Source organism: Eublepharis macularius, chromosome 7 (genome assembly GCF_028583425.1).
Source record: "Eublepharis macularius isolate TG4126 chromosome 7, MPM_Emac_v1.0, whole genome shotgun sequence".
NCBI lineage: Eukaryota > Metazoa > Chordata > Lepidosauria > Squamata > Eublepharidae > Eublepharis > Eublepharis macularius.
Window position 1 is genome coordinate 74781643 of NC_072796.1, and position 137794 is coordinate 74919436.

General features: G+C 41.4%; 3 protein-coding genes across 8 annotated transcripts; 1 reads left to right on the plus strand and 2 right to left on the minus strand.

Annotated features, from left to right (window-relative positions):
- Positions 1 to 459: 459 nt before the first annotated feature.
- Positions 460 to 25927, plus strand: RMC1 (regulator of MON1-CCZ1). Of its 4 annotated transcripts, XM_054985352.1 has the most exons (18): positions 3453 to 3502; positions 4497 to 5120; positions 5939 to 6025; positions 7754 to 7894; positions 9049 to 9152; positions 10321 to 10410; positions 10524 to 10629; positions 12300 to 12411; positions 15657 to 15701; positions 16969 to 17022; positions 18126 to 18254; positions 18702 to 18808; positions 19260 to 19379; positions 21794 to 21871; positions 23130 to 23234; positions 23493 to 23561; positions 23782 to 24007; positions 25824 to 25927. In XM_054985352.1, the coding sequence occupies exons 4-18, from the start codon at positions 7817 to 7819 to the stop codon at positions 25901 to 25903; spliced, it is 1503 nt and encodes a 500-aa protein (XP_054841327.1). In that variant the 5' UTR covers positions 3453 to 3502; positions 4497 to 5120; positions 5939 to 6025; positions 7754 to 7816; the 3' UTR covers positions 25904 to 25927. The 4 variants fall into 4 exon arrangements, with proteins under 4 accessions (XP_054841329.1, XP_054841326.1, XP_054841327.1 ...); XM_054985354.1 differs by lacking the exons at positions 23130 to 23234; positions 23493 to 23561; positions 23782 to 24007; positions 25824 to 25927 and adding exons at positions 460 to 659; positions 2061 to 2137; positions 22329 to 22359 and having other exon boundaries at positions 3418 to 3502; positions 5064 to 5120; XM_054985351.1 differs by having other exon boundaries at positions 3437 to 5120.
- Positions 25925 to 66315, minus strand: NPC1 (NPC intracellular cholesterol transporter 1). Its single transcript, XM_054985350.1, has 25 exons — positions 65992 to 66315; positions 58268 to 58390; positions 57664 to 57770; positions 56925 to 57100; positions 54790 to 54957; positions 48698 to 48947; positions 47312 to 47388; positions 46144 to 46514; positions 44746 to 44972; positions 43831 to 43931; positions 42030 to 42132; positions 41346 to 41535; positions 40917 to 41099; positions 39383 to 39497; positions 38787 to 38914; positions 38560 to 38700; positions 38074 to 38163; positions 37780 to 37970; positions 37109 to 37224; positions 32943 to 33072; positions 30523 to 30723; positions 28334 to 28565; positions 27469 to 27582; positions 26970 to 27132; positions 25925 to 26532 (listed from the first exon to the last, which is right to left on the minus strand). The coding sequence occupies exons 1-25, from the start codon at positions 66085 to 66087 to the stop codon at positions 26450 to 26452; spliced, it is 3876 nt and encodes a 1291-aa protein (XP_054841325.1). The 5' UTR covers positions 66088 to 66315; the 3' UTR covers positions 25925 to 26449.
- Positions 66316 to 85453: 19138 nt separating this feature from the next.
- On the minus strand, positions 85454 to 128984 carry ANKRD29 (ankyrin repeat domain 29). Of its 3 annotated transcripts, none has more exons than XM_054985964.1 (10): positions 128682 to 128984; positions 123012 to 123122; positions 117924 to 118022; positions 114977 to 115075; positions 100258 to 100356; positions 96012 to 96110; positions 91737 to 91835; positions 90144 to 90239; positions 89663 to 89761; positions 85454 to 88135 (listed from the first exon to the last, which is right to left on the minus strand). In XM_054985964.1, exons 1-10 carry the CDS (start codon positions 128691 to 128693, stop codon positions 88052 to 88054), a joined length of 897 nt encoding a protein of 298 aa, XP_054841939.1. In that variant the 5' UTR covers positions 128694 to 128984; the 3' UTR covers positions 85454 to 88051. The 3 variants fall into 3 exon arrangements, with proteins under 3 accessions (XP_054841939.1, XP_054841941.1, XP_054841940.1); XM_054985966.1 differs by lacking the exon at positions 128682 to 128984 and adding an exon at positions 126021 to 126091; XM_054985965.1 differs by lacking the exon at positions 128682 to 128984 and adding an exon at positions 124537 to 124618.
- Positions 128985 to 137794: the final 8810 nt, after the last annotated feature.

Below are 137794 nucleotides of genomic sequence, written 5' to 3' on the forward strand. Positions count from 1 at the left end.
ACGAACAGTGCAAAATAGTACCATCCTTTTAATGGCCAGCGGCCTCCGCCTGTGACTGCCGTTTGGCCGTCCAAAAGGTCAGAGCTGAGAGGAAAGCTTTACCTGCTGAGTGTCGAGCGTGTGCTAAATACTCAAAGCCCTACGCGCCAAAACAACGGCAGCCGTGTTTACGGTAGTGGACCCTCGCCTTGCAGATCTGTTCTAAGACGCCAGGATCCTTTTAGCTACTGCAAGACTAGACCGGGAGCCTCGAATGCTCCGCATAAGAAAGCGAAGCTTTCAGTCCTGCCTCGGAAGCCTTTGCGGCCTTCAACCTCACAGGCTCGCTCGCGTCTCCTCAGGAGGCTGCTGTGCGTCGCCGCCTCCTCCGCTTACCAAGCCCCGCAGCTCCCTGGTCATGTGGAAGGGGAGGGTAACCAGGAAGCGGTTGTGCGACGCCGAGGGAGGAAGGAAGGAAGGAAGGCGTACATCCAGACAGACCGGGCAGCCGGCTTTCGGGCAGCCGAGAGAGAGCAGCCGGCTGGGAGCGCCCGAACCCGGCTTCTCCCGCGGCCATGGCGGCGAACCACGACTATTACCTGGAGCTGTGCGCGCGGCCGGTGCAATTCGAGAAGGCGAGTCCCGTGAACTGCGTCTTCTTCGACGAGGCCAATAAGCAGGTGAGGCAGGCCGCGGGAGGGCGGAGTCCTCTGGCCAGCCCCCGCTCCTCAGGCGCTCGCTCCCTTTGCGGCTGGCTGTGGGGCAAAAGTGTCACGGCTGAGAACAGGAAAGCATAAGCCTTCGAGATCCACAGTTCTCTTCGTCAGACACATCTGACGAAGAGAACTGTGGTTCTCGAAAGCTTATGCTGCAATAAAGTTGGTTGGTGCTACTGGACTCTTGACTATTTTGCGACTATAGACTAACACGGCTAACTCCTCTAGATCTATGGCCGGTGAAATCAGGGCCATGCTTGTCCCGCCTGTGTTCGTTACACATTGCTGAAGGCTCCGCTTTGCCTGCCGTGCAGTGTACTTAATTAACGTTGGCATCCCCTGCTCTGTATTGTTTTGAAGGCAAAAGCTAAGCCGTTGGAAATTTACAGCTCCCCTTCCTCCAGTGCCCAGAGAAATGCAAAAAACCTCCGGGATCCTTGGCCAGTTTTGCATAGAGCAGGGGTGGGCAATTGTTTTGGCTCAGGGGCCACTTTGTGGGAGCGGAGGTTAGCGGAGGGCCACACCTTTTAAAATGATTGCATTCATTAGTTAACTTTGCATTTCAGAAAAGGTATAAGTTGTATCATAAAAATCAATAAATATAAATTAAATAAAATAGTGGTAGTTTTATTCAATTTATTTATTGTGCTAATTTCATATCATCTATAGCTGCAAGCACATTTAATTTTAGAATCAGTTTACTGTTGCAAAAACAAAATTGAAATTAACCAGATCAGCTGGAAAAGCGCGTATCTACACTGCGCATGTGTAGCTGTCCTAGTGGAAAATACGAGATGAATCTTTGGTGGCGCACGGGAAGGAAATCTCGGTTCAAGGCAGATTTTTCTGACTCTCTTGGCGGGCCGCAAAAAACTCTGTAGTGGGCCGCATGTGGCCCACGGGCCGCAATTTGCCCACCCCTGGCATAGAGGAAAATTCCTTCCTGACCCCAAAGTGGCGATCAGCATTATTCTAGGCATGGCACCGCCTCATCTCTTCAGGCCCTCCCTCTCCTGATCTTCCTAAATTCATACTGGGGATTCTATGTGCATTAGGGAAAAAAGACATCCATTTGCCACTGGGGCATGACATAGCATATGCAAGCATCAAATTCAGGAGGGAGGACCATGCGCTGGAGGGAGGTCCATGAGCATGTATATGGCTGATGCATTTGCTTCTTTCTGTATAGAGCCACTACCCTTAATTTGGAATAAAACCAACTCCTCAGTATTTTAAGTTAGTAATGTGATTAAAATGAGGGCGTCTTAAGGAAAAGGCAAATGTATTGATTTGAAAACTGATTACTTTCAAAGGTACCAAAGTGCAACTGAATCTAGATTTTTAAAAATATTTTTAATCATTTAGGTTTTTGCTGTTCGATCTGGTGGAGCTACTGGGGTGGTGGTTAAAGGTCTGGAAGATCGCAATCCTATATCATTCAGGTAGGTATATTTTGATTGGTGCTGCTTCTGTGTTACTAGTTTGTTTTCTCTTGTAATTGGTGTGGATGCATGTATCTTGCGTGCCATGAAAAGGCTGCCTTACAAGGGAACATATATCTCATACAGAAAAATAAGAGAAGCCTTATTTCCCTTTTTAAACTTTATTTGAGTATATAAGAGAATAGAGCTAGTCTGCCATCATCAGATTGTGGAAGCTAAGCAGGGTTGGCCCTGATTAGATAACCAGTGTGGTGTAGTGGTTAAAGAGCTGAATCTGGGAGGCCCACGCTCAAATCTCCCTTCTGCCAGGAAGCTTGGTAGGTGACCTTGGGCCAGTCACACACACGCAGCCTAACCTACCTCTCAGAGTTGTTGTGAGGATAAAATGGAGGAGAGAAAAATGATGTAAATCATTTTGCGTCCCTATTGGGGAGAAAGGTAGGCTAAAAATAAAGTAAAATAAAATTTAAAAAATAGTACTTGGATGGGAGATCACCAAGAAAGTACAGAGTCATTATGCAGAGGCAAGTAATGGCAAACCATCTCTGAATGTCTCTTGCCTTGAAATCCCTATGGGTCACCATAAATTGTTTGAGAATTGATGGCACTTTCTGCTAATAAAAAGCCACACCTTCAATGGTAGAACATAAATCTGTCTGTTTGATTTACTCAATGCAGTTACAAATAATGGGATTATAAGACTTCTTAACATAAATACTACTTGCTCATATGAGCTCTGTTCAGACTGTATTGGGGACAGCCTACATGCAGTGTTGTGTCCATTTGTTGTCATTTGTATGTTGGCCATCAAGTAGGTGGGAGTCTGCCAAAAAAAATGACCTTTCTGTCTTCCCCCTTGTGCAGATGGGCAGTTGGGCCATATAGGCTGATGGACAAGGCCTAGATTGTTCTTCTGTTTTGCTAAGTTGCAGAAGGGCTGGTCATTGACTGCCGCTTGGGTCCTCATCCCACTGATGTCCAAGTGCATCTTTATATTTTCTCCCAAATACTTGCCTTTCACTCCTAGAGGTAAAACTGGGGACACTGTTGAAGTGGGGGCATAAGCTACCCTAACATTAGAAAGCTGAACATCTGTTAGCAGAGGTCTCATGGGAATGTGCGTGTTTGTGCATGTACAGACATACAAATTAGGCCATCCAGAGTGTATAGGCTCTCTCTCAGCAGTGCAAACACACATTCGAACACACACCCACATTCACATACCTTTCCAACCTGAAATAAGTGATCAAAGTATATCATCTATAATTCTCTGTTTACAGAATGGAAGACAAAGGGGAGGTGAAGTGCATCAAATTTTCTTTGGGGAACAAGATACTGGCTGTCCAAAGAACACAAAAAAATGTGGTAAGAATTGTCTTTCTCAAAAATACAAAGATGTAAAGTATAATATATGCATAAGGACAATGAACTTAAAACCCATTCTGATTTAGTATTTTAATATAGTTAGATAATATTAGTCTCTGCCTACATTCAGTCATCAGATTAAGCCAACATTGTGCATGTGTCCAGCTTTTTTCCTTGTTCTGATAGGTGCTTCAGTCCTGCCTCCTTCCCCTTTCTTCCAATGAAGGAATCCTGGTTTAAATCATAGTGAGGTGCACTATGTGAGGTGCAAATGCTGGTGCCCAGGTTAGCCGTTAGCTTCCCCCACCTCTGCCAACTTCTACGCCTGGATTAAACCCAATGCTTTAGAATCTCATCTTGTGGGGGTAAACCCAGGTGGCTGCATTTGTCCATCATGGCTAACTGCAGTTCGTTTTCAACAAAGATTTGTTCATTGTACTCTGCATAAGAAGGTAAGGGGAAGGAGCTATATATAAGCATGCGAGAGATAAGCACAGCTGCAATCAGGTTCAGGTACAGTGCCTGTTTAACATTTGTTAACATGATGTTTACGTGCAGCTTCTATGTTAGAAATAGATGGGAAATGTAGGTGAGAAAAACTTGTTCAAGTTGTATCATCTTCATTTGCTTTTATTAAAAAAAACCTTGAAGTGAGAATTCAGCATAAAATGGTTGAAGAGGTCATTCATTCTGATTCTATTCATTTAGCACTCAATTGAGACCAAGGTTTTCTCTCTTACTACACATGTTAAATTAGCATGGCAAAGTGTGTGTTGTCAGCTGCTGCCATTGTGAATGATTATTGTTCTCTTCCTGTTTGCATTTGAGTTCTGCATAGATGTGCTGAATTGCAGTGTATCTTGCATTTCATGGCCTTTTGCCATAATGTTTTTCCCTTTAATGTGCATATATAATTTATATAAGATGCTAATTTAGGATGCATCTGATGAAGTAAGCTGTACTTGATGAAAGTAATCTCTTGTCTATGTTCAAGCCTGCCAGCTTTGCCCACAGGTGGGATCTATCGATAGAGTCAAGTGCTGCAGTCAAATCGACAAATGCTACATGTAAAGCCTTCAAGTGACCATGAATACCTGAATATGGCAAATGATAGTCTTATGAAGCAAACATGGCTGTCTCTCTGAAATGTTAGCTATTTTTTAAAATCATCATGGAATTTACTGTATGTCATTCATAGGTGTAATTTGTAACAACTTGTCTCATGGTTGTTGGGGTTTTTCCGGGCTGTATTGCCGTGGTCTTGGCATTGTAGTTCCTGACTTGTCTCATGTTTTCTTATTAACAGATATTATCCCTTCCACTCCCACTTACTCAGTATTACATCTTAGTGTCAGTAAAGACGAGGGCACCCTCAGATGGAAAGCTGGGTGTTAAAGGAGAAAAGAGCCTAACAGGAGGCTTATTTGACATACTTTAATCTTTCTTTTTGTGACTCTCTCAGGTTAAAATAGCCAAGAGATAGGCATGCCATTGAAATCAGTTGGTTTAGGCATCTTGATCTCTGAACATTCGCTAATAGCTGTTCTTAACGTCATTCCAGGATTTTCTGAACTTCATTCCAGACAGTCCTCAACTAGAATATACTCAAGAATGCAAGGTACATTGAATAATTATTAAGTTAACTACTCTGATCTTCAATTATATTGTAACCTCCATTAATCTAGTATGATACCTGAAAATTCTTTCAAAGTGTATATGAACAGTTAGATAATGCCTTTGTGCTCCAGGTCGGTTGCAGCTATAGTCTCGAGAATATTTAAATTCCAGCTTCCTCCCACCCTCTGTAATTATTATGTTCCTGGCATTTAAAAACATATTTGACAATTAGAAAGATTTGAACAGTTTTTTTAATGTTGGAAATGTTATCCTGAAGATGTTTCACAAGAGGGGATCGCTCTCATGTTCCTTGTATATCCAGTATTACATGTATACTAGCAACCAAGCCCTTTTAAATTGAACTTAGTGAGACTTCTATCTGAGTAGACATACATAAAGTCATGTTGTACGTTTCATTTCCTATTTCTTGGCTATAAAGAATGCTGAAGAATTCTTGGCATAACTTTCATTTGTGTAGTGACAAAATTAACACAATGCAGATACTTTTTTCCTAGTGCACAACCCTTTTGGGAGCCTTAATCCTGTAGTTACATGTGGGGGCTCATAAATGGAGAGAACATTTTTGTGAATAATTTTTTTTTAACCTATATGGAATTTTCTCCCTACTTTGAAGTGACTGGAGGAATCCTATTTATTTGTATACTGCATGAGCAGATATACAACTCTTTGACTGGGGAAGGTTTCCGTTGTGACAGATTACTAGTACTTTCCGGCATAAACTATGGTAACATAACTTATGTGAAGTTTTATGCATATATGTCTGTTTTAAATTTCATTAAATGCTATTTGCTGTTAAAGACCAAGAATGCCAACATTCTAGGATTCTGCTGGACAAGTTCTGTAGAAATAGTCTTCATAACAGATCAAGGAATTGAATTTTATCAGGTACGTAAAATAATTGTATCTCTCTCTCTTTTTTAAAGCACCTGCTGAATTGTTTTGGGTGTTTTGGCTAAAACTCCCAACTGTACCTTGTTACTTACGTAACCATCCTCCTTATTCTGAGGACAATTTTGTTCTCTTTGTTTTTGCTTTTTACACATGTCCCTGACTGAAGATCCTGCACAAAATTCCAGCTAATATTGGAAGAGGGGGGATAAAGAAGCTTCTGCTGAGTTAGAATTCTTATATAGATTTAATGCTGTCCTCTGTGGGCTCAGCAAGGAAAAGAAGTGGATTGCTAACTACAGAAAATAGTTGTGCTTCCTCGTTTATGCACACTTTTTATCTTGGGAATGGTTCATATTTGAGATCATTTATTGGTTTGACTGCATCTTTTTTCCATTTGTGGTCTGCTGTATCATGTAGCACACCTACGATGTATTGGAATGCTTGACCTTCTGGCCTCTTTGTAATAACACCCACCTTCTTTCTTTTTTTTGTACCCTGCCAACTCAGTCTTATTTTATGCATTTGCTGAAGTAGACTCTGGCTTACATAAGTATATGCCACAATAAATTTGTTAGTCTTCAAGATGACACAAAATTCTTTGTTTCTATTTAAAATAGTTATTGTTGGTGTACTGTCAGGATGTCTCCTGTCCAGGGCCAGCGCACCCATTGAGGCCAGGTAGGCGGTGGCCTCAGGGCGCGGGGTGCCGGAGGGGGTGCCAGAGGAGTCGCGGGGGGCGGGAGCACACGCCACAGAGCTGCAGCCTCCTAGTCCTCCCGCCCCGCGCTGCTACCACTGCCAGCACACGCCCCCGGCTGGGTGCAGCAGCCATGGGCAGGCATTTGTGGCAGCACAGGGCAACCAAGCAGGAGAGCTTGGAGGCCACCCGCACGCCGTCCCAGCCGCCTGCAGCAGCAATCAGGCCTGATGACATCATACATGACATCATCACGCAGGCAGGTGCATGTGTGCGCGGAGGCACCCGGCCCACCGGCTGGCCGCAGGCGCTGAAAACCCTGACGCCGCTGCTGCTCCTGTCATACTCTGCAAGGCCTCTGTGTACTCTATGTACGGGTTACATTTTGCAAGACCTGTTTGATTCTGTGTGACTCTAATGTTAGAATCTGTTTGCTGCCTGGAATGTGACAGCCTGCTGTTCTCTTTTTCTCAGTCTGCGGTTTGCCTTTCTCCTGGGAAGGCCTTGAAGTTACTTTCACATCATCTTAGCTGGGCTCTGTTGTTCTTCTATTAAACTTAGCTAACTGTTCTCTGAAGGAGGCTGAGGCTGGGGCTGGGGCTGGGACTGGAGCTGGGTTTAGAATCCTATATACGTTTTGTGCTTGTAGAGAAAGGCCATTCCTGCCAAAGAATGTAATAGTGTATTAGCTTATCAATAAAATGTTTTAACTCATGTAGTTCCTGGACTCATGCAATGAAGTCTTTGAGAATTACTTGGCAGAACTTTACATATACCTCATTCTAGTTTATTCCGTAGGTTTTTGCTCTTGTTCATTGTGCCTTATTTTAAATAGGCTTGTGCAGGCATGTTGAATATAAGATGGTCTTGATGGCATAATTTGTCTCTAATTAACTAAATAATCTACCCACCAAGAGCGGTTCTTATGACTGGAGAGAGTTTTAATGTGAATTGTTAACAGTAAAGTTTGTGCGGTATTTCAATATACTTAACATACTGGAGTTTATGTAAAACTTTGTCTTTAGGTATTACCAGAGAAACGAACTTTAAAACTTGTGAAGAGTCAGAATATTAATGTGAACTGGTACATGTACTGCCCCGAGAGCTCCGTCATCCTGCTATCAACTACAGTTCTTGGAAATGTTTTGCAGCCATTCTATTTCAAGGTGAGAAAGTAGTATTAAAGCACACAAGATTATCCTCCTCAGCTGCCTGGGGGACTTCATAAAACTATCCCAGTAAGATATAAATCCTAAAGTAAAAATATAAAGTTTTTCCTGTGTCCTCGTTGCCTATTATTTTCTTTCAAATGCATATTCCTACTCCTTCTCTGTGTTAGAATTGGTTCATACTTTCATTGGTTATTGTGATTGCTTCGTGTATACCATGTTCAACAACTAGTTTAGCCAGAAGAGGGAGGGCGATAGTGATGATGATGATGATGATGATGATGGAAGTTGTAACAGTGGATAGCAGGCTATTTTGGAGGGTGAAGAACAAGGAAGTCTTTCCCTCATAATTGTTTGTAGTCAAGTCCCATTGCCATATAGGTTGTTGATGCTTGTCTGCAGGGGTCATTTCGTAGAAAAAGAGCTGCAGGAACTCATTAGCACAGCTCATTAGCATATGCCACACCCCTTGACATCACTGGAAGTGTGTCATTAGCATAACTGATTTTCATATGCCACACCCCCTGACATCATCTATCCTGGCTGTTTTGGACCCAATCCTGGCCATTCGGGGCCGAAATTGGGCCCAAAATGGTCAGAATTGGACCGCTGCTGAGCGGGAGAGTGATCCACCACCCATCAGAGGCCCAATCCTGGCTGTTATGAGACAAATCCTGGCTGTTTTAGGCCCGATCCTGGACCTTTTGGGCCAAATCCAGGCCGAAATAGGCCCAAAATGGCCAAAAATCAGGTGGGCGGGGCCACCTGACATGTGACCTCTTTGTAGAACTACTGGAACTGCGTTCCTGCGCGTTCCCCCTCAAAATGAGCCCTGCTTGTCTGTATTTAGCCTTTGGAAGGCAAATGACAATGTCAGGTTTGGGCTAGAGCTGCTAATTGCTAACTAATGCCACAAAGATTGATGGGAATATTTGTTTCTATAAACATAGAGTGGAACATGCTAGAATGTACTTCAAGTTGCATCATTAGGACTGAAAGCTAAAGGTTTGTTGGATTGTTATTTTGTCTTGATTAGGAGGAGAAAGAATAGACTCATCCTGACTACTAGAAAATGCTGTGATGCTTACTAAGAAAATTAAAAGAGAAGTCTGTGGGATTAGATGCAATATTTTAAATATGTTGTTTTGTAGGGTGGAGCTATGTCAAAGCTATCCAAGTTTGAAATTGAATTGCCGGCCGCCCCAAAGGCATCCAAACTCAGCCTTTCAGAGAGAGATATTGCCATGGCTACAATGTACGTACTGCTGTGAACAATTTTTCCCTCCCCACACCTCCTTCAGTTAACCCTTGTCTTAGAGTTTGCAAGGAAAGACTGCACTTAGTGGTTCTGCTTTTATTCTGTTTATGGAGCAAAGTCGATTTGCTATATATTGAACTGAAAAACACAAGAGAACATTTTCTTTACTAAGAAGGAACATGATCAGCTTTCAGTTAACTTCTCTGAAATCCCATGGTTTTTAATGAACAAGAAGCAAGAGAAATTTCAAGGGTTAATAGGAAACTAAGCAGCTCACTGAAGGCCCAATAAACTGTGTTTTGAATGAAAGAACACTCTTCCTCAAAGGCAGTTGAAACTATTTCCTAAAAGGAAAAGTCATTATTCTGGTAATCAGAGAGAACATAAAGCCTCTGGGTTGAAAAAAATTACTAGGTATTTCTGCTTAGAGTTACCAAAGAATGTAACAATGATAGTTTTAGGTAGGAGCACCTTTTTTGCCCTTGATTTGAGTTTCTTGACTCAAATCACATTGAACATCTGTAAATTGATTTTTTTAATGTGCTTTTAGTATATCTTCTCTTCTTTTATTCCTTGGATTTGTGGTTTTTGTTTTTCCATTTATTTCTAGTGCAAGAGAGAGAGGCAAGTGACTGGGAGCAGCTTCATCTTGGGCCTATAAAATTGGCTGTTTGGGATCATAGGAAATGGCCAAATTTGCTGGATTTTTCCAAATTAATTCAGTAAACAATCCAGAATACTGAATCTGATTGATATTCAAGATTTTGATTCAAAATAGCCAGATTCCACCGAATCAGCCCAAATTGAGTATTTTAAACCAAATTCCAAGCCAAACTGTACATCCCTACTTTAGATGGCAAGCATAGAGCTTTTCCTTGTACTTTTATTTGGAATATTTCAATATAACCAATATGGGATCTCTGAGCATGTAAGAACAATGGGGAAGGTCAGGGATTTTAGAGGATGTTAACAAAAATGTATTGAAAATGAATAGTCCTCAAGGGAAGTCGCGAGCAGTGTGATTCTGTGAATTGTCTGCAGAAGAAAGCTGTATGACAGCACATGTACAGAGCAATACAACATGCTGCCTTGAAGGCCCTAGAAATCCTTTCTAAAAACCTGCTCATGTATTCAAAATACATTTTTCATTACTCTGCATCTTTAGATACGGGCAGCTTTATGTACTCTACTTGAGACACCATTCAAGAACATCCAATAGTACAGGCGCTGAGGTGGTCCTGTATCACTTACCAAGGTAAATTTTTTCATCATCAACTTTAATTTTTAATTGTAAGAATATTGAAGAATAAGAGTGAGATTGTTGGTGAGAATCTTTCCCCTCTCCCCTAATGCATATTAATATTATAGGGAAGGCCCATGTAAGAAGTTGCATATACTGAAGCTGTACAGGACGGGCAAGTTTGCACTAAACGTTGTGGATAATTTGGTGGTAGTTCATCATCAAGATACTGAGGTATTGTATTTGTTCCTGTCTCATTTATATTTCTTCTGTTAAAGTCCTCTACATATTACCTTGTTTTCTTTTCTTAGATATATGTGACATAAATTATTTCAAATGTATATATAATGAATATCCCATGCTTAAGTGTAGGGCAGCAATATGAGGCCATCTACAAACAAGCTAGGGGGTTCTACATCACTGGAGAAGTCCCCAGGTGTGCAGAAAAACATTAGTTCACAATTTTTTTCTTTAAAAAAAAGGACCCTTCACCTCCTGAAAGACTGAGCATGCTCATTTCCCTTCAGGAGCCACAGAACATTAAAGGCAGTTGAGCATTAGTTAAAGATGGAAGGGCAAACTGGCATGAATGACCCACTTATGAGGTCCTGGATGAGACTAATTAGCATACTATAGTAATTATACTATAAGATACACATTCCTTGACCCTTCTGTATTTCCTCATCCCATGCTCAAGTCCCATATAATAGCTCTGACTGTGATGAAGCTGAAAGTTTTGGTAAGAGTATGGAAAAATGCTTCCTCCATCCTTTTTTAATCATATTCCTCTCCTCCAAACACTTTAAAAACTGAGAGGCTAAAAGTGTATAATATTCTGGATTGAGAGATGAAATTAGGATCATGCTCAACCCCAGTTCGTCTCCCATGTGAAATGCAAAGAGAGAAGTAAAACTACCTCAGTCTCTCACTACCATTCAGTTTGAATGGTAGTGGAATATTGAATATTGAATATTCAGTTTGAATGGTAGTGGAAGAAGGAGAAGGGATTTTATCTGATTGCCCCTCATTGCTTGAGTACCCTGTACTGTGGAGCATTTTCTTTGTGAGGTTCCTGACCCTCTGGAAAGATTTTCAGAGCAAATAGTAGGCTGTTTGGGGAAGGGAAAGATGGCAAGGGAGCTGCTATGCCCTCAATGTATTAAAAACCAGTGCTCCCATTTGAGAGTTGCATGAGCACTTTCTCTTCGTCAACAAGTGGAAGAGTTCGTGCACCAAAGGGGGAACGGATGCTAAGTTGGTTCTGACTACCTTGTTGAAAGGAATGGAATGTAAGAGAGCTATGTGTGCACATTAAGAGCTGCTGAATTGGGGGAAAGCAGCTTTTGTTGATAACAAGAAAATAATGTTCAGCCATTCATTGTGAAAAGAGAGAATGGAGTCTTGCATGCTTAGCTGTTGAAGATTCTTGACGCTTTGACGTCTATATTGTTGAATATTAAATGAAATGTGTGATTACTCCAGAAGTGATGTCGCTTCCCGGAACCCAGCACAATGCATTACAACGAGATAAATGTTGCCTTTTGGATGAATTTGCATATGCAGTACAATGTATAAAGTCTTCTTTATTGAAAAAACCTGGAACTAACATTTATATGACCACAGATGTATATTTAAGCATTTTATTTCAAAAAATGCCTGTTAAAGTCCAAAGTGTGTGATCTATGAAATATGTGTTCTGGAAGGAAACTATAGATGCCTCACACTAGAACTGACAGTCCATGTCAAGGCTTTTAAAAGGCAAATGTTAAAACTAGAGTATAAAAATGCAATGAAACTTTTAAAGATTTAAGACTTTTTGAGAGCACAAATGGAAATGAAAAGAATTGCATATGAATTAATTTTGAGGCATATCATAAAGAAAAGTTGTATATTTTCAATTTTAGACCTCTCTCATATTTGATATCAAGCTAAAAGGAGAATTTGATGGTACAGTTACTCTCCATCAGCTTGTACTTCCAGCTCGATCCATACAGCCATATCAGATTCCTATGGCAGGTAGGATTCTTACTTATCTCACTTGAAAATCCAGTAGGTACATATATATTCTCTTTCTAATCATAGGTATTTATATTTTTCCTGATCTAATCATACAAATAAATTACGAAGATATGGATGCTAGAAGACGTTTCTTGTTTGGCTGTGCTTCTATTTCACCTGACTATCCATTGAATTGTAGTACTAAACATGAGACAAAGTTGTTAAATTTCAAAACATATTAACTGCTTGAATTAATATCTTCAGTTTTGATCTTGGAAAAACTGTATGTTAGGCTGAACCACCCAAGCACTGTTCCTAAAAAATGGGGTGCGCACCCACCAGAAAGTGGGTAACTGTTCTTTCAATGAACAGATATAAATTAGCAGGTGCCCTGGCCTTGATAAACCTGGGTTAGATGTTTCCAGCCTCTTCCATACGTTCCCTTACCACTTAGGTGACTGTTTTCATATTTGACTTATGACTTCCACTGTAATTTCAGTGATGTTAATCAGCTGAGGGTGGGGAGAACCATTTGAGTTACAGCTATTAAGACATAAGAACACCTATATGCTGATGAATATATTGAGGAAAGCCTTCTGTGAAGTGGACACAGCTATCCATTCCTAGCATAAAACTGGAATAACCATAACTGATATTTTAATTAATACAAATAACCATAACTGATATATTTAACTAACACAGAACCAATCTGCATTCAAAAGATGTGGGAACCATAACAATATCAACTTCAGTCAACAAAAGAATGAAAGCAACACACACACACACACACACACACGAACAGCCCCACCCACCCCCTTGGAAAGAAAACAGAATGAACTCAAAGGAGCACACACACACAGCCCCCCACACCCCCATGAAAAGAAAGCAGAACGAACTCAAAGCAGCACACATACACACACAGCCCCACCCACCCACTCCCGAATGAAAATAAAACAATGAACTCAAAGCAGCGCACACAGACACATACAACCCCACCCCCCTGAAAAGAAAGCAGAATGAACTCAAAGCAGCCTGGCCTCCTCTGGAGAGCCAGCCCCAGCAGCTCTGCTTGCACTCTCTCTCTTTCTCTCTCACTCACAGAGGAATAAAAAAAAAGCAGAATGAACTCAAAGCAGCCTCCTCTGCAGAGCCCGCGCCGAGCCCCAGCTCTCTCTGTTCTTTCACTCACTCATAGAGGAATGAAAAGAAAGCAGAATGAACTCAAAGCAGCACACGCATTCACAGAAAACCCTGAATGAAAGCAGAATGAACTCAAAGCAGCTTAACCCTCCTCTACAGAGCCTGCGCCGGGCCCCAGCTTGCTCTCTCTCTCTCTCTCTCTCTCTCTCTCTCTCTCTCTCTCTCTCTCTCTCTCTTCTTTCTCTGTCACTCACAGAGGAATGAAAAAAAGCAGAATGAACTCAAAGCTGCTTAGCCTCTTCTGCAGAGCCCACGCCAGGCCCAAGCAGTGTCTGCTTGCTTTCTCTGTCTCTCTCTCATTCACTCAAGAAAGCAGAATGAACTCGAAACAGCTTAGCCTCCTCTGCAGAGCCCGCGCCAGGCCTGAGCAGGGTCTGCTCTCTCTCACACACTCATTCACACAGAGAGAGTGAGAGAGAGAAAGAGGAATGAAAACAATGAACTCAAAGCAGCTTACCCTCCTCTGCAGAGCCCACAGGGACGAAGCAGGAAAGGATCACGTGGGCAGATTCTAGAGCTGCCAGAATGCCGTTCCAGAGCGTTCCCCCTCAAAAAAAGCCCTGGGAGTTACCATGCTTTCCGTCTTGTCTTTCTAACCCATATCTGTGTAAATGTTTGTGCCAGATATAAGGAAATATGAAAAGAAATGAAATTATTTTCTTTAATAGATACTGAATATCTGAGTGACAGTATATTACACAACTGAAACAGCTTGCCTATTGCTACTGCAAAGAAGCTTTGTTTTCTGCATACCTGAGAAGCTTTCAAGTTTTGTTCTGAGTAAGAAATAGAGGTATTAATAGTTGGCAATAAAATGAAGTATTGATGGCCTCAGAGGACAGAATTTTTCCTCCGTCTGTTCCATGCTTGTTTAAATAGGGCATGGTCCTGTGGAATTTCAAACTTTGTGGTGTAATCCTGCAAATCTAAATTCACTGTCCTTGACTTTTTGCATGGTGTAGTAGATGGAGTGTTAGACTAGGATCTTGGTGATCCGGGTTCAAATCCTCTCACTAGGTGGTCTTAGGCTAGTCATTCTCACTTAACCTAATATACTTCACAGGGTTATTATGAAGATAAAATGGAGAGAATGTTGTAAGCTGTTTTGGTTCTCCATTGGAGAGAAAAGCAGTGTATAAGTATCTCAAATAAATGGTCATCAGGTGACACATAATGGAGTTAATCTGGCACTTACCATGCTCTACAAGCTTTTAAAATTTGGAATGATGTCACAGAGCATGAGAGAGAATGGCACTCAGTCTTTAAAGAATGGATTTGCACCAGTTCTGAGAAATCCCTTGACAGTTTCTCACATGCACACACAGAGGTGAAAATGGCTGGCAAAATCTTCCCTGTCCTCAGCCTTATCCCAGTTTATTTCAGTTTCTTTATAAGCCCTGTTCTTCTGGTTGAGTTCTAATATTTGGTCACAAAATATGTTGCAGGAAATTGGATGTGGATTGACATGATGTTGCTCATCACTAGTATTGTCATATGTGTTATCCAACAAGTCTCCACGATAACAGATTTGTGCAGACAGATTTCATTCAGCCTCTTAAATCTCTGTGGCCCCTTATCCTTGTAATAAATAATGCAGTTTCCTGGGGAAATGTCCATGTTTGCCAAACAGAGGTCCTTTCTTGGGGAAAGTTGTCAGAGACCTGTCCAACAAACGGCCAATCTTTGTGCTTTTGTTCACCACAAACTACTTAAAGATCTCCTGCTGCAAGTGATACCTCATTAGTGGTAATGATTAATGAATGATATATTTTGGAAGTTAAAATTTTGTAGCATCGCAAGCAACTATAGTTTCCTGTGTCATCCCATTAGTGCTTACTTTTGTTTAGATACTGCAGTTAACTCTTGAGCTAGCATTCTTACATTATAGCTTCAGTTACATGATTCTTACATTATAGCTTCAGTTACGTGATTCTTACATTATAGCTTCAGTTACGTGATAAATCTTAACTACTCTACTGTATGGAAAACATTGCTGGTAAATTTTATCTGAAAAATTATTTTCTGGCATGTGAACACTAATACAGTATATTTTCCCATTGTAGGCCCCACTGCTGTAACCAGCCAGTTTCCAGTTCCCTGTAAACTCTGTATCCTTTGAACTGTTTTAGCTTTGTCCTGATATGAAACTGTAGATCTTGGCTGTCTTCTGTCAACTCCATCTGTATAATAGTTATAAACCTGCAAATTAATTATTATAGATCACTACTAAAAGGTTACAGTAGTACATGTAGCACTTTGTGTTTGGGGGAGCAACATTTTATTAAATTATAGAAATCTTTGTAATGCAACTTGAAATAGAGTATAAAATTCCTTTGGTTTAACGATACCTGACAAAGCCACTGAACAATGGAACACACCTTTTGAATTAAAAACCAATGTGAAACCACTGTAAAATGCACCTAATTATTTCTTGATGTTTGGGACAGGGGAGACTTACAATGCATTATTGTTAAAGTGATTGGGAGAATTGCTGAATATTTGATGGGATGTTAAATGCTAGGGATGAATAATAGCTATTTTCAGCTACCTGTTGATAGGAGGCTGCATGTCAAAGAACTACTTTAGGTGCATATATGCTGAGTGGATTTTCTGACCTTTACTTTTGAGTGGCAGGCTTTCAAAGGCAAAATCCATGTAATGCTTTTTCATTAAGGCCAACCAAAATGACATGAAACATTGTGCAAGCTTTCGACCTCACCAGAACATCAGGCTAGATGTTACAAAATAAAACAGATTTTTTTTTAGAGGAGGAAAAAGCAGATTTTTCAGGTCATGATCTTAAGACCTGGTCATGCCAGCATTTGGGGCATATGCTGTGCCACTTGTGGTTTTGAACTGTGGCCTTTATCTTTCCAGTGAGGTGACCATTATATAGCGCTTCTTAGGATGCAAGTGTTGTAATCTAATACCAATAGCAATTCAGAACCAAAAACTGCAGTATCCACCCCAAATGCTGGCTTGACCAGGTTTTAAGATCATGACCTGAAAAATGTCCTTTTTCTCTGCCCCCCGTTTTTTTTAAATGAAGAGTTCTGGTGAGCTTTAAAGTACACAGTGTTTTGTGTTATTTTGCTTGGCGTGAAAAGATTATTACATTGGTTTTGTTTTGGGTTTAGCATGGGCCAATATGCAACTTTTTTCCACCTGTGGAGGCCTTCAAAGAACAACAAAATGGCTAAGGAAATTCTGCTAAGTTTAAAAAGTAAAGGGCTGTTATTTGAGAAACACAAGTCTAAATTTCTCTGGCATTTGAAATTAGTTGTTTTGTTCTTTGGATCCAGGCCATGAATCAGATTAATGACAGAAGAGGAAAAGGTTGATAGATATTAGTTGCAAATTTTGTTTAACCTTTAGATTCCTCATCTTGGATTGTCTTTCAACCTGACATTATAATCAGTGCAAGTGAAGGTAAGTGTGAAGCTGTCACAAGATTTATTTATTCATAATTTAGATTGGTTTTATAGCAATCTCACAGAAAGATTCTTTTGTTAGTCACTTTGGGAGTAATCATTAAAATAATAGAATTAGTAGGCAGTTGTTAAAATTAAGAAACAGCAACAATTAAAAACTGTAGTAGAAAGTGTAAAATAATTGCTTGGATTCTGTCAAATATTTCCATTGATGAGAAGATGTTCAGTCTGTGGATGTGGACTTTCCTCACTTCCTCTTTCCTGTGGCAGCCCAAAATGCCCCCTGCAGTACTACCTCCAGAAATGACAGGCGAGGGGACTTGGAGGTTTATTGTGGTAGTGGGAAATCAGCAGAATTTCCCCAGTCCTCCATTCATGAAAAGCCTCATCGGGATTCAATTCAATATCACTCAGCAAAGCAAACCAAAAAAATCAGTAAAACACCCATAACAGCATCAGCAGCACCTTTAAGAACTCTTGCACAGTTAATACCAATAAAATCAGCAGTGATTTAAATAAAAATCAACAGTAAAAATAATATCAGGGTGGGGATTAATTACGAAGAGACCTGGCTAACAAAGATATTTTCACCTAAGCCTAAAACTTAGAAGAGTTGCCTCAGGCAAATTGGAAAAGAATTCCAAGTCTTTTCTGTTCTCTAGTTGTTGTGATTTATAGCACTCTAAGTGGAGCACACAGAGCACAGCTTCTGAAGTTAATGTGCCACTAATTTTTTTCTTTACTAATGTTTCATTGGTTTATATAGGTTATTGCTTGTTTTGTAGTATAAAGTACTGAATATTTTTCACTTTGAAAAACCCTATCTTGACATGGTGGAATATCAGAGTAACTGAAGACCTTTTTCAATATTAATGGCCCTTGCTTCAAATAGTACCAGAATGTGACAACAGAGGATTCAGTTATTATAACCAGTTTTCGACTCTTTGGTTCTGATATTGCAGCTTGACATATTTATGCAGATATTTACAAGGACAATATTGGTATTAAGAGTTTATCACTCTTTAAGTGATGGTTGTTTTTCTTATAGCAAATCTCAATCCCCTCTGCAAAAAGATTTACTATATATTTTTTAAATTGCAGGCTATCTTTGGAATCTCCAGGTGAAACTTGAACCTATAGTAAATCTGTTACCAGACAAAGGGAAGCTAATGGATTTTCTTCTTCAGAGAAAAGACTGCAAAATGGTTATTCTTTCAGTGTGTTCTCAGAGTGAGTCGTTGCTTTCAGTTTACAGACTCTCTTCATGTAGGGAAAAAGTTCAGGAATAACAGTGTCTTACGGTACCTTAAAATACTGATAAATTAATTGTAGTGTAAGCTTTCATAAGCCTGCCCACTTCATCAGATAAAGGCACTGTTTGTCATAATAAACTTGTTAGACTTTAATGCTACAAGACTGTTATTTTAGCTACAGCAGACTAACATGACTACACTTCTTGGAACTTAAAAACTTCTAAAAGTAACCATTTTACACACTAACCTATTTTCTTATAGAGCAGGGCGTGTATATATTAACTAGCCTATCTTTTTACATTCTACCAGTTCTGAAGATGGCACCTTAAAGGCTAACTGGTTTGTTAAAACGAGTATGTGATGAGAAGCTACTCTAAAAAACATGTTTCCAGAATGTAATAAACTAGAGTGTTTTCTGTTGCAGTGCTGAGTGAACCAGACAGAGGATCACTGGGTGTGATTGCCACTGTGTTTGATAAACTCAATAATGAGTATAAGAAATACCTGGAAGCAGAGCAGAGTTATAATATGGCAAGTTATTTGCATTGATTCGTATACTGTTTTGGTTTGCCAAAAACTTCTTCATCACACAGTAAAACAGAGCTTTCTGTTTTGCGCATATATCCACAATTTGCCTCTGTAACACTAAACAGTGGTATAATGATGGTTTTAACTGCAGTCATAGACACTGAATACTTTATTGATACCCTTATTGTGAAAAATTATAGAATCCAAATTCCATTCCAATTTAACTGAAGATAAAAGGATTACTTTAGTTTTTGGTAAAGGTTAAAACCTATGCTCAGAGTTCTGTCTAAAATTCTAGTTTGGGACTAACAGTCAGATCTCAAAAGGCATTTATTTGTATTACTTAATACCAAGTAATGATTTAGGAGCAGCCTGTAAGATGAACATATCTAACTGTTCTTTTTCAAATGTGTTTTGGTATATCTTTAATAAACCTTTTTCTGATCTTTTGCAGGCATTAGAAATTGGACAAAGCAGAAACAATCCACCTCCCAAACGACCAATTCGTACTCAGGCCGTTATTGATCAGTCAGACATATATACACATGTCTTGTCTGTCTTTACTGAAAAAAAGGTTGGTTGGTTGAGAGGCATTGAAACGTTGGTTTAGCTTTATAGATGTTCACATGCAAGTCCCATGTGAGAGAATCAAAAGTCATTTTACAGTGCAATTCTATCACATGTTATTCCAGTTTCAAAGGTACATAATTTCTAGAAACTTATGAAGAACTTAAATATCAAATGGATTTCAAACCTAAACTTACTTAACTGCTTTATCAAATGCATGGGTTTGGATCCTATCAAACAGATCACATGAACAAGGAGGGGGGGTGTCAGTTTTGCTGAACGACCCTTCTCATGGCAGCCCTCCAATTTCCGCCTGCAAAGTGTTACTGGAAGCACTATTTCAGGGTGGCATTTTGGAAGGGGGGAGGCAAGAAAATCACTCTGCAGAAATTCTACTGCCCATAGTAATTTTTGATAGGATCTAAGTCATTATTTATAATGTAACTAACATGTACAATTGTATTATTTGGCATATTTATAAAATTTAAAAATATACATAGAAACTAAATTGTAAATAATATCCAGTATTTAAGAGAGAGAGCGGCAACCTTAACTTACACAACCTTAGCTTATGTATCCTTTTTTATCTTATTTTTTGCTGTCTGAAAGTTAGGAAAAAATGAAAGTTGAAATTAGAAAAACAAATTTTGCAGTAAAAGACATTGTCGGGACAAAACCAGTCTCACACTGTCACAACAGGGGCTACCAGCATATTTGGAGATCATGGTTAAAATTTTTAACATTGAAGACATTGAACTTTTAATAATTCATCATTATTAATTATCCATCATTATAAAAAAACCAATAAAGTCTATTAATTGTTGTCAGAATTATTCATATTCAAACAATAAATGTCTCCTTGAAAATATGCTGACCACAGCATTTATAGAAATTATCATCAACATATCTAATTCTTCTATTGACCCCATCTGTGGATACTTAAATCCAGAGACTGGGGCCTTGGGGCCAAACAAGACAAATCTTTCTATAAATGTAGGGAAAGCCCCAGGTTTGCTGAAAAAACTGAAATCTAAAAAAAATATATCCCTTCAAATGATAGAGCAGCACATGTAGCTTTAAGAAACAAACGCCCTCTGTGGTCATTGCGAGGCAACCACAACAGTATTGTGTGTGGTTGGGGGGGGGTGTTTTGGCATTTGAGGGAAGACTTATTGGGGCCAGACCTGACACTAACCACCATACAACTTGCATGACTCGCTTAGGCCCAGCTGGTTGCTACTGTTCAACAGCAGCCAGCTCACAATTGCTAGTGTGGTGTAGTGGTTAGAGTCATTCCCACTCTGCTGTGGAAGCTCACTTAGTGGCTTTGGGTGAATCATACACACTCAGCCCATCTACTAACAGCATAAAATGGAGGAGTAGAGAATAGTGTAAGCTGCTTTAGGTCTCCATTGTGGAGAAAGGTTGGGTATTAATGAAGTAAATAAATAATAAATGTAGCTGAAGATGAGGGAGCAGACAAAAGGTGGGTGGGTGGAAAGGAGAGAAACAAGGGAGAATGTGAGGGCCACTAAGATGGGAGGGAAAGAGGAAATAGTGTGAAGAGAGGGACAGAGGAAGTGAGATTCCCCTCCCTCACAGGTCCTTGCAAGGTCCCTATCATCCAACTGGGCCCACCTTACAACTGGGCCCAGACTGGTGCTACACAACTTATCTAGTTTTCCTGGGGAGAGGCTGCTGGGTGAGTTACTGAGGGAAGGCTGAAGTCAAGGGGCAGATAAAGCAGGAGAGAAGAAAGCGGGAAAAGGAGAGGCAATGGGGGCTTTCAAGAAAGGGAAATTAAAATAGTGGGAGAGGGGAAATGAGATAGCCCCACAAGTTCTTGTAGGTCGCCTGCTTATTATTCTCTAATGCTTTAGGCTGTCCTTCATTAATTATTTTGGGTGAATAAAATCTTATCTTAAAAGGAATTGCGCTCATTGCAAGACAAATATATTTCAAGAGGGCTTTTTTGTAGTGCTTCTGAAAATTTCCCAATTTTTAATTGGAAAATTGAAAAAATACCTTGATCCCCCCCCACCCGAAATGTTCCTGTCCTCCAGTTGAAGTCCATTTACAGAGCAATCCTAAATAGAGTTGTATCTTTAGTACTCAGAAGGATGTAACTCTATTAAGGACAGTACAGTGGGGGGAGGGGTTCGATTGTATTAACTTTATATAGGATTGTAGTAGAAGTACAGTAGAGACTGGTTAATAGCTGAAACACTTACAGTGGACAGAGACTTACTTTTCTCAGCTGTCTGTCTTTAGAACTAGTAAGAGACAAGCCTAACTTCAAAAAGACTAAACCAGGATAATATTTTTGTCAGTTATTCGTTACTTAAAAGCGTATCTGGTATATAACCTGAAAATTTAAGCAATTTCCGCTACACTCTTCAAGTTTCTTCTTTTCTTCTATAGGAAGGACCTCACAAGTTTACTATAGCTGTCTTAATGGAATATATTCGCTCGTTGAACCAATTCCAAATAGCTGTTCAGGTAAAAAAAAAGTCTTACAAATATATTCTATGCTGTGCCTTACCCTTAAATGCTACTTCCCTACTGGCTTTAATTCGTACTTTTATCCATAGACTTTTCAGGGAGGAGTTTTTCTCTCATCTGTAAAAACTGACAGAACTAGAGAGCCACCAGATTCAATTCTATAGTATTAGAGCAACTTAAAACTTTTGGTTTCAGAGTACTTTGATTAGTACTATGTCAAATAAAACTGTGTTGTATGGGCCGTTTGAGAAACTGTATTTGCTTCTGGACTCAATTCAGCATGCTGGTTTTTAACATTTAAAGCTGTTCACAATCTAGGGCCCTTCTACTTATCAAACTGCATCTCCCAGTATATTCCCGCTTGTTAACGATGCTTTTCAGACCATCTTTTCCTTGTGGTGCCATGTCTTAGAATTGTTCATCTAGCAACAATGTCGTAGGTTTTTTTCTGTAGTAGGACCAATCCAAAGGAATGATGTACCTGAGTAGAGAGTGTCTTCACTTTCTGCATTTAAGGAGGTGTGTAAAATGGGTTTATTCCAAGGGATTTGGTGGAGGATAAATTGTTTTGGCAGGCTGGTTGGGCTGGTTTTAGCTTGTGTGCTTTTCAGCTTGCTGATTTACTGTTCTATTGTTTTAATGTATTTGCAAGTTGATGTTGGTTTGTTAGCTACCTTTAGGCCAAGGAGTTAAGGCAGGATATAAATAGTTTAACTAAATAATCTAGGCGGCCTCTGCCACATGTATGCCTAATGCGTAGTGCTCTGTACATGCAGGCATTCTAACTCCTTTCCATCAACAGCCCTCCCCTTTCCCCTGCCAAATGATGGCAGCAGTGGGAGCTTGGAGCGGGTCTAAAGGTAATATGAGGCTTGAGGTTATTTTTATTATAGGAGTAACATATTAAGCATTGCAGCCAAAGGCTGCAAATCCAACAAATTGCATTTGGAGTAGATGTATTAAATTTCTTGCAAACTTACTTTTTAAAAATGTGTTTGGTAGATGCTAAGACCATTTCCATCTTGCTTCTAGAATAGTTTGTAAAATAGTTATGTGAAACAGTATTATTAGAAACTAGTAATCTTTGGAATTTTAGATGGAAAATAAGTTTATTGAATAGAGAAACGCTTCTACCACAAAAATATTGCTGTTAATACCCATATGGGGATACCCATATAGTATCTCAAGATTAGGTAGAATCTGCCTCGTAATCTAATCATGGAAACATTCTTGCTTTCCTCTTTTGTCTCCTTAGCATTATCTGTATGAGCTGGTTATCAAAACCCTTGTCCAGCACAACCTATTCTATATGCTTCACCAGTTCTTGCAGTACCATGTGCTCAGTGATTCAAAGCCTCTGGTATGTTACTTGAACAGTCTAATATTTTGAAGTTTTAAATGTTTTGTGCTTATTTAATACTTCTGCCCTACTCCAAATATCATATAGGGGACTATCCTCACACCGCCCATTAGGTAGGTTAGGAAATAACATCTTAGTAGGTGCCCCTTCCTCACTGATTTACGGCTCAATCCCAAGTCCAGCATTTATTAGTGTATTGCACTGCTTTCAGTTCAATTTGCAAAATATGGTATTGGCTATGAATTTCTCTCGTTGCAGGCCTGTTTGCTGTTGTCTCTGGAGAGCATTTACCCTCCAGCACATCAGCTCTCCCTGGATATGTTAAAGGTAGATACAAGTTTTTCTGGTTTCTTTTCAGATATAAGTTTTTGGTATGCTGTTTCAGGTTGTTGGTTATTGATATAGGTGGGAATCAGTTCTAAAATAGGATTGAGATGGTACCTTAAAAGTCTGTGAAGTAGGTAAGGGGAAGTTTTCCTTGTACAGTAAAGACTCCTGGCCTCTTTATTTCAGCAACCACTCATAATCGACTCATTTGTGCTTTCAGAGACTCTCTACAGCAAATGATGAAATAGTGGAAGTTTTGTTGTCCAAACATCAGGTGTTGGCTGCGTTGAGATTTATCAGGGGCATTGGAGGACATGATAGCATTTCTGCCCGCAAATTTCTTGATGCAGCAAAGCAGACTGAAGATGAGATGCTTTTCTATACCATATTTAGGTTCTTTGAGCAGAGAAATCAACGCTTACGTGGAAACCCTAGCTTCAATCCAGGTAAACAGTTTTGAGGAAAAGGAAATCCTATGGAATAAAGCTTTTAAAAAGTCGCATAATAAAAATAAGCTGACGAGTCTAGTGTATTTTTAAACAAAGATTTAGACCCACAGTTCAGTGTGAACAGGGAGAAGGCTTGGTATTTTGATCAATTCTAATTTGGGCTCCATAGTTCCTGTATTATTAATAGAGAACAGAGTTTTTCCAGTAAGTTTTTGTAACTTCAGGTAAAGGGAATTTAGGGACATTTGTTTCAGTGGGGTTAGACAGAAATAAGTCAGCATAGGTGTGTACTAAAAATGCTTAATATCAAACGTAGATCAGCTAGTTAGATATATGGAAAGTATTATCTTCATATAAATTTATTAAGACAACTGAACAGATGAGGTATTCTTACAGAACCTGCCATACATTTTTCCTATAAGCCAGATGCCTAAATAGGACTTAAGCTACATACATAAGTTAGTGCTTAACATTCTTGAAAGTTCAAGCAAATATAAACCTGAGAAAAACCAGAGTTATTCAGTGTTACCAATACACTTAATGTATTTTCTAACTGTCATAAAAGGCACCAACATTGCATATACACAGAGCAGGTCTGATCTGACAGAGACTAGTTAAAGCTAGTAAACATAGGCCTAACTAAATGCTAGATCAGCTTCCATTTGGTACTAATGTAAGACTCAAGAAGTTACAAATAATGAACTGGAAGGGGGAAGAGTCCTTCTAGTAGAAAACATTTTTAGATTTTCCTTGGTATTTTGCTGTGTGGTGTCTGTCTCTTTCACACACACAGTGTTGCAGTGAGTAGCTATTACTGGAAGAGCAGTTGTAGATTGCTATTATTATAAGTAGGGTTAGACTACCCTGCTTGCCCAGAATACTACTGCAACGCTTGCTGTCTTGTCAGCTGAACTTTAAGAATGTATTTTTCTGATGCTTTTATGGGGACTGTAAAAACAGCACTTCCTCAGTTAAATAATATATAGCCTGCATTTGCTAGGAATAAGAATAGTATTTCCTACAAATACGTCATGGATCTACATTTCTGTGTCACTGTCTGTTGTTAGTGTGCTCAGCTTCACTCTCCTTAGTAGACTAGGGTGTATGGGTACTCTAATCTATATACATACATGTCCAACTTCCCTGTCAGCAAATCCCAAATACTTTTTCATGCAAACAATTCCCTTTAGTACAGTATCCCAGAAACAACTCACAATTTAAGTATGATTGAAAAGCCTAATTATTGTAATTTTCAGTGCAAGGCATAGACATTACAAGGTAAACTGCTAGCTTGAATCATTCTAACATAGCTCTGCTAGGAGAGGTGGGATAGCCAACTGTACTGGTAGAGTTATAGAAGCAAGCCCTCCCTATACAAAGACATTTATCCTATTTCATATATAGAAACAGATGGCTTGGAAAACGAATGCATCCTCATTGTGCCTATAGCCTGGGCTGTGACTTTCATTTCTACCAAGTGATTAATCAGTCTAATAGTAGCTTATAAGACTTCTCGGTTACATTCCAGCTATATAATAGCTCTTTCCACTGTACCATATCTTACTGTAGATCAAGTTTAATTGTATCAAGTTTTTCTTAGGACAACTACTTGGGCTTCATATATGCCATGTTCTTGATTTGGAAGTTTTAAGTAGTGCAGGGATAAAAGCAAACACATGTGGTAGTTTAAGAAGCAGCTCTTGAGGTTTAATAGCTTAAACTGTAAGAAAGGCTTGTCGGCTTTGATTCCACAAATGTTCTGCACTAGTTGTATAGTAATGTTTACATTACGGTATTTGTTCTTACTTCATAGGAGAACACTGTGAAGAGCATGTCATGTATTTTAAGCAAGTTTTTGGAGACCAAGCTCTAATGAAGCCTACTATGTCCTGAAGTACTCAAGCATTTTCAATACAAAATGTATAAACTTAATTTATTTCATTTATGTACTTTTGACCTACAAAAAACCCCTGCTTTATAATAAAGTATATATACAGACGCTTTGGCAAATATTAAAAATTACAACATTTTGAGTGACGGCTTATTTTTCTTCTAAAAATAGAGCCCAAAATTGCATTGACTTGCATTTTAAAAAGTGTCAGTGGTTCAGTAATCTTTTCTCGTATGTATCACTTTTAATCCCACCAAGACAGCTATTCGTCTTCTGGACCAGTGGTCTTTCCCTTAACTGTAATATTTCAATAGTAGTAATTTAGCATCCTGTTAGTGTTTTTAATTTTAGTAATACTGAAATGCAAAACTGTTGTTCTTCCTGGTGCCAAACTGTTCAGAATTAGTGCTGTTTTGCTGGTATTAAACCATCCACGAGTGTGTTCTGGTTGTGAGACAATAGTCATAGAAATCTGCTGCCATTTATTATGATGAAAGGCTCTTCAGCCACAAATTCTAGGAGTCCACTGACCACTTTGTTTAAAATGGCTAGAAGAACAGGAGCTTTTCTCTTTCTGAACCCTTGTTCCTTTCTTGAATTGCACGTGTTTTAGCTTTATTTACTGAAGGCCCTGTGGAGGTATAAAACAGTCAAAATTATTTTCCAGTTTGGTAATGCTAGGTTTCAAACATACCAAGATTTGAAGCAGTCTGCTTATGTGAAATACATTCTTCCACCAAAATGGTTTTGATTGGAAAAGTAAAATCCATGTACAGAAGTGGTGATTTGTACAGTGAAAAGCAATCACACAATACAAAAAAGGAAGGTTTCTCATGACTAGATACAAATACCGTAGTTGGAAAACTAGTCTCCCCCATTCCCTTCAGAACACCATCAAGAAAAATAGGAGGTCATACAGGTTACTGTTTTGTATAGTGTATTTTTCATATATGAATTAACAAAATTCAGCACTGCGATCCAATTATTTCAATGAGCCAAGATTACAGTAACTTCATAGAACCGTACTCTAAGTTACTTTTTGCTATAGATAAAAAGTAAGTGTCTTACCCATGTAACTTAGTAGGACAGGAAGAAATATTAAGCCGTGAGTTGCTCCAAGAAGTACCATGGCTAGATACATCCTGAAGTAGAAAATCTGGAAGATCTGGGATTTTGAAAAGGCAAGTACTACTATTCCTCCAAATTTTGTGAGTGTAATACCGCTGAAAACCTGCCAGAATTTTTAAAGAAGTGTTTGATTTCATACAATACAAGTAATGTACTAAAGACTGACAGAAGAGATGCTTGTTACCATATTTTACACAGAAGATGATGTTAATACACTTATATACAATTAAGGAATTGATATTTTGCAAAATACTTTTTATTCTGGTAAATTACAGAACTATGCATGAAATTTAGTCATGAAATTTAGGCCATGATACATCCCACACCCTACAGAGGCTGTCGGGTGAACACAGAGGGAAAGGAGATCTGCTGAGGCATTAGAACATGTCCTGAATAGTTTCTACTACCACAACAGCAAAAATTACAATGCAATACTTACAGAACTGCCCATGTGGGATAACGCCTCTTCAGCTCGCTCTGCTCTGCTGGGTTTTGTACTAACTGTGAATGCTCTTGTCACATGGCTACAGAACTCCACAGAGATGCCACAGCTCTGGAAGGAAAACAGCATACGCAATAGAGAGCCAGTTTGGTGTAATGGTTAAGAGTGTGGGACTCTAATCTGGAGAGCTGGGTTTGATTCCCCACTCCTCCACTTGAAGCCAGCTGAGTGACCTTGGGCTAATCACGGCTCTCTGGAGCTCTCTCAGCCCCACCCACCTCGCAGGGTGTTTTGTTGTGGGGATAATGATGACATACTTTGTAAACCACTCTGAGTGGGCATTAAGTTGTCCTGAAAGGCAGTATATAAATGGAATGTTATTGTTATTAATTATTGCTGCAGAATTCTGTCTTGTATCAGCGACAGAAAATGAAAATCATGTAGAATTCTATGCATCCTTACTTAGGAGAATGATCTGTTTAAAGAGATGGACTTAAAATAAATACATGTAGGATGCTTTAATAGACTGTGCTTTACAATAGTATTTTTCCCTTTAGGGGGGATCATCCTGATTAGAAAATAGATAATTTTTAACCTGAGCTAAAACAGAAGTGTTAAGAATGAAGCAAGCTCAAATAATCTGCAGCCATTCCATTGGTTTACAGATTCTGAAATAACGAAGTATTACAGACAGCAGTACTAAAATTTTGGAAAGATTTTTCTAGGAGTTGGTACACTCAGTTCTGCAGTATGAAGTATTAGAATGTATTTCAATGTTAGCAAGATACGGATGTTTTCAAGCATTACATACCCTATTAGTACTGAAAGAACTAGAGGGCAAATATTACATGCAAGGACTTACCATGACAAGGTTGACCAAGGAAACTGCATTTAAGCTGATTCCCCAAAGCCACATGACTCCAAACATGTTGATTAGTATCATAGAAATGGTGAGGGAAACAACAATGGCAGCCCACACTTCAAAGCCCAGCAGCACCATTGTTACTAGGAATATTGATCCAAGGGAAATGCCAAGGTTGAAAATTGTATCGAACACAATACTCAGGTATTGTTCATAAAAAACGTAGAACACACTGAAGAAAATAAAAAACATTGTTAATAATGTTAGACTAATGGAAACAGTATTTCAGAACCTATCAAGTTTTTCTAAAAAGGGAACTGGTTTAAAGGATATTTATCTGACCTTTCCCTGAGCTCAAGGCTAATCATAATATAGTAAATGTCTGATAAAAATTAGAACATTAATTTTTTTTTTACAAAATTGGCGCCCATCCACAAACAGCATGCCATTCTCTTCACATTAAATGTACATTACATTTAAAGTACAAAAAGAGTTCATATAGTTTTTACAGTAAGTAACATGGCCCTTTACAGTCAGAGGGACCAAAAAAAGGGCAGGTGGAAGACCCAAGGTGCAAACACTGCCCCTCCCCCATGAGCATCAGCATATTTAGAGCTATTACTTGAATTAGCCAAACGTAATGTGTTTTCATCATACAGAATGTCTGATGCTGTTCTGATATCCAGTTGTGTGATATGCAGTTACCTGTATCATAACAAAGGATGCAGTAGCAATATGACCATCTGCCCCCCACATACGAGTAGCAGCAACTCGTGTCTCCACCTCCTTCCTTCTCCTCATATGGGTTGCAGGGAAGGGTGAAGGGAATCTCGTCCCGGACCACTGGGAATTTGTTGTGGAGCTATGTTTTATGCCACTGAACTTGGATCTTGTGATTTTTACTGTTTTATTTGTATGCCGTAATCCGCCCTGAGCCCACTTGCGTGGAAGGTGGACTACAATAAATAGTAATAATAAAGGGCAAGAGGTTTGGATGTGGACATTCAGCCTTCCTCCCATGGACCATCCTGGGTAAGTTTTTTGGACCCTGCCAAAAAGTAACTCTATACTAGCAACTGTGAGCAGACAGCACTTAGAGACTTTCCCCAGCAACCTCCTCCCTCTCTAGAACATCTAAAAAGCTAATTTCTGGGGGATGCTCCTCCTCTCCTAAACAAAGAGAAAGCTTGATTCCTGGATCAATGGAAGTGGGGGCTTATTCACCAGATTCCCACTATTCACTACACACACATCCCTGTGCCTCATAGCAATTTTTCCAAGTAAATAACCTAGAATCAGCTTCTTGGCAGTAATATTGGAGGGGCTGCTACGACAGTTCAAAAGATCTGCTTCTGCAAAGTGCACCCTAGAGGTGGGCACAAACTGAATTACGAACCAAAATTTGTCATGAACCAGCAGTTCATCAGAGCATTTCTAACAAACCACCACGAACTTTTAGGCCAGTTCGTTTTTTGGTTCGTCACTGTAGACAGCCTGGCACTGGTCAATCAGTTTCCTAGGCAACGGTGGGATGGGCTTTCTGCAGCCCCGGAAGTGACATTTTCACGAACCAGGACAAGTTTGTAAAAATTCTTGAAATGCGACAAACCACGAACTGCATGGTTTGGTTTTTTCCCAGTTTGTGCCCATCCCTAGTGCATCCATTTGCTGTTTGAAAGATCAGAACTCGCTACTTTGCATCAGGACTGCCAAGCCCGCACTGGAGATAAGAGATTCCCTGTCCCCAGTTCTTGTTTCCTACTATTGAGTGAGATTCATCACATTCAGCAATTACCAGAGAGATGTGACATCACTTCAGGGCTTACTCTGGAAATGGGGTCAAGCTGCTGCATGCTGGGTCCCTCCCATCTCCCACTGCTTGCCAGGCCATACCTGGCAACCCTGCTTTCCATTTTGAATATTTTAGCGAATGAAGCTAAAAAAATGGTTTCTGACTTGTAACAGCAAGACCCTGAACGTTAAATGTTGATTGCAAGTTTTTAACGAAGACTTCTAAACTGTTACAACGCTTAATATTTGTAGTAATTTCACATTTCAGCCTCACAGAATTTGCAGAATAGTAGCAGTACTACCCGAATCCTATGGCTACCATCCTCTAAATGCTCAGGGGGAGAAGAATGGCAGCGATGGTGGAAGGGAATATCCAGTCTGTAAAGGAATCCACAAACCTGTAAGGGAAAACACGGTAGCTCTTTTCCTGGATACCCATTGTTTCAGTAATATTAGCTGCTATCATTCGTGCTTTCTTCATTGCATCAATGAAATCAGCTGAGGTTTTTAGCACCGTATGGTAAGTCATGAAATAAGTTGCTCCAACTTCAGAGGAGTTGTGTATTAACTCAACTGCAGAGCTATATGCTGCATGCCCTCTGTAAAGAAAAGGACAATTAATATACTAATTTGATTTGACATCCAGCTTTTCAATCCAAATTGAGTAGCTAGAACATCTAAGAGGGTCAGTCTAACAGACAGACAGCATGGAGTGGTACGAGTGTTGGCCTAGGATCTGGGAGGCCTGGGTTTCAATCCTACTCTGCTATGAAAGTTTGCTGGGAGGCTTTGGGCCAGTTTTTCTCAGCCTAATCTAACCTCAAAAGGCTGTTTTGAGGATAAAATGGAGACGTGAGAAATGTTGCCATTTTGGGTCCCGAGTGGGAAGGAAATTTGGGTATAAAAAGTAAATAAATGAACAAAAAATCATCAATAAACACTTGGGATTTACATGGCATTTTACATAGAATCTTATATGTTTTACAACAGCCCTTTAAGGTAGGCCAATAGTGACTAATTGCAATTTTATATGAGGGGAGAGGGCACTACAGCCAAGTAGCTGCCTGGTGAGCTTATGGCAGTGATGGGATCTAAACTAGAACTGTCCAAAACACAGCTCATTTTCTTTGACACTAAGCACTAGCTCTACAACAATTTTGCTTTGGAACATTGTCAGAAGCTGCCACAAACAAAATCCTGGGCTGAGCACTCCAACTACAGACTTCCTTTTAGAGTACCCATTTGCTAATCCAAACATGTAAGGGAACATGGCATTTTGAGAAGGGAGGAAGCAAGTGTAACTTAATTGATATCATGCTGCTGTTAAGTGTTCTCACAGAGCTTTTAACAGCCAAACTAGATGAGACGCCTGACCCAAGGAGAACGTGTCACATGAAAGCCAGATATCAAAGGTTGTGAAGCTGTTCTAGAAAGCCATGTTAATCCTATTCCAATTAGAAAGATGTTATGGTCCATTCTTGCTTCTGTCAACTTCTTATCCATTGTCCTAATTTACATAAGTACATTTATAGTTATGGCTGGGGTTTAATGGGCAAGGGAAGCGCCAATGCGGGGAAGCATTGGCGCTTTGGCCGGCCCTGGAGGCATCAGCGCTTTGGCAGCTGCTGCTCCATGCTTGTGACTAAGGCGACTGTGAGGGTGGCAGCCCCTCCCTCCCTCTAGTGCCCCGCACGACGAGAACTCCAGGGCGGTGCAGGGTGGCTCAGGAAGTGAAAGGAGGCAGTTTGACCACAGCTCCGCAGCAGCTACCTGTATCTGCCGCCACCTCTTCGCCTACTCTGCAGGCCGCCAGTGGGCCCAGCAGCAAGCACCCTCACAGTCACCCTAGTCACAAGCACGGAGCAGCAGCTGGACACCCGCAGGCACCCCGCATTCCCCCAGCAGCGGCCCTTAGCTTGCTCCACTGTGCTCTGCCCAGTGGAGAGAGGAAGGGGGCCGGCCAAAGCACCGATGTCTCCAGATTCCTGCACGAGCAGGAAGAGTGCGGAGGGGGCTGGCGGGGAATCCCAGGGAAGCCCTCCTTTTTCACCAAGGAAGCACCCCTTGCCTTCACGTTTCCCCAAATGGAGCAAATTGAAGTTCTGTGGAGCTGTTTTAAGACTGGGGAAATTATGCATGGCTGAGCTGACAGCAGCAGTCAGATGAGACGCCTACACTTCCCGTCAAAACTTGCGGGAAACTGATACGTGTTCTCCTTGTGTCAGGCATCTCGTCTAGTTTGGCTGTAAGTCAAAGGACAAGGACAGTGTAAACATATCACAGTAGAAGGCAAGATTCTCTTCACACACCCTCAGGACACCTGGACTGTTACCGCTGCTAATCTTTTCCCTTGCTCATTAAACCCCATAACTATAAATGTGCTTATGTAAATTAGGACAATGGCTGAGGTTGACAGAAGCAAGAATGGGCCATGACATCTTTCTAATTGGAACGGGATTAGCATGGCTTTCCAGAACAGCTGCACTACCTTTGATATCTGGCTTTCATTCACACTAGTGAACAAACAGCATTTTTTTATCCGCATTTACATCATTAAATTTTTATAGCATCTGTTTTATTTGTCTCAGAACTTAGCAAAAGTTTATCATAAATCAGAAAATAAAGAATATTGTTCATATCATTTACCTAACTTGTTTATGATCCATATAAAGAACAAATCCATTTTAAATGCTTTAAAAATACAGTATGCTCTGATGACTAAAAATGGATAATTTTACACCTACAAAATTTTTCAGAATATGGTTTACTCTTAAGAAAATGTTACCAAATTTAACTATTCCAGCATAGCAATACATACCCTTTACCACATTTCGGATTAGGGTTATCAGACAGGAACATGGGGAGAAATTTCATGAAGTCATCACCCTGGGGTCTCTGCTTTCCTTCGTGAGTTAGTGGCCGGCAACGTACACAGAATGGATTAACAACTGCATAAATGTTGCAGAAAGGACCCATGAACGGCAGTCAGTTATACACACACAAAAAGCTGGCTGTTACAGCTACTGTATTTCATACATCACAGAAATATACAAGTAAGGTAATGCGGAATAACTACATTAAAAAAAAACCCTGTTGTCCCAGGATTTTGTGCCACAGGCATTAAAGAACCTACTCAATTACACAAACTTATTAAAATTGGCTTTTACAAGTATTTTTCAAAAGCAATAGTCACACAGTTTTAGGTACAATGCTTAACTGTCTATATTGATCTACAGCCTATTGAAGCTAGTGTCTGTGTTCCAGTTCTATACTATTCCTAGAAAATAGTGCACAAATACCTGTTTTTAAAATGAAAAAGCCTAAACTTTACTTTCCTAACCCACTTTTCTAAAATCACATTTCTTGAGAACAGCTAACATGCATTGTAGTATTTCATTTAGTTAGCTGTTATCCTATAAATGTCATCGCTATGGTCATAGACAGGGGTATGGAGAAATGGTCCTGCGTGAAGTTTCCTATGAAGATCAAGAATATGAAGCAGCTTCTCTCTTGAGCTAGGAAGAGTTTATTTACTATACCCCAATTTTTTGCCCTGATCTGAGGTGCTGAGGTAGCTAAAAATATCTTTAAAACCATTATATCTAAGCACATAATTAAAGCCAAGCTAAAATACACAAACAGTACAATGAAATCAACAATTAAAAACAGGGCAGGAAAGAGGGGACATTGAGAGAATATGGGATTAAACAAGAAGTCTTCATTCACTAGGGGATGATGGCCACAGCAGAAGACTAGACAAGCGTCTTTCGGGAGAGAGTTCCAGAGTTCTTATGTCACACAACCGAAAAAGCCCTCTCCTAGATTTTCACCAATCTAATCTCAGAAACCTGGAGGACCCAAAACAGGGCCTTGGAAGATGATTGAAATGGTTAGGTAGGTTCATAACTAAACTTTGTTCCTCTTACACACCTGACTACGTATAGTAAAAAAGGATACTACACATTTTAGTTATTGAATAATCTTGTTCAATATAACAAATAATAATAACTGTTCTTATATACCACTCTTATAGACAAATTAGTGTCCCACTCAGTTGTCATGGATATCGCTAGAACGATAGACTAGTTGCTGATTATGACCAAGAATGTCATTCAAGATGTCCTCGCACACAGAAACAGGGCTAGCCCAGCACTATAACCAGACAAGCCGCAAAGGGAGTCTAGGGGCTTAGAACAACCTTTAAGAGGAACATGAAACAATAGAGTAACACAGTTGTATGGCCTTGTATAGATTAGAAGAGCTGTCTGATTCATATTACTATATACCAGGTACAGAGAGCGTCTGAGAATGGCAGAAATGTTTAACTTCACAGAAATTGGCACTACTACTCAAGGATAGATGTATTGTTTGAGGGCCAAAAGATATTCATATGTATGAGAAACCTGAAATCACTTATTTTACATAGCTTTTGTTAAGATAAGAGGTAGCAAGAATGAACTATTTTTATATATTTTAAGAAGATGTTTCAAATATGGATAATGTCTGGTGTTTGAAGATAATAAGTTATCCAAGAATGTGTGCTCCTTTGAAGCAGGACAGACCGATATTGTTAGGAGAAGATTTTGAACCCTATAAATATGACAAGCTAAATTGATCACAGGAGCTCCTTCCTAGTACCTTTTGGCAAGATACTATTTTTGGATTATTTGGGGGGGGGGGGGGAGAGAGACTCTTGTAATCACTTTCCTTTAATTATCTATGTAGTTATAACGGATGTGATATTCTGAGTGAATATTAAGACTGCTAAGTAATCATGGTATAATAATAAAGGCTTAGACGGAAGCAGAGAGTCTGTGATAGTACTATTTGATACATGAACCTAAAACATTATCTGTGTTGTACCTCTTGCCAGGAGTTAAATGATTTGTGATAGGAAAGCCAACTGGATGCTCAGGGCTTCTTAAGTGCATGCCTATATCTGAACTAGGCCTGACAAGAGTCATCCAGAACATACGTGTTATTATCCCCACTCGGGGTGTGCACGGCTTCCCGCTTTGGGTTTACCCAAAGTGGGAAAACCATCTGGAATACCCCAAATCCCAAAGCAGCAAGCCACTTTAGGATTCGGGTATTTAAACCACTTCAGTATGCTCTGCAAAGATTCGAAGGGGAGGCTTTCTTCCCGCCTAGCCCCCTACCCCCAAATCCTTCCGATTCAGGTCTAATTTGGGTAAAATACCCGAATCAGAAACTTGAAGCACACAAACCCTAATCCCCATAATACAGTCAGGGAGCTAGGGCTGACAGAAGCGGCTTACCCAAGACCACTTGCTGAGTTCATAGCAGAGGATTCAAACCAGCAGAGTGCTGATTTACAACCTGACCACTTAACCACTATGCTTCAGCAGCCGCAGTTTTAAAACATTCATGTAAAATTATATACTATAGAAGACTAATACATCAAAGACTACCCAACTTACTTTTTACTAGTTTGCAATGGTTTGACAGCACATGTTGCCCTTAAATTCTTAAAAGCTCAACCTGCTCTGTGTCTGGCTGGAAAATAAGCGTGGAAGCCCCACAGAAGCCATTCTGAGCTTCCCCAAAAGTTTAGGAAATAAAAAGCAAAAGAGCATGCTTGTCATACATAACATAAGAATATGGAAACAACACTAAGCACATTGAACAGCTTTTAATGTGCAAATTAACTGTACAGTTTTAGGTGGGTGGCTGTATTGGTCTGGAGTAGAACAAGATTTGAGTCTAGTGGCACCTTAGAGACCAACAGGGTGTAAGCTTTCAAGAGTCAGAGCTCTCTTCTTCAGATAGAACTACTGAGCATATATGATCCCATTCATTAACTCTAGATCAGCAACTATCTCAACACCCAGAAAGACAGTTTCAAACTGTGCATTGTAACAGTTTAGCTGCATTTATGGTCTATGCGTACATAACATTATGTATTCGGTCATAATGAAGTTACATAAAGGAGGCTAAAATGGTTGATATTCTCAGAACACTGATCTCATTCACATGTGTTAACAGTAGTGTATTTCCTGCTTGAAACTAAACTAGACAGAACAGCTTCATGTAGCTCTCTGTATGAAACAGCTTTGTTTGCAATTCTTGCAAATGCCACTACATCCAGAAATTCTTTGCTATACTATCTAAGTAGGCATGGTGACTAGTGCAGGAAACTGCATCTAGGAATTGTTTGATACGTGGACCTTCTTCCCCACCTGTCATGATCTGGCTGTGCCAGGAAGGCCTAGCAAGGCCTCAGAAGCCTGTTAGCAGTGGGAGTGGGCCTGCCTACAATTCCCAGGAGCCCCTGGGCCATTTTGGCACCCTTTTTGGCCAATCAGAACACAGGGGGCTGGTGCTGTATAAATCTGGGAGGGGAAAAGCCTGTGTTCTTCCTCCCAGGGAGCAGGCCAGAGGAGGTTTCTGCTGGGGTGAGAGGCCCTCATCCAGGTAGGGTGAGAAGACAGGCCTGGCAGACAGAGGGACAGTGAGTTCAGTCACACTAGGGCCTTTTGTTTATTTTGTTTTCACCCATCTATTGTTGCTAATGCACCTTGTTTGTTTGCTTGTTTGTTTGTTGTTTGATTAACTGACCTCCTTATAAATAAATTCTTTTGTTTGTTGTTGCTCTGCTGGGTCATCACGCCTATTTATTGGCCAAGCTACAGAGGTCAGAAGGGTTGGGAGGGTACTCTGGGCCTTCTCAAGGGGCCCTAAATCCCAGAGTGGTGGCAGCGTAAGGTGGCTCACCCCACCTGAGGCATGACACCACCACTTTCAGTTCATATGAATCATGCCAATGTTTAATTCACAGTATTTGTGCTCAATCTAGAACCATCAACATACATGTGACCAGCAGAGCTCTCTTGGGAGAGATGAAACGTTGCTGTATCCATCCCATATCCCCAGCCCCAGCTCATATCCCTGGATTAGAATGTGTGTACCTTGTATAAGAAAGAAATATTTCTGTATAACATATAAAAGAAAAGCCAACAGTACCAGAAGCATTGCAGAATTTTTCTGTGGTGTTATAGACTCTGCAACAGGAAGACTGTGGTTTAACCCAGTCAAAGTAGTCATCGATCCAAGAAGAAGGAGCATAGCCAATTTTCGTGCTATAAAATGAACAAGACATCTTTAGCCAAACACTGGACAGTCTGATTTCAAAAGAGAGCATAACACAATCCAGCTGATTCGGAACACTGGCAACTGTTTCGCTAAATGAGGTGAAATGTAAAGCACAGCTTCTACTTCCAGAGTACAATAAACTAGGATTCCTTTTTGAATATTAGGTAAAATTCACACTGTGATATGTCACTATACAATGACCTATTCCTAACTTGACTGTACAGTTATGTTCAGAAAATGTATTGTGTCACAGATTTACCTTATGGTGATATTTATGTGTAAAAAGTCATTACATACATACCTTAAGTAGATACACTTACAGACAGAAATGAGCCAACACACTAAAATCAAACTCAGTTTTTTTCTAAAGAAGTAACAAACATGAAAATCTGATTCAAGCCCCAATACAAGTGAAAAGAAATTGTGCTGGCAGAATATTTCATTAGCTGGCCTGGAAGTCACGCTTCCAGCCAGAGTATGCTGCTATTCATATAGTAGTTAGTTATTGCTATTGACATTTTATGGGAAAATTGAACACTCACTAGCTACTAATCTCTGCTGCATCAAATACTTGCTGCACTAGGGAGTTGTTGTTGCATCCCAATCCACCACACACCATATTCTGTCCATCCAGAGTAGTATAGTTGTGGCCTTCTTCTAGCACAAAATATACTGGAGGACCTGCATGCAAGTATTTGCTGAGGGAGTTGAAGTAATCAATCATATAGGAGTCCTTATTCAAAAGAGAAGATAAATCTAGGTTAGTTCTACAATATTGTAATGATTCCTTTGGAAAATGAGCACAGGGGATTAGGAAGGCCAAAAAAGCCACTTACATCTGGCATGGATAACCTCTGGTCCAGGCCAATCTCTATTTTGTTGACAACTGATATACTGAATGAAAGAATACCCACAAATATAGATATCTGAAAGATAAATGTAAAAAGCAGCAACAGCTTTTATTTACATCCACAGAGGAAGACACATCAACGTAACATTGAAAATTAATATAGCTTCAGATTTTAATGCCAGGTTATGTAAACTGAATTGGCAGTGAGCTAGAAATGACAATTAGAACTTTCATAAGAAAATTCAAATCCAACCAAGGGTTTACTGAACACTATTCATTTATTCAAATCATTAAATAACATAACCATTCTGAAAAACCTGTCAGGGAATGGATTGTGTAAAATTGCAATCAACTTAAGATGCCTAATTGTATTTAAAGTGTTAATGTTTACACAGTTCAGTTTTTTCTGTTTGAGATTAGCTATAAATATTTTTATTAAATAAAAAAGAGCCAAATATGAAGATTTACATACCACGATGGGTCTCACCCAATCCTTAAGAAGAAATGGAGAATATATGTTTTTGAAGAACGGAAACAAGACACTTTCAGAGTGCTGCACAGTGCTGAGTTCTTCACCACCTTTGATACAACACAGAATATCCAACTGATTTTTCTGTAGAATGAAACCCCAAAGTGAAACAGTGAATATGATGAGAAGAGTAGTAATCACCTACACAGAGTGAATTTTAGTGGACTCACCTCTTGACGCTTAACGTCCAGTCCTAAGAGACTAACAAAGCAGGTAACCTGAAGGAGGAAATCAATGAATACAGCCACTGCAGCAAAGAGTGAGAAAGTTCGAACAGCAGGCATAGGTGACAAAACCCCTAACAAAGAGAAACAGAAATGTATTAGATCCTTGCACTGTAAAGAAACAGATACAGAAATTTATGCCTAGTTCTTGAATTTACAAAAAGAGCTAAAGAGTTCCGTTAATAAAGAAAGAGTAACAAAAAAAGTGTTAATAAGCAAGGTGCTCGCTTATAAGAACTTGTAACTTCAAGATATGCCCTCCTGAGGCAACATAATATTGCAGCTGGTTGATGCCATAGGAGGGAAGAACAGGACAAGGAGGTAGCTGGAGAGGAAGAGATAAAAGGAGGAAAGACTGCAAGAGTTGTCAGGGGGAGAGAACAGATAAAGATATATTAATCACTGGATGGGAGACAAAAAGAAACAGGGAAAGGAGAAAGGTGTGAAGGCTGGCAGGAAGAAAAGAGTGTAGGAAAAGGAGAAACAAGGGTGAGAAAAAAAAAACCCTAAACCCCAGAAGTAAAAAGACCTGAAATTCTTACCCAAGAAAAAAGCCACTGTCTCTGAAAACGATGAGAGGAACATACTAGGAGCCACATCTCCAAGAATTCGTCCTATCTGTTTATCCAGCGTTTCACCTTGAAGACGTTCATCTCTCTGAAATAGCAATTTATTCATTAGGAGTTTTTCTATATACCTTCTCAGAAATATTATGCAAACCTTAATTTAAGAGAACCTTAAAAGCATTTAATGCTACCAACAGATAGGAATCTGGCAGCCTTGCATAATTTCTTGAAGTGTAATCCATACATAATGGATGGCAGCATCATGGTGATTTGGACAATGATTAGAACAAGGATTAGATTTAGAATTTCTCCCCCTTTCATTAGAGAAAATTATCAAGAGACAGTCATAGTTTAATCACCAGTTTGTGACTACCAACAGGCCTGTTCAATGCTACAGAAACAATCCCTTTCCTAGATGATCTGCCTCCGCATTTATTAAAACGAGATGGAGATAAAACTAGGCCCTTTCAGTTTTACTGGATCCAGTGGTTACTCTCCTCTTCGAACACCATCAATGGGTGTTCTGGAAAGCAACTGTTTTACACAGCACTTAACAGCAATTATCACTGCTATGAATGTGAGTAAACAGGCTTGTAAATAGGCATCCATATTTTCAGTTAACCCGGCACAGAAGTTTTATTAAACGAGAGGGGGCAAGTGCTGGGGTTCCCACTTCCTCCTTTCAAGCTATGCTGCAAAATTATTTACTGTGTCCCACCATCTTTTTTCTTGTTAATTATTGTGGCCTAACCATCATGTAGGATTATTTTCAATGCTGTGAGAGAAGTAATCATGAAATGGTCACTTTCAGAAGATGAAAACAGACAAGGTACACCACCGTTTGCCAGATACCACTATTCCCAAGGGATGCCTCATTACCATTTTTCTCACTGAGTTGGCACCTAGCTATTGTTTCAAGATAATATTATATGCCAACTCCTAAAACCAGAGACTCATTATGCTGTAATGGTTAGACTGCTGGATTAAGATCTGGGAGACCCAGTTAAAATTCTCACTCCGCTGTGGAAGAAACAACCATCTGCTTCTCCCACTCTGGGGGTCCTTGCGCTACTCATATACTTTTAGCCTAATCTAATTTACACGTAGTTGCAGGGGTAAATTGAGGAGAGTAGAATAATGTAAGATGCTTTGGGTTTCCATTGGGGGAAAAACTAGGATAGATATGTGTATATATTATAAATAAAAGGATTTTTAGCAGTAACAGAGCTTTCTCTGAATTCACCAATGGAAGATACTCAGCCGTTTATAAAAATTGCTTCAATAAGATAGTTTTACTTTTAATATTTTTTTTAGCACCCAACTTGTCAAAGACAGGTACTCAATTACATTACAAGAGTGTAGCATATTAAAGTGTCTGATTCATCAGGATGTTGGCACAAATCAGAGAAAGAATATAGGACTAAAGAGAACACTGATGTCTTCTGCTGAGGCTATTGATAGACAAATTTATATTCACTTATTATATATTCTAAAAAAATAACAGAAATACCTGAAAAGTCTGAACAATAATGAATATGTTGTCTACTCCAACAGCCAGCACCAAAAATGGAATGACTTCAATCACAATCAGTGTTAATGAGACTCCGAAGTAGCTGAAGATTCCCAGAGAACATGCTACTGAACTCAATACAATGAGAACCCCTGCAATGCCCAAGGAAATTTTTGAATCCACCTAACAAAAGAAGAAACAAATCACAACATTAATTGTGCTTGAATTACAACTTCTATCCCCACCCCCAAATTACATTTTGCAAGCTTAAAAGGAGAAACCACAAGAGCGCTCTGATTCATGCCTTCATGACTAACCCAGGAAGTGATACATACAGAGCTGGAAAAAATATTGGTTATTTTATAACATCTTTTTCTGAAAAGTGCTAACTGCTAAGAGCAATTCCACAGCAAATATAAAGATGCATACCAAGAATCTTCTAGCACTCTTGATGCGTCCCAGAGCTATGGAGATGTACACAAACATGACAGCATAGCTAATTAGAACAGTGCTAACATCACCATTGCTTTCCCGGTTTATTTCATCTTCAATGCTACGTTCAGCAGAGAAGGAAATTGTCAGATTTGGGTTGTCATAGTTTTTCACAAAATCTAGGAACCTGAAATAATAAGACAAAGCTTTCTTTAAAAACCAACTACTCATGCAGGCCAAAAGAACATTCACTGATCTCGTTAATTGCACCATGTGCTGCATTCTTCACGGAGATACATGCTGGTTGAGAAACGGGACAACTGAAGACATGTTTTTTCAGATGCCTGACACTAGCTATTAGACCTGATTCACACTTTAAAAAAACATGAGTAGGTCATCTACTAGTAACCTAACCCAAACATATTTGCACAGGAGGGTGAGTGAGAAGAACAGCTGCCATATTGGAAACACTGAAACTTATATCAGATGACCCAGTAGCATTTTTCTAATACAGTAATCTCTGTATTACACAAAAGGCTTCCCATGTGTAAAAACGGTGCAGTCACCGCATAACTTATTTCTCAAATGCGCACACTGAAGTGGAATTTAGGTCATTTTGTGCAGGTAAACTACTGAGCAATTCAAAATATACTGAAACTTAGCCTTAATAGAAAGACTTACGCGCTTTCCCAAGCCAGAGTTTTCATCAGTTTGCTCGAGTCATTGTAATAATTCTTAACAGGAAATGTAATCACAAGGGCTGTGGCATTATTGTAGTTGTCACCTATGCACAGAAAGGAAAAAGACACACAACAGTTCTTCTGAAAGGATGCCACAGAAAGGTGCTGTTCTGTATGCACTAGAACTCAAGCAAAGTCAATCAAACAGCTACAGAGTCATTCATCTGATACTGTGCGGTTGCCTGCAGTGCCTGCGGAGCTACAGGGTGCCCACACCTACGGGTTTTGCGGACGGTCCTGGGAATACCAACATGGTAGTGTGTTATTGATTGAATTATTAGTTATCTTGAAAAAATGCCCATGAAGAAGTGTGTGCACGAAATGGGATTGGACAGCATATGCTGGCAAAACCCATAGGTGTGGCTCCCTGTAGCTCCGCAGGCAACCGCACAGCATCAGATGAATGACTCTGTAGCTGTTTGATTGACTTCGCTTGAGTGCTGTTATGCACCTTGGATGGATTAAATGTTTTTGTATTGACTTTCTACTTTATACATTGTATGTCTTCCCACCAGTTGGATATTGTTGATATTTATTTTTATTCTTATATGGATTATAGGACTGTTCGATATATTTATTGTTACTGATTTATGAAACTGAGCATTTTCTGCACTTTATAATATAAGATTAATTGACTTTGTAAATAGTTTTGATTGTATACGGGAAGAGGGGTTCTTTGCTAGTTATCTTTAGTTCCCGGAGGAGCCTCTATTGGTTTTTGGCTGTATGCACTAGAAGCAAATTCTAGAAAGTTAAAACTTTCTTGACAGCATTATTTTAAAGCTTCTCCCATTTTTGTTCTATGCTGTCTTACTGAATGTTAACTTATAATCAACTACTTCCAAAAGAAAAATGATGACTGCTAAACCAAGCCTATTTAAACAGATATAAATCCAAAAGATTTAGTATTCAGTGAGCAAATGCCCTGCCCCCGCTTGCTTACCCTTTGCCCTTCTCTCCTACATGCATTAGACTGCACCAATGTTTAACAACCCAAGCATATGAACTAGAGCAGGGGTTCCCAATCTTTTTGAGCCTGTGGGTACCTTCTGAATTCTGACACAGGTTGGTAAGCACGACAATTTTTTTGCCACGGCTAACAGAGCTAACCACCAAATGTCATGCATAACTTTAATCATAACTGTTCAACATTTCGGGCAGAAGCTGAATGGAAGTCTCTCACCTCCTCTGATATTTGTGTTTGATGGTTTAGTCTCATAGGGTGGCGCCCCCATTCATTAGTTCTATTTGTTAATTAGAACTGAAGACTGCAGGAGCTCCCTTGTCCTGAAACCAGTTGCTCCCATCCCTAGTCTTCCTAATAAATGGAACCCGAGTATCCTGTTCCTAAACAACAGGCAAAAAGAGCAGGAAAACAGGGGTGTACCTACCTGTAACTGGTGTTCATCGAGCGTTCTGTGCAGACACATGAGAACTGTGCATTAGCAGGCCAGCCACAGACGTTCTAAAGCTCCTAAAGGGGTTAGATACTCATTTACCCTTTTCACGTGCTTTCCCCTAGGTGCAGCTATAAAAGAGAGGGTGAGCGGCTCCCTCCCACAGTTCTCTTAAGCCGCCAGCGTAGAAGGAAATTAACAATAATAAAGAGCACACAGCGGGGAAAGATGTATGCCTGCACAGAAGAACACTAGATGAACAACAGTTACAGGTTAAGTGCAACCCTGTTTTCATTGTCAACTTCATCAAACAGAATTGCCAGTAGTTCCAAGGTCAATGTTTACCATCATATCCTCCCAACACCAGCCATGGGAAGACAGGCCCACCAAATGTCCCCAAGCATGGATCGTGAAGTGAGGTTGTATCATTTAGAGATGCCGGAGCCCTGTAAAATTCATTGAAAATGCTTAGAATTATCCAAGTGGCAGAGCAGTACAGAAAAAAGTAAGCATGATACAGAAGAAATAATTGTTACAAGAATTCAAATTTTATATCCAACACAAGAATGCATTGGCAGCATGCTGTACAATAACTTACTCTACGACCGCCAATCCAGAAACTGTTTCTAGTAGCTGGCACATAAAAGTTATTCAGTAATTCTATTTAGGTTTTCAGAACTCCTTTTTCATTAAATAGTTCAGAATATCTTCATTTGATTACTTCTTGACTCTGTGCCTTGCTTTGTTCCTTAACATATCAATCATAAGTTCATTCTACCTAAAAGTAACTTCCACTGAGACCAACAGAAGTCTTCCTCCCAAGCAAGTGAATTCAATAGTAAGGTATAAAAGTACACAAAAATTTCCCAAGCATAGAATTGTCCTCATGAGTTCAGCTTTAATACAATGAAACACTGGTAAACCAAATGTCAAATCAAGTCAGTCATCCAGGAGGCAGCTAGTGTTAAGTAGTTTGGCTGCAAATCAGCACTCTACTGGTTCAAATCCCACTACTGCCATGAGCTCAGTAGGTGGCCTTGGGTAAGCCACTCCTCTCAGCCCCAGCGTCCAGCTGCACTGTGGGGATAATAATAACACAAACTTGTTCACCACTCTGAGTGAGGCACTAATCTGTCTAGAAGAGCGATATATAAGCACAGTTATTATTATTGTTATTGTTATTAAAACAAGAAAAGGAAGGTAAGCCTGTCAAGCTAACATACAAAGGCAGTTTTAAGGGCTAGTATAAAGGACACTTACTGGACACAGTACAAGAAGTGAGAGTGGTAATCCGCATGGATAAAAAAACCATCACTATCTTCATGATCAAGGACAGAGTGACTGTTCTGGAAATAGTTGAGTATGCTCAGGATGGTACAGTTGTTGTTGTAGGGAGAAAGAGGTGCCAGGCAAATGTCCTTCAGCATTACAGTGTTGTTATTATAATAGGCAGTTATATTTTCAATAGCATCCTGCAAATCTAGTACCTAAATATATGAGAAAGCAAGAACCGAAATGGTAGTTAGTAGAGAAATACAAGAGAATTTTCTCTATGCCTACATATCAAATAGTCTTTTATGCATTCTTTAGACAAAAAGCACAAAACCAAATGGGTCATTTAATTAAAAATTCACCCCCTCTGAAAAGAGGCTTCATAGTATTAATTAGAAAAATGCCAGAAAAAGACATCAGGTGCCATCAGGTAAACATCATCCTTAATTAGCCAATGCTAGGTATTTGTGTGCCTATGTTTGTTATCATATCTAAATTGAACCTGGCCCGTGAACAAAACACCCACACACTGGGGCAAGGTATCCACTGATGGGATGTTTGTAGAAATCTGCAACAGTCTCCATGTTTGTACCAAAACAACGTGGGGGAACCCTTGCAAGACCTCAGCTGCCATTTTGATAGTTGCTTACCAACCCTATAAACAACATTGTCAAAGACCATACAAGCAGCTGTAAAGTGCCACTGCTTGGTGCCCAAGAGCAAGAAGCCACTGCAACAAAAAAGGTGATGGAAGAAGGGAAAAGGTGGCACGGAGGACGACAAGAGTAATCACTGGGTGAGTCAGGTGGGGAAGGAGCAACTGGGCAGACAGCCACAGCAGCAACTGGAGAAGCACTGAGGAAGGTGTCATTGCTGAGTGAGCCCAGGAGGAGGAAGCAGCAGCAAGGGGCAGATAAAGTAAGAGAAGGGGGGACAAAAAAGGGGAAGCGTTGTGTCCAACAGAAGGAAAGGGCCAGTGAGAGACAGAAGAAGTCACAGGAGAGCACAAGAGAAGCAAGTCTCATGGGTCTCTAACTGCTGAATTCTATATTACACATTAACACAGAGCCATTGCTAATGCTACATTATGTGCTTCATGATTTCCTGGAGCATGCTGGGTACAGTAACTCAGCACTCCAACAGAACAGCAAGCCTGACAGAGCCATAACAATGATGGCAATACCAAAGACCCCCCCCTTTTTTTAAAAAAAGCATCTAACCCAAAATAGTAAAGAGCTTGACAAAAGGACTTCAGCTTCTATGGAATTATTTTGGTTTCTTTGTTTATCAAGAACTGCTAATAACTTCTCAAAGATAAGGATAAACTGCATTCCACTAACCAGCCTTACGTGCACATCTACTGCACATGAATAAATTTTGTATTACCTGATGTAAGATCTCTTTGGTAAGTGGAGGACCAAAAGGAACATCTGCTCCTGATGGGTATGGCGAGTAGATCTCTGGTTTGGTATGTGGGGCTTGAATAATAAGTTGTTCAGTACGGAAGAAAGGTCCAAAATGAGTGTCAAAATACTCCTTCTCTTTACGAGCTTGACTGTTTGGTGATGACCAGAGATCTATAGGATTTGTAGTTACTTTCACAAATGTCAAGCCAGAGGAACACATGGCAATAATAACCAGGGAGAACACAATAACAGGCCTGGGATTTCGGACACAGAAAGCTCCCCACGATGTGAATGTGACTCTTAATGCATTCTCGAACCTCTCACCAAGTTTTTCACACCTAGAAGCATCACCTGCAAGAACATACAAAATAAATGAAATTCCTCATACTATAACATGCCTATTGAAGCGACATTTTAAAAGATTAAGTGCTTTTGTTGAATCTAAAATAGGTGCAAAAACATAAAAAGGTGTGGGCCAAAAGACTGCAATTCTCAATTCCACCCAAAACAAAACATGTTCCAGTTAATTTTGTGCATCTCGGTCTGTGCACATATTCCCCCATTAGCATAGCCCATTGGGATGAAGGAGACACACCAAGGCTGAAGTTGTCTCTAAAATACAAGATACATTTAAAAGCCAATCACGTTATACTAGTAACCCATTGTGTGAAAAAATACAACGGGCTCTAGAAAACTGATTCGGTTGGCCCCTCCTGACGGCAAGCAAGCACTTTGCAGCAGCTTGGATGCCAGAGCGGGAGGGTGCTGAGGGGAGGTGCAGGGAGGAGTGCTTAGTTGTTGATTCAGCAGGCCCCCTCCCGGTAGCAAGCGGGCGCTTCACAGCAGCCTCAAGGCCAGTCGTAGGCAACGTGCCTGCGTGAGGATAAAAAGTGAGTCATCACCAATATGGCTTTGTCTTTTATACAGTAGGATGATTAGGTTCATTTTTGGCTACTGAATGTGAAAAAATGTAAACTAGTGTACAACAAGCTGGTAATATGGAATAATACGTGATGAACTATTTAACTAGTACAGAACTTCACAATAATAAATAAGAATTTTAGCAGCGATATTATGACTACTCATTGTAAATTGAGAAAAATTAAACTACATTTAGTCAAACTCTACCACTACTTTCTAGTACCTACCAGTATTCTGGTGTGAATTCACAGAATAGGCAATGTTGCTGTCAATAGGAGCATACTCAGAAACGAAGTGTCTCTTCCTGCAAAAGAAAACATACACCATATCACTTTGATCATTCTTCTACTTTATTTTATTAGGTATTTTGATTCAAGACAAGCAAGACTACTGTTTATCAAGAAAAATGTAGTTGGAGATTATCAACATCTGATGTAGGTAAAAGGTAAAGGTAGTCCCCTGTGCAAGCACTGAGCCATTACTGACCCACGGGGGGACGTCGCACCACAACATTTTCTTGGCAGACTTTGTTATGGGGTGGTTTGCCATTGCCTTCCCCAGTCATCTACACTTTACCCCCAGGAAACTGGGTCCTCATTTTACTGACCTTGGAAGGATGGAAGGCTGAGTCAACCTTGAGCCGGCTACTTGAACTCGGCTTCTACCAGGATCGAACTCAGGTTGTGAGCTGAGCTTGGGCTGCAGTACTGCAGCTTACTGTGGTGCAGAGTGGTAAGCTGCAGTACTGCAGCCTGAGCTCTGCTCATGACCTGAGTTCAATTCTGGCGGAAGCCAGGTTCTTGCTATTGCAAGACCGAACTTTTAAAAGGCTTTCTCAGTCAAATACACTACCACAAGATGTATCAAAATCAGTTAAAATGACAATATTGGTGTATGCCATTTCAAACAACAGCTCTATTGTACTAAGCTAAGATGATGCAACTATCTGGCACACACATGATTTCTATAAGACATCATAAATCAAACTCAAATGAATACGAAAGCTAAACATCTTATGAACAATGTATCCCCCCTCAACCTGGATTATCTGCCTGTTTTCTGTTTGTTTTTAGAATTAGGAACAAAAAATAGCTAAAAATATTGTTTTAAAGAGTTCTTGTTTGCCATCATATTTTTTTCTGTTACCTTTGTATTTTCAGAATCTTACCAAGTACTACAGCTGAGGCTAAACAGGACATTGTCCACACTAACTATTCCCGAGCACTGCCTATCCCAATTCTCCTCACTTGCACAAAGTATTACTTCAAGGTAGCCAACTCATCGCATTCCATAGGCTCCCTACCACAGAGCTCAATATAATATTAACAGCACTGGATGTCCATGGGAAGCTATGCATATGATTATTAGGATATCTCCAATCTCTATATTCAAAAATTCATTAAGGAGCACACAGTGACAGTGGGTAGCTGAGTAAGTAAGCATTATAAATGGAATTATTGGAATTATCAGCAAGAGTGCACTCTGTGAACGTTCACAAGACAACTTGCGTGCATGTTATTTAACATTATATAAATAAAACCCAGATGTATTTTTCAGTTTCAAGACTTTGTATATATGTGTGTATGTATAAATAAATGAGGGAAGCTATTTACCTGTAACACCAGATACCAAAAATGGCTGCAAAAAATATAAGCAAAAAACCCATGTAGGAGAGCCACATGATGACATACATAGCATCAAAACCAAACAAAAGCCAAGGAGTAGGAGGTGGAGGGGGCTGTGGTTTGGGACCACAAACAAGAGAACAGTCCTGACAGCTGCAGGGTCCTGTAAAGTCATCCATAGACTCATTGCAGCCTTTAGTAGCATTATTCATAGGAGTCATTCCATGGATGGAAACATCTAAATAAAATATATTAAATACAAAAACAAAAAGGCAGGATATATAACTGAATTTGTATATATAGCTTATGACTAAAATTAATTTCATTTTACAAACATTCAAACAAACTTCATATTCTATCATCTTTTATAATCAAATAATACATTATAGAACTCACTTAATTTTTAGTATTTCACATCTATTTAAATACCTTTATTCTATCTTTCCCATCTATCTTTTCTATTGATATGCATTACTCAAGTCTTTTTCTCTGTCATTCTCTGTTTTAATTTAATTTTAATCTTGATTGTCAGCTATATAATAAAAAACCTTTCTATTTTTCTTGAAATTCTGAAATTGGTCTATTTTGTATAAGGGATGTAAATTTTGCCACGGTCACATATGCATTCAGTTTATTCTTCTATTCCTTCAAATAGAAGAGGCATTTTACTGCCTCCCATTTTTGCTGTGAACCTTACTCTTGCCACCATCACCATATACTTAAATAATTAACTGTGTATTTTTGTAATATTGTTCAGTAAGATACTTAACAGCATGTTTTTGGATCCATTGCAAACTTAACTTTTAATATCTTTTGCATTTCTTCATGTCTCTCTAGCCAATACTTTCTTGCTTTTTTGCATGTCCACCACATGTGATAAAATGTTGCCTTTGTGTCCTGACATTTTCAACACTTTTCATTATATTTTTTGTTTGCTTCTGCTATGTCTTAAGGGGTAATATACCATCTATAAAACATTTTATACCAATTCTCTCAATATTTGACACTGAGTAAACTTAATTTCTTTAGTTCAAAGATTTTCCCACTGACTCATGTGTACATTTTCTCCAAAATTTCATTCATTTTGTCATACAATTTTTACTTGCTGTTTCAGTGCTATATTGTAATAACATTTTATAATTTTTTCCCAACAAGTGTCTTAAAACTCCAGAAACAACTTGTTCAAAAGTTGTTCGTTTTCTTAGTCAGCCTCCTTCTTTAACTATTTCTTCTTTCAATTTTGATACCATTTGCTAATATAATAACCACAGAATGTTTTTTCCTTCATCTTGAACTGTTTGTCAAGATTTTATTTTTCCTTGTTTATCCATCATATTCTCATAGGTTATATGGTCAATTTTTTCTTTCTTATACTGTTACCACAATAAACATCCTATGACTTAAAATTGATGGAAATAGCTAAATAGTTTTCTTCAGTCTGGCATATCTGTATCTTAACATTAGTAAACCATCAGGAAAATGCCTTAATTCACTTGTATTAAGTTTACATTTTGGCCTGAGAAGCATTGACAATTTAAGATACCTATTAATCTCACTATAAGACCCATACAAAACTGCTCAGAACTCCATAAAACCATTTCCATAACAAGTCAACCCCCCTACACACACTGACCTCAATAACCATCAGGAGTCTATTTTTAAGCCTGTCCTTGTGTGCACAAACATACATCCAAAAAAAGAGCACAGCGGCAGCTTGGAGATGTTGTAGGACATGTCTACACTTGAAGATACAAGTCTCTTCTGCACCTCCTTTAACCAGCTTCAGCAATATTTCAACACAGAATCCATCGTTCTGAAGGACTCTGTGTGCTATTTGAAAGTCATAGCGTTCTTCTCACCTCCCTTTTGTGCTACTCCAGTGTGTCCAATGGAGTGTCACAGGGCTTGGTTTTGGGCCCAGAGGTTTTCAATATTTTTATAAATGATCTGGACAAGGGTGTGAAGGGATTACTCATTAAATTTGCAGATGACACCAAACTGGTAGAGGGAGCAAACACCCTTGAAGACAGGGATAGAATTCAACAAGATCTGAAGACACTGGAAAAGTGGGCAGATTTGAATGGCATGCAATTTAACAAGGATAAGTGCCAGGTTCTGTACCTGGAAAACAAAAATGCAAAATATTTATACTGGATGGGAGATACACTTCTGGGTAGCAGTGTGTGTAAATAGATCTTGGGGTATGGGTGGAAGGGAAGCTAAATATGAGCAGTCAGCATGATGCAGCAGCAAAGTAATGTAAATAGAATCTTGGGATGTATCAACAAAGGCAGAACATCTAAATCATAGGGTGTCACTGTCCCAGGTCAGGCCCCACCTGGAGTATTGTGTGTAGTGCTGGAGGCCTCGCTTTAAAAAGGATGTGGACAAATCGAAACAGGTACAGAGGAGGGCAACCAGGTTGATCATGGGCCTGGAGACCAAGCCCTATGAGGAAAGACTGAGGGACCTGGGAATGTTCAGTTGGGAAAAGAGGAAGTTGAGGGGAGACATAATTGCTCTAAGTATTTTTAAAAAGGTTGTCACTTACGGGAGGACGGGAGCGATACCTGTTGGCAACAGAGAATAGGACTTGCAATAAGACTTGTTTAAACTACAGAAGGGAAGGTACCAGCTGGATATTAGGAAAAACTCCATGTTAAGAGTAATTCAACAATGGAATCAGCTGCCTATGAGGTGGGTTCCCCCTCACTGGCAGACTTCAAGGAGCAGCTGGACAAATACTTGTCTGAGATGCTTTAGGCTGTTCCTGCATTGTGCAGGAAGTTGAACTATATGGTCGTTAAGGCCCCTTCCAACTCTATGATGCACTCCTCCTCACTGAAGCACACCAGACCAAGCTAGAGGGATGGTAAATGGATCTCCTGATTCCTATGAAAGGCTAGGTTTGGTAGAAAGGAGGGATCTGTCCTAAGGATTACCAAGCCCTTTTGGAGTATAACTCATAGTGGAACATTCCAAGACTTGTCTTTGCTGATGTGATGGCCACCTATCTCATCTATTTTCTTCTCTATTTGAAGATAAGGGCATAGTATTCTTATTCTCCTTTGTCTAAACTAAACCTCATCTAGGGCTGTGTACCTAAAGATCTGGTGGGAGGGGATAAGCGATCTACTTTCCAATGGTTTAGCCACAGACTGAGGCAAATCATGAAGTTGGCAGCAAGGGACATTCCAGAGATTGCATGGTATCCAAGGTGGTGTTGGCCATGAAGGCTGAGGTGCTCTCTCTCTCAGCAGAGCTTCACTAGATCTGATCGGGCTTGTTTTTGGGATTTGCAGGTGCTCATCTTTCCACAGGACCACAGATCTAGCAAAGACTGAGGCGAATGAACTAGCCCTGATGGCTGGTGCTGCGACTCTGGGAGCTTTCTTAAGGGAGAGTTCATTCTTTCTGTCCACAAGGTCCCTGAGTGCATTGTCCCCATGCTCAGGGAAGCACCGTATTCAAGATAAGGGCAAATAACAGAGTTATTTCTGGAGTATCTCCTGCCTGCTTGAGTTGAATTAGAGGGATTTAGCATGCCTGAAATGAAAGCACTGCTGATTTGCTTCAATGGGGTTTCCTCTGAGGTTATTACTGCAGCAGCAGCAACAGTTTGAAAGCCTCCTGCCCCACTCAGCAAGGGAGGGGGAGGTTGGCAGACACTTTGGCTGTCAAGACATTGGTCATTCCCTCAACCTGGGGAGTTGGCACAGGCACGGTATCTGCTCTAGAAGCAATCATTCTGTTAGCGAAGTGCTCCGCCAAGCTCTCCAGGCTCCCACAGAGCATCCTCATGGTCTGCACTGAAGAGGTGCCATGGTGGGCAGCTGCCGTGCTTAAGGACTTTTTGCAGTATTTCAGCATCTTGTCATCGTTTCCTCCCTCATTTGCCTCATCATTCTCTCTCTACCCCCTAGCTAAATGTGGAAGCACAGCAAAAATATTTGCATAGCCTTTCCAGTGGAGCAAGCAGGGGGTGTAACCCATTCCAGGATACCTTCCTCCACTGACAGAGAACTGTATTGATTTAATATAGTTTGTACAACTCAAGTTTTGTTAGTTTTCTTGAATATATACTAACAGAAAGGCAGGAAATAAACAAAATTTGTTTAATATAGTATTTTCTTTGAATCAGAATAATCTGAAGCAAACAATGAAAATACAACTATTCCCTACACCAAGATGTAACAGGGGCCATCCAGATTACAGATTTGAATAGAAAACCATGAGTTGAGGTTGATTATATGATCACAATATACACAAACTTTATATGGTGGTGGGTATTAGCTAGACAACTTCAAGCATTCTTAGATTAAGTGGATTGTTTAGAACCTTTCCAGGCCTGGTTATAGAACTGAAATAGCCTTGGTTGCCCTGGTGGAAGACAAAGAGAGTCCAACTCTCGTTGGTTCTCCTGGACCTCTCAATGGCTTTCAGTACCATCAATCATGGTATCCTTCCGAACCACCTTATTGGGCAGGGATTGGGAACCGTTTTGCAGTAATTCTAGTCCTACCTGGAGGATAGGTGCTGGAGGACTGCTGCTCAGCTCCTTGGTCTTTCGAGTCCCACAAGGCTCCATCTTGTCCCCTATGCTTTTCAACATCTACATAAAACTACTGGGTGAGGTCATCTGGAGATTTCGGCTGGTTATCATCAATATGCAGATAACACTCAGCTGTATCGTGTGCTTCCAGAAAGAGGGAAGTGCTACTGATGACTAGACAGTCTGACTGGGGACTTAATGTGTCATTCATTAGGGCTGCACTCCTCTTGAAGGAGAAAGATCTGTATGTTTTGGGGGTGTTCTTGGATCCAGGTCTACTGCTGAAAAAGCAGGTGGTAACTGTGGCCAGGATCACCCTTTACCAGCTTTGATTGGTCAGCCAGCTGCAAGCCTCTCCTGGGCAAGAAAGATCTGGACACTGTGGTACATGCCCTGGTTACATCTATATTAGATTACTGCAATGTGTTTTATGTGGGGCTGCTCTTCAAAATTGTTCACAAATTTCAATTGGTGCAGAAAGCTGCAGCCAGGATGTTCACTGGAATGGGTTCTAGAGGCCATATAAATGCAGTCCTGCCCTTTTATACTGGCTCCCAATTGGTTTCTGGGCACAAGAAAAGGTGCTGGTGTTGGCCTTTAAGAATCTATATAGCTTGGAATCAGCACGCCTTATAAACTTACCCAACCACTATGGTCACCTTCCAAGGCCCTGCTTTGGGTGTCCCTACTTTCTGAAATTAAGCAGGTGGCAACCTGGGAGAGGCTTCTCCATCACTGTACCAAAACTCTGGAACTCTCTCTCCCCAGGGAGACTCATCTGTCCCCTTCTGTAGTTGTTTTCTGCCACTTTTTTGTTTCATCTGGTGTTCCCGCAGTAATTCTTCCTTCCTGCTCTGTTTTGAAAAATTGTTTTTATGTATGTGTATTTTATTGTATTACATGTCTATTTTAACTTGGTTTTCATTGTTTAAATGATGTGATTTCGTTTAGTTTTAAAAGATATGTTTTATCAAGTATATTTCTAATCTGTTATCCGCCTTGGTGGCCCTGATCAGGGCAGCAAGGTAAGGTATACATTTTGTAAATAAATAAACTTAAATGGTGTCCTTGTTCAGCTTAATAAATCTATCAATGGAATCTATCAATTAATTATTTCAACCAGTGAGTGATCATACCTGTGCTATTATTTCAACTGAAATCCCTCAATGTGAGCTCTTAGAATGGAAGCAAGTTATACCCAGTACTTGTCTCAAATTTTGGATCTTTTGTGATTTTGGAACAACAACATTTCCATAAACTGATCTCATCTGTAGACAAAGACATTAGGGTAGTCTACAGAATACTGAACAAATGCTAGATTGAAATTAAACAGAAAGTGAATGTTTGTTCTGCTTTCAGTACTTCTAAACAGCCACATTAACTTTCACATGATTGCCAAAGATACAGCTGCATATTTTTGTACATTTTACAACAACAGCTTAATCACTTGTGTATGTAATATAAAGCTGTTATCTTACTAACTATACTTCAGTAAATAAATACATCTTAAACCATTTGTATTTCCTACCTGAAAAAACTGGAATCATGTTGAACGGAGTCTGACCATTATCCTTGCTGAGCATGTACTGAATCCAGTTGGTTGCATTACAGTCTTTAACATCTTTCCCACATAGTAGCCCTAATGCTTTAACATTGCTTGATGGAGCCTCCACATCTTTACAGGCATTATACATATCTAGAAGTGTGGTCAAGAAAGAAAAAAACATTGCCACTACTGGAAGATACAAATGGGATTCCGTAAGTGAGCCACAGGAATAAAGCACCTCTATGTTTGTAACAAGACACGTGGACATTTTTTTAACTGTTCAGAATTAGCCATAACTCTACAAATCCACTTTTCAGCTTGCAAACAGCAAACATCCCTCTCATCTTTGTTATGAATAGAAGATAAATGAAGGAGGCATGTCTCCCTTTGCACAGTTTTGCTTAAAAATACAAAAAAATAATGCTTGGCTTTTACAGAAGGCTGAACAAAGGGAGACATGAGAAGGCAGACACCTCACTCAAGAGATAGGAAACAAAGGTGTGATTGCCAATCTCAGGGTGTGGCCCAGAAATCAAATGAACTACAGTAGATTGCAGCAAAGGCTCTGGTTTTCCAGTCTGTGGTGACCAAGGATACTGCAATTGCATTGTTACTTAAAGCAGCTTTAGCCCAGTAGCTGTTTCAAGAAAGGAAGAATCAGATCAGCTGCCAGAGTGGGTAAGATATCATTGCAAGATTTGCAAATCTTGAAGCAACTGGAGAGTAGGAAGTACACCCCATTCACATTTGAGGGGAGGGTCTAATTTTTGCAACACTAGGTGTACTCAATTGAAGTGATATAAACACTCAATTGTTTTAGGCACTCCTCCCACCCAGCCTAGACCACTTCTATCATTTATATAGAAGATTCCACCTCTCCAAAGAGCCTACTCAAGGCAGCTTACAAAGTAAAACATACCATAAAACTCATTAACAATTAATATATTATTAAAAACCCAGTATTCTAGAACTGGAGTCAGACTGGGGACAAGAATGGTCAATAGCAATAGAAAGAAAGAAAATGGGAAAAGGTTCCTGTCCCCTTACCCATACATTCATTTTGGTGTGAAAGTCAAAAACCATTCAAAGTCCTTTATAGATGGGAACAGAACACACACATCAACAAAAGAGAACAGAATAGCAGCATCCACCTCTAACGATGGCGCTTTCCTCCAGAATAAGGAACCTCCCTCAGATGCAAGAGACTGTACCACTAGTGGAAGAGCCTTGAAACAAATGAAGCCATCTTATACAGAATCATACAAATAGTCTATCTCAAGACTTTGCAGCAGTGATAGGTTGCATACAGTAGAATAAAGCACTGCTGTAAGCTGAACTGGTCCATGAGATCCAACCTAAAATATATTTCCCTATGCAACATCTAGTTTTGTCCCAGATTTACATAAACATTTTTTAGTAGCAGATTGTAAAGAGTGGGCAAACCCTCTGGGCCTGGTTCTGGTGCTGATAACAGCCACACAGTACCCCAGAAGCTCTCCCAGAGTAGTATGCCCTGCCTGTTTATACCAGACTCACAGGTTTCAGGGTTCTTAGCTGGAAGCCCTTGTGCACAGCAGGCAGACACTCAAGACACAGGAAGGATAATTATTTATTAGCTCAAGAGAACAGTCAAATTAACAATACTCACTCTTGAGGCAAAGCAATGGCAGTAAAAAAAAGAGCTTGACCTAATCTTAGCTAAAACAAAGCCCACTAGACAAATAGGTACCCAACCTCCATGCTCCTGTAATTCAGCCTCTTCCTCCTTTCTTTTCGATCCACCCCGCCTTTTCTTAAGCCTGGGGGAGGAGCCGCCTAATCAAGGACAACCACCAGGTGCACTTAATTAGCCACTTATCCACTGTTCTAGACACAGATGTCTTCCAAAGAATATTCTATTACATATTATGTTACATTTGGTTTCTTATGTCAGTCTCATCAATAGGACTAGTGACTGATCCCCTTTAGCCAGCCAGATAGTCTCCTCTAACATTTCCCCTCCTCACTTAATCACTTCTGGCCTGCAGATGTGCCACCCGGTCATTTATACGTGTATATGCAGGGAAATAATTCCTTTTAGAAATCAAGGGCATAAAAAAAATGATTGGCTTGCTTACCATTAGCAAATGTTTCTCCAATGTAATACTGCAGCTCTGCGATGCTGGTTCTGTTCTCTTTCTTAACTAGATCATAATAGGGAATTCTTTGTGTGACATTTAGAAACTCAGACTGATGAGGACTGCAGCTTAGCTCACAGAACAGATTAATTAAATTATAGAAACATGATGGACACCTTAAAAGAGAAAGTCAACATCAGAATTTATCCAGTATGTGGAATTATACACAGCCTATATTTATATACATCATATTGAAAAAACTGTCATTGTACTGGCTCTGTTTTATATTATTTCAATTATCAGACAAAGACTGGACTAGTGTCTGAGACACTCCTTGAGAGAATAGTGAATATGATAAACAAGTTCTTCCCTCATTTTTCTTAGAATGCCTGTTAGATTTCCTCTAGTTTAAAAGAAAAATAATCAGGTTGCCAGGTCTCCTGCTATACCACTAGCAGCACCGCCCGCCCACCAACCCCTCCTGTTGCTAGACAGGCGGTGGGAGGGAAAAATCACCATTGCATAGATGTCATTTCAGGGGTGAACCCAGAAACTCTTGGATTTCATCATAGTATTTCCACTGCATCTTAGACCAGCATATCTTCAGTTCCAGGTTCAAACTGCAAATAATGTCATGCTGTTGGTGTAACAGCACACTCTGTATCCCCACCCCACGCCCAGTCTTTCACTGGGTGACAGCCTATGGCAACCATAGTCATTGTTGCAAGTAATAACATACCTGGAAAGAAACTGCAAAGGAAGCTCCAAGTTGGCTTTCAAAGTTTGAAGCTGCTGCACATCACAACAAAGGCTAACATTCTCAAAGAACAAACCTGGGCAGAGTTCCTTAAGAAAAAACAATATGTAAAAAACGTTATTTGAATTATCATTTTTAAATACATCTCCCAGATTCACTTCTACTTTAGAAGACCTACACCTGATTCTGAACACAGTAGTAACATAAATATTATATTGTTTTCAACAAGCACAGTTCAAAATGAGTGTGACAGTGAAAGCAGTATTTTACACTTCCTTAAAAGTTACAATTAACTGAAATAAAGGGGACGGGATTTGACATCACTTTAAATTTTACAGAACTTGAAACTGAGAACTGTGCATACCAACTACACAGGACCGAGTGCAGTAATCAGAGTGTGGTTTACAGCATAGTTAACATATTATTCAAATGAATGCTGGGGATAAGGGCTGATAATGCACACAACTGTAATACAAAATTATTTACACACAATTTAAGAGGGAAAGTATGCTTATATCTTCTCTCTCAATCCCCTCCATGTTATTTTTAGGATCATATGGTAGAATCTGATCCACAGGAGATTTACCTGCACTAGATCATAGCCATCCTTCGGTAGAGGCAATGGTGGGCCATCATATTCACAGTTGTACCTTTTACCATCCGATGTTATTCCACATTGGCCGTACCAGACACAGGAGTCTGAAAATGCCTAAGTAATTTTTTTAAAAGTTAGGAACCCAATAAGTTAATTAGTTTAAAGTAGTAACTTTGACGATATTTTGAAAAGAAAGCTAAACTGAAAGCCCATAATTTTCACAACGCTAACACCTTCCAATTTTGGAAACATTTTCAAAGAGAAGATATTCAAAAATACAGGTGACAGCAAAGGAGATAGTTTAAGTGCACCCAAGGGCTTGACCTCTTCACTGTGGTGCTTTGAGTTTTATTGTTTGAACAGCAGGACACTGTGATACAAACATATTTTGAAAGTAATCTCAGTTGCTGAAGCAATCTGTCACATGGCATAGAATTGGACTGTTATCAAAGAAATAAAAGTCCTGACTCTTCTCAGCACATAGAATTAGCTGTATGGCTACGATAACACACATGCACATATACAGACCCTGAGTCCTTCAAAGAGATCAAACCCAATACAAAACCCCACAAAATCATTCACCCAATGCCGAAAACATGTAATTTAACACCACTGTTATTTTAAATACTTATATGGAACTTATAATAACATAATAATAACATTCAATTTATATACCGCCCTTCAGGACAACTTAATGCCCACTCAGAGTGGTTTACAAAGTATGCTACTATTATCCCCACAACAAAACACCCTGTGAGGTAGATGGGGCTGAGAGAGCTCTGAGAGAGTTGTGACTAACCCAAGGTCACCCAGCTGGCTTCAAGTGGAGGAGTGACAGTTGTCCGGAGTCTACAGCCCAGCCCCCGGACTTACCTGGAGAAGAGGACAGGAGACCCCCCCCCCGGGAGACAGTGGCCCAGCTACCTCAGCAGACAGCCAGACCCAGACCCAGCTGGCCACAGGGGGGAGGGAAGAGACACTCAAGCCCCAGCCAATTCTATGGGCTCCTGAAGACGGTGCCCCCAGCCACCCTCTAATATTTCCTAAGGGGAAAACATTTCCAAGGAGGCTCTCAGGCAGAAACATACAGGGCCAAGGTTGCCAGTGGCCAACAGCACACTCTCAAATGCAAGAGGAAGCCCAAAAGAACCAAAGTGAATCAAGGAGACCAACATCAAACCAGAGAACCATGTCAGAAAAAAGAATTCCACCCAAACCAAACAGAAGCACAGGACATTGTTGCAATTTAACCCAACTGAAATAGTGTCACTCACAGAAGCCAGGCAGACAAGAGGGATTGGCCACTCCCTCCCTGCCTTACTCCTCCTTATGCCTCTGTTTCACTCCCTCCCCCCACTAATCCTCCTCCTTTCTTGGAAAAAAAGTGAGAAAAGCACAGGAAGGATCCAGCCAGCGAATGAAGTTACATTTCTTGAATTTATCCAGATTTATCGGGGGGGGGTGTCTTGATCTGGGTTCTCAGATCAGATCCTGGGTTCTCTTATCTGATTCAGGAAAGCCAGATTTAGCTGAATTGGCAAAAATCTGGTTTTTTTTTCCTTAATCCAGACTGCACACCCCTAACTGGGAGTAGGACTTGCATTTGGGACTGGCTTTTGACTAGGAATTGCCTTTGTTTAAGATTTTTCTTTGCCTGGAAAGCTTTGGAAATGTTTCTCCACGTGAAACAATGGAAACTGTATACATCCCTATATAAGTATTCCATGAAAATATTTAATACCCTGGCATTCCAATACCCCCGCATTCCAATTTAAAACTCTTCAAAAGGAGAAAACAAAGATTTAAAATCCCACAATACAAAATTAACAAATCACTGAAATCAACAATTAAAAATTACATCAATAGCCTAACAAACTCAAACATACAACTTGAGAATCAGAATATTCCAAAGGCCCTCAGGAACAAAATCTTCTCTTTGCATACAAGCAATGATCAGGGGTTAACAAGGAGAGCTTGCCAAAAGAAGAAAGCTGCCTCATTCTCTCCTCCTTACCATTTAGGTAGCAAGCACAATATCCAATCTGAAATTAGTCATCATATATTAGATATATGATGTGTATTTAACAAATTTGCACCAAAATTATTTTTACCATCTTTCTCTACAAGTGCTTATGTCTGATCTACATATTCTCTGAATATCTGAACATGGAGATTAAACATACATTTTTTCAGGTAAAGAGAATAAGAACAGTTTGGGTGCAAATTTGCTTTACTTCTGATTTAAAATTATATTGAAGAAAAGCAGTAATTGATACCAAGTTAAAGGTGTAAAAAGGTCCTGGTAACAATATTTCATAATTGCCAGATGTTAAGAAGTCTGCTAATACAGTGTTTATATAGTACCCTGGGATGTGAGTATAGTGTTTATGTGAGCGCAGACGGTACTATCCACTACCACTGGTTATACAGGAGTATTTATTACAAAATATCTGAGTTTTGAACTGAGATAAGGTTGCTCAAGTGTTGTTTTTCAAAACTCAAGCTCAGCAAACTTTGCCACCTGCAACTTCAATTATCTATGTACCTTTCACTCAACCCACAATGTTAAAATAATTTGTGTAAGTGCTGACAATGTTAGTCTGACATTACCAATCTTAAAATAAGGGAAAATATTACAAGTAGATAAAAGAAAGCAAAAATGCCAGTGTCTTCAGTAATTCATTCATTACAAGCCCAAAGAGAAGGAACAGCAGCATAAATATTCAAAGGGGTGGAGGATCCAGACTATTACCAAGCAGAGCCTTGACAAGACAAGACTTTACAGGGGTCATGTGACAAATCATCTGGTCACAGCATATTTCTAAGGGGCTGGAAAGAAACATGCTGACAACAGCACTTTCCTGCCCGAACCCTACACAGAGATTTTCCCTTCGAGCCAGCACTTTACATTAACTAGAAACCACAACTAGGATGGCAAAGCAATAGCATATAACATTTAATAAGATATCTTTGCAGAGGCCCTTCCCAATCCAAATCTAATCTCAGTCACAAATTCACTAGATGGCCACTGACAAACCACTGTCTCCTAAGTACCTGCTGCTCACACACATGCCTACAATATGAGAGTATTAGTATTAGCCTGCTTTGCTGTTATAAGGCACTGAAAACGGGTATATAATGTGGTGGCCACAGGAAGAGCTGGAGAGCGGGGAGCCTCCTGACAAAGAGGGAGACCTGCCAAGCTGCAACAGACTCATAGAGACCCTTTCCATGGGGCATTCCAGGCATGAGAGGAGCAGAGGTAGTTTGACATTGCCTTCTTCTGTGCAGCAATCCCAATACTCTTTGGTGGTCTCCCATCCAAGTGCTGACTGTAGCTCACCCTGCTTAGTTCCGAAGCCCTGACAAGCTTGGCCAAACTGGGAAGGAAAGAGAAAAGACTGAGGAATTATTTTGGAAGGGAGAAGAGAGTCAAACCTTAAGAAGGACGGAAAGTTAACAAGGACCATCCTTGGAAGCAAAGTGAACAAGGGCTATTCTATATAATTCATAATATTTGCAGCATACAAGTAACGTTTTCCTGCACAGTTCTCAATTACAAGGTTTATTGGGTTTAATTTCTGAACAATACCTACAGCTTCTTAGCTCAGTACAAAACTAACAAGTGTTTCCACTTTTAACAGTTCTACATAAAACAATCATAGAGAAAATACTAGTGGCACCAATACAACAAAGTTCTGGAAGCATACTCATAGTAGGACATTGTTTTAAAACTAAAATTTCAGACAGTTTATCTTTGGAATGACCTTCAGTAATCTATTATGTGACAAATGCATGTGGTCTACGCTTGACCATGATTTTGTTCTCTTGCAACCCACCCAGGCAGCCAAAAGGGAGGGGATCTCCTTGGTGACTTCTAAATGCTTCTTTATTCATTTTATCCCATACAGAGGCTAAGGGGCAAGGATGCTCTGCAAAGAAAGAGACCCCTACTGGCCTCATACTCAGTAATCTAGGTAAGCTCTCACTATACATTGGCAGGAAACTATGGAGAGTAGCAACATCACTGCCGGTGAAGACTAGGTACACTCCAGTCATCAGCCAGCTTCACCCAACACTCATAACTTGTTTTACCATGTAGGTTCTGAATCTGAGAAGAATCTTTAAACTCAGCCATTACCTTTTCTCCCTCAAACATGACCATAGATACCAGGACACACAAACAGGAAGGCTATGCCTTAAAGAGGCCACATTTGTATCATCCAGGAATGGAATACAATTTTGCTTCTCATTTCTCACTGTATTGCAGTTTGCCCCTGAGCTACTAGCCATTCACAGTACTATTTACTTTGAACTTATTGCTGAAATGTACATTCTTGTCTAAGTACCCCCACCCCTTTTCCTTGTAAAAGGCATATGGTTATATCCTTCCACTCTGTTTGTTTAAGAGTGCTACGTTCAGTCAGTGCAAAGTGCATTCCACTGGCAGAAGACTCAATATGTTACACTCTGCTCTTAGCTGAGCAGTAGGATGCAGTCCATTCATCACAGCGCTCCTCCTCAATACAAAACCAATATAAATGCACTGTGTGCAATTAAACACATCACATTTGGAATCGAGTCTCAGGGAAGTTATCATCTATAGGTTTTTTGCATAGGCTTCCAATCCTGTACATATTGAGAGATGGGGTAAGCTAGCTGTTGCAATTTCAGTGGTACTCTTTCCTTCCCTGACTGTAGTTATTTTCCTCACAAAAGCTTGTTTTTGCAGGCAGATTCTGGTGATTCCAGGGGATTCCCAGGGAAGCCTAGGAGCTTATGGATTAACACAAATGATGCTCTCCTAACTACTGGGCTATGAAGGCTTCTTATAGGAAAAGGACCATGGCTGCTTCTTGGCACTGTGATCATGTATCTTGTGTGAGAAAAATGAATCAACTTCATGACATTATCGTAACTTCTTTCACTGCCACATTTGCCTACTGAAACTGTCCATGAATGGGTTCAATATGGATGCTACACACCAATGACATGACTGGTGGGTGGCAGTAGAGTTGCCAAGGACACAACAGGAGAGGCTGTCCATTCTGCTGTGATAGCCTTTGTTTCCACTGGCAATGCTTCACTTTCAGTCACAATTCATTACTGAGCTGAAGTATATATCACCAGTTTAGCAAGATCATATGTTCAATCATTTAATTAGCAGTTAATACTGCTAATTATGATGTTCCCTCATCCTTAAACAACAGAAACTCCAGAGGCATTTTTAAAATTCCAACATTCCAATAACAAATTATTTACTTTAGAGGGGGAAAGTGAGGAGAAATCAGGGGTTGAAAATTTCTAAAGTAATTCAGCGCACGTGCACACATGCATGCATATTTTCCCCCCAAGTACTCTAGTATACTTTCTTTTAGTACTCTCTCCTGGAGTTAATAATGCTGGCACCCACTTTCTAGTACCCCAAGCACCTTCTCTTAACACACCAGAGCTTTCCTTCAGTTGTTAGCTGAATCTAAAGGTCTCCACAGGCAGTTTCCAACCACACCCAACCAGGGATCTCTTCATTTTCCAGAGATATCTCCCTGTTTGCCTGGGTAGGGAAAATCTCCTCTCCTTAGAAGATCTATCCCCTTTCTTCGGCCTGTTTGGGAGTCTGCACCTTCTACCCAAACCTCCATAAACACTTCACCAGTTTTCTTGCCTGCTCTCTGTTGGGACTCCATCTCCCAAATCTTCACAGACCCACCTCTTTCCAGCTCACACTACCCAATCAGATGCCTTGGAGTGGCCTGCCACTCCAAGGTCTCTGATTCTGTAAGGGATTAACTCTTAACAGTCTCCTGCAGCTCTGTGTGTACAGCGCTTCCAGGCTTTGTAAAACGTGCAGTCCATCATAGCATTTTATGTACCATGTGGTATGTTTGCAAAATTCAAACAAGAATGAAAAGTATACTTTTAAATAATGGTTACAAATAGAATCAAATTAGATATGGAACTCCAGTTGCTACAATAAGACAGAACCACAAGAATGTATCTTTGACATCTGGCAACAAGATGGGGGGGGGGGGTGTTTTAACCACTGTGGTAAAGGAAAGAATGTACTGAAGTTTAGAAATTATCATTCCAGACCTGGATCACTCAGGCTAGCATAATCTCATCAGATCTCAGACGCTAAGGATCAGCTCTGGTTGGTACTTGTATGAGAGACAAGCAAGAAATTTCAGGGTTACTATGCAGAGGTAGGTAATGACAAATTCCCTCTGAATGTCTCTTCCCTTGAAAACCCTATGGGATCACCATAAGTCAGCTGTGACTTGATAGCAAAAAAAAAATCAGTATTGTCAACTGAAAAATTCATCTTTCTAAATATTTTATATTCAATAAAGATGGTCCAGATAAAGCACATGCATAAAACCTAAGCCTCTGGTACCCACAGTAATAGGAATCAGATGTATAAAACATCATTCTCTACCCTGGACAAGCAGCGGAATTTGAATTAGTATTTTCAAAAATATTTTCAAAATCTTTTTGAAACAGTTTCAATAGATATCACTGTACTTGTTGCACTAACAGCTTCAACTATTCTAACCCAGGTTTTGTAGTAGTAATTCAAGCCACGGATTGCAACTCATAATGAATTACTTATCACTACTACAGGCAGATTAGCTACAAGCCTCCAGACAACATATCTTAATTATGATAGTAAGTGTTGGGTGGGGAGTCAATAGCTATGAGCAACTAAACTGAAGCTGCTAAGATTCTGACAAACTACTGTGGAATTTACTCAGTAAAGTAAGCAGGGATGTTTAACAACTTCTGTACTCTTCAGCATTCATTTTAGAGTCAGAGTGTTCAGTGCTGTATAAGTGACCTGTGTTTGAGTTTATTTCAGACAATTCTGTCTACATGTCAGAAACAAAAACAAGCTTTGCAAACAGAGCGATTTTTACCAGGCCATCATAGTGGCCCTGAGCAGAAAGCCTGCCTGTAAGCTACCTGCTACATGACTTCCCTGTCTTATGACTACAGATATTCAGGGCAACCTGACATTTCAGCTGAACTCACCAAGCTGCTTTTTCTACTATAACATGACTTTTCTTTCTTCTTCTTTGTAAATCACTTTAATAACAAGTGCGATCTGTTAGCACTGTGAATGGTTCACCCCAGTTTAAGTTTACCTTGTAGCAGAAGCCAACAGATGAATTTAAAACTATTTTTAACTAATCAAGTGTGAGCAATCTTACTGCAAAAGAGTCATGAGCAAGGAAATCACAGTGGAAGGCTTACCACTACTCTTAAGAAGTGGCAAACCACAAAAGCACTTCATTGGAAAAAATACAAGAACTGTTTATGTCCAGAGTTGCATGCTGCAAAATAGTAAGTGTTGCTCAGGCGACAACTAGGACCAGCCACAGAATTATTCTCTTTGCCCAGACTTCCCTCATTCTACAAAATCCGCAAAAGCAAAACTTCAGCGCCCATTTAAAAAGAAAAGAAGGCAAGAAGCAATGGAAGTCGTGCTTGTGGTCAGAAGAGCCAATCCCCACCCCTTAAAGAACACCCCCTACTATCTTACTCCAATCCACCACCATACGGAACAGGCGACACCGATAAGGTTTCCCCCCTCCCTGCCGCACAGACGCCCCCCTCATTCAGGCAGGCCCACGGGCCGGAATTCTCCCCCTTAAAGGCTTGACTTTCTCCAAGGCAGGCCAGCCGTGCCCCCGCTGCCCCAGAACCACGCCACTCACCCGGCCAGGAAGAAGCACTAGCAGGCAGACGACTGCCAGGCTCAGGCCGCAAAGCCTCCCGCAGTCCGAGCGGCCCAGACCAGCTAGCCGCCCCATCCTCGCGGCCTCGATGGCACCACTTGCTGCTCCTACAGTCTGAGCGGCCCCGCGGCAGCCAAGAAATTGCTCAGCGCCGCAAGGGCAGTCCCTTCGCTGGAGCCGGACGGTGTCGAGAAGCTGCCGGGGACGTCAGAGGAGCCGGCTTCCCCCGTTCCTCGCTAGGCTCGAACCCAACCAACCAGCCCGCCTTGCTTCGCCTCAGCGCTACTCCTCCTCTGCAGAGCAGAGGCAGCCGACAGCCCTTTCCTGGGAGGCGGTGCTAAAGCCGCCCCCTCACGCCACCAGCAGGCGCAGCCCGAGTTTCCTGCTCAAGGGCAACACCTGGCCGCGTCGGAAGCCGCCAAGCGCCTTCTTAACTCGGTCTGCCCAGAAGTCAGAAGGTTTTAGTTCCCGTTCCTATGGCTGAAGCCCAATCAACGGAAACGTATTTGGGGGATTGCTGCGCTCAAAACTAAATACGGAGCCTTGGTGGAAGGAATCCCGCGGGTTTCAGCGGGGCTTATTTCTTAATATACTGCGCGTAGGTTTGCCACCGCAGTTTCCTTATTTCCTTCGCCAGGAGCTCTTCTTTGACGATCACGGCTGGGACAACAGCGCCGCGCTTGGGGAGGGAGGACAAATGCAGCCGTTTTTGTGCACACTCACTAATCATGTGATTTGCTTGAACAAGCGGCACGGCAATGTGTCTGCGTCCTCTTAGTTTTTTTTTTTTAATCATCACAAGACTTCAGTGTGTTTTGTTTCAAACCCTGCCTACATTGTTCATTTTTAAATGTTGTATCAGCGTTTCTTTCAGCCTGATTCAGATGCCTTTATTTTCAATACGCCCTTCGTACAGAAGAATTCCTGTGTTGGGAATTCATGCTGCCCTACTACCAGTACATTATAAATATAAGTCTTGTTGATGTTTGTCGATCTCACGCACAGTTTTGGCTGTTTTTCATAGGAAAGTGACCAAATAGCCCCAAGTGGACATTTAAGTTAAATCAGATATATTCATCACACCTGTCCTAAGCTTTTCAGCCTTTTGGTAGTCCAGATGCAGATATGAGCCCCTTAAATGGACATGTGGGAAAAGTCTCAGGCTCCACCCTAATCCCTGCAATATGGGCTGTGTGTGTAAAGTGCTGACAAGTCACAGTCAACTTATAGTGATCCCTGTTCTGCTTTTCAAGGCAAGAGACTAACAGATGTGGTTTGCCATTGGCCGTCTCTACATAGCAATGCTAGTCTTCCTTGGTGGTCTCCCATCCAAGTAGTAACTGGACCAACCCTGCTTAGTTTCAGAGATCTGACAAGATCAGACTAGCCTGGTCCATGTTGGAACACAATAGCAGCCTCACAGAAAAGAGACTTCCTTCCAGGCGCATCTGTGTTGAAAAGACCTTTATTACAACCATTTCATGAGGGCTTTTCTTCACCAGTTTAAATCTGCATAAGAAAAAAGGAGAACACATTATTAAATTCCGTGAGTGGCAGTTATGTTTAGGTCAGAAGGGCTTGAGTAGGGCAGTTTGGGCAATTTTCCCCAGGCTCCTGCAAAGTAAGGGGACCCTTGCATGCTGTTACTCCCTGCCCTGGCTCTGCCATGTTCCCCACCTGAATTGTTGGTATTTTTCATTTTTTCTTTAAAAGAGGGAACGTGTTAGATGACTGAATCTCAACATATAATTGTAAAATAGTGGGACCATCCCAAACCATGGTAACTATTATACATAGTTGTGGGGGAAACAGAAAAGAAGCTAAGTTGGTTGCCAACTTCAATTTGAGAAGTTCCCAAAGATTTGGGCTCAGTGCCTGAGGATGGTCAAGTCTGGGGAGGAAGCACAGCAGGACTATGATACCATACAAGGATGTTATGCCCTCCCATGCTGCCATTTCCCCCTGGGAATCTCTATAGTCTGGAGACCAGTTGTAATTCTAGAAGAAATCTGGGCCCAACCCTGAAGTTGGTAATCCTGGATTTAAGTGATTATTTAAAACACTGGTGTGCAGGCAGTCTGTAAAAGGTTAAATGTTTTTGGGTTTGTCGGGGGGGGGGGTTGGCTCTTTGGTTAAAAGAGCTATAAAATGCATCCTTGGCAAGATAGAAGGGAGGGGCGTTTACTTGCTAGAATTCTTCCAAGAGTGTGAACATTGAGGTTGGATCCAATCAGTTTTGCCACTAATGAGAAAGGGAGCAGGGGGACTCTTTGGACCACAAAAAAGGCTATGCTAGAAGTCATGGGACATGCATATACAAAAGCCAGGTGGGATGGAAATTGTAATCAAGAGGCGAATTGGCAAGACTGAGTGAAAAAAGCTGGTTTGATCCAACCCAATAACCAGAGAACACTTTGAAAAAGTAAAAAGATACACAGCCAATTCTGATCAAATTTACTTTGCTCCTTTTCAGTCCTCTTAAATAAAGACAACCCAAATTCCATACAATGAAAATACTTGCCCAATTTTCCTTAGGTGCACATAAACACAGAAGTGTCAATGATCTTGGTCTCCTCGTTTTGTTCTTTTATTCCTAACTTCGTAACATAACTGCAGAGACAAAAGGAGGAAAGGCTGCATGTTCCAGGGCAAAGAACAGCTGCCAGCAAGAATTCATGCATGTGGTCTGTGTGCACAATAATTCTCATATATGGACCCTACCCAGAGGTCTTTGTAGGATCAATTACTCCTGCCCCCAGGTCTCATACACTTTCTAGATAGCCCTGGTTTAGGGGTCCCAGCTAAGCAGACCTTGGTAATGGTTTCCAGAGTTAAAGAGATGTACACACTTACAGCTTGCTTTTACACATGCTTTCCTGAGAGTGAGACTTAACTGATTTCAGCCAGTTTTATTCCTAGGTAACTATGTATATCTTTGCGGCCTTAATTGTACATTATCCAAAAAATTATTTCAGTTGATTAGCCCCATTATGCAAGATGAACAAAGGCCATATTTATCTGTTATTTTTCCTGAAGTTGCAGATAAAATGAATGCAGCCTAATATTTGGTTAAACATGGGTGTAAAATTTCTGTGTGCATACTGTTGACGTAAAGTGGCCTGACCTAGTGTTGCAATTGTTAGTACTGGATGAGAGCAGCTTCAAGTCCCCTAGCGCGTATGTAAGTTGACAGTGACTAAACAGCAGAGAGGGAGACCAGAGTCTGTCAATAAATTGTTGCTACAGCAACCAAATTAGTTTTCAGCCTAACTCCAGCCATCTGCTGGAGAACATAGGAATCACTAAAAAGAAAATTATAATTCAGCTTTTAAAAACTATATTTCTTTTACTCTTTGTTTTAAGGTATTAACGTATAATCAGCTCCAAATAAAATGCAATTACAAAAGTAACAAACTACTTATATCAGAGCTCTTGCAGGTATTTGCAAAAAAAATTGCAATTTTTGGAATATACAGGAGTACAAAGCAAGAGTTGCCGTTAAATTCAGCATTGTTAGAGGTTCTTATGATGACTAATAACTTGGCGTATGTGAAAATGTGTTTGTTTGTATACATTTAATTATTGAAAAGACTGCAAGAAAGATTGTAGCCATTTCTCGAGAACATCTTCTTGGTTGAATATCTATTTCAACTGTTATTTCTCTATTACTAAGTAATCCCATATCTTTTCTCTCCATTTTTGTATTGATAGGTATTTTTTATGCTACAACCTGTATTTTTGCAGTGGTCTGAAGAGAACATAGCAATTCCAGTCTGATGGGAAGAATCTACTTCTGTCCCTTGTTGTGAATTGTTCTTGGATCTTTGGTATTTTGTTATCAGTTATAATTTCTCCCCAGATTTCTTTTCTTATCTGTTCCTTTGTCTTGTTGCCAAGTTTTCATATATTCCAACTTCTCTTTTCACCAAACAGGTAGTAGTACGAGTTAGAGAAAAGAAAGAGCTCCTTTGAAATATTGACCAGTTAACAACTGTAATTGGTCTTGGCTAAGATATTAAATACTGATAACAAGTTCTAAATCCTAGGTCATTGCTCAAGCCAAGGAGCAAGGAAGTATGAACTTCTTAATAAATTCTAAATTCAACATTAGTCTTTGAAGTTCCTCTGTTGGAGAATTGTGTCCCTTAGATCAGAGTGGCCATAGATTAAAATATTCTATATTCCACAAAAGGGTTCCATATATTACAATTGTTAAAAATTGTGTCCATTTATTGTTTTACATATGGATTTATGCTTGCTCAATGTTGAAAGCAAAAAGGCACTGTCACATGATGCTGTATATCACACTGGGAGATGAACATAACGAGCAAATCAAAAATTGTGTATATCTGGCCATTCTGGGTTGTGGCTCGCACCTTATGGAATGGCCTGCCTGATGAGGGTAGGAGGGCTCTAGGGTTGCCAGGCCCCCCGGGGCCCAAACCAGGGAACAGGGGCATGTGGGGGAGGGAATGCACAGGAGAAACCTATCATTCTCACATGCTTTGCACACGCACTCTCTGGAGCCTTTGTTGTCGCACCAGGAATGACATCATTCCTGGTGCAACAACGAAGGCTCCGCAGTGTGCTCTGGAGCTCCCATTCCCTGCACCTTCCCCCCTCCCCCACCCACTGGCAAAGTAAAAAGCGGCAGGGCATAGTATGAGCAGTCGACCCCAGCCTCCGTCATTTTAAGAGCTCCTTGTGATATGAAAATCACAAGCCCCTTAAATCTGATGTGCCTTAATTCACATTAGAGTCCCAGCCAGCTGAGCAAAGTGTTTCAGAGTCCCACCTGGGAGAGTGAGTCATGCATGGAATGTAAATTCAAACGCGGAGGACTGGGCATGATTGACTCCTGCCCTTCCAAGCTGCGGAATGTGCAGTCTGGACAATAAGGGTATTCATGAGTCACTGCCCAAACATTGCAATCTCCCCTCTTTTCCGTGATTTTAATCCTATCCTATGATCGAGTGCCATCAATCAGCTCTAATAAGTTTGTAACTCCTGCCTGGGAACATCTAATCAAGAATCTAGCTAAGCTCCAGGAACATTATTTAGCTTTTTTTTTTGTGAAACACCAGGAGCACCCAATCTGATTTCTTTGTCCCATCCCAGTAGCACCAATCAAAGGTACTCAAATCTTTGTCATTCCCAGGAGATGACCTTTAAGATCTTTGTCCTAACACTTGAGGGAGCTGTCCAGCCTCAGGACATAATTTGCCATATAAGAACTTGGGCTTTGCCCCATTCAAATCGTACATGCTTATTGGGACTCAAGTATAATATCCTCAGAGTCTCTCTCTCTCTCAGCCCTCCTCCCTGGCCAAAGATGCAGGACATTTGAAGCCCTCTTCCTCCGTGGACTACCTCCCTTCATGGATAGGTAATAATCTCCTGAAAATCCCTCAAATCTATTCCACTTTCATCACTGCTTTTTCTAGGAATCTTGTATGCTTGTGAGTTACTTGTGTGTGTGTGTTTCCTTTTAAATAAAAATTACTCTTTGACTTTGAAGAACACTCGTCTTGTTAGTTTCCTTGGAGAGGGGACCCATAAAAATTGGCGGAGGATCCCGCTTTGTTACCCCTCACACACAGCCTGCTCCTTGCTGCTAATTCCCCTCCCTTACTCACAGGGAGTCCCATTCAGGTAACAGCAGGGCCTGGGAGCAGGAAATCCCCTGCCTTAACTAGGGGACCTAGCTTTCCACAAACTATGCAAAACAACTATTCAACAGGGCTTTTTACCCAGGTGGGAGGGCTATACTGTAAGGAAATGGTTCAAAGAGATGTGGTAAAGGGATAGGGACTAGGAGTGTGCACCAACAAAATTTCCTTTTCAGTGCCTGTTTCAGGGATGTCCAGAATAATTCCATTCCATTCCTGGCTTGTTCCAGGTCAGCTGGTGCCAGCTCCCAACTGATTCATTTTGTTTTTTTCGTTTTCATGAGTTTTGGCCCACTGCATGTGTGTTGGCTGCACATGTGCAAACACACAGTTTTTTTCAAGGAGGGGGTGGGGAAATGAGGCTCTGGGGCTTCTGTTTTTGCACACAACTGCACCAAAATCGCAGAGCACAATCCTCCTTCTAAACCATCGAACCACTGAGTTTAAGAGTAGGGTTTTGTGTTTATGAACTCCAAGGAATGCTTAGGGAAGGCACACATCAAAGCGAGTGTTGAGCTCCACATGCATGCACACACTGTTCTTTTCTGGGGGGTGGATTGGGAAAATGAGACTCTATTCATGCTTAACCAAAAACCATATCATTCATCATCATCAAAACCCTTCAATCCATTGAGTTTCTCCTCAAGCACATGAAAATGCACACAACAATGGACCCCAAAGAAGGCAAGAGCTGGCAAGTGCACACAATAGCTGGAAACTTACTGTTAAAGCAGTGCCAACATGACACATCAGCACAACACACAAGCAGAAATGCTCAGGGCACCACAATGCCCTTGCACCACAGAAATTGCCAACCAGCACAGTGCAGCAAAATAAAAAAAATGCTTCTTTATGATAGTGAGAAGCACAATAAATTACTACCTTTGAGTTCTGTTATACCACGTTTCTCTGTGCCTTGTAGTTTTGTTTCCACAATGAGGGGCAAATCTTCCTCACCTTAATCTGCTTTGCAGTAGCCTAGGTCTCCCTGTTTAAAACAGCTGGATGTTGGCCTGTCCTTGCACTGTGTATAAAAGACCACAGAAAAGGAGAGCAAGATGTTGGTTTTGCCTTCATGGGAAAGAAAGTAAAGGAAGGAGGTGTTAGCAGTCAGACTTGCCCTCACAATATTACAAAGGCTTATGACTATAGCTATGCCATAAGCCCTTTCTCTGACTATGTTTCAGACACAAAATGCTGCCCAAGCAGGCAGAAATATGGAATCCAGATCTCAGCTGGGAGACGGACTGTTAGCATGTGAGATGACTGGTGTGACCAGCTCAGCTCTCCATGCCCCACAGATGTGCTGCCCCTGGCACCACAAGCACGTGCGCAAAGCATGTGTGTGTGCTCCCGGGACCGTGCAATGATGTCACTTCTGGGAAGTTACATCATTGTGCAGGGCGTGGTCTCTCCCCAGGAGCGCTTCTGTGATTTGGGCCCATTCACCTCCCCACTTCTTACCTGACAGCAATGTTCCCTCTAAGTGGTGAAGTGTTGTGAGCCAGAAATCTACTTTGTAAGCAGCAACTTACAAAGTAAGTTACTATTTATAGTCAGCCTTCTCACTGAGACTCAAGGCACATTTCACAGTGTATGTTAGTACAATCAACAAAATGGGGCATTCAATAAACAATACAATAGGGAATGGGATGCAGAAATTTGAAAACAACCAGAAGTTGGATACAGTGCTGAAAGTGTTAAGAAACAAGAACCAAACTTCCTTAACGTTTATACCAGCATAATAATGTGGGGCAGACTTGATGGGAGGGAATACAGCTTGAATTTCAGGAGATGGAAGCAGACACCCTCAACCTCTACCTTCTCCAGGTGCCAGCTTCCAAATCTTCAGGAATTTCCCTATCTGGTGCTGGTAACTACAGACAAAGGTGAAGCATGTAAGCCAGCCGAGGCCAGGGTGCACCATGTAGCCACCTGCCTGCCCATGCTTGGCCACCTGCCCACCACCGCCACCTACTCTGGCTCCCGTAGCCACAGCAGAGAGAACGTGTGGGTTCCCAGGCACCCACTGCTACCACCTCCAGCTCCTGGCACTGGGACAGAGAGGCTGCTCAGTGGACCCAGTGGAGAGGCTGCGTGAGCACCCGCCCGCCTGCCACCACCTCAAGCTCCCAGTGCTGGGACAAAGAGGCTGCTCGGTGGGCCTGGCAGAGAGGTGGCACAGGTGCCCACCCGCCGCCACCTCCTCCTCCAGCTCCCAGCACCAGGACAGAGTGGCTGCTTGGCAGGCCCAGTGGAGAGGCCATGTGGTCATCCACCCACCGCCACTGCCTCCTCCAGCTCCTAGCACTGAGAAGTCTCAGAACTGCGTTCCCCCACGTTCCAGCAGGAAAAAAGCCCTGCTTAGGCAACTTAAAGCCCCATGGTGCAGAATGGTAAGCTGCAGTACTGCAGCCCAAGTTCTGCTCATGACCTGAGTTCGATCCCGGCGGAAGCTGGTTTCAGGTAGCCGGCTCAAGGTTGACTCAGCCTTCCATCCTTCTGAGGTCGGTAAAATGAGTACCCAGTTTCCTGGGGGTAAAGTGTAGATGACTGGGGAAGGCAATGGCAAACCACCCCGTAAAAATTCTGCCAAGAAAACGTCATGGTCGACGTCCCCCCATGGGTCAGTAATGACTCTGTGCTTGCACAGGGGACTACCTTTACCTAGGTGACTTAGGGAGCTAATAGCCTCATCCACCCAGACTTCACAGATCGTCAATTGATAACTTTAGTTCTGCTTGGGAAGACCTTATCAAACCTCTCTAGTTTTTTTAAAAAACATTTTTATTGATAATACTTATTCTCCATACAATGATTAAATAGAATTTGTACAATGTAAAATACAACTAACAAATTACAAAATTCCAAACTTTTAAAATTCCCAGTTTCAAAATTACAACATTCCAAAAATTTCAAACTGTCAGACTTTCATAATTACAAAATTTCTGAGTTGATAACTAGTACATAACTATGAAAAAGTTTGCAAAGTGATGAAATACAGAAATTTACAAATATTTTAAACATATTCTAAAACCTGAAAGAACTTTAGACCTGGATGAGAACTGTTACTTTCTAGATACTCAAAAAATGGAAACCACTTCTCCACAAAATTTGTACTATATGGAAAATGCTCTGCCTGATAAATCTTATCAGCCAATTTTTCAGAGATAAAATGATCCCAAATTTTTGTGAGCCAATTTTCAATTGTCGGGACTTGCTTAGACTTCCATAAGGTTGCAATGGCACTCTTTGCAGCAACCAATAGGGTTGCTATAAGGTCCCTGCGTATCAAAGGAATGTGGACCGGGTTTGTTTCCCATTGATCAAGGAAAATGATTTCTGGTGTCAATGGAATGGAATAGCCTGTCATTATTTAGATTTCTTTAAGAACTTTCTTCCAAAATTCCTCTAAGAATCGGCATTTCCACCAACAGTGAGAGAAATTACCTTCCTCACCACATGCCTTCCAGCATTGGGGCGAGACCGATGATGAGATTTGGGACAGCATTTTAGGGGTCAAATACCACCTGTTGACTATCTTATATGTCTGTGATGGGCAGCCCAATCCTAAGAGGGGCGGGGAAAGTGAATAGGAACCGAACTAAGGCTTGCGACGGCGTATCTGGGCTTTACGCCCACGTAAGTCGCCCTCCGCCCGCGCTGGGACGCGGCGCTGGCCCGCCGGCGGGCTGGCACCAACGCAAGCCTCAGGCGCCCGGGCGGCGGCGGAGGAGTGGCGTAGAGCCCTGCGCCGGCGTGGGGGGGCGTGGGGGGAGGGTGGGGCCAGAGTTAGTCCGCTCCCTAAGCCCCTCCAGAAGCGGGAACGCCCACAGCGGCGCAAAAAAGCTACGCCACGGAAAAAGAAGGCGTAGCCCATAGGCACCCATGGAACGGCAAAAAATCGACCCTCTCTCTGAGCGCCCCGCCCCGCCCCCATGGCCCGAAGGAGCATAGGATGAGAACCATCCCGGGGACCAATCAGCATGTGCGCCCGGCATGGACGAGCCCCCCTCTCTGCACCCAATCATCTGCGAACGTGCCCTACAAAACATCCGGCCAGCGCCGCCCAAACCCCAGGTAAGTGTGCACTTGGCCGGAGGCTCTGCCCCTCTGTCCATGTGCTGCGTGGCATTGCCCCTTTCAACACCGAAGGGGGGTGAGGGCATTCACGGTGGCAGGCACAGAATGCACTCGGGGGACTTTGCGAAAAAGTGGAGGAACTTCCCGTAAAAGGGAAGAAGTGCAAATGTCTGCCTAACTCCCTTTCTACCCTGACAGAAAGAATGACTCAACATCTAACTGGACTCATGCAAGCTCGTTGCTTCTAACTAAGCACAAACAAATTAACCCTTCCGAGACAGAAGGGAATGACACTTGGCAAATTAACTGCAGCCTCTCCTGTTTCCTTGCAGTTGCCCTGACTCTGGCACTCCCGCCTGGTGATGACCGACAGAGCGCTGACAGGTGAGGAGGAGGTAGGGGAGGGGGGGCTGTTCCGCAGATTAGTGCAAACCGCCCATTCACCTGAACCCACCCGCTCACTTGCTGCTTTGGGTGAGGCCTAGCAGGGGTGGGGGGCAACCATGGCCGCCCCGGCCGCCTCAGAGGCAGGCGCCCCGAAAACCATATGCGACCAGGTGTTTGTTATGACCAGCTCATTCCCTCCCTTAAAGGTAAAGGCTTGCCAAGGCCGAGCGGATCCTCGCCAGACCGTCATGCATCAGCTGGTCACTGCTGGCCTCGACTATGTGCATCCTCCTGGATGGCAGAGTGTGGGGCTTGCCTCGCCAGTGGAACGAGGCAAAGCCCACATGTGTCTTTTTCTCCCGCAGGCACGTCCAGGGTAGGGCTGTTCCCCCGCGTCCCGCCCTCCCCAAACGTCTCTGACGGAGGGTTGGCTGCAGCCCAGGAAGCACTTTCGCGCCGCGGCCTGCATCCCAGCCCCGCCCCGCCGAGCGGGAAGGAGGGCTGTGAAGAATTCCCCAGCTCCCTTGCTAGCCTAAAAACAAGCCCACTTGTTCCAGTGCAATAAAACGAGTTGTCAAACAACTGCCTTCTGTTTCTGCGAGTCTGACTTCGTCCTCTGCTCCTCCCCCAACACTCCTGTCACATATCTCCACCTCCACATCGCCACAAAAGTGTCTGACAGACCCCGTTCTGCCTCCCCACCCCCCCTCCCCTCACAGTAACGTCAGGTAGAGGGTTGGGGCAGGGCAAGTCAGCGAGGAGGGGGGAGCCATCGAGGGCGATCAATCCCTGGTAGGGCGAGCAGCTGGCACCTGATAATAATCCAGGGAGAGGGTTGCCAGGGGTGCTGCTGCAGGGGGGCAGGAGATGGCATGGGAAACGGTCCGCTCTCCCAAACCCTAGCCCCATCAGCAAAGAAACTAGGGTAGAGGCAGGCGGATGCCATATTCCGGGCAGGAGGTTCCACGCGCCGGAGGAGGGAGCGGCTAGAGGTGCATGCCGCATGGGAGGAGGTGAACAACCGCGGGCGGGAGTTCATGGCCGCGGTACTGGAGGTGGGAGAGGGGCTCCACGCCTCTCAAGCCCATGCCGAAGCCCTGCTCGGGCGGCTCGTCACCATCCTGGACCCCGCCCGCTGCAGCAGCTCCACCTGCCCCAGAGGCGCCCCTCCCTCGGGCCCAGTTGCATGCAAGAGGCCGGGCCCGTGGACGGCCAAGGGGGTCTGGCCGCTGGCCTCGCCGGTGAGCCCCGCTGCCACGTTCCGGGGGGTGGGGTGTTCTGCTGGACAAGCGGGGCCGCAGACAAGGGTGTTATACAGCTGCTGGAGACAAGGGGGAAGGGTCCTGGGGGGGCGGGGGCAGCGAAGTGGGGCTTGGCCGCGTGACCTGGTTGCCGCAGCCGGGAAGGCTGGGTGGAGAGGCAGCTGCTTCTGACCATGCACTCGCACAGGCGTTGGACGGCACAGGGGGCTAGCGGGGAGGGGGCTGGCGAGGCAGCGCCCGGGCCGTCGACGGGCCCCTGGCTGCCTGTCCTTCCAAATGGGCTCTGCCCAGCCCTTGACACCCTGCCTCTCCTACACGCCTCCCCTTCCTCAAGTCTGCTGGGGGAGGTGGGATGGTATAATAATAAAGAATGATTTCTGTGCAACGGGTGTCTGTGGTCTTTGCCTTGGGATGGGGACGGGGGCGGGCCCGCTGTGTCTGCCTCTTGGTGGCAGCCTCAGGCCAACCCTCCCCTTTGGCGCGACTTGGTGGCTGTTCCCTACTCCCGGGACTGGCTGCTGCCCTGGATTCCTCATGGCAGGGCGCCTGGCAGTCCCATGCCAACCTCTCTGGACGCGGCTGCCACGGACTTGGCGCTGCATTGGGCAAACGAGGGAGAGGCTCCTCAGACCACGCCCACCCCTCTCCTTCCCGACTGCGAGCCCTGCCCAACGCACGAGCCAGGGCGATCTGCCGGCATGGGCGCAATTTGCCTGCTGCTCTAAGGCCTGGCCGGGATCGCGTGCTGCCCATTGGCTGCGCCTATCCTGGCCCCTCCTCCTGCCGCTTATCAGGAACAGCGCCCTTTGGCTGCGCCCGGCGGCGGCCGTGCATCAGACCCACCCACAACACTTTCTGGTTCTACCAATTTGCATCTCTGCGCTGCTGCTGGCGCCGCTGTGGCCACACTTTGCTGGCACAGGATCCGGCCCGGTGCTGCCGCCACACCGCGTGTGCAGCTGCACCGGCGTTGGGGCCGGCCATAGGATTGCACAGTTAGTTACCACTGTTTTAAAATTAAATATTTTTGAGGAGCATATCTGCTTCCACTTTTCTGTTGTTTGAGGTATTTGACAATCTTGAAACCATTTAGCTTGATATTTTAGTGCTGTGACCTTTTGGTTAGAGAGTAGGATATTATATAGTTTGGAAATAAGACCTTTGCCAGAAAACGTTGGAGAGTCTAGCAGACATTCTGTTTTAGACAGTCTGTTTTAGGGGTATTCACTATTTTTTGAAGTTAATTTGATCAGCTAGACTTTTCAATTGAAGATTGAAGAAACCAATGAAACCAATGGCTTCTTTGTTTTGCTATATTTTCCATATCTACTTTCTGTAACAGTCCCTTTGGAGAGGTTACATCCACTATTCTTGTGAGGGTGATGTTCCTCCAAAATGCACTAAAGGTTTTGTCGTATCCTGATGGGAGCCACTGTTGCAAAGTAAAAGAGGAGTATCTAGATATTTCTGGCAATATTTTCCTCCTGATATTATCCCAATCTTTCAATATCGAGTGTAGGAAGATGTTGTTACAAATGAATTTAGGACGGTCGTTTGCTTTGTTCCAAAATACATCATGTATTGTATTTTGCTCAAGGAGAGGTTGGAGGTAGCTGCCCAGTTTGAGGTGCCTGTATGTTTTAACAGTTGGAGGACATTGACTAATCATGCTGCAGTTTGGTACAAAGTAATATCCGGGTAGTTAAAGCCGCCATTTGTAATTCTGATTGATAGGATGTTAAAGGCAATTCTGGTGCTTCTATTTTGCCACAAAAATTTATTTAATATCCCTTGCCATTTGATCATTTGCTGGTGTGGGATTATAATTGGAATGGCTCTGAAAAGGTACACTAGTTTTGGGAGAATAAATGATTTAATCAGGTGGAACCTATCATACCATGAGAATCCCATCTTATTCCAATCAGCAATTTTTATCTCTATATTCTTCTTTATCTTAGTGTGATTTTGTTTGATAAGATTATCAAGATCAGTTGGGATAATGATTCCCAGATATTTGTTTAGCTGCAATCTGATATTTAAATTTCATAGTAATTTGTTTCCCTATATTATCATTTATATTGATTGGAAGGATGTGAGAACCTCTCTAGTTCATTGTCCCACCCTGGAGATGGTTTGCCAGCTTCTCGATGCTTTGTCCTACCCTGGGAACAACCATTAAGTCTTTGTTGTGGGTCAGAAGATGCAAGCTTGCCCCTGCGTATGTTCCACAATATAATTGGACTGCCCTTCTGCCATAGCTGTGTGCATACTGTCGGATCGAGCATCCACACTCAAACTCCCATTCAAGCTCTTCTGCCTTGACGTGCTGGTCGCTCATTGCTCTCCCAGTTACCCTCTTCTGGATGTTAAATATCACCCAATCCTTCAAACTCTATCCAATTTTCATCTCCGCTCTCTAGTTAGCTCTGAGTATGCATTGTGTGTTTGCATGCTGTTTATCTTTGTTATTTTCAATTTAAAAACCCCTTTTTGATTGTAACCTCTGTTTGATCATTAAAAGAGTTCTCTAATTGGAACAATCCTCATATACACAGGTGGAGATGCCGAAGTTATCCCCCCTCAATGCATTTCCTTGCACACTAATTCCCCCAGCTCACAAGGAGACCTTCCTATTGGGTATTAGACGTCCCTCTTCCCCCCTTGTTTTTTACTAGTTAAAGAGAGAAACAGGCAGGTTGCTGTCTGCAAATCTCCCTTTCCAATTAAAATTATTAGCCCAGAGTTGAATGAAAACAAAGAATAAACATTGGTGAACATTGATTAAGAGAATCCCATTGCTGTGCCAGAAAATAAAAAATTTGACCAGATCAGTCCTTCCATGTGGAACACTGATCTGGAAAGATTTGGGTGTGCTTGTGTGTGCAAGTGTGCAATGCACATCCCTGCTAATTCTCATCATTTAATCCTGAGAGAGAAGCCCAAAAGCCTCCCAGGAGACTTTCTGAGCAAGATGAAATTCCTCCTGGTGCTTCTCAATCTGCTATCTTTGGAAGTCACAGTGAGTGGCCTTGGCAGCATGGCACCAAAGTGAAGGAAAGCAGCAGCAGCAGGACACAGAATGGGCATGAAGCAGCTCCACATGCCTGCGAGGGCCCTCATCAGTATGGCTCTTCCTTAATAATTTCTCTTTCGGTGCATTTTTTACCCTAATCTGCATAACATGAGCCTTTGCAGCAGCTAGGGGCTCGGAGGCTGCAGGAGACCCCTTCCTCCTCTATTCCATGTGTGCACACCCATGTGGATGTTGCTGGGCTGGACTTCCCTTGCGTTGTGTGTAAAAATGCACAGAAAGAGATGGCGATGTTGATGGCAAAATGCTGTGGGCTGCTCCCCTCCCTGTTGCAAAGCAAACCTTTAATCCCTGAGCGACTCCATGCCAATGCCATTGCCCAAGAAGCACTGAAGAAAAACTGCACTCATGCACACCGTGTACATCCCCTTCCCACCAACGGAGTTAATGCTAAGGGCTCGGTCTCTCCCTTTGGAGCCAATTGGTTGCAAGAGGAGTACAGATAGACTTGCCATTCAGGAAAACAAGATGCTGCCAGACAGCGGGGCCCTCCCCACTGCGTGGCCTGTCTGTGCAGCCTCTGTGTTCCAAGAACAAAAATGAAACACACAAACTTTTCAGCCGAGAGGAGGGAAGAGTCTGGTTTTGTTGATCCGCCACTTTGCTTCATTGTGTAGGTACTGTACTCCCAATAACATCATTGAGAAGCCTTCCAGTTCCTGTCCAAGGAATGGGAACCAATACAGTTGTAACACAGTGCTTCACTGTAGACAATCAAGTATGCCATATGCTCAGAGTGGTTGCTGGAGAATGTGGATATGTGTAATAATCAATGGGTTTTCAATATGAGGTGGTGTTTATGTGTCCACGATTACTAACTTGTAGTGTTTAAGTTGTTATACATTCTTGTGAAGGGACTCTGGTTAATGAGGCTTTTCTGCCATATTTTCAGTCTTTGAATTTGTTTGATATAAGTCAGATTTTAGTTTTCTTCCTGAAAACACTGGAAAAGTTTGTTTTTGTTACTGTTTTTGGCTAAAACAATAGGTCTTAAGTTTGACTCTCTTATAGTAATTTTTATTAATGTACATCTGAAACCAGCAAAATTGAACACTTCTTCTAATACCCAGTGATTTCAAATGGGTAAGTTAAGCTCATACATGCATCCTTTCCACTGAAAACAATAGAAGTAACAAATGCTAAACTTTGGCTGGATCGTAATTATATAGTTTTACACATCAGCCAACTAGTTTAGGCTGGCTAGCCACAGTGGATGCATCATAATGAAGAGAAGGGGAAAAATACATTTTAAAAGGAACAAGTCTTCACAATGACATTGTTCTTTACGACTGATCATTGTAGAGCTGCTCCACAAGGCCTTTTGTTCCCTTTCAACTGCATAATTTTGCATCACAGAAGAAACAATTGTTCATATTCCTATGCGTGGACTGAGTCAGTATTTTGCGTCCCTTGCATAATCTTGTGACTTTCGACCAGTTGTCATCTCCCTATCAAAATAAGATCAACAACGTCAGAACAAAATTGTTCCGAAGTGAGGGAAGAACTATAAAAAGGGTGGTGAGGTTGTTCAACAAATAGGCCAAGGACATTAGAAGTGATTCAGCAAACACATGGCCTGAAGAAAATCCTTTAAAATTTCGCCAGAGTTAAACACATGGATAGTGATGTGTATGAACTGTTCCATTGTTTAAGAGGGGGCGCTAATTATCAGGTCTTCCAAGGTCTCCCAAAGACAGCCAGCAGTGCTCCACTTCATTCCAAAAAAATGACTGAATCATTGTCAAGATTAGGTAGTGATAGCCTTAGTAAGTCAAAAAAGCTGACCTGATAAGTACTCAATAGTCTTCGTCATTTCATTTAAACTGGTAGCATATTGGTATCTAGGAATGCAGAATTTGCATTTGTAGCCAAGGATGGGGGAGACTGGTGTGTAAAAAACAAACAAAAAATTGGAGATCAGGAACATTTATAGGAATTATGCCTGGACTGTTCATGATGTACAACTTTCAGCATAGAAAACTACAAAGGTCCTTCCTCATTTTTTCACAACCGTTTTCAGTCACCATTTGCTGTCTCTGTTATTCTAAAAAAACTTAATTGGAGATTACCTGTGCTAATTTTTCAGGCTGTTGCTATGAGTGGAGCTACTCACTGATGCACATTTTAAAAACTCTCCAGTTACCTCATTTTGTTATTCATGAAAATTTAGTACCTCTGATTTCTCAGTCCAGAAGCCAAAACCTTACCCCCTCAGGTGATTAAAGTTTTAGAACCCAGTAGTGTTGAGATAATATACTGAAAAGCAAATTACTGTATTATTCATGTTCAAATTGCACATTATCAGTAAATGATTCAACAAAAATTTAATATAAAGAAGCAAAACAAACTCAGTAATATATAAATTTTAATGATTGCACAAGAAAGCAACATGAGATGTAGTGTTTCAGGAATCAACATAGTACATATGGAGCTTTCTTGCAAATACACAGTACTATGCAGAACTAAGAGACACAATTTAAACTGGAAAATACTCTCCAGCAAATGCAGAACTGTTGCAAAGGAGGCCACCTGAAGCTGTTTCCTTCCATGCACAGAGTCACGTGTCACCAACATATATTTATAGTCTTTGCCTACCTTGTTCTGAACAAAGTGTAACTGATGCTCTAACATGACAGGATCAAAAGCATTCCACCCAATTATTTTGGAGGTATTCTTTCTTTCACTGACCTTTTTTTTAAAGTTCTGTTTCTATATCAGTTTTTACTGTGAAGAAGCCTCTCAAAGAAAATAAGGCTATGGAATGTGACTTTGTAAGCAGAGCTGATCTATGTATTTAAAGAACATCAGCTACAATATGAATCAATTCTGTGTAATTCAAAAGCCAAGTAAAAAAAAAACCACACTTGGGAATTTCTTCATTTAATTCAAGTATTATAGGCCTGCTGCTCTAACTGAATTATTTGCATATAGCATGCTGTAATTCTAAATGCTTTCATAAAAAGAATATATTCTCAGATTTTAAAGTATCAGTCACTACCTTGCATAACAGCCTTAAGACTTACTGCAATGTTTAATTACTTAACACTGGAAAAAACACACATTATACCTTTAAAAAAACCTAAAATAACACCTTTCCAGCAACAGGCACAGATGTTAAGCACAATTGTTTTAGATCACACCCACTTACATTAGTTTAGTCAGGAAAAAGTGTAACATGTAAGATTTATATGCAAGTTGTGAGTGCCTTTCTTGCCACTTGTATACACCAGAGTAAACTTCTCCGTGTCACCTTTCCCAGCTTTGCATCCATAGGAGAAGAAAAATTAATTTCCATGCTAAAATACTTACTGGATGGAATAGTCCTATTAATGTAGCCATCATTGCCCTATATAGGCTTACATTTAAATATATTAAAATTAAAGACTTATTAAATGAAAAATGACAATTTTGAGGCAAATTGCTGTATGTAGATGACATTGTCATGTAGTTTTGAAAGGTATATATTGGGATGACTGTGTACAGGTTGGATACTGTGGGTTCTGCTCTACTTGCTGAATACATCTTTTTCATCACTTCACCTTCTGCAGGCTTTGCACCACTCAAAAACCCACTCCTAATGCTCAGACAATCCTCAGCAGCAGTGTGATAGACAGCACAGGGGTGCTACAACTCAAGTTGAAAATCTGTAGCAATCATACGCAATGGCAGTTGTTCCTCTTTGGATCCTATGTATTTTTTTAGCTGCTGAATTTTTAGATGTAAGAGGAAAGGTAAAATGACAGAAAGGCAGTGGAGTTTAATTTGGTTGATAGTAAAATGCATTTAGCATGGTCTGTTGACATGGCATCTTGTATTTGACCCCCCCCCCCCCAGGAATTGCACAAACCAAACAGGATAGGTTGTGGCTGTGTCTGGATAGATGATGGCCGTCTCCAAGGAAGCTTGATATGCAGGAACAAATCATAGTACTATTATTTGGTAACTGTAGCTCTTTCTTTTGTACCAATACTAACTGGAGAAAATATCACAATTGGATTTGTCCAGCAACCCAACCCCCAAAATTCCACAGCAGGTGAATTAGAAGGCAAGAGATTCAACACCAGACTTTGCTCCTTAACGTAGCTACTTCTGAAGGAACAGGAATCAGATTTTGAGATGATACCCAGAAAGCAGCCGCAGGGAATCGTCAGACCGCCCTGAGCCTGTCTGACAGAGAGGGCGGTCTAGAAGTGTAATAAAAAAAATCCTAAATCTAGTTTCCATTTCAACTATTCAATGCTCCCTTTCGCAGGGTTCTAGCTGCAGTTCATATTGTAAGACATATTATAATATTCATATTATGGCATGCTATCCAATCTATTTCCTTACAGCCATTAATAAAGAATTTTATACTAAATTGCCTTCTAATACATCACAGAGTAGATTACTGTACTTTGTTGGAAAGTGCAGAATATAAACATTTTTAATTTCACTGACCTCAACAACCTTGATGTAACTGTTTAGAATGATGCCGCAGGTCAATTAAATAAATGACTTTTAAAAATAATTTAAGTCCTTGTATCCTAATCAAGGCTGAGAAGTTGTCTTTCCTCAGCAAAAGTACGCACCAGCTGCCATGCATACAAAGTTTCACGACTCCCCCTTGTTGTATAAAACATGAGCCTATCAAAAAGCCATCACAAACAAAACATTAAATATATGAAACTGCAGCATTATAATCCACTCAAGCAGGGTTTTTTTAATCTCATGCTAACTGGGAAAAAACCTGATGACATACATTTCAAAAACAAGTCAACAAATTTCTGTTGTCAAAAGTACATATTTTTGTCATTTTTAGAGCCCTATTTCTTCTCTTATATAGTAGGACATTCATTTTGTAATTTCTGTATTATGACCCTTGAAGACAACAGTGTGCATCAAAACGAATCACACTTTTCAACACTAAATAAAGTGACTACTAAGGTAACAAAGCAACACAGCTGGCAAAAAAAAGGGAAAGGGGATTTTATTTCCCTGGGTACTGAAAATTTTTCTTTTATATGCAACACAACACATCAGAATTAGGCAGCATACATTTTATGTTTACATACGGAGTTATAAAATCACAAGTGACTTGCATAACTAGTCTGAGATGGCTGTGACAAAGTTATACACACACATAAACACACAGAGCAGTCCAAACTGATAAGAGTTATCTCATCAGTCATGGCTATTCAGCTGGGGAAGTGTCTGCTATATTCTTTGTGGTGCAAATCAACATCAAATCAGCCCTAACTGTGTATGAAAAAGAGGCTGCAGCAAAATGATCAGCCATAGGTAAAGATGTTTTTAGCACCATTTATTCATGTGGCACCATTTATTCATGTGAGCATTCCAACTTAATTGGTGTTGTGATTGTTTGGAAAGGCATCTAACCAGTTATTCCGAACTCTTAGGTTCTGCATCAGGGCCACTATACAGTAGGGAAGTGTTAATAACTATTCATTATGCAGTGGGTGTTCATGACACCTGTAAGTTGGGCACTGCAGGCTAATACATTACATTATTTAAGAGCATTATTTAAGAGCAATACTAGGTTTATTTGGTAACCACCTGCAGCACTTCTGACTTGCTCAGCAATTTGTTTACTATTAGATTACTATTAGAATATGTAAAGACTATGTCTTCCCAGTGGTAAACCCCAATAGAATGGAAAACTGTCCTTATACCCACAGCTGACTGAGGCAAACTGTGGGATATGGACACATAATAAACTATAACGAATAACCAGTTTTTTCTGTTGATGGTTATATATGGAGGATTGCAAAGTTTTATATGATAAGTGAACAATTACTGAAGACATATAATTAACATTTCTTCAGAGAAGATCTCCAAAACCAATTACAGGGCCTAGGGGAAAAATCATCCAGTCCTTCATATGTCCATTACAAATTTCAATACTAACAGTACCATCTTAAGCAGAGTTACAGTCCAAGGCCCACTGATGCTACTGTTAGTGAGCAATACTGAGCAGGTTTATTTAGAATAACATTATTATTCAATCGTGCTTACTCCTAGAAAAATGTTCTTGCAGTCGCACTGTCCCATCATAGTTTATGCTGTACCAGAAAAAGTAAGTGACAGGCCTGCATTATCTTGGCTGTATCTGTATCCATTACTACTCTTTCCCACCCTCTGTAAATGTAGGTGGTGGCATCCTGGAAGAAAAGGTACACAGTCATGTAGAATGCTGAAATCCAGGTCTTTCTATTCCATGTGCAAAACTAGCTAGAAGGGCAGAAATGCAGGATATCAACAGGGTATACATCCAATTTCAGAAAGTGTAAGAGGAATAAAATGTTCTACAGAAGTACTGTGTATGAAAATAGCAATAGAAGTAATTTAATACTGAAATACAGTATCACCCCTTCTGGCCAAAACAATAAAGACATCAGAGAGGCACCGAAAAGAGGAAGTGTTGTAATAAGGAGCAACATTAACAACCCACATATACAACTCCAAACTCCTCTGGGATCCATGATAATTGTGCATGACATGCTAGTACTGACTACTAAGTAAGGCCCAATCATACATGCTCTTAGTGTTGTAAAATATAATTACAGTTCTGTGTGAAATAATCCTAGCAGACAGAGCATTTCAGCGTGACACCTGGAGTCCGATGTTTCAGCAGCTGTGTAGTTTAGCTTGAAAAGGCTGCCAGTGACTGACCCACAATTTTTTCTCACAAACCTTTGCACTATTGTTTAGCAGAAAAGCAGTCAAATTAATTGCTAGGAGAAGGGCTGAAGCGCTGTGGGAAACCAAACTGTCAGTGCTATGGCCTGCTTTCTACCTGCACAGCATGGGAACAATTAACAATAAACAGGGCCATAACTACCATATTTCAAGACTAAAGAAACCTTATTCCAGCATAAGCTTTTGGTGAATTAGAACCTATTTCAGATGCTAGGAATGAATCCTCTGTGCATTCATTTTATATAGGAACCCAACCCCCTGCCCAATTTTGTATAATTACATTTTAGTCTGTACTTAATGCACTTTGAGGCCCCACTGGTTTCTTTTTCTTTTCCAGCCTCCCCCATGAATGAATATAAAGTTAGCCTGAAGAAATGGGCTTATGCAAATAAAATTCTGTTCTGTCTTTACGGTGCCACGAGACTCCCGTTTATTTGTGCTGCACCAGGTGAACATGACCATCCCCCTCTTTATAGTTTAAAGAATTGCTTAGTGCTTGTGGAGTTACAGCAGGACTGGAAAGGCCAAGGCAACGCTTCTGGAGGAATGGGTGAGGTATAGCAAAGAAAGGGATTTCTCCTTGGCAGAAAAGGCTATAATTTGGGAAATCTAAACTAGGGACAAGGATTTCCTTGCGCTGAAGCTGGCAACAAAAACGTGGCGAGTTTAGTGGCCTAAAACTAATGTCTCAGCAGTGCCACTCCTTGAAGCATCCTGAGCTCGTTCTCAGAGTAACAGCCAGGACATGCTCAAGCCTCAGCAAGACATTTTTCCAGTTCTGCAGGAATACCAGCTTTGCTTGAGGTCTAGTATTAGGCAGGGTGCCTCTGCTTTTTCAGATTCATCTTGCATTAGCTCTTTCTCTGCTTTCCTCTGGATTTCAGGAGTTGTAGGATGCGCTCATTCTTCGTTAGATCTGAAGGCAGTTCGTTTTTCTGAAACAAGAAACAAAAAGACAATTTTTGGAGGTCTGGCTTGAATGCAGAATTCAAGGAACACTGCAGAAAGACACATCTGCATCCATCTGTGTTCTATTAGACAACACATAATTTCTGAGTCTTTCATCAGGATTGCTCAACAGCAAGTACATTTCAAAGTAGGCTGGTAATGCATGTGTGGAGTAAAACCAGAAAAACAACCAACAGAAAAAAGCTGTAGGATAAGATTTGCATGGACTGGGTAGGGGCATAAACCTATCAGAACCAGTTTATACTGTGCCTTACATAAAAGCTACTATAAAGGTTAAAAGTGGCCATTTTTATAGAGAAATGGTATCAGAAATATTCAAAATTTATATAATGTTCATAGTTAGGGCAAAGCTGCATAATTTCCATGGAAACTTTCCCTGAATGAACATTTACTCACTGTAATTTGAGTTGCACAAACCCTAGATTTTGTTTCTATGCCTTCAATTCAAAGCGCATTTATTTGCAAGCAAGTTCTATTGAACTCAATAAAAAGTTCACTGCAAAGTAACAGGCATAGGACTGGGCTGCATGTAGCAAGCTGAAACACCATTAACAAATACAGTTTTACTCATATGGCTAGAGAAGGTGAAGAGATGCTAAAATCTAGGGCAATTCTCTGCCTCAAAAGGAATGGTCTCTGGCTCTGAGACTGTTTACCTTTACCTCATTTAGAAAACGGGAGATTGTTGGGGATGAAGCAGGGAAGCTGTTCCAGCTAAACAGATAGTTAAGCTAGAGAGACCCAAATGCTAATTTGCATATACAGTTTGTTAGAAACAGCAGCCAAATGCACCTTTTCAGAACTTGTAACACAGCAAAATACAAAGGAGTCCGATTGTCTATGAGTGAATTTTCATTATTTTTTCTCATAAAGCATCTTATGCCTTGTATAAACACTTATGTGCTATAACTACAGAGATGATCTTTGGCACCTATGGCAGGAGTATCAGCTGCTTAGAAATGCTTAAGGTATCATTTAAGCCAAAGAAATAAAAAAAGTTGTTGGGTTCAGTAGCTTCTGAACAAATTCTATACTGAACCGGGTTTCAGATTTGTTGGTGAAGCTCTAGTAAGGTTATACAGAGGAATGGAAGTTCAAAGAGATTGAGAAACGCAGTTATAAGCTAGGCAGTAAATGTAGAGGGTCCTTCTGTAGAAATGAGTTCTGCTGCCACCTAGTGAATATTTATAATGCAGCAGGAGTGAAGTCTATTTTATTCCAAAGAAGCAATCTGGAGATTTTCTACAGACGCTTTAGGCTGTTCTTCAAGTCTTCCTGATCATGTGGCTACATGGATTCCACCTACCGTACAGAACCTATGTACACAGTTTGTGCACAGTTTGTGCTGGCAGCCTGAACACCTGTGGCAGTATCACACCTGAATGCATGCTGCCTGTATTTAGATACATTGCCTGTATAGGGCTTATCTCAACCTACTGAATGTTTCGTAAGTATAGAAGATCCATCAAGATTCAAGCAAGCACACACGCTACCTTGTTCCTAAGGAAGGGATCTGCTCCTGCTTCCAAAAGCAGTGCTACTGCTCCCACATTCCCACCAAGAACTGCTGCATGGAGGGCTGAGGTTCCATTCTGTGAGACAGAAAATGCATAAGGAGATCCATCAGGCATATGCAGAAAAAGTAATTAAATACCCCAAGCTTCTATTGACATTTGAGATGCTCAAGAGGTGCTGGGAGTAGCCTTGTTCACAAGTTTCCAAAAGAGGAAACACTTCAAGCCTTCAGCCTCCTCCTGGCTCTATCACCCAAGGTGCATGTTACAAGAACCACCAAGTCATTCCACGGTAAGAACTGGGACTCAGTTCTGTCTTCTCTAGCACTAGACTGTATACAAGAGAACGAGACAGGCAACTTAGGATTTTTGAGTGTCCTCAGCTGACCTTCCAAGAAAACCCCACAGCTTCCCAGTTAATTGTGTTGCTGAGCGGCCTGAAGAGTTTCTCAGTACTTACCTTCAATAAGCCAAGTGCAGGGGAAAATTTAAGCAACTCCTCTATAACTTTGCTATAACCTTTGTTTGCTGCTTTAAGCAAAGCAGTTGTACCATCCTTCAAGAGAAAAGAGGGAAAGGAAAGAAAAATGGGTTAAGGTGATAATTTGTTGTTTACTAGAATTCACATGGAAAGGTCCCTCCCAATGACAGTTTAAATGTTATGTACCCCACATGTAGGGTTAAGAGGAGCACATGCACAGCCTCTTCCACAGGTAGCTTCTGCACATCAGCACTGCATTCGTGGCCTCCATGCTATTTCACCTGCCTTCCCCCCTCCACAGCTGTTTTCACAGACCTATTTTCTTTACAATAGGTAGAAACAGTGGTCATTGATACATTGGCCGTTTCCACATGCTGTTAAAGAGACAGTCTACTTACTGAAGGCTGGCGGGGTTTTTTCACAGATTCCAGATGCCTCCGATTTCAAAGCGGAAGCAGGCAGTTTGTCTTGCGTCTAATCAGCGTCTTTTCTGAGACCGGGATTTCCCACTCTTTTCTGTGCCGGGTCAAGGACGCTGATCAGATGCAAGACAAACGGCCTGCTTCTGCTTTGAAATCGGAGGCATCTGGAATCTGTGAAAAAAACCGCCAGCCTTCAGTAAGTAGACGGTCTCTTTAACCGCATGTGGAAATGGCCATTGTCTCCAAATGCCTCAAAACGAAAGCATTAACAGAAATTTCAGGGGAAAAACCGAAAATTGTTCAGGAAGGCTTGTAGATTATTCCAATGTTTATTGCAGGGGTCCCCAAACTGTCTGAGCCTGCAAGCACCTTTGGAGTTCTGACACAGAGTGGTGGGTGCAACCACAAAATGGTTGCTGGAGGAAGCAGAGCCAACCTGTATAGAGTGCAGAGCCTGCACAGGGCAGGGGGTTGGACTAGATGGTCTGTATGGCCCCTTCCAACTCTATGATTCTAACCACAAAGTATCAGGGAATGAGATCATGTATAACTCTAATATTAACTCTTCAGTCATGCAGTGAAGATCCTCGCGCTGTGGTGGCAGCTACAGGCAAAACAACTTTTTAAAAATCTCTACAGCCACTCAAATCTCCAATGGCCAATCAGAAGCCCTGCTTGGAAAAAGCCCTACCTGGAGCTGCCCAGTTTCTAAAACTGCTTGGTGGAAATTTAAGAAATGCTGGATTCTCAGAAATACCCCTCGCAATGAGTGTCAGCTGAGTAATATCAATCTACGATACCTTACAGTGCAGACAATGACAATATTATCACTGGTCAGTGTATCACAGGGGTACCATGAACTGGATTCAAAACCTCATACCTGAAGCTTGAGTGAGTGACCTTATGCCAGAGGGTGTGTGTGTGTGTGTATGTGTGTGTGTGTCTCTCTCTCTCTCATCTAAAGCCACCTCACAAGATTGTTGTGAGAATAAAATGTGGGTAGGGATGGACCATGTACACCATCCACAACTCATTGCAGGAAGGGTTTATCAAACAAATAAAATGTTTTAAGAAATGGAAATCCACCATATGTTAGAAACATGCTGACATCTTTCTTCCAATATTAAGTCCACAAATGGCAATTACTTACTTCTCTTACAGCATCTCGATCTGCTCCGCGGAGCAGCATCACTCTCACTACCTCGCTGTGACCCATCTGAGAGGCTATCCACAAGGGAGCTGTACCATCCTTTAAGGGGAAAAAAAAATCCCAAGATTGACTGAATGAATACAAACATCATTTTGCAACACTAAACATCCCTGGCAGCTCCTCACAAGATTCTGGCAAGAGCTCAAGGATGTTATGAACTTGGATCCCTGAAGGACATTTTCTGCCCCGTGAAGGGACACAGTGTTCAGCTTGACTGGGAACGTGACAGGAATATACAGTATGTCCTTGTGGATGAACGAACATTTTCTTGACTCAGATGAAATAAAAACATTACTGTATATGACAATAATGATATTTTTGCTCTTTAAATCCTTTATGTTTGCATGTGATTATGATGACATAACCCACCCTGAGCCTGATTATGGGGAGTGCAGGCTAGAAATCAAACAAATCAAATCTTTTAATTTTTCATTTTAAATCTCTACATTTTTATGTCAGCGCTAGCCATTGCTGCCACTGGCAGGGCACCAGCTGGGCTGGCCCTGACATCAGAGGGGTACCAGGGATGCTGCAGGACCCTGCTCTGTGGAAGGAGGGGGGGTATACCTCACCCAGACTCCCTCTCAGTCCACTCACTGGCCTGCTCAACCTGGTCTGCTCACCCTCTGCAACCTCCGCCATCTCCTCCTCCAAGAACTCTCCTCCAAGCCTCCATTCTCGCACTGCTCAGCTCCACATCATCACTCCTTACTCACACCCACCACCCCAGAACTCTTCCCAGCCAACCTTTATAGGGGTTCCTTTCACTGCCCCGCCCTCCTTGCAGGCCCTGCCTGCCAGGCCACACCCCTCCTTGGCCTCCCAGCATTGGCCTGGGCTGTCTCAAGCTACAGCAGCTGGGGTAGCTGGCTGGGCTCCCTGGGTCAGCAACAGCTGTGTCTTGTAGGCTGGCTGCCAGGCATCTCTGGCTGAGCTGATTGCTGAAGGCAGGCCCAGCTGTGGCCCCTTGGCTGGCTGCCCAGCTCTTCCCACAGAGTGCCTCCAGCAGCTCCATCTGGAGGGGCTTGGCTCTTCGCATCTCCTGAGCCAGGTTACTGTCCTCTAGCTGGGGCGTGGTTCTGGGCTGTTGTGACTGCTTCTCCTCCTTGACTGGTAAGGGCACTGTTTGGGCCGCTGCTGGGTCCCTATTCCCCCTGCCTTTGCCCTTTCCCCCTGGTCTGTTTAGCCCCCTATCCTCCCCCTGGAGGGTGGGACTAGCTGGTCTCTCCCTGTGCCTTCCAGCCCTCTGAGGCTTTGGCCTTCTGCCCCTTCCCCCTGGTGTAGGCAGGTTCTGGCCCTGGTTGCTGGCTGGGGAGGCAGGGCAGCTGTCTTCCGGCTGCCTCCCCTGGCTTCCTCCCAGCAAGGCTGGGGGCTGAGGCTCAGACCCCGGACATTTATGCAGCAAAAAGGCAAAGGAAGACTGCTGTAAGACTGCTATTTAGACACTATGCATAGGTCTACTATGCCTTGTTTAAAGTGGTTCCTTATAGGAATAAGCAGTTAGAAATGTGTTAATCAGGATGTGACCCTAACAACATCTACTTATGAATACCAGAAATGTTCCAAATCCAGAAACAATTATTTGTGACATCTGGGAGTGACTGGAGGCTTTCCAATCTGATCGTTTATGATGAAATCATGTTGTCTGGTTTCCTATTCCTAGGCTGTAGGAAGGGCAGTGAAGAGAGGGGAAAGTGTATGACAAGGATGTTTCACAACCAGAACTGTCAGTCCATCTTTCCAACAATGTTATTCCACCTGCTATTTTTGTATTCCAACATTTCATATTCATACAAATACAAACTGAAAAAGACTTCACTGAGCGTAATAGGGACTGAACAGGGTCTTTAAATACTTTTGTCTCTGCTCTGGTAAACATTCATAGCCTGAAAACTACCACCTAGGGTACCTGCTCAGTCAGGTAAAGAGAAAAATATGTTCAAGGTCACAAGTTGTAAGTTGAACAAAGCAAACAACAACACACACTCCTCCATTGTCAACTATGGCCCTCTATAGTAAACTCATGAGATTTCTCATTCTGGAATAGGACTAGTAATTGTGGTGGCTCTCCGCTTTGAGACCAGCTGATCAAGATGATGGCTTTCTGTGACAAGAGCTCATAAAATAATTAATTTTTTTTAGTAGGCATCTGGAAGTCCTGATACAAAGCCAGAATGATAGAGTGGAAGAGTGTTAGAGATGAGCCAGGTATAAAAATGGAGAGTAAACCAACAAACTAAAGACTATGAAGAAAAATATAATCAGGGACCTGAAACAAAACAAGGAAGGTACAGAACAAAGAAATGCAGTATGTTAAGCTTTCCTGCTGTGGTCTTGTGTTCCTGAACAGACCAAATGACAAGGTATGAAGCCTAGGAGATGAGGTTAGGTAATCTGAGTTTATTACTGGATCTTTAATTCTGGGATATGGGTTGGTAACAGATAAAGAAATCTGCTTGCCTGAAACCTGCAATATCCTGTATGTATATCCTACTCTGTTCTTGAGCTATGTAAGAGGAGTTGAAACTCAGATGGAGGAAAAATTTAGGTAGAGAGGTGAGACCCCATGAAGCTTTACTCTCTGGCTGTGATGGAATCATTACCCCACCATGGCACTTAATCAGTACTGTCCAGTAGAGTTTTTCCAGTGGCTACTGAGCTTCACAGAGAACCCCAGAATGACTGACTATATGTCAGAGGTCCCTAAACCTGAGGCAGTTTTAGAATGTTGAGAATGGGGGAGTGGGCACCACCACAGAATGGCAGATGAAGGAAACCACCACAAAATGGCTGCACAGGGGGTACTGGAATCCATCACAAAGCATTGGGAGGTTGCAAGCCAAGCATCCCTCCTACGATGGAGGCAGCCATTTTGAATTGGATTTTCCTTGCAGACACAAAGGTGGTGTTGCTCCAGGCTCCAATGAGGTGGTGGAAAGTAAAGATTGAGTATTTTCTTTGGGGAAGGGATGCTTTGTCAAAGAAGCACAAAAATACTAGGAAACTCATTGGTGGACTTTATGTTGGGGAACACTGATGTACTTAGTTGGCCATGGTTTGCCTAGATCCTACTGCCTAGATTAGCAGTGGGAGAGTATTGAGCTTTGATGGTTCCACTTCTATCAGTCAGAGAGCTTCAAGAAGGTAGAGCTGGAATTTAAGTTATGGGGCAATTATGCTATGGTGTTCCTCAAAGATCTATTCCCTACATATGCTATTTAATCTATATGAAATAATGGACTGAGGTCACCCAGAGATTTGAAGTAATTAATTTATGGTGATGCCCAACTGTCCTTGTTCTTTAGATCAGGTGATGCAGTAGGTGGTCGGAACAGGTGGAGTCAATAGCAAGTTAATCAACTCGGTCTAGATGTGCTGTTGGTAAATAATGAATAAACCAAGGAAAATAGCATTCTCCTGCTGTGGATGAGCTTACACTCTCCCCTGAGGACCAGGTACACAGTTTGAAGATACTTATACATTTCATTTATGCAGCATCTGTTTCAGCTGATAACCCTCCTGGATAGAAATGTTTTTGCCAATGTTATCCATGCTATGGTTACATCCAAGCTTGATTACTATAATGTAATGTACGCGGGCTACCTTTGAAGGTGGTTTGGAAACTGCGCCTGGTTCTAAATCCATGTTTTTCTACACTTCTAATCACTTATGGATATTGGGTAACAAATGCTCTTAATATTTATGTTTTCTTTTACTGCTGTATTTATTGTTTTAATTGGATTTATTGTTGTTTTTTTAAAGTATTATTTCCTATTACTGCTGTTAACTACTTTGAGGGCCTTTATGGCAGAAAAGAAGCATAAACATTTCCTAAATATGTGGTATTAAACAAGATCACATTCTAGTAGAAGCCTTATAGTTAGGATTTATTGATATTGTTTTATCAGGTTGTGATGCTAGGCAACAAAATGCTGAACATTTCAGATGAGAAGATGTGGCTGTAGAGATGCCCAAAGTAAAAGTTAAACTACAACTTTGGCAGTCTGCATAGACAGCCAAATATTAACATACAAATCCAACTGTTATCAAATATTAACTTAAGTACCAGAACACATTTGTTGGAATGTACTAAGTACCAAGTCATGGCTGAGTCATTATTTTAGCATGTAACAGTGGAGGCGGGGGGACTTTCAAATTAACAAAAAGAGAGAGAGAGAACAAAATGCTATCTGGCTTAATAATGCAGAACATTACCTGCCTTGGCTGGTTGACCTTTGCTCCTGAAGACAGCAATATCCGAATTAATTCCAGGTAGCCTCCTTGGGCAGCCAGGAACAGGGAAGTAGCTCCATCCTATGTATGAAAGATTTTATTATATTTAATCTAGCAAAATGTTCTTTATAGGACTGTCTCTCATAACTGAAACAAACAGCAAGACTCTTTATACTTTTCCCATATTCACACATAAACTTCTGCTTCTTAACACAATGTTTTCTTCACCACTGATAAAAGCAAAAGGCAAGATTGCTGTTCAATTAGCCTGCTCCCATCCTTATATGCAAATCAATTTAAATATTAAGCTATAAATCATCAAGCTTTCTGAGTAATTGTTACAGCAAGTGTGTATTTGAAGACTGCCTTTCATGGAAGTCTTCCAGTCAGAAAGCCCCTCGATAGCATAATTGAACAACAGAAGATAAGCAGAGGCTTGGATAAGAGATGCTTCTTTTTATTTAAAAAGCTTCTGTCTGTGAATTAACATTAAACACAATCATATTTTAATGGCAACAAAACATAATTTGATTAAGTAAGGGCCTGGATCTCTCATATCTTGATAAACTATTTATTAAATTACTCAAAACAATCTAGTAGTTTTAGAGGCTTTCTTAAAAAGTAGGCATACAACTGATTTCTCAGACTTTTCAATACTTTTAGCTTTGGTGGCATCATGCCCGAGATGAGATTTTCTTCTTTAAGAAATGCAAAAGCAATTTTGTTCTTAAAAATGTAATCCTAAAAAAGTGAAAATATATACAAAAATATAAGAAGTTTCATGACCCAAAACTCATGTGTATGGAATATACTGAATATCCAGCCATATTGAAGTATAGACACGGGCACAAACGGAAAAAACAAAAACAAAATGAGAGGTTCACGTTTCATTGTGTTTCATGAATCGCGAACCACTAATTTTCACGAAACTGGCCCATTTCACGAAACCATTAGTTAGTTTTGTGATTTGTCAGAACCAGGGGCATTTCAACAGTCCCCTTCACCCAGAGAGATGCCAAACTCGCAGGGAGACTTCAGCAGGTTTTCCTCCTGGAAGCAGCAAGAGTGTGAGCCCTCAAAAGAGCAGGAAAAGAATTGAGAAGACACAAAGACAAGCAAATAGAAAAGGGGGAGGCCTAGGCCCCAGAGCCAGGCTAAGGTCTGAGACTAGGGTGGGGTGGGGTGGAGGAAAAAAGGCACCCTCACCCAAAAACCTTCCCACAGCAAGGCCAAGAGCTAGAGATAAGAGGCTGCTTTCAGTCTCTTTTAAAACAGCAGCAGCCAAAAGCACAATTCCAAATCCACACACTCTCTTTCACTCTAATCCCAACAACAGGTCCTCCCTCTCCCTCTGTTTACTGGGACTGAAACACGAGGCAGAGAGAGGTGCCTTTTATAAAAACCGCTGATATAGAGGAGAACAGGAGGTCTGTGATTGGCTGACAGACCTGCCTAACAGGGTTTGGAGGGGTGAAATTGGTGTGCCCATGGCTACAGAAGGCCCACCTCCTTGGTTGCCTAGCGGATTAACCTCCTGCTCCTGGCTGTATAGGGCAGAATGAAAGCTCTCCAGATGGCTAGGAGAGCTGCCAATCAAGGGTAAGTGGGCTATGACTGGGGTTTACAATGGCAACAAAAGGTCTGGGCCCATTGTTGCCTAGGGAATCAGGGGCCAGCCTGTCTAAAATTATGAATCATTTACTTTTTTCTTTTTTTTTAATAATCCAAATTTAATACAAGAAATTATTAATCATTTATGAAGCGAATGAAACAAGCCCAAAAGTCGTGAATATTGTGATAACCGTGGCTCCACAAAATGCTGTTTCGCGACACATGAAATGGGCCCGTTTTGTGATGAAATTGCTTCGTATTTTGATTCATGCCCATGTCTACTGAAGCATATCAATCAAATATTGACCCTAAGTCTAAACATACAACAATATCTCAGCCTACGTAAAATCTCTCAATTACAATGCAGTGGATTATGAATAAACACAAAGCCTAGATATATCACAATACCTCAGCTTTTACATCTTCCTCTGGTTTTAGCTTGTTCCAATAATTACTTAAAGGGCTCCATATATTTGAATGAAAATGATCTGAGTATAGAGCTTCCCCACCTCTTTTCCTATTTTACATATTAGGTGTCATTTTAAAAAGTAAGTTCATCATAAATAGCAGTTTTGCATTATCTTCAAAAATCAGAAGCTGCATTCAGATACCCTCAGAAATCTACTTGTATCTGAGAGGCATAAATGAAGTTTGCTGTCCTGTTCATGGGCTTCTCTTTACCTGTGTAGAAAGCAGTGAAAGCTTCCTGCTTCTGCCCACATAGTTAATGCAGTTCTGTGTCTGCATGATAATGATCATTCAGGCCCTATGACATCATTTGCTGACCAAGGCCATGACTGGATGGTTGAAGCAGAGCCGGTTTGGGGATCCAGCTCCTGGTGCTTGATGAGGCGCCAGTTGCATCAGTGCCAATGGAGGCCCAGGTCACAGCAGTTGCCAGGTCTGTGTTTTTCTATCCCCGTCAGGTCAGGCAACTTTCTTCCTATCTGGAGGCCTAGCTACAGTGATCAATGCAATGGTCACCTCCAGGTTGGATTACTGTAACTCATTCTATGCTGGGCTACCCTTGGGCCTGCTCTGGAAGCTACAACTGGTCCAAAATGCAGCGGTGCGTATTTTAACCAGGACGCCATCCTGGATGTACATTACACCTGTTCTGCACCAGCTGCATTGGCCCCCAGTGGAATTCTGGATGAGGTTCAAGGTTTTTGTCTTAACCTTTAAGAGTCTTAGTGGACTGGGACCAACATACCTGTGGGACTGTTTCTCACCCTATGTTTCCTGGAGAATGCTCCAGTCAGCTGCTGGTGATCCCTGGGCCCAAGGAGATTTGTCTTGCCTCAACCAAGGCCAGGGCTTTTTCAGCCCTGGTGCCCACCTGGTGGAATTCTCTGTCTTTGGAGACCAGAACCCAGCGGGACTTATTGTCATTCTGCTGGGCTTGTAAGACAGAGATGTTCCACCAGGTTGAGGCGGGTGGTTTCTCCAACCGTCCTCCTGCCAGTGGGGAGAAGGGGACATGTTGCCCTCCCGATTTTAGGTTGTCATCAGGTGGATAGACACCCTGATATTGGGGTGCACTATGTATTATGGTATTTTAATATAATTGTAACTGCTATCATTGTTTTTATCTTTATGTTTACTATCATGTTGTGCTCCACTCTGAGCCCACTTGCGGGGAGAGCGGACCAAAAGTCCAATAATAATCAATCCAGGGTTTGTTTAGAGCTAGTTTCACAACCACTGTTTTTCTAATTTGTCAGAATTCTTACTCTGTCTTTTATCATGTATGAGTTTGTAAACTGAAGCAACTCAGAGAGATTTATGTTATGCACAACAAAGAGGAAGGCGATGGAAATCATCAGGGAAATTTGAAGAAGGGATGGGAAAGATAAAGGATATTTTGGGCAAATGCTGAAAGAACAGAGAGTGAAAAGGTGAGAAGGAGGAAGAGAAGCACAAACACATGAAGTAGATCTACAAGGAATGTATCTTTTTTTCTGTATGGGTGTCAGTTACAAAACAATTCTTTCCATGGTGATTGAACAAAAGCAAAATTTTTCCAAGTACGAGGCAGATTTTCCTACAGAGACATCAGTAATTTCTAGAAAAGCCCTAAGTTCCTCCCAGGATTCACTTCACCTCTTGTTTTTACACTCAGGGACTTTCACTGTGCCCTAGAAAGCCACTTTATACGTTATAAAGACTGAGGAGACAGAATTGAGGGCTGTACTTTTTTAGATGAATATTCCTCCAATGTAAAGAAATCTTTGCATGTAGCAGACTAGAACCCTCAAACAAGCCTGATATGCTTGTAAGTAATGAGAATTGTTTCACACGATTTTTTTAAAAAGAGGAAGACTTTTAAAAAATGTGACTTCCATGTGCAGTCTTAAAAGATACAGTCTGGAATTCTAGCACCTTAGCCTACATTTTAATTCTATGTAATAAGCAGAGTGTATGGGGAGAGTTGGACGATCCAATGACATTGTTTCTAGATTCCATTCCCATATGTAAGCTTATAGTGAAAATGTTCAATTTTAGCTCTTTGAGTTCTATTTAGAAAAATAAATGAATCCTGGAAAGGCTCCCTAAGCTTTCCATTTTCCAGGGGAAAGGGAGGTAGAACCATGAATTTAACTCCAAGGCAACTCACGTAAAGCTGATCATGAATATTGGCACCATGCTTCAGCAACGTCTCCACCACTCTCATATGCCCATACTGACAAGCAGCTAGCAGAGCAGTGCCTCCATCCTGGGGGGGAAAAAAACCAAACTGGGCACAAGGGAAGAGAAATAAACAAAGGCTGTAGAGAACAGAAAGTGCAGAACATTTCTCAGTATTTGGCTCACAGAGGCTGGAAACAAATCCCCCCATGCTGTTTCTCTCAATTCTCCTTTACCTAAAATAAAATGCCAAACCTTTTAAAAGAACCTGAACCTTATTCAGAGATCAGAGCAGAGCCCAGAGTTCCTTTCCACATTGTACTGCTTGTGAGCCTGTCACTTTCAGTTTCTTGTAGTCTTTCCAGTACTTGAAAAGTCTCTTGGAAGACAGAAACTGTTCAGGGATCTTTTCTTCTGTTTCATTTCCACTAGCAGAAACCTGCTTTTCAGGGTTGCCAGGCATTAGACCCGTATCCTTATATCGCCCTAAGATATAAAGCAGATAGTGGGAATGCAGACAGAAGGTACTAAACCGTTCCCTTGCCTTTTCTTTGCCTCCTCACAGCATCTCCCATCAAGGTCTTTTTTTTAAATGTTATTTAAGAAGTAGGAAAGAACAATTAATAGTGCATAGAACCTTATTCAAAAAACTATTAAACAGATCTAACAGATTATGTATGCTGTGAAATACATTGAATAATAATAATAAGTACCTAAAAATTTAAGTAAAATATATGAACTATTTTTTTCATACCCCTTCCTCAATTCCAAGCAGATAGTCCAGAGCAATACAACTTATACTTCATCTATTGTTGAGTATCCTGCATGAATGAAACTATAAACATCTATATGCTATTTATCCACATTAAATTCTATTACAGACATAATATTAATTCCATTGCTTGAGTTAGTATGTTAAAATTTGGTCTAGTCTTAAATTAGTAGATTAACCTATTATATGTTGATCCATTAGAAATCATAATTAAAAAGATATAATAAGGACTATATATACAGAACTATTACTTCAAAACAAAGCAAAAAGAAATAAAGGAATAGAAAAACTTAACAATTACTCTAGGCAGGTATATAAATATACAGACTACTAAAAAAAAGTTTTAGTAGGTCTTTTCTTCAAGTCAGGCTTACTTCTGAGACGGGAGCCAGATGGGGGAACAGTGGTGATGAGCAGTAGACTGGGGTGAAGTAAACTATGGATACGTATATCTAAAACAATTCACGCACAAAGGTTCGTGGATCCTTCTAGATTCCAAGATGCCTTGGGGGATTTTAGAATTCCAGACACGTTTTATGGAAGCTGCTGTACCAGCATGGAACACAAAGCTCCTTGCTATTGACACCATTGTTCCTTGTCAACCCTCTGACCCTTGGATCGGAAGCCATCCCCACGGTTTAAAATGGACCTGGGTGACCTAAAGAGGGTTGGAAGAAGCCTAAAAAGACACTAGTGGAAAACTCACGTGGAAAGTGATAGCGCATGCTACAGAACCCGCTAGAAGACCTATGAAGTGGAAATGAAAGCAGCAAATTTCTCAGCAACCATTGCACCAGCTAGTTCATGACCATCCCAATTGTTTAAGGTATCTCTACACCTTCTAACCCTTAAATCTGAACCTTTACTGTTTCAAGATCAGACAATTAGCTGTGAGGCCTTTGCTAAGTTTTTCACTGATAAAATGGCATGAATACACTCTGATCTGGATACTAGCTATAATACAGATGAAATGGAAGAATATACCGTTTGGTTCACTTATGGACTGCCTTGAACCAGTTACAATGACACATCTTAACAGGATCTTGACATCTATGAAAGCCACTACTTGTGCAATGGATCCTTGCCTATCTTATTTGTTAAAATCAAGTAAGGGCCACATAAGTGAACCACATAGGTCTATTGTAAATCAATTGCTAACTCAGAGCACCTTCCCGTGGCTGCTCAAACAGGCGGTTATCTACCCACTAAATAAAAAATCATCCCTAGACAAAAATGATGTATTCAATTATCACCCAGTCTCTTACTTGCCCTTTCTAGGCAAAGTGATTGAGAGAGCAGTAGCTGACCATTTCCAGCCTTGGATAACTCTAGCGCTCTGGAACCTTTTCAGTCTGGATTCAGACCAGGTCATGGGACAGAGACGGCACAAGTAGCTTTAGTAGATGATCTCCATCTGAATACAGACAAAGACCACGCCTTCTTATTGCTCCTCCTGGATCTATCTGCAGCCTTTGACACAGTAGGCCATGCCATTCTGTTGAGGCGTTTAGAGACAGAAGTGGGCATGAAAGGACTGGTTTAAATAGTTTTTCATGGAAAAGATTCAAAGTGTTTCTGTCATATATCAGCTATCTCCAGAATGGGAATTATCTTGCGGGGTCTGCAGGGCGTAATCCTATCTCCCATGTTATTCAACCTCTATGTAAAGCTTTTAGGAGAACTCATTCACAGCTATGGAGTGGGATGACATCAATATGCAGATAACACCCAACTCTATCTCACTATCCAACTCCCAACTCCCTCCAGGATATAGTAAAAATCTTGGCTCACTCCCATCCTGCAGTCACTCCACTGGCTGCCTATTAGTTACCGTACTCAGTTCAAGGTATTAGCTATCAGATAGAAGGCTCTTCATGGCCTTGGTCTGGCATACCTACAGGACTTCCTCTATCTATATGTCCCTTCACAGCAGCTTTGGTCATCTGAACAGGGTCTTCTGCAGGTGCCATCCTGCACATGGGTGAAATCGACAACTGCCCGTACATGTGCATGCTCTGTGGTGGCTCCTGTCCTATGGAACTGTCTGCCTGAGGAAGTCAGGAGAGCCCCCACTCTCCTAGCCTTCCACAAACAAAGAGCTGCATTTCTGTACTCTGTATACGCTCAACAGACAGTGCTATAGAAATGATGTACGGTAACTATAATGTAGACATTACCTTACTTGTCCATGGTAACAGGTCAAGCAGTCCTTAATACAGAAGGTGCTCCACACTGCTCATATTTTTCTCTATTCGTTCTTTGTGAAGCTAGGACTCCTTTAGTTTTGGAACTATTTTGACTACATCTGTAGGGAATTAGCTGAGACAGAACTGCTGCTGGCACACATTGGTGGAAATTCTGAGAAATATATCCAGTACTCACACAGTTACATAGCAGCAAATCAGTTACCAAGAAATAGCCAGGCTGGCAATTGTGTACATCAGATCTTTTCAGCCAGAAAGCAGAGACAGAAATTGTTCGATGAGCTTTTAGAACAGATGATACTGTGCTACGGATAGTAACCTTTTCATGCCAAAAAAAATGGCTCTCAGTCAATGCACAATGCTTTTATAAACTGACCTACAATTACAGTACAACATATTAAAGTCTGAATAGCAAGGTAACACCGGGATCCTGTGGCATGCCAGCATTCTCTCTTTTAATAACAATGGTAGATTTCAAGCACCTTTATACATGATAGAAAGCATTAAAAAAGCAGATACTTTTGAATTCTCACTTCAGTATTTTGGGGGCTTTCCAAGCAATGCATAAGAGTGGAACTCTGCGTGGAGCTGAGCCAATTCCCTATTTGCACATTACCCTTGTGCAACTGATCTGTAAGCACTGCCCCTTCTTGCCCTCTGGGGTTCACCAGTGGTAGTCCAAGTCTCCACCTGGCACGTGCCACCCATGTGGTGCACCCAACCCTCAGAGTGTTTTTTCTTCCCTCTCTTTTGTGCCTGTTGCCACAATCTGGCCTTTGTGGGAATCGCTTATGGGGCGGGCCAAAAGACCCCCCACTTCTCTGGGATTGGCACGTTTGCGACTCTGAGCCCTGCCTTGTACCCAGTCTCCTGCAACCCAGCACCTGGTTATTGCTGGAACTGATTACTGCACTTGTACACTACTAGGGGATCAGCCTATTGCCAACGGACTATACCGTCATGTAGCACCTGTTTTAGATAGCATGGTTGAGCAGTGGAAGTCTGTGGTACAGAGAACAGCTACCAGCGTTTAAGAATTTTAAAAGCACTTATTAAAGAAAAGAGAAAAAATGTTCACACTCACAGTTTAAGCACATCACCAACGCAAGCAAGAGAATTCAAAAAGAAATGGATAAAAAAGCAATTCTCCCCCACCCCGGAAAAAATCTTTTTTGCATTTTAGTCCTCCAAGTCTCTGTCTGCCTGTCACCCACTCACACCTGGAAGAGTTAAGCTTCTAGCAGAAAGCCTTCTGGCCACATCTACATGTCTAAAGCCCAAGGCTGGGTGCAGCTCAGGAAGCATCTGGCTTTCCTTCCCTCCTCCTCCTTGTTCTCAGCTAAGGGCCAAGCTACAAGTGACGAATGACACTTGAATGGCAAGTGAACAGACTCATGTGTATTCCTCCCTGTTCACTTGCGCTCCACTTGCGCTCCACTTGATTCCATAGACCAAGTGAAGTGTAAGCGGAGCGCAAGTGAACAGGGAGGAATACACATGAGCCTGTTCACTTGCCGTTCAAGTGTCATTCGTCACTTGTAGCTTGGCTCTTAAAAACACTTTAAACTGGGGTTGAAGGTTCTGACACAGTCCAAACCTAGAAATAAAAAGTATTTCTCCACAACTACACAACTCTTTGGTACTTCCTGTGACATGCAAAGCCACTCTACAGTTTTTTGCAGTGGGACCAGAAAACCATGTGATGGCTGGCGTTGTTCAACTTCCATTAAGTTAAGAATGGAGCACTTGAACACAGCAACATTTCTTTGCAACTGGCTCCCAGAAATTTAATATATTTGCTGCACTCTTGGCTAGTCACAAAGTTGGAAGGGTTCAGGACTGTGAGTGATCTGTGTGTGAAAAGCGCATCTGCCCGTAACAGTCTGTTGCTCAAGGAAGTCAATGCCCCTCAGCCTAAATTCCTTAGCAAGGTAATAGGGACCTGCCTCACACAGACTGCACAGCATTCTGCAGTTCAGGAAAAAGAGAATACAAATGTAGTAATAGTAGTAGCCAAAGGAATTCAACAGTGGGCTTTTCCACACACTAGATTTATTCCTGATTTCCTGAGCAGCTAATCCCCAATCACTGGAACTGATTTGGGTATACGGTTCTTCTGCATGTCTGCCCTTCCTTTGCATTTTTACAGTTGCTGAGCCAGTTTATTTTGTCCTGCACATGCCTTAAATAATCAGGATTTTCAAATGAGGGTACTGTTGTCATTGGTGATGTCAAAGCAACCCTTTTATTTTTGCACATTTCTATTGGTAGATTGCTATAAGGGCTGAATTTATAAAAGACTGAAAAGGAACACATGGGAACTCTTTGCACGGGAAAGGCCTAATAGGAAAGCCGTTCCACCACGCCCACCTAAGCCCCCCTCAAAGCCCAAACTAGAGAGCTCTGCCTGGAGTGACCCAGAGCCAGGAGGCAGAGGCCAGCACCAGTGTGGCAAATTGACCTCTGTTGGGACAGAGCCCAGACCAGCAGTGGCTATGTGCTTTTAAAACCACACTGCTTTTTCTGGGGCCAACCCCCCCCCCATCCCCCAAGCCACCCAGGACATTTGGAATTTTTTAAAAATTCTCAATATTACATCAATAGATTGACATAACATTGTAATAAAAGGTGCAGTAGGTTCTCTGAATTCCCAATTTTAAAAAAAGGCAAGTCTCTAAGCCCTTCCTTTGCGGAGATATTAGGAAAAAAGAATATCTCCACAAGGGAAAGGACAAAAAAACCTTAACTTTTTTTAAAAAGCAAAAGCTGGAAATTCAGAGAACCTGCTGCACCTATTATTCTAACAGCAGGTCGCTCTAACAATGTGAAACTGACTGTTAAAAAAACATCAAAACAAAACCAGGAAGAAGGAGGAAGGCATATTTAGGAGTGGTTTGACGACAAGGAATGTCCAATCACCAAAAAGGGGATTGGAGGAGGGTGGAAATGGGTGGGACAAACAAAACTGAAAGAGATATTACGCATGATGAAAAAAATCAACTCAAAATTAGCTTCCAGAAAAAGATCAGGGTAAAAGTGATCTCAAAAGAACTGGAAAAAAACCCTGAAGGCAAAAAAAATGCATGTGGAACTCGGGATAAATAAAGACATCACCCAGTTAGTGTCGACATAGAGACAGCTATGATTTAAGGACAGCAGACGTTTCCATACTGCTGCAGAAATTCATTTTCATAACCTTGACACAAAACAGCTACACCAAATGCACTGTATACAGAAATAATCCTTCACAAAAATCTTTACCAAACCTGATACCAACTGATTTAAGAGAAAAGCCTTACACGAGATAGTATCAATGCTAGTTTGACATTCAAAGGCAGTACACCTCTGAATCCCAGAGCCAGGAGGCAACTTTATGCCTCTGCCTTTATGCCCTATTGTTGGCCCTCCATAGCAACTGATGGGCCACTGCAGGAGACAGGATGCTGGATTAGATGGACCACTGGTCTGCTCCAGCAGGGGTCTTATGTCCTTGTCAATGGTATTCAACACCACATAAATCCAGTTGCATCCTATCCTATTTTGGGTATTTGCTGGCAGTGTCAGAATTCAAATGCATATTTTATTCATGTATTTTGGCACTGTTCCAAGATAAAGGCTTTTGGCAAAAAACCTATATATAGCCTTTATATATTTATATAGGCTATAATTGGATATGGTCTCCCAGTTGATCATAAAGCTGTCCATCTCAAATAACTAAAGGGCAGATGAAAAGAAAAGATAGTTTTGAATGTAATCACTACTTCTCAAGTTTGTATTGTCTCTCACTGGAAGAGGGTTAATGCACTAATACTAGCAGAATGGTTTAAAAGAATCTAGATGATTGGTGTAATGTCATACTAGCCATAGGATGTTAAGAAACTCCCAAAATAATTTATTGAGATACGGGCACTTTTCATTGTATTTTGGAACCCACAATATCAAGAAAACATACAATCTTATGCATTTTTAATGTTAAACTGACAAACTAGAATCAAGTTAATTACTAGTAATCCCAAACATGGTACCCATGGGTACCACGATGCCCATGAATGCGTTTCCTTGCCTGGGATCCAAAACACTATTTCCTCAAAGCAAACAGCCAGCCCTGGCTTTCCTGCACCTCACTTAAGGTGTTTTAGAAGACTCCAGGAGGCATCACCTTTGAGTCTGCAGGCACTGCTGATTTGGAAACGGCTGCCCAAGAGAATGCTTGGCTTTTACTTCCCACTCTTTTCTGTATTTGCCACCTATGGCAGGGATGCTCGTTACCATTTTCTCAAAATTCCAAAATGGCCCACTAGCTCAACAAGGTTGGAGATCCCTGTTACATGTTCTCAAATCGCTTCCAACTTATAACAACCCTGTGAATTAACAATCTTCAAAACCTCCTATCGTTAACAGCCTTGCTCAGCACTTGCAAACTGGAAGCCCTGACTTCCTTTATTGAATCAAACCATCGCATTTTGAGTCTCTCTCTTTTCCTACTACCTTCCACCTTTCCTAGCATTGTTGTTTTTTCCAGTGAATCTTGTCTTCTCATTATGTGACTGGACTACAATAGTCTCAGTTTTGTTATTTTAGCTTCTAGGGAGAACTCAGGCTTGACTTGATCTAGAACCCACTTATTTGTCTTTTTGGCCATCTATGGTATCTGTAAAACTTTACTCCAGCGCCACATTTCAAATGAATCAGTATTCTTGTTGTCAGTTTTCTTCATTGACCAACTTTCACACCCATACTTAGCAATGGGGAATACCATGGTGATTATCTTGATCTTGGTCCCCAGCAACACCCCCATATACTTAAGGATCTCTTCTAGTTTCTTCTTGGCTGCCCTTCCAAGTCTCCATCTCCTTCTGATTTCTTGGTTGCAGTCTCCCTTTTTGTTGAAGACTGAGCCAAGGAATAGAAAATCTTGAACAATTTCAATCTCTTCATTGTCACTCTTAAAATTGTGCAATTCCTCAGCAGTTGTTACTTTTGTCTTCTTCTTTTTTTTTTTTTGAAAAATTTTTTATTGGGTTAGAACATTTTTATTTTTACATTACAATCAATTTTCCCCTAATTTTTCGTTTCTAACCCCCTCCCTTTCCCCCCCTTTTGTTGACTTCCAACAGCTTTCCCACCCTCTGTCCCTTTTCCCTTACTTCTATTAAATTCCTCTGTCTAAAACAGATATACATTTTCCATTATATTAAGCAGTGCATCATTAACTCCTTTAATTATTATACACCCAAACTATACGTCTTTAGATAAACAATTTATCCCATTTTCCAGTTTTGAATAATTCTATATAAACCTATAAAAATATATAAACCATAAAAATTTCCCACATTTAAATCAAACAATTTGATTTATTCTCTATATATTACTCATTTCAACTTTTTATGGTAATTCTATATAACTCCTCAGATACTCAACCAATTTAACTCTTCTATACATTCAGTTTGGTGCATATAAATCTTGTCAAAGAAAGAAAATATTATTAGTTAGTCAATGTTTAAACCTTATCATTAATTATTCTCTATCAGTTGACCTATACATATCTATATATATCTCAATCAATTAATCTAACTGCTTATAAATTCACATTTCTCTTCCTCCCCCGGTAAAGTCACCCCTCTCTTTTATACTTTTATTATATTTCAGTAGTTCTCAAACTGCCACAGTTTTCCTCCCACCTCCCATTTCTTCTCCAGGTATTGTTTCAGCTTCTCCCAGTCTGTGTTGAACTGCCCTGAGTCCAGATCTCTCAGTTTTCTTGTCATCTTGTCCATTTCAGCCATATACAGCAATTTGTAGATCCAATCTTCAATGGTTGGTACTTCTTGTACTTTCCATTTCTGCGCATACAAAAGTCTAGCTGCTGCAGTCATATAAAAAATCAACGTCCTATGATGGGCTGGAATTCCCTCCATTCCCAAGTTTAGCAGCAGGAGTTCTGGGTTCTTATTTATTTGAAACTGTAAAATTTCACTCATTTCTCTTATTATTTCCCCCCAGAACTGCCTAGCTACCTCACACGACCACCACATATGATAGAGGGAGCCCTCATATTTCTTACATTTCCAGCATTTATTAGAAGTATTCAAATTCCCTAGCGCAATCTTCTTTGGTGTCATGTACCAACGATAGATCATTTTGAAAATGTTCTCTTTAATATTGATACACGTCGTTGTCTTCATTGTAGTTTTCCACAAGTATTCCCATGCCTCCATTGTTATTTCTTTATTGAAATTTATAGCCCATTTCACCATCTGTGTTTTAACTATCTCATCCTCAGTATACCATTTCAGCAATACTTGGTATACCTTGGATATTCTTTTCTTGTCTTCTTTAAGAAGGGTCTGCTCTAGTTCCGAGTTCTCTGTTCGTATGCCCCCTTTTGCAAAGTCTGAGTTGTATAAGTCTCTAATCTGTCTATACTGAAACCAATCATAGTTAGGTGATAGTTCCTCTTGCGTCTTTATTCTAAGTTTAGATACTTCAATCTTAGTTATTTCTTTGTACGTTAAACATTGTTGTTCATTATCCACAGCTCTCGGATCTATCACCTCATATGGAACCACCCACAAGGGGGTTCCTTCTTGTAGGTAAGTTCTATACTTCTTCCAGATTGTAAATAGACTTCTCCTTACAAAATGATGCAGGAACATCGAGTTGACCTTTACTTTGTCATGCCATAGGTATGCGTGCCATCCAAAAAATTTTTTATATCCCTCTAGGGCTAATAGTTTCTTATTCTTTAATGTCATCCACTCTTTTAGCCAAACTAGGCAGATTGCATCATGGTAAAGTCTCAGATTGGGCAGTTGCATTCCGCCTCTCTCCTTTGCATCTTGTAAAACTTTTACTTTCACTCGAGGCTTCTTGCCTGCCCAAACAAAATCTGATATTTTCCTCTGCCATTTTTCAAATTGTTTAGAGTCTCTGATGATTGGTATTGTCTGTAACAAAAACATTACTCTTGGTAACACATTCATCTTAACTGCTGCAATCCTGCCCAACCATGACAGGTTCAATCTATTCCATTTGATCAAGTCTCTCTCTATCTGAGTCCATAATTTTTCATAATTATTCTTGAACAAATCTATATTTTTTGCAGTCAGCTCAACTCCCAAGTATTTCACCTTACTAGTTACTTCACAATCCGTTGTTTCCATTAACAATTGTTGTTTCTGCTTAGTCATGTTTTTGCATAATATCTTTGACTTCTTTTTGTTAATGAAGAAACCTGCCAAATCTCCAAACTCCTTGATCTTATCTATCACTTTTGGCATGTTCTCCAGTGGGTCTTCTACAATTAACATTATGTCGTCTGCAAATGCTCTGACCTTATATGAATAGTCCTTTATTTTTATTCCTCGTATTTCCTCATCTTGTCGAATTTGTATCATCAGAATCTCCGATACTAAAATGAACAACAATGGAGATAACGGGCAACCTTGTCTTGTTCCTTTACTAATCGTCAATTTTTTGGTCAATTCATCATTCACTACAATTGCTGCAGTCTGGTCTCTATAGATTTCCTTGATTGCTCTGACGAATCTTTCTCCCAATTGTAGCTTTTCCATAGTGGCAAACATAAAGTCCCAGTTTAAATTGTCAAACGCTTTTTCAGCGTCTACAAAGAAGAAACCAACCTCTTTGTCACAACGCTTGTCGTAGTATTCAATAGCATTGATCACTGTCCTTAAGTTGTCTCTTATTTGTCTGTCTGGCAAAAAGCCTGCTTGTTCCTCCTCTATGACTTCCGAGAGCCACCCCTTCAATCTCTCCGCCAATATCTTCGCAAAAATTTTATAGTCATTATTGAGTAGTGATATAGGCCTATAATTTTTCACGCTAGTCAGATCTTGGCCCTCTTTTGGGATCAATGATATATTCGCTTCGCTCCAAGTGTCTGGAATTCTTTGATCCCTAAAAACTCCGTTCATCACCTCTTTTAGGAATGGTGCCAGTTCATTGGCCATTGTCTTATAAAATTTAGCCGTAAGTCCATCTGGCCCTGGCGCCTTTCCTAGATTTGCGGATTGTATTGCCATATTTATTTCCTCATCAGTTACTTCACTGTTCAGCTTATTTCTCCAAGCTTCCGAGATCTCTGGAAGTTTGGTTTTCTCCAAATATGATGCTATTGATTCTTTGTTTACTTCTTTTTTATTATACAGCTTAGCGTAAAATTTATAAAAGGCTCTGCTAATGGTAGTCTGCTCCAAATACGTTTTGTTTTCTTCACAAATTTTATTTATTATTTTCTTTTCCCTTTTCTTCTTTAATTGCCATGCCAAATATTTCCCAGGTTTATTAGCACCCTCAAAAGCTTTTTGATTCAGTCTTTTAAGGTTCCACTCCAATTCTTTGTTACTCATTGCTGTTAACTGTTCTTGAAGAATTTTGATTTCCTGATGTATTTTCTTTTTCCCTGGTCTCTTTTTTAACTGTACTTCTTTGGCCTTTATTTTCTCCTCAATCTCTTGTCTTTTCTCCTCTTTCTTTTTCCTTGCTCTACCATTTAAGTCCATTAGTATGCCCCTTACAACCGCCTTGTACGCGTCCCAAACTTTACTGGTTGGTACTTCTTTATTCACGTTGTATTGTATAAAAAACTTAGTCTCTCTTCTCAGTGTTTCCATATTCTCACTTTCCTGTAACAGGTCCTCATTTATTCTCCAGGCTTTCCTTTTTCTCCTTTTTCCAAATTTCCACATAATTGGGTTGTGATCTGAGCCTACCATCGGCATTATTTCTACCTCCTTAGTCCAAAGCGCTAAGTCCTTTGAGGCCCAGATCATATCAATTCTTGATAATGTAAGATGCCTTGCAGAATAAAAAGTAAACTGTTTGGTTTTAGGATATTCTCTCCTCCATACGTCTTCGAGAGTCTCTTGTTGAATCAACTCAAAAAAAAGCTTTGGCAATAGTCCTCTTTTCTTTTGTGCTTTTGTAGTCTTTTTGTCTAATTCCAAATCTGTCACTCCATTGAAATCTCCAGCAAGAATTATCTGGTCATATACAAGATCGTCTAGGTGCTTCCTTAAGTCCTCAAAGAAGCTTTCCTTTGCACCGTTAGGTGCATAAAGTCCGACTACCAACACTCTCTTTAAGTTCCAATTACATTCCACTGCTACAAATCTAGCTTCCACATCTCTCATAACAAATTTTGGCTGCATCTCCTCTTTTATATACAACACCACTCCTCTTTTTTTCTTGTTGGAAGCCGCTACAAATTCTTTGCCCAATTTTCCAGATTTTAAATATTTTACATCCTGTTTTCTAATGTGGGTCTCCTGCAAACAAACAATATCACATTTTTGTTTTAGTAGCCAATGAAAAATATTTTTTCTCTTATTCGGTGAGTTTAGTCCATTTACATTCCAAGATAATACTTTACACTCCATATTCATGGTTTTGTTGGTAAGTCTTTTTCATTGTCCTTGATAAATCTCTCCATCTCCCGCTCAGATCTGATGCGTTTTTTTGCCCCTCCAAACTCAAAGGACACTCCTTCCGGTAACTCCCATCTGTATCTGATATTCATGTCCTTCAAAGTCTGAATTAGCACTCTATATTTTTTCCTGTCCAATAACACTGATCTGGGCAGTTCCTTCATTATAATAATCGTCTTGCCATCAATCTCCAATGGATCTTGAAATTGTTTGGTCACAATCCTCTCTTTCATATTTCTAGTTGTAAACTGCACTATCACATCCCTTGGTAGTTTCCTCTGGGTTGCAATTCTCGAGTTCACACGATACGCCACATCTAGGATAGCCACAATTTCCTCCTCCTCCTTCCCCAGGTAATCAGCCAACACCTCAGTCATCTGTTCTTGCGCTGACTTCCCTTCCACTTCTGGCAGACCGCGAAAACGAAGCTGCTTCTCCATGTGTTTAGTTTCTGCAACTGACATCCTCCCCTTCACCAGCCTCATCTCTGTTTGTTGCGTGTCTATTAAATTCTCCATCGCGTCTTCTACTGTTTTAACTCTCTGCTGCGTTCCTTGTAATTCACTGCTAATCGTTTCCACACCTTTTTTCACTTCTGACAGCTCCGACTTTACTGTCTGTGTAACTTCCTTGACCTCTTTAATAAGCTCCAATTTCGTGTCCTTAAGTTCTTTCATCATGTCTATAAGTTTTTTGTCCAAGTTTTCTATTGCCGATTGCCACTCTTTTTTCGACATCGTGGGGCTTGCTTTAGCTCGCTCCCACGAATCTGCTCTCTTCCTCAGCTCCGTGGCGTATAATTAAACGTTTTCCTTTTTTTAAATGTCCCAATCTTTACCAAAATTAATTTTTTATATCCAAAATGTCGGGCGTCTTTTCTCTATGGTTTCTCTATGTTATTATAATCCAAGATGGCCTACTTCCTCTTCCGCTGAAGCCACGACCCTTCCACTTTCAAAGATGGCGATTCCCCACTTCCTGTCCTTTGGCAAGGGCCGCTTCCCTCCAGCCACTCTATTGTTGTTACGCACTTCCTGTCTCCCGTCTTCCCACAGCAGGTCTCGCGATGGTGTCTTTTTCCCACAGCTCCAAAACCACAGGTATTCAAAACAATAGTCCGATTTTTGTAATAACTTCTTTAAACTTAGTCTCTTTTAAAATACAACTCCTGCCGAGTCTTCACCTCCTTTTCGCTAGTCTGTTGCAGTTTAAAAGTCTACTTTCTTTCCTCTCTGTTTTTGTCAATCTGTCCCGTTTCAAGAGATAGCGATCTTTACCTTCTCTCCAGCTTTCTCGGGTTGTAATCGCTGTTTCGATCTTAAATTCTCCTCTCGACTTCCCTCCCCGATCGAAGCTTGGGTATGTAGGTCTTATGCCAGCCGAATTGGCCCCAAAATTGCCGCAGAGATTATAGCCGACCCGTCGCAAGGTGGGACCTCAAGGATCGGGGGGGAGACTCCTTGTGTAGAGCCCCCCCTCGTCCGAGATCTAACTCACCCTAGGGTCTTGAGCGTTCTTTGCCTGCTCCCCGCCTGAGAGCAGTCGGCCGCGGGTTATTTTCACCCCTCCGGCCGGTTAAAACGGCAATCCGGTCAGCTCCACAAATGGAGCTGCGTTAGACCTCCATGAATCCCAAACCGGAAGTCCGTTACTTTTGTCTTCTTGATGTTTAGCTATAATCCTGCTTTGGCACTTTCTCCCTTAACCTTCATCAGGAGTTGTTTCAAGTCTTCAATACTTTCCGGCATAACTTTGTTACATAAAGTAGTTGTTAACTGCCTGTACATTAGATATATATTTTTAAAGGCTAAAGATTCCTGCCCACTTTGAACCATATCAGCCTACAGTCTTATGAGTTATCATATCCTAGGTGTACATTTGTGCATGAAATGATAAATCTTTTTAAAAATCTAGCTACTGGAATCCCTGCAGTAGTAAATTCCATACCCTCACACTCTAACATCTAAGCAGAGAATCCTGTTCATGCTTCTGGCTTTCACATCACTGAACAGCATAAATAGGACAATCAATGTGATTAGCTTTCATTCTGCCCTTTCAAAATGTAAGAGTACAAAATGTAAGGAAATTAAGGAACATTCACGCAATGAAAAATAAGCAATAAAAGCCAGGCCTGAATTAATGTTCTGCCAGAGAACTGCAGGACAAGAGGAGAAATTATTTCATGGGCCTCTTGCTTGCTTTCCATGCCAAGTCTCTGATCAGTAGAAAACAGCAGCCTTTCTTTCCCGCCTAAATTCACCAAAGCCAAACATAATCTCTTACTTGAGTTTTAAACTCTGTGGAGGCGCCATACTCAAACAGAAGCTTCACAACATCGTTGTGACCTTGTTGGGCTGCAAAGAACAGGGCAGTAGCACCAGACTGAAAGAGAGAGACATGGAGCTCGTATTATTGGACATGTAGTATAGGATTTCATTAGCATTAAGTATAAGCTACATTTATACTTTTTAAAAAGGCCAGTGTTGCCTAAAGTCTGAGGTAAACTCAAATTATCAGATCTAGCAGGAGATATTCTTGAAGAACACACACTCAAGAGAATTTCATTTCACAGTGTTACCAACTTTTGTTCTGGATGGGCCCAGAACCTTTGTTCAACCTTGAAAGCCCTGCACTACATCATGACATGGACACCATGCTCTCTGCATTCAGGCTTTACTTCATATCAGTGTTTGGTGAATGCAAGATATTATCCAAACTCCTGTTAACTAGGATAGCAACATCTATGGGCGAGCACAGATAATCAGTTATATACTGGTAACCAGATGTGTACAAGTTACCATGTGGCAAGCCAGTCATCTGTACTCAAACAGAATGTGTTTGTGGAAATGTACAGCTATGTCTTTCTAATTCTGTAGATATGTTCATGGTTGTACTAGCTTTATTCTCTCAGGTCTCTTTATCAGGTGCTTAAATACATGGAGATAATGAAACTATTCGCATACATTAAGTGCTTTGTTGGATGAAAGCCTCATAGCAGACATTCTAGCCTACTTGAATTCATGTAAGAATATACATGTGTCCACTGTTAAGATTTCGTGATATTGTAGCTTATAGATGTCAGCATAGTGACTGCTATCCTAATACCAGGTAAACAAGATTGGCTGAATTGTGCCCTTTCCTGGAAATAAATTACTTACCCACAGTCATTTGTGCCTTAGTTAAGTCCCTGTGCTCTGTGCTAGCTTGGACAAATACTATACTAATTTTTTGCCAAATTCACTAGTTGACTGTTTGTTTCAGGGCTTTAAAAGGCTCTTTTTGAATTGACCCTGGAAAAGGGTAGGGACCAGGAAATTAAAGGATCATCTACTCCCCTGTGATCCTTGCTGAATACTAAGAACTGTCTTGGAGATTCTTCTTTGTGAGCCATTTCCAGCAGTAGTCTGTTGGACACATGAGACAGGGACTCTTCAGTTATGGGAACAAGATTATGGAAATCCATCTTTGGAGGGCTCCTTTGTGTCTTCCCTGACGGCATTTTGCCACCAGGTAAAAACTGTTCTCATCAAGAGAACCTCTGGAGTCCCCATTTAAATGGCACCTGCTGTAATTTTTGATTTTTTACCTCCCCTGCAGTTATTGGATAAAGCTATCAGAACAGAGCTGCTGAATCGAATCAAGATCTATTGAGACCAGTATCCTGTTTCCCACAGTGGAAAATAAAATGCACTGGAAAGCAAACAAGATGGGCACCAAAGCCAACATCTCTTCCCATTGCTGCTACTCATCAAGTGGTATTTGGAAGCTTAGTGCCTCAGAACATGTAGGGTCCATTTAGCATGGCTAATAGGCATCTATAGACATAATCTCATTTCTACTCAACTATGACATTGTTGTATATTGCCTGCTTCTCAAGTTTATACTGAAGTTATCTTCTGTCTTTATAAAGACCGTAATCAGCTTAATGACTTGTTTTGTGCTTGCTAGTTTTGTTATTTGTTTAAAAATTTTCTTCCTTGGTAACTGCCTTTGTGGTTTATTTTAACCAAAAGGATGTGGATATCAGTGTTTCAAATAACTAACTAAATAACAAAGAACCAGGCCAACTTTTCCACCTACTTGTTTTTTGATCTCTTTAAAATCACTTCCAAGTCCTAGTAAGAACTACTACAGTTACAAGAATATTAGTGCACAGTTTCTGAACAATACTGATGCAAATCTAGACAGACTATTTAGCAATTCAAAAAAGAATATATGCTGCTGGAAAGTATTATCATGGCATCCAGCATTTGCACTATTTTCCCCTCATAAAGCATGTGTGCCTCCAGCAAAACCAACATGAAGCTTTTGTAGCATGGAGAAATGTAACCTCTTGAGTTAATATCTGTCTTTCCACTTTGAGATGCAGAAGCTCTACTACAAAAATAATTCTGCAACCTAATTAATAATTTAAATTCTTTTTTGGTTCAAAGAACAAAAAGCCCTCCCATATTGATGACTGCAATTGAAACGGTGCATACAAAGTGAGGAAGGCCATATCCTGCAGTCCCTTTGAGACATGCAGTTAAAAGGCCAATGTGAAAGAGGATGATTAATAGGCACCATCACTGGGGAATATTTATCTCTGACTGAGTCAGACTAACCTGAGTATGATTACCACTAGTGCCTCTTCTCTGTAGTTTTAGGGCAATTGGTCCCTCCCGATTATACAAAAGCCTGTCAAGAGCCCTACAGCAAGAAACTGCTATTATGGTTGCACCTGCAAGTAGCCAAGAAAGTTCAGAAAATCCATGCCATCATACCTGCTCATTACTGTTTTCTGTCACTAGTTGAAGGTATCATGAGGAGATATTAACTAGAAACCTCACTCACCAACAATTTCCGCAACAAGGAGTGAGCTCAGTGATTCTGGAGCCCTGAACAAAGGGCTAGGATGGGGCTGAAGAATCATTGCAACGCTTGCTTGGATCGCTTGGATGTTGGTTCCTGCTTCCTGCAAAGCTAGTGGGAACCGCCATCAGAAACCAACTGCCTGTCTGAGCCCCAAATGGGGCAGGTATGAGTGTCAGCACCTCCAGGAGCCTGCTCTTTGTCGGACGGGGACAGGGTTGTGGGGACTGGAGCAAGTTCCCAATGGCAAGTTCTCTGAAATACAGTCATGAAGTCCCCACAATATAATAGCAGATCTCAAATGTCTGCCCCGCAACCATTACACTCCACAAGAGTCTCTTTTCAGAAATCTCTCCTTAAATGCAGAACTTTACAGTACCTCTCTCTGAAGATTGATGTCAGCTCCTTGCAGCACTAGTTCTCGAACGCATTCTTTGTGGCCATAGTATGATGCTACCATAAGAGCTGTTGTACCAAGCTGGGGATAAAAAAATACAGTAAAATACCTGAAATGTATAAAATACTAGCATGAACCTCTCATATAGTTCCTCTGTGCCTGCTGACTGAATGGAGAAGATACTGAGAAGTATGCACAGAAGGCTTTCCTCTTACTACAGATTGTGGTGTTTTCTGTATGCATACTTTGTGTCTTTGTAACTTTGCACTTGAGGAGATCAAATCAAAATGGTGTCTGTTTATTTTTTCCGCTCTAGCAAAATGCCCTGTTTCTGCTGCCGGCTTTCTGGGGGATACATCAGTTTCATCTGTTAATTGGATGAGGGAACTTACAAGTTTTTTGGGGGGGGGGGGGATTTTTTTTACAGCACCAAGCTTGCTGTTTAATCTGTTTTTAAATGCAAAAAAGAATGGATTAAAAAGTACAGGAAGCACACAGGAAAACTTTAAAGTATCAGATGGGAATCAGGGCTCTCCACAGAGTTTTTGTGTTATCCATACTGCAGCCTTTTTTCCCAAGTCAGTTGCAAGGTTTTTTTTTTAAAGGCACCAACATTGCAACTTTAAAAAAAAAGAATTTCAGAGGGAAAACTGGATTGGTTGCTGTTCAACCAACCAGGGTACAGAGAGATAAAGGGGAGGGTGAAAGGCAGGGTCAGGGAGAGACCTCACACCAAAGCACTTCAAAAAAGCCACAAACTGACTTTGCTGGGGAGGAAATCAGGAGTATGTGTGCAGGGAGAAAAGCCACATAAAAGCTGGGGAAAGATCGATTTTGCAGTAGATGCAGCCTTTTCCTGTGCAGAACGCAAAAAAGTCTGAGAAGACGTTTGGAGACTAAATCACGTTATTTTGACCGTGCATACAGAATTCTGGAGATAAATCAATGCAGCATGGAGCCAGAACCGATGAAAAAGCCCTAGGCAGAAAAGACATGAGTATTGAAAGCTCTTTATATATCAGAGGCGATGAAACGGTGATAGTAAATGTGTCTTCTAAGAAGATCTGAGTCCTAGCACCCCAGTTTGTAAAACATTAAAATTAAGTGCTGTGCAGATAAATCATAATGTCCTCAGGTTTTTCATTATGGCAATCAACCCCAAAGTTCCACCTATCCTGCAGGGCATTGAACCAGTCCTGGGGATTCTGCCCTCATGAAAACTGCAGAAACTGGCCAACCAATCAGAATTCCTGGAACTCCACTGGATGGGAGGAGAGAGCCACCTCAGCTTTTAAAGGGAGAGTTGATACATTTTCCCTCTGACAGGGTGACTGCAGTTCTGGATAAGAGCATAAGCTGTAATCACGCTTTTTATTTTGTTGTTGTTAGGATGTTTGGGGTCAGGAAGTGACATCATCATGCCAGCCACAGACGTGCTCCCGTTGTTTTAAGGCAATAATCAAACACCCAGTGAAGGGCCTATCTAAATCTAACTTCATTTGTACTGGTTCTGAGGGCAGGACTCTTAGCTAGACTTCTCAGGTGCCTGCCAGTGGCGGGTAATCTCCGGGGGATTTGCCTCATTGCCTGCCAATCGCTGGTGATCAGCAGGTAGTTGCAAACCCTCCGGCAATTGCCCACCACCAACAGGCAACCTGAGAAAGCATGCACCAGGCATGCTCTTAGCAGGGTGCAACGATGTCACTTCTCAAAGTGACATGGTTGCGCTGGCCGCAAGTGTGCTTCTGCACTTTGCTGGGGCCAATTTTGGCCCCAAATGGGCTGAATTTGCCCCGCTCAAAGCATAGAAGCACACCATGACTGGCATGATGATGTCACTTCTCAGAAGCGATGCCATTGCACAAGAGCTGAGAGCGTGCACAGGCTTTGCACACAATGTCAAAAAGACTCCAGGGAACCAGGAGGTGCTAGGTCCCCCACTCCCACTGGGAGGGTATGGGGACCTGGCAACCCTCCTGTCAGCTGAGGTAAAGAGATTAAAATGCACTTTACTGTAAATGCCGAGAAGCCCTATCTGGAGGAAAAGCATTAATTTCTCCCCTCAGCGTCTGCATTGTCAACTTAGGCTCAGTTTCAACAAGTTAATTCCCAGGGAAAAAGCACAACCTCTGGGAAATGAAGGTGCAAGCCAGTTGTACATTTCTTGCTGTTTGTTCCACAGTAAATCTTTAACCTGTTTATATACCTTATTTTCTGTAAATAAATCTCTGTTTGCTGTTCAGTTCCACCTGTCTATCAAGTCAAAATAGCTGTCAGATTTCAAACTCTTTCACTATTAAGCACCACATTATTTGGGTCACAAATAAGAGTCCTTTAAGAAACACAAAGCTTACACTGCCATCCGTTAATAAAAACTTATACCCCCTTTTTACTGATATTGTGGAGGCTGGGTTTAAACATAAGGAAAGGAGAGGTCAGAGTGCAGGGATAACAGGACAGCATTCAGTGCAGAGAGCCTTTTATCTCAGAGTCTCCCCCTAATCTCCCCTTCCTCCTCCTTCCCCCACCACACCAGGGCTGTGCCATTCTCAGTAACACTCCAATCTGTGAAATCGCAATATATAACAACAAATGATGACAGCCAGGCAGCTACTGCCACGCTCATCTTTCCAGTTTTCTTGATCATCTGGTTGTAAAGATACATAGCAACTCTAAAGGTCAGTTTATGACAGCTGATTATAAAATTTCCGCTATGTAAAACTTTCTCTACTTTGCCTATAGCAAATTCTTGTGCAATATTCTTATAAAAATGTCACGTTCTGCTGATATGCACAGACTACAACTATCACCCCGTACACCTTCATTTCTCCTTTATACCATGCACTCCCCATTTTTATTGAACAGCCTTTACACCTAATGATCATAGTATTCCCCCCAATACATCTCTTGCTTACATGGGATTTTGTAGCAGAACTGTCTGAGGATCGAACTATTTAACTACAGAGTCTGAGGCCCAGGGGTGGTGAAGTTTGGATTTGGGTGTTGTTTTTGTACATAGGCAATGAATCTGAGTTTTTGACCAGGGCCTCTATAATCAAAACCATTTGCCAGCAGTGCTTAAGGTTCCAATCATATATTAAGGGTTGGGTTAACAGTCCTCTGCTCTAAATTGATTTCAGGCTTTAACAATAAAGAATGTTTCTAGCCCACGCAGGATGCCACTGTGCACTGAATCCAAACCCACAAACCAAAGGACTTTAAAAATCTTCCCTGCTTTCCTGCAGCTGCCTCTATAAAGCCATTATATGTAGAAATCTTGAGAACAATCTTATGCAGCAAGTGGAAAATGGAGCAAGAAAGAACCTGACAAAATTGCCTCCCTCTCATTCTCTTGCCCATTAACAGAACTTGCCCTACTGGCATGACACTGAGGAGGTTAGCAATTTCAACCAGTACCCCCTTACTGCTGCAGCTCCTCCCTACCTTGGTGATACATATTGTTCTCAAGCATCCCCCAATTCTCAACAGTGGCTCTTGGGGGGGGGGGGAGGGCAGCAATGGCTCTGCTAGAGAGAAGATGTGAATATCCATTTCACTGAGCATCTTCTAGGTTCTACACTATTATATATTTCTACTGCTAATAATAAAAGAATATTGTTAGTACCTGATGTAACTCACCCATATGTACAATGACTATGCATGCCTGTCCAGATTACTCTGGCACTAACTACATTTTTAGAACAATATATATACATTTCATTGGAAGATCTTTAATGGATAAGACTAATCATCCCCATATAGGAATATTAACAAACTCAGTGGTGCATAATCAATAAGGGCCATAAAAGCAGAGCCCCCCGTTTTATGAATCTATCATATATTAGCCCATCAAGTCCTCAAATAACTGTTTTAGCCAAAATGCTATTCTAATCATACCATGGCGTTACCATCAATATTGAATACTTTCCTCTACGTAAAGTGATAGCATTATTTTTAGTGAAAGTTATATGTGTACCCAAAGTTGCACATCGGGAAGGGGGAGTCCAAATATGTCTACAAATGACATACATATTCTGACCCTATTAGGGCTGCCAACTCCAGGTTGGGAAATTCCTGGACATTTGAGGGTAGAGCCTGGGGAGGACAGGGATCTCCGCATGGTATGATGTCATAGAGTCCTCCCTCCAAAGTAGCTGTTTTCTCCAGGGGAACTAGTGTGGAGACGGGTTGCAATTCCAAGAGATCTTCAGGTCCTGTGTGGAGATTGGCCCTTAGATCCTCCAAGGATTTACTCCAGGGAAAACAGGCACTGGATTAACTAATCACACTTTTAACATGCACAAAATTAACACGAATGTAATTTGCAATTCACAATGCAATCCTGAACAAGTTTGCACCCTTCTAAATCCACTGAAGTCAAAGGACTTAGAAGGGTGTAACTCTGTTTAGGATTACACTGTTCATCTACAAAATTTATCTAAAGTAACATCTAAATTTATCTAAAATTTATCTAAAGTTCATCTAAAGTAACAAACATTTTAAAATTTTACTTTTAAGCATAGGACAAAGTGCTGAAATGAATGTACATATATAAACTCCCCTTTCCCAATATGCAAGTTGGTTATTTCTTCACAAACTAAGGCCAAACCAGATAATACATTGCAGTTCTGAACAGAATTACACTCTTCAATGCCCGCTGACTTCAGTGGTCTTAGAAGGCTGTAACTCTTCTTAGAATGGCACAATCATAACATGATCTCCCTATGCAGGTTTTTAAAAAGGAAAAGTAGCTGAGGAAGGGGGTGGATTATGGCCACTACCTGTGCCCTTTCCCAGATACAACTCTCCCCTTCTTGGACCTTATTTGCTGGCACCATACAGGTGCTGCATAAAAAGTGTGCACATTAGGAAAAGTCACAGGGAAGGATTCAGTTATTCCTCCTCTAGTGCAGTGGCCTTGCTCCAAACTGAGGCTCTACACAACTGCCTTTAGCTATGTAAACCCCTCCCCCCACAGAATTTCCAATCACAAATTTCCCAGAGTTTCATTCAGCTTGACCCACAGATGCAAAATCACAGACGCCTGTCATTCATCCATCGTGTTCTTACACTGTCTTTGCAGTCTACATCGACACGTCCACTGTTCAGCAGCAGCTGAAGAAGAGCCAGGTTTCCCTTCCTTGCAGCCCAAAATGCAGCATTTGCAAGTGGTGTTTCTTTCTGTTAAAACAAAATAAAAAGCATTGCAAAAAATTCACCAAAATCAGTTTCAGATTATGATGTACAAAGAAGCCCAGATTCAAGAAACCTCACTAATAATCATCTTTATCTGACAAAGGTCTTTTGTTCTTAATAGTATGCATCTCTCTCTACTGTTTAAAGCTGTGAACAGAAATACAGCCATCCCTTCTCTGGCTGCCTGTGCTGATGCAAAGTGCAATGCCTTGCCAACCTGTGATCTGCTTTGGTTTTTGTTTTAGGTCCCACAAGAGTGAATACACATTAACGCATCAGAGGTCTACGGGATCAGACCACTGAAAAACTATCCCTACTTTTAAATCTTCATTTGGACTGACAACTTTATTGGCTCTGCTCAACAATCTGGCATGTAAACATTTAGAAAGTGAATATTTAATTCAACGTTGTATTTCCATGACAGGAAGTTTTACAGTGAAGTAGTCGAGGTTTCATACAAATAAAGGCTAACAACTTTTATAATATTCTGTGATATGGGCCTTGCACAGTCAAGGAAAACAAGCAAGTTTCTACTCCTTCCTCTCCTCATATTGTTCACAGTCAGCAAATTCTTGTATTTCAAAAAACATTAACATGGAAGCAACTAGACTTCCTCTTATATTCTTCTCTGAGAGAAGGCTGATTGCACTTAGCTGGTTATTAACCAGAACTTGACTCTTCTAGAAATCCTCTGTGTATATCAAATACAATTACGCTGCCTGATTTAAAACACGGATTGCCTTACCAATAGGGCTAGATCATCAAGTTACTTATGTAAGTAATGCAACATCTACAAAAAATCATTAAAAGTGAGTGGATAGTCCAAGAAATAAATTCAAGATAAGGATAAATTAACTATTTTTGTTAGGTGGTGATATTATCTGCAATAGACATATTCCAAAAGATCAATATAACATTTTTTAGATATGGCGGTGATATGAAAGATGCAGGGTTTTTTAAAGTTATGATTTTAAAAGCTGTAATTTATAAGCACGGTACAGAGACATCAAAATGTTTTACTACTGTAAAAAGGGTTTGAATAGCTTCAGTACTCTCCTTTGCAGATGAATAGGATAAATATTCATCAAAGCATGGGCAGCCAGCAGATCAATGCAGAAGGAATAGTTCAGGTGTTCTCCCCCATTCAAAGGAAACAACTTTGTTGTACTAGTCCAGCCTTCCTGCCTGCCCCTTGTGAGCCTGCATTGCCACAGATAGGAAGCGGGTTGGGCAAACAATGCAATCATACCACCAGGATTTCCTTTCAGCATGAATCAGAGAGTCTGAAACTTATTTTCTTTGAAATTTAGTTTGATATGGTTCAAATTCACTTGTTGCCATGATAAATAAATTTCTCACTGCTGTAATATATGATGATGATGATGATGAAAGAGCTCACCATATTTTGAGTAGTACTGGTAGGTACTCCTTACATCAATGAGCAGTCATAAGTGCAATAGTTGTCTTTCTTCACATGCGACAGAACACTGGATGCTTATGGTGTCTTATTAATCAACTAAATATTTTGCTGTTGCCAGTTCTCGTAACTTTTCTTTCTAGTTCTAACCACATCAGGCACCTGGTTAGACTATAACACACCTGGTTTGAAATAGAAACAAACACAAGGATGCTCTGAGGAAGAGAAAGTCCCATTTCTCCCTCACTGGCCCCTTCCCTCTTAAAACCCTGCCCTGCTGCTCTTATCACCACTTACTGTTTCCTTCTCTCTTGCTGATACTGGTTCCCTTTCTCTGTCTGCCATCCAATCTGCCTGCCTCTCCACTTCCATCAGAGCACAACAAAGGGAGAGAGGAAGAAGGAGGTTGTTGAGGAAGTAACCCAGAGCCAGCTCCAGTTTCCTCTTTCAACTTTCTTCTGGTAGTTTGCTCATGTAGAATAGTGGTTAGGGTATAGTGGTTAGAGTATTGCAATAGAACTGGGCACACCTGGGTTCAGATCCCTGGCTTACTTTTTAGCCTACTCTACCCCACAGGACTGTTGTAAGGAATGAAGAGGAATGGATATCTATGTGTGCCAAACTGAGTTCCTTGGAGAAACAGCAAAATAAAAAAGCACCAAATAAATAACATTCATGAGGATTTGGAATTATGACAGTCCAGTATACTTCCAAACTGCTGTAACTGCAGCATTTTTGTTTTGCAATACCTGTACATGCAGTACCATTTATTTCCAGGAGTTTTTACCCCACAATATTTTAACACACTGTTTTTCTGCAAACCTGGGGTTTTCCTAAACCATTGCCAGGGTTGGCCCCCTCATGGAAATCACCTTAGTTGGGATATAAATTTTGTTTAATAAATAAATATTAGATATAAGGATGCTTATGTTCAGCCCATTGTCATTCTCTCTATAAGCTGCACCTCTTTGCCTTGGGTTGAGTAGGATTCCGATTCTGTAGTAATTCTGGCTGCTTACCGAAATCCCTCCCAAATTGTCCCACAAGACAGAGGATCTTTACCGAAATCTCCTACTTTGCTCTGCAGGTATCTGGAGATGCCCGGCTCACAGACTTCAGATCTTCTGCTGGCTTTCCAAGGAGTTTCTCTTCTTCTTGCAACCCTTAAATTGTTTTCTGTCCCCATCTGACATGTCCTTGCCCAAACTGCTGATCTAATGCCTGCAACAAATCTTTATTTAGGGAGAGTATACTGTTAGTCAGCAGGACTGATCCAATCAGGCTGGCTAGGCTCAGTACTTTCCCTTTCTCTCCATCATCCGGTCTCTTATACTGAAGAAGCTCCCACATACAGTCATCCCAGTTCATTTTGCTTCCACTACTCATACACTTCTGGATTGCTCCTGCTGTATTGATGCACAAAGGCCTCCTCATGGGTTAAAAGTCTGAAAGGGCTTTTCCCTCACCCGCAGCTCCAGATTGCAGCTGGTCTCCTTCAAGACCTCTCCTGCTTCTTGCTGCACTCTCCTTCCTGCATCTTCCAGTTTTAGAGACTGTTCTTCCAGTTCTTTATCATCCCTGCCAGCAGGCTCCAGGACAAAGCCTGTTGATTATCAGCTACTGACTACAATGTTCCACAGTCCAAATGAGTCAGCTGCTCATAAACCTCCTTAATCCGCCCCCTTCAGCTAGGTACTCTGTAGCTGGGCTTCTGGGTCATCTTCAACCCCTTATAGCTGCTAAATGAAGAAGGCTTTCATTGCCTTTCTATATGACTATAAGCTTCAGTTGTATCTGAGAGCTTTCCAGGCTGTTTTAAGCTTAAGATAATTTTTAAAGAGGTGCTCTATTTGTTGCTGAAACACTGATTTCTAGTAAGTGTGGGCTCCCATTTTATCCACTATAACTCAATTAAAGCAATTCCCCCCCCCGCCCCCAAAACACCAGTAGAAGTCACACTCCCCCTTCCAAGAGTGTAAGGGCATTTCTGCTCACACAAAAGGATTTCCACAGATTGCCCCTTCCTCCATAATGCATCCATGTCACTCCTGAGGATCCCTTGACTCTTAGGTGTGGCATTTCTGGGGGGGGGGGGAGGGAGGTATGGGAGACTACAGCAAGAAGAAGGAATAATCTATGCAGTGAGCATTTATTTGGATCCACCCATGGTCTCTTTCAAATCAATGTATAAATAAACAAGCAAAACCTTCTAGAAGCAAGAAGACTCCTAAAAACCAGCAGCACAGACACTAATCTCACATTGGATTCTGAAAAACTGCTTCACCGGCAGCCAATTTACAGCTTTCTCTCTTCTTTCTTCAGTTTGGAAAGAGATTCCAGCCCAAGCACATTAGTCAAGTTTTCAAACAAAACCATAGTGATAGGCCCGCCCATGATAATTTATAATGGCAATAATTAAAAATACATAATTATAAAAAGGAACATAAAGCAGCACAATAAGATGCAAGAAATATGTATTATTGAATTCTGAACTGGAAATCAATGTCACTTAAAAAACAAAACCAAGAATATATCAACAACATAATGTAGTGACCAGTTATCTATCATCTCTTGCTTTCTGATCAATTGTAAGCCTTCTCTCTCTTTAACAAATCAATGAAATCAAGCAGATAGAACTATTCAAAACATCCCTTCCAGTAGGCCTATCTTAATTCCCCCTCGCAACCAAGTTTGCTTGCCCTGCACTACCTCAATCTCATCAGATCCAGAAGCTAGGAGGGTAAGCTTCTGGTTGGTACTTGGATAGCACCCTGGAGGTCCAAGGGTCACTCACTTTGCAAAGGTAGGCAATGACAAACTACCTCTGTTGGTCTCTTGCCATGAGTAGTCAAAAATTGGATGCAATTTGATGGTATTTTCCATCACCAAGTTTGCTAATCCCAAAACAGTATCGAATATGGTTTTGAACCAAGAACAAATTCTTAAAAGTTAAATGAAATCAGTAATTTTGAACATTTTAGAATCACTGAATGAATTCCAAAACACAGCAAATGGTTAAAACACTACAGTAACAATTGTCAAGCATCATTTTCTTTTTCTAAAAGAAACAGGATTTTCACAACTCCTTTACCAGAAGGGATTTGATTTTTTAAAAATCTCACCAATGATAACATATTGAAGATAATAAGCAACTTCAAGGAAGCCAAAGCCAAGACTGGGTATGCAATTTAATGCAAACTTTTTAATGTGCAAATCAAATCTCATTATTGCAAAAATGTTGTCTAATCATTTGGGTACAACACACTGTGTGTATCTGCTTTTTAATACTTTGAACAATAATTACTGTAGCTTTTGAGACTGAAAACCAAGAATGAGATGGAAAGCATTACTAAGAGAGAAATCCTAAGCAGATCGACTCAGAATCCTACTCAAGTCTATTCAACAGGGCTTTACTTCCTAAAAAGTGTTCTTCGGATTGCACTGAATGTGTGTGCAACAGAGACTATGTGAATTCAATCAAGGATGAAGGAACCAGTGAGCTAGTGGGAAAAAGAATTGTATTCTGTTAAGATCCTTTTTTACATGTTTTGGTTAAAAACAAATCATTAACATACTGTGGGAAAATTTTATGTATATGTATATTTTTAAAGGATCATAACATCTGCAACCAGACCCTTTAACACACTCCTCAAACACGAACATTATATCCGCAGTAAAGCACCTCTTAGAAGACACTATTGCTCTATCCCTTTTCTACGCTAGGACGCCACTCCGCACTATGCGAAGCAAAGGAAACAGAATACTTCTGGGCATGTACAGAGAGCTTTCCTCTCGCCTTTCAGGAGCCACAATCAACCCGCACAAAGCTACGATTAGGGTGGAGGGCGTGACTTCCCACTACCTTATTTGCAAATACAAATCTCTAAGTACCAAACCCTAGTACAAACTATGAAGCGTTTCACTCAAACTCGATACTTTCCGATTCCCATTTATTAGTCTCCCTACCCCACCCCCGGGGTGAAAGCGAGGGAACCGTCTCTACACAGCCGAAGGCCAAGCGCAGGCCCGCGACAGCCTCTGCAGCGCTCGGGGGGAGGGGGGGGGGTCAGAGGCGCAGGAGGCCAGCCGGAGACCCCCGCCCACGAGCTGGCGGGCAAGGGGCTCACCTTGAAAGACATCGTGTTCACCCTCCGAGGCGCTCATGCCGGGGACCCAGAGGGGAGCCGCATCGCAGCCGCCAGGAGCGTTGCCCGGGCCTTCGCCGGCGTTAGCGGGCGGCTGATCACTGGCTCGCTTTGCAGAGCGACTGGAGCAGAGCCGCGTCTGGCTGCAGAAAGCAGCGCGCCCAAGCCGGCGTCTGGGTAATGGCAGCGGCTGCCAGCCAGGCCGGGAGCGCCAGGCCTGCTGTGCTCAGCAACGGGCATGCTTCAGCCTCGCGCGACTCCTTCTCCCAGTTTAGTTACACCGCAGGCGGGAGCTGCCAATTGCGCCACTCTAGAGAGGTCGTCGCCAGGGCTTCTTTGCGGTGTAACGCGCTCGGGGCTCCCTAAGCCAAGGGCCTGGTCTTGCAAATTGCATGTGTTCGAGAAGGAACTGGGGGGCCCCAGTGGCCGAAGAAATTTGCACGGACGGATAGAAAGAATGGTACAAGAGCTCTCTCCTCCTTTGCAGCTGCGCATCCTGTCCTGTAGGGTTGCCAGCTTTTCAGCCAGCCGCTGTTGCTGTGCTCCTTGAAGGACAGACACGATCCAGTGAGAATAATACCCACCACGTTGTTTCTCTTGCTGAAAACAAAACAGGCGCAGGAGGAGACTGTGTTTGCTAGAGAGAGACCAAGTTTCTGGTTGCGCTTACCATTTACCAGTTTAAAAGTACCTGGCAGATAGTTCGGGCCAGTTGGCAGTCCTGCTATCCAGAACTGATACATAAATGTAGCCAACGTAGACGTAACATGGAAAGAAAAATGGAAACGTCGGCTTGCCAAGACCGGCATCGTTTTTACATGGAGATGGTCCTGATCCGGCCGTTGCACGTGGGCTCATAACGCACACGATAAAACTTCACTGGCTGTGAATAAAGCCTCACTCTGTGAAGCTGCTGCAGTGCATACGCTTAGGATATCCAGATTCAAATCCTCCCTGTGCCTGTTATCCTTGGTCTCACGTACCTCGCAGGGTGATTGTGAGGAAAAAAATAGGAGAAGGGGAGCTGTGTTCTGAGCTTCTCCATGTTCTGAGCTCCTGGCGGAAAAGGAGGGATGAAAATGTGCTGGATCTGGAGACAAAATCCTCATCGACCCCTGGTGTTTTATTAGCAATTCCATAAATTTTCTGCCTTGATTACAGATCATGTCCTTGTCCCCAAACTGAGTTATAAAAATCATGCATCTAGACTTCTATTTTAAATGCCTAGCCAAGGCTCAGATCCTTATGATTTATACAGGCAGATACTTCAAAATCTGAAAGTTAAATTAGTCAAGACATTAGGAGACTGGCAAATGGATCTTCCAAGTACTGTTAAACTGGTAAATAGTAAGCTCAACCAGAAGTCCTGGTCAGACTCAGGACAACAATGGGGGCGGGGGGGGGACGGGACACAGAGGTTAAACCCTTTCCTCCTCATTCCATTTTCCTGACCTATAACAGTCACATGTAACTGCTATTTGCCCTGTATGCTTCCTCCAATAGATCAGACGTCAGCTTCCAGGGCACCATTTGAGGCTGAGAAAATGGCATTGGTGGAAAGATTACCCCAAGAAAGAAAGACCCTGATCCAAACTGGAGTTCTTAATTAAAAGCACTTGGGAATCCACTGACACCTACACCAACTCCTCCTCTAGTCTGACGCTACTCACGTGCCCATAGACAGCACCTTAGGGACTCAAGTGCAGCAGCTGGCTATGCCCATGCGTCAGCTTTCCTTGGCCAAACAGCTCCTTCTTGTAGTGCCCACACAGCAAGTGGCATGTACTACCGCTGCTCTCCCGAGAACTTTTTTGATTGCTGCTCTGTTCTTTGGAATGGTTTCCAGAGGGAGTCCTTCCATTCCTGTCAAAGATTGTTGTGCTCAAAGGGTTTTTTTATTAAGGGCTGTATAAGTTGATTGAGGCCTGATTTTCTCAGGCAAAGTTGTTGATTTGTTTGTGTGTTAAAGGTCATCTGTAAGAGCGGTTTTGTCTTGCTGCATTGCCTAAGCATGGCAGAGTATTCAGTGCAGTCAGTGGATTTAAGAAGGGTGTAGTTCTGCTTAGTACTGCTCTGTAAATGTTTCACTACAGAAAACGCGCATATGAGGCACTAATCCCCACGAAACACCAAGATTTTATAGGCAGTCCTAATTCAATATATTTTGGCTTGGACAGCATTGCCTGGATTTGTTTACTGTGCACTCTGGCCCAGGTATGAACTGTGTTTAGAGGCTGAATTTAGATCTTTTGTAAGGAAAAAACATGAGAATTTTGGATTAATCATATTTGCATCTGATCACATTATTTAAAATCAAACAGGATGTTCATTCTTTTGGTTGGGGGTGTACTATGAAAGCATAAGCTCCTGTAATATACAACCATGCTTTATAGTGTGTTAAATGGAAATCTATGTTTTATGTTGTACCTTCATGAACATATATATGCATCTAAATGCAAGTACCCCACAATAAAGATGCATTTCTCCATTTCCTGGAGGTTTAACTTCTAGAGACCCAATGGACCAATCAGAAACCCAAAGAATGGTAACTCCGGTGCTTGTGTGGCAGGACTAACAGCATTTTGAAAACACATCCCCAAAAGATTAGAGGCCTAATGTCATACTATGATGCTTTTCTTCCCCTTTTCAAAAATTTAAATTTAACTTACATAATAATAATCACAAAGGCATTATAAGTTATTACATGCATTAAAAAACCCAGATCCCTTATATTACAATAAAAGTCAGTTTTCCTTAATCTTCATACATATGTCATTACAGTTTGAAATAAACCATTTTCAGCTTTCTTTATAATTTCCATTGTTTTGCTGATCTTTTTTTAACCAGGATATAGGTTCTTTCCCCCCTTTTAGTTCATTTAATGCCATGTTTGCATTTTGGGCAAAGCAGCATCCTGCGACAAGTACTTTAAACAAATCACTCGTCTCTTACAAGCTAAAGGTAACACAACTATTTTGGCTCTAAATCATTTTCAAGGGTGTTAAATACTTTGCCATTGGCCTTTAGCTATGCAAGCAGTTTTCAAAAAGGAGGTTCCACCACAGCCAGCAGCAGAACACGCAGCGTGAGCTGTTCATACCCCTCCTGCTCACCAATTCCTCCTACCTCTGTTATCAAGCCAAACGAGAACCATTCTCAGTGATCACGTGAACGGAATAATCTATGTTCATCTCATGCCTAAAATATATTGATTGGCTGCAGTAGTAACGGACTGGTTTTCTCCTGGGATCCAACTAAATGGCCCATTTACTCTTATAGCAGGGCAGGTAACCTTTCTGGCACAAATGCTTAAAAATGTGCAATGGTCAGACATATAGTGTATGAAGTCTGTACACCCAATTTTTTTCCATGGGAGTAAGGAACTAAAATAAGACTGCATTAGAAATGTCAGCATGAAGCACCAGTGGTTTTGCTTTCAGTTGCAAATGCTTAGGAATATAGTTGCCGTGGATGTGTCAGGTTGGGAGCCCTACCCCTGAACTTACCAGGGCTGAAAGGGATTCCTGGGTGGGCAATGTAGGCTCTGCCAACGTTCAAGCCATCCCTGGCATCTTCAGAGCCCAGGTCCTGCCCAAAAGCAGGGAAGAAAGAGCTGGGTGAGCCACAGCCCAAGCCAATTGCACTCGCCACATGACACAGCAGGGAAGCAGGGCTCCGTGGCATCTGCTAGCAACCCTGTGGTTGAGGCTGTGTTGGGATTTTTGCAAGTGTCCTACGTTCAGTCATGAAAGAGTTAAATTGTTATTCTGCTTGTTTAGTCAGATAGCTAGTTAGCGCAGGACCACTTTGAGTAAAAGTTCCCACCATAGAAAGAGGAGTCTTAATAAAGGAATCTAGGATTGTCTATTGGATGAGCCAGTTTATTGGGGGGGAATTAGCTAGCAACATATATTAAGGTTTTATTGCTCTTTGTCTCAGTCCTCTCAGAGCTCTCAGTTCTGTCTGTGTGTTCAATATTTAGTCTCTTAAGTTTCTATTTCTAAGTTCCTAGTATAGCCTGGGGATGCTATTCCGCTGCCCAGGGTGGGGGATCCCCTGCTCCCACCCTTCCCTCCCCTGCACTCACTCACTTGGCCAGCGGGGGGGGGCACGCTCCCCAGGGCACCCCCCCTGGCAGTACAGCATACCCCCAGGTGGCACGATGCACTCCTGCAGCCATAGCAGGCTGAATTGTGGTGCGCAGCACCCCACAGCAGACTCGTTTCAGGACAAATTAGTGCTGCGCAGGGAGCGCCCTTCTGCCTGTGAGCTGGCCTTTGACCTGCGTGATGACATCACTCCTGGAAGTGACATCATCACATACGCCGAAAGCATGCACACACTACACGCACTCGCAAACAAAGACTTCACACCTTCCCAGGGTAAGTGGCAACTCTAGTCTAGCCATCAAGACGTAGTTAGTTAGCTATTCTTTATTTCCTTACCAAATATACCCTTTCCCCCTGTTACATTGTAAAGTATTTTTATAGAGCTAATACCACAGAAGTCTGTCTTCTTATTTCCAATGCACTAATATCAAACCCTGCTACTTTACTTCCTTTTTAATCTCATGCAACAACAGGCTGGCTGTGTCCCCATCCTTCTTGGGCCCACACAGACTGAGGAGGCAGCAGCAGTGAGGAAGGGCGGGGTATAGGGGGAGGAGGCTGCACTGAGAACCCAGCCTCTCCTATTGGCCATGCCCCACAGAACCCCACCCATATTGGCATTGCATGAACCTGGAGCTGTCCCATTCCCATGGGCTCCTTTAAAAAGCAGCTGAGAGGGAAGCTGAGAGGGCAGCTGAGAGGGAAGGGCCAGATATCTACTTTGGGCCAGATATCTACTTTGCTGTCAGAGAAGAGGTGCTGTCAGAGAAGAGGTGGAGGCAAGGGAAAGAGGGCCTAGGTGAGTTAAGAACATAAGAAGAGCCCTGCTGGATCAGAATGATCTAGTCTATCATTCTGTCTTACACAGTGGAGGTGAACCCCCCCGTCCTCTTCTAGTGACTGAGGCACCTCCTGCAGCCTACCTTGAAAGGACACTGGAAGGCCTCGCTCTGGACTACAACCCTAGGGAGCTGAAGCCTAACAGGATAAAAATATCTGCACAATGTCTGACCCAAGTGGGGCACAGAGGCACCACTGGGAGAGTCACACTCAAATTTTCACACTCCAAAATTCTATTGTTAAACAATTATGTTCTACAGGATGGGAACCCTCCTTAGAGTCCTGCTAGCTTCCAGCCTTCTCATCCGTCTCCCAGCCATGATCTGAACTGATCCAGGCTCAACTACAATCCTGGTTTGGAGTGCAGCAAGTCTAATATGTTGCTATTCAGCGCACATGCTAAGATTTGGCTACTTTGACCTTGTAGCTTGCCTTGAGTATCCAGCACTGCATGCTTGATACATGGTTCATTGTCAGTCATGGAAATGGAAAAATATGTCATCTTTCATGTATTCATAGATTTTGAAATTGTGGGATTAGTAGATGTGCGTAAGATAATTGTCACTGGGTTTAAATCCTGAATGAAATGATTTGATTTTCTAAGAAATCTCTTTATGCCATGACTATCTTCACAACCTGTGGTATTCATTTCCATAAGTGAATCGTATACTATTTGAAGAAAATGCTTTTATAACATTTAAACGTACTTCATATGCATGTAACTGAACATTCTCCTTCTGTCATGCAAACAAAACGACCTTTCTGATTTCCCTATGATTTGATAGAGTTGTGTCATCATCTGCTCTTTTTCTTTCTGTAATTGAATGTTCCTAATTATTTAGTCTCTTCTCATATAGAAGGTCCTTCATAGTCCTGATGAATTTTTAGCAATAGCATTTCTTTATCGTTCTAGTATTGCTGTATTCATTTTAAATGAGGTGATCAGATCTATGCTTGGGATGTGCGTGCATCATTGTTTTACAGGAGTATTATGGTATTACTTTCTGTTGATTCGTTTTTCTAATAGTTTTTTTCTAACATTCTTTTCCTTTTTTGACATAATGCACTGAGCCAAATTTTTAGTAACATATCACAACAGTTGGCTGTGATGACTGTTTACCATGGTTCTGTTGTATTTTATAATGATTACAGACATTAATCTCAGAAAGACAGATGTTTGATATATGAGCCTTCAATTTTTAAAATTTTGTTTATTTCATTTATAGCCTGCCTTTCTCATCAAGATTCAGATGGCTTACATTTAAAAAGCAGTTCAATTAGATAGCAAGGAAGTCCAATAAATGATGTGGTAGGATTACAGAAATGGAAAACAGTGCAAGCAACAGCAACAGTTAAAAGGAAAATACAAGGCGGGGGGAACCATTCTAGGCATGAAGTGCTGTAATGCCAAAAAGTGGGCAACAATTAACTAATTTTTGTTTCCCCCTTAATGCCTGTTTGGGCGGAAGTGTTTCTTCCCCTTTCTTGCCATCGCTCCAGTGGCTGGAGGGAGGAGGGGGGAAAATTGCCACTAGGAAAAACTCAGAAGTGACATCTCACCTCTCTAGGAATTGCCAGAGATTCTATGATAAAATCATAGATTTCAGCAATTCCTAGAGAAAACTGGCATTGCTTCCAGATTTTCCCTGGAAGTGACATCATATCATCTTCCATTGCTGATTCCCCCCACTCCAACCAACCTCCAGAGCAGTGGCAGGAAACAGGATCCAGAATGGGGAATACCCTGCCCCGTGTGAAACTGGTGAGCCTAATAGGAGGAGCTTAGGTCCTGTATTTGGTACTGATTGTATTCTCTCTGTGTTTAGTAGAGTTCTCCATTCACAGATGTCTTCCAGTTGGAAGCAATATTATTAAGGCTTCCAGAATCTCCTTTGTGTGGGCTATAGAACAGAACAAAGGGTGAACTGAGGCAAGATAGGTAATTTCGTTCCTACGCATCATGCCTCACAGGCTACAACACTAGGAAATTGAAAGGAATATAGCAAGCAGTCCAAAAACAAGTGCAGCTAACTTTTACGTGACTAAAAGTTATTTGTTCTAATCTAGAAGTATGTTTTCCTGTGACATGCAGAGACATGCAAGCCAGATCTTGTCTGTGTTTCTGTAATTTTACAATACAAACATTTTATATCAGTTTAGTAAATGTACAGTTTGTAACAAATCTCTCTGACAGATTAATTAATCTCTGTATCATGCAATGCATAAATGGACATTGTCATCTAAATGTCAAGTGAGATAATACTCTTTTGAGATGGAGGTTTCTTTGCTGGAAAAAAAGAAAAGCTCTTAATAATGGAGAAGGCGATATTCAAGAGAAAATGGATATGCAAGATTGGATAATGATCCCATTTTGTTGATATGTGTGTGTTACACGTTTTGGGCACATTTGACAAGATGCTGTCCAGCAGCAACCAAATGCAACCATGACACAAACAAGGTGGACAATTGAATGATAACTACTTTTCCTTGTTGCTATTGCTTCTCACTCTCCTGTGCAGACAACTGATCTTCAGTTATTAGTTCCCCCGGAGAAAATGGCTGCTTTGGAGGGGGGAGTCTATAGCATTATACCTCACCGAGGTCTCTCCCCTCCCCAAACTTTGTCCTCTCCAGTCTCCACCCCGCCCCCCAAATCTCCAGGGATTTCCAAGCCTGGAACTGGCAACCCTAGTATGACATGACACCGCAGAGATGCCATGTGCCACACATCCCGTCACCTGAAATACAAGTGTCTTGACTGGGTTATATAGGGCTTAGGAGAACTGAGTTTGTCTACAGTTTTAGCCAATATCCTAAACTGTGCAATAGGTATGTAGGCAGGATAGAAAGCAGGCAGAAGGGGCTTTGTTTTTCATGTCACTGAATTAAATGGGAATGTTTATACTTAAGACTAGTGATTTCTGTGGTAAAACTTTCCCAGTTCTAGGATGTGGGTTGAAGGGACTTAGAACACCCTATCATGTTCTTGCACTGCCCATTTCTGGTCCTGCTGCACCAGCACCAGGTTTACACTGGTGTGTCACCAGCAGAGTGGTGTATCTTTGAGTCACAGTGGTGTGTGACTTTCTTTGTTATCCTAAGCAATTTACAGATTGGCTTTAGCATTGCACCACAAGTTTTCTGGGCATTTCATGGGATCCTGCTGGGCATAACAATTGTCTAAAAGTTAATTTGAACACAAGTCAGTGGCATAGCTCTGCATATTATTCAGAACCTTCTATCTCCAAACATTAAATCTTAGATAAGATTCTCTCTTTAGTCTTGTATGACAGTGTAATCCTAAGAAGAGTTACACCCTACTACTGCCATTGAAGAGAATGGGCTTAGAAGGATGTAACTCTGTTCAGGATTGCACTGTGAGTCTCATTGTTCGAATGTAAACAATTTCCCCTGTGTATAGGTACAATAAGTTTGAAAATATTTTGTTCTTCCACTCCCAGCATAGGAATTTTTTTTCCTTTATGCTTTTTTTTTTTTGGAAAAAGTTTAGTACATTATGTGCAGGTTATGATTTCATACGTCCTTTTGCCAACTTTGTAGTCTCCTCCTTTTTGTGTATTTTATGATTCAGTCTGAAGTTAACTGTTTACCTGTTCTCCATTGACTCAATAAAACAACTCAAGGAAGTTTCAGCTCCTTTCTGTTGAATCTCCTGCCTTTTTTCTTCAGGCACTTTTCTGTACCGTGGGACCTTTGCTAATGTGGATTCCATTAAACTGCTAAGATTAACATCAACATTTGGCATTGCAAAAGCTAGAAGCTAAGGAATACAAATAAGCAGTAGATGCTTTGGACATAGAAACATTAAATTACTGTAAAGGCTATTTTTAGCACATTTTCTGTGTGTTTTGGGTGTGGAAAAGGCAATTTGTTTATTCACAGTATGAACATGTGAACAAAAGGTACGAGCTTATCTATACACACACAAGAGAATGATAACTTCTTAAACTAGAATCTCATATTCTTTTGCATTTCAGAGGTTTTGCCAAAGGTCATTGTCTGACAGTGCAATACTGTGCAGGAAGCAGGCCATTTTTATTCAGTGGAGCATACTCCCATTCAACTGTTCATTAAATGACAGCCTGATCTCCACTTCCCCATTCTGCTTGCTTGAGAGTAGTATTC

Coding starts and splice junctions, on each gene's coding strand:
- RMC1 (XM_054985351.1), top strand. CDS start 7,817: ATGTACTGCCCCGAGAGCTCCGTCATCCTGCTATCAACTACAGTTCTT. Junction 9,153..10,320: donor GATATTGCCATGGCTACAAT/GTACGTACTGCT, acceptor CTGCATCTTTAG/ATACGGGCAGCTTTATGTAC. Junction 23,562..23,781: donor TCTCCCTGGATATGTTAAAG/GTAGATACAAGT, acceptor TTGTGCTTTCAG/AGACTCTCTACAGCAAATGA.
- ANKRD29 (XM_054985964.1), bottom strand. Junction 91,836..96,011: donor AGGTCAACCAGCCAAGGCAG/GTAATGTTCTGC, acceptor TTCCCCTTAAAG/GATGGTACAGCTCCCTTGTG. Junction 88,136..89,662: donor ATCCCTTCCTTAGGAACAAG/GTAGCGTGTGTG, acceptor TTCTTGTTTCAG/AAAAACGAACTGCCTTCAGA.
- NPC1 (XM_054985350.1), bottom strand. CDS start 66,087: ATGGGGCGGCTAGCTGGTCTGGGCCGCTCGGACTGCGGGAGGCTTTGC. Junction 46,515..47,311: donor GAATTCACACCAGAATACTG/GTAGGTACTAGA, acceptor ATGTTCTTGCAG/GTGATGCTTCTAGGTGTGAA. Junction 41,100..41,345: donor AGAGTGCTAGAAGATTCTTG/GTATGCATCTTT, acceptor TTCTTTTGTTAG/GTGGATTCAAAAATTTCCTT.